At 40.5% G+C, this 138,255-nt stretch overlaps 4 protein-coding genes across 13 annotated transcripts; 2 read left to right on the top strand and 2 right to left on the bottom strand.

Annotated features, from left to right (window-relative positions):
* Positions 1-9,823: 9,823 nt before the first annotated feature.
* On the bottom strand, positions 9,824-12,197 carry dnajc28 (DnaJ (Hsp40) homolog, subfamily C, member 28). The gene has a single exon (XM_048541218.2). It carries the CDS (start codon positions 11,841-11,843, stop codon positions 10,764-10,766), a length of 1,080 nt encoding a protein of 359 aa, XP_048397175.1. The 5' UTR covers positions 11,844-12,197; the 3' UTR covers positions 9,824-10,763.
* A 4,817-nt stretch (positions 12,198-17,014) lies between these two features.
* gart (phosphoribosylglycinamide formyltransferase) lies at positions 17,015-49,759 on the top strand. Of its 4 annotated transcripts, none has more exons than XM_048541214.2 (22): positions 17,015-17,146; positions 21,024-21,172; positions 23,160-23,255; positions 25,444-25,618; positions 26,133-26,244; positions 26,729-26,797; positions 27,338-27,463; positions 29,904-29,991; positions 30,782-30,867; positions 31,000-31,168; positions 32,366-32,597; positions 33,799-33,893; positions 34,733-34,842; positions 34,956-35,154; positions 35,724-35,975; positions 38,956-39,108; positions 40,118-40,321; positions 43,292-43,435; positions 43,904-44,034; positions 44,993-45,134; positions 48,204-48,319; positions 49,402-49,759. In XM_048541214.2, coding segments are annotated over exons 1-22 (3,081 nt in total). In that variant the 5' UTR covers positions 17,015-17,144; the 3' UTR covers positions 49,633-49,759. The 4 variants fall into 4 exon arrangements, with proteins under 4 accessions (XP_048397171.2, XP_048397173.2, XP_048397172.2 ...); XM_048541216.2 differs by lacking the exon at positions 17,015-17,146 and adding an exon at positions 17,209-17,232; XM_048541215.2 differs by lacking the exon at positions 17,015-17,146 and adding an exon at positions 17,260-17,346.
* Positions 49,760-62,688: 12,929 nt separating this feature from the next.
* Positions 62,689-107,302, top strand: LOC125457038 (protein SON-like). Of its 7 annotated transcripts, none has more exons than XM_048540728.2 (15): positions 62,689-62,817; positions 69,177-69,331; positions 70,398-71,693; positions 72,317-72,474; positions 75,242-75,373; positions 85,287-85,463; positions 86,548-86,658; positions 87,826-87,942; positions 89,288-89,370; positions 91,222-91,339; positions 96,029-96,176; positions 97,006-97,074; positions 105,063-105,178; positions 105,700-105,804; positions 107,043-107,299. In XM_048540728.2, the coding sequence occupies exons 1-15, from the start codon at positions 62,738-62,740 to the stop codon at positions 107,187-107,189; spliced, it is 3,012 nt and encodes a 1,003-aa protein (XP_048396685.1). In that variant the 5' UTR covers positions 62,689-62,737; the 3' UTR covers positions 107,190-107,299. The 7 variants fall into 7 exon arrangements, with proteins under 7 accessions (XP_048396685.1, XP_048396684.1, XP_048396688.1 ...); XM_048540727.2 differs by having other exon boundaries at positions 91,219-91,339; XM_048540729.1 differs by having other exon boundaries at positions 62,784-62,894; positions 91,219-91,339; positions 107,043-107,302.
* A 976-nt stretch (positions 107,303-108,278) lies between these two features.
* On the bottom strand, positions 108,279-136,619 carry LOC125457113 (protein downstream neighbor of Son). Its single transcript, XM_048540846.2, has 10 exons — positions 136,059-136,619; positions 131,374-131,457; positions 127,908-128,108; positions 123,071-123,249; positions 121,815-121,993; positions 120,890-121,016; positions 118,644-118,751; positions 117,613-117,811; positions 114,503-114,715; positions 108,279-110,095 (listed from the first exon to the last, which is right to left on the bottom strand). Exons 1-10 carry the CDS (start codon positions 136,377-136,379, stop codon positions 109,958-109,960), a joined length of 1,749 nt encoding a protein of 582 aa, XP_048396803.1. The 5' UTR covers positions 136,380-136,619; the 3' UTR covers positions 108,279-109,957.
* Between the last annotated feature and the right edge of the window lie 1,636 nt (positions 136,620-138,255).

Here is a 138,255-nt window from a genome sequence, read left to right as displayed (position 1 = left end):
ATCACAGCTCCCCTTAGAGTGACACTTTGATGGCTGAGTGCTGAATGGGAGGAGAATTGCAAATAGCTTGTACCTTCACTGGATCCGAGAGAGTTAGGCGGAGAAATGGGGGTGTCCGCAAAATATTCAGTCCTGCTGCTCAGCTACCAAATTGCCATATTATAGGGTAGAATTCTGAAGCCAAAACTGTAGTGATTGTAATGAGGTCAGCCACAGAGCTTGAGTTCCTTGAATGGAGCTGTTTCTCTCATACAATCACAGAGCCCTGCCGAATAGGTAAAAGTAGAAGTGTCAAAGATTCTGAAGAGGCAGTAATATTGTCAAAGACTTTTCATGTGTAAATAAAGGGTGAACTAGTGGCAAGATATCAGCCTCTGTGGCATTATTTCAGTGGCAATGACAGTAAACCATGTTGCTGAAGAAACTCACTCACAACGGTCAGTTTTGAGTTGGGCTAAACATTTCTTACATCATGCCTTTGTTTGGGAAGCTTGGCTCATTCAATCCTGCCATCAAGGACTGGGCTCAGTATGTGGAAAGAATGTGTTATTTTTTCCAATAAACGACATTGTGGCAAATGAAAAGAAACAAGTGATACTCCTGACAGCCTGTGGAGCTACAGGTTTTTCAATTATTAGGAGACTAACTTCCCCTGAGGTACTAGATACTAAACCGTTTCGAGAATGCATGGACATAGTTAAGCAATATTATGACCCCAAGGAACCTCTAATTCTGAGATGCTATTGTTTTTATTCGGCAATTCGAGAACCAGGGGATTCCGTATTGGGACTTTTAGTTAGAGCAAGATGACTGGCAGAAGCAGGTGACTTGGCTTAACCCTTAATGAGATGCTTAGAGGACATGTTGTGTTTGGGATTAATTATGTAACTGTGCAAAAACACCTATTAGCTGAAGCCAGACTAAACTTCAAACGGGCTCATAACTGGCTTTATCATTGGAAAACAAGTGGAGTATATGAGTTGACAAGGTGTAGAGCTGAATGAACACAGCAGGCCAAGCAGCATCAGAGTTTTTGGCCTGCTGTGTTCATCCAGCTCTACACCTTGTTATCACAGATTCTCCAGCATCTGCAGTTCCTACTATCTATGGAGCATAGGAGTTGGAGGGTTTTCCAATGGAATTCGTGTCCTGCCAGCCTGACTGTGCTTACAAAACACCACTTGAACATAGGCAAGTGCATGGCCTCACTCAGGACATAGCCTGAACAGAGGGACTCTAGGTCAGCCTATAGCTAAACCCCAAAACAAAGCCAAGCCTCCATTAAAATTTTCTTCAGGATCCTTGCTGACAAGCTTTGGTAGTTGATGCCGGGAAGCAGACTCAAGAAGACAAAAGAGTTCCAATAGAACTTAATTGAGTAAGAGAACTCAGAGACTGGAAACCAAGAAAGTTCATACCTGGAAAGTCCACCTATATCTGGTTTGGAACAGTTATAATGTTTATCAACGTGCAAATCAGAACCAATCAAACTAAACATCTTATTAAATGGTCATCCAGTGCTAATGGAATTCAGTACTGGCATGGCTGTATCAGTGATTGCAGAACCGGTTCTTAACAAAATTCGCTCTGGACTCCCCCTTAAGTTTGTGAAAGGCCTTGACTAGATTGAGAACCCATACCAGGGAACATTTACAGATTGCATGTACAACTGCAGTTCAGGTCCCTTAAGAGAAACAGCTGGTTTGGTTATCACTGTTTTTAGTAAAAGGCTCAGGGCCAAGCTTGGTGAGATGGAATTGCTTATGAGATGTTTACCTAGGTTGGCTCAATATTTTTCAATTAAAAAATAGCTGCCTGGCTAAAGTCCTAATTAAATACTCGGTGTCTTCCAGGATGTTCTAGGGACTATTAGAGGAGCCAAGGCCTCCTTACATGTTGACCAGACAGAAAATCTTTGATCCTGCAAAGTCTGCTCAGTGCAGTTTATCTTGCAGGCAAAAGTAGAGGCAGGAATTAGAAGGCTAGGAAGTGATGGAATCATCAAACCCCAGAGGTTGTACCAATTTTGAACCCACACAGATTGGTTTGTCTTTGTAGGGATTCTAAACAAATGGTAAACAGCTTTTTGCAATCCCTTGGGTAGAGGATTTATATGTAAAGCTCCTGCGGGATTGTCCTTCACAAAGCTGTACATGAGCCATGCTTACTTGCAATGGCATTTAGATGAGGATTCCCAGAAGTATGCCACAATTAATATCATAATGGCTTGTACTATTATACAAGACTGCCATGTGGAGTATTGTCAGCCTGGTCAATTTTTCGGTGGACAATGGAGAACTGGGAAGTCAATGGCATACTAGTATTATTGCTGGACTGTTAATCCAGAGACCCAGATAACATTCTGGGGACCAGGGTGTGAAACCCACCACAGCAGATGGTGAATGTGAATTCAATAAAAATATCTGGAATTTAGAATGTAATGATGCTCATGAATCCATTGTCGATTATAAGCAAAATCTATCTGGTTCACTAATGTCCTTCAGGGAAGGAAACTGCCATCTTTACCTCATCTGGCCTACATGTGACTCCAGAGCCACAGCAATGTGGTTGACTCTGAACTGCCCTATAGGCAATTAGGAATGGGCAATAAATGCTGCCTAGCCAGTGATGCCCTCATCCCATTAATGAATTTTTAAAAAAATTTTGCAAGGTCTAGCTCATGTCACCATTTATCTAGATGAAATTCTAATAACATGGAAAACGAAGAAGTGCTAAGAGAATTTAAACATAGTCCAAAGGCATTTTGCCAAGGTGGGCACATGCTTATGAAGGGAGGAATATGTGCTCCAGGCCCCCAATTGACCTACCTGGGCTACAGAGTCAACAGGCTGGGTTACACCCATTGGAAGATAAAGTGAGAGTGATCACAGGTGCCCTGGCTCCTACATTCATCCAGGGTCATAGGTCATTTCTTGTGGAGATAAACTATTATGAAGGTTCATTTGTAAAATGGCCTCCATCCTGGCAACTTTCCGTCAACTCCTGAAAAAGCCTCTGAGATGATCACAGGCAAGCCCTACCTTTCAGGGAAGTAAAGAAACGGCTATCATCCTCTAAGATGTTGGCACATTATGATCCTCAGAAAGACCTTGTATTGACACGTATTGACTACCCATGCATTGGGCTGGTATTAGCTCACTGGTGGCCCAATGGAGAGGAACACCCAATAGTGAATGCAAGTAGTTTTTTAGGTAATGTAGAGCGTAAATACGGCCAGATAGGGAAAGAGGATTGATGGTCATATTTAGAGTCAGGAGTTTCCAACACTACCTTTATGGATGAAAATTTGTGATCATAACAGTTCACAAACCTCTACTTGGTCTGCTCAGAGGACAAGGCAGTATCACCCACAGCTTTGGAGGGGTGTGGGCTTTCAGGAGTGGGGCTGTAATACTAGGTGCTCACAATTACAGGGGTGGTGGGGGGCAGTGAAACACCATCAGGAATGCCAATGGCAGGCTCATGATTCTGCCAAGTAAGAGAGACAGTTTGATTATAGGGGACATTGTTTGGTGTAGGAACCACAGAAATGGCCCTGCATGGTTAAAAGCCATGGTTAATACACAGTCAGGACCAGTGTCATATCAAGTTTGAGTGAGTGCTATGTCCTTAACAAGCGCGTGAACCACATGAAAACTGCAAATTTGCAAATGGTGCAGAAGCAAAATGTGCCCTATCACTTCCAGCAGACAGAAAGGCTGCTAGAAACTTGGACTCACCCTCTCCATCAAGTATTGATGAGTCCTCAGAATTAGAGATGGACATGATGGATGTGGCCACCCTGACATCTTTGCCTCTGGAAGAAGAGAGTGAAATTCAACTGAGGTGATCCTGGGGAAAGAGGCAAGCACCCATGCTTTACACGCCACCTGCATAGTATGCTGAGTCAGCGGAAGCTGAGCCAGTGGTAAAAGTCTCCAGGAGGATCTCCAGCAAAAAGGAATCGTCTATGGTCTAAGCCCTCAGACTCAGAGTGGGAGGGATGTATTGATTGTAACAAGGTCAGCCAGCTGGGCTTCACAGGATATGAGTTCCCTGATTGAGGTTGTTAATCTGGTCCTATCAGGGAGCCATGGCTGACAGATAAAAAGAGGCAAGCCAGAGGTTCTGGCACTCTGAAAGCTGGCTCTGAAGAGCTAGTACTAGAGTAAAGCACTTTTCAGGTATAAATAAAGGGTGACAGAATACCAGCATTCACGGAGTTATTTCAAAGCCTACACTTTAAGACTAAGTTGCACTTTTGTGCTAAAGAAATAAAGAGCAGATTGAAGTTATTGTGTATGTCCTGGGAACAATAATAAACATTTTAACTCATGCTGACAGGAATAAAGGTCAACTACTTTCCTCCAAATTTCTGATCTCAAGATCTGTAAAACATAATTTGGGGCTATCAACAACCAGTTAAATATCCATTTCTTTTTCTGCTGATATACAAATTGGAGGCAGAAAATGTTCAAATGATCTGTCTGTTTCTGAAGGACAGGGCTACGGTCTGGATAGGTTTCTCACCTGAGTAAAATGACCTGTTTTCAATAAATTGCTGAAACAGCTCTTTTGAAATAGCTGATGTTTCATTCTTACTTTTAGATGCACAGAGTGTTCTTTGTTACAAATGCAATAGCTTTAATTCCATATTTTTGCTGCACATCAAACATTGAATATAAAACTGGAAGCTGGAGTTTGAGGATTACATTTCCAGTTAGAATCCAAATGCTCGTAAATATAGTTATCAGGTGTTAAACAACCAATCTATTTCCAGTAGAAATAGCAAAGACAAGATTTAACCACCCATTACAAATAATGTCATACTTTGACACTCACTTTAACAACTGTCTGTATTCTACATCTCTCTCAACATAGTAAAATATTCTGATGTGCTTTAGAGGAGCAAATTGAGAAGTAAATTGACAGCAAGTCAAAGAATTAAAGCAGGAAACTAACAAATTAATTTTAAGGTGCACCTTGAAGGAAAAGAGGTAGAACATTACCAAGAAAGAATTCCAGTGTCCAGGGTCTACAAGATGGTGAAAGGCACAGCAACTAACAGGAGAGCATTTACCTTAAGAAGGCAAATGTAATGTTAGCATTCATTTCAAGAGAGCTAAAATACAAGAGCAGAAGTGTATTGCTGAGACTGAGGTTGAGGCTGCATAAAGCTGTGGTCACACACGCTTGGAATAATATGAGCATGTTTTGGGCTCTGTATCTAAGGTAGGATGTGTTAGCCTTGGAAGGGATCCAGAGGAGGTTTACAAGAAAGATCCCAAGGATGAAGGTCTTCTCATATGAGGGGCAGTTGAGGACTCTGGATCTGTACCCAACGGAATTTAGAAGAATGAGGAGGAATCTGATTGGAATGTACAGAATACTGAGAGGCTTGGGTAGAGAAAACACGGAGAAGATGTTTCCACCAGTAGGAGAGACTTGGACCCGAACACACAAACTCAGAATGAAAGGACAACCTCTTAGAACTGGCATAAGGAAGGAATTCCTTCAGCCAGAGGGTAGTCAAACTGTGGAACTCATGGCTACAGAAGGCTATGAAGGCTGAGTCATTTAGTGTATTTAAGGCAGAGGTTGATGGCCTCTTTCTTGGTAAGGGGATAAAGGGTTGTGGGAAAAGGCATGAAAATGGGTTTGGAAAACATCAGCCATGATCAAAAGGCAGAGCAGACTCGATGAACCAAATGGCCCAATTTTGCCTCCATTTTCTTATTATCTTATGGCAAAAGAAGTGGTGGATCTACTAGAGGTCAGAGTTACGAGGTTGTAGGAAGTTAAACAGTTTGGTAAGCATGGAGATACGGAGAGGTTTGACCAGAATTCTTAAAAAAAAGTCTTGATGAACACCAAAAAAGTGTTAAAACTGATCTTATCCAGTATTCTATCATGTGCTGGACTTCTCTAGAAATTGAATTACAGAGTCAACCTGATGGTCTTTTGAAAAGGAATTAGTATATATCTACCTGTCTGAAAAATTAGTAGGAATTTCCAAGGTTTTTTTTGATGTAGATCCTCAACTTAATAATTCAGGATAGAACATTGTAAGCATGAAAATAAACAAGTAAACTAAATGATTGTAGGCAGGTTTCCATTGCATATACAAGCATGAGATTGTGGGCTCTTTCTTTCCCTTGCTTTTATATCTGTTTCTTTGCTGTCCTCCAGCCCTCAGAGGCTGTCTTCTTATTTCCTCCCAAATTTCATAGTTCCTGTGATTTGCTTGCTCCATTACAGCCTCTCTCCCTTTATCTTCCTATCATGTTAGGTTCTCAGTACTAATCACTGACAGTTGGAACTGGGTATAGCTTGTTGCCAGCAATCTTCCTTTCTATGCAGAGTCTAAAGGCCTGTCAAATTATCAGATAGATAACTAGGAGGTCTTAAAGAAGAAGGGGCTCTTGTCTTACACAGTCAGGTGTAGCTTCTATTATAATGGCAGCAGATACAATTAACACTAAGTAGTTGGGCTTAACCACAAATAACAGGAGCCAGAGATAACTAGTCTGTCTCTGTCAGGATCTCATGCTAGACTGTTTGATTGGCCATCCAGACACTGGGTTACATCCCAAATTGAATGGAGCTAACGCAACTTCAAAATTAACTTTTTCAGTACCCTTGCTTTATACATAATTTCCCACTGCCCAAATATAAGTGATGATAAGCTAGAGATTCCTTCACATTAAATTCAAAACTTCTCATTTGAATTTAGATCACCTGAAGCATGACATGTTGATGGAGGCTACTCTTTGTAATCTAACTACTTAAAGTTAGCTCAGTCACTGAGTGCCTGTGACTGTCAATTTTTGGATCTTTTCAAAACCACATCCTAGTTCAAAAAGTCCTTCCATGAAATTCTTTCATGACCATATTTTGCATGATTTTTCAATTATAGCAGATAGTGCATCAGAGATAATATTTGATGAAAGGCTCTTAAAGTCAACAAGCAATCAATCCTTAGTATAATAGATTGAAACAATATTACAGCACTGGAACCAAGCTTGTAGGCATCAAGTTTCTTTTATTCATTTTTGGGATGAGGGCATTGCTGCCGAGGCAACATTTACCTCTGTCCCTAATTGGCCAGAGTCAACCACATTGCTGTGGGTCTGGATTCACATGTAGGTCAGACCAGGTAAGGATGTCAGTTTCCTTCCCTAAAGGACATTAGTAAACCAGATTGTTTTTTCCCGACAATCAATCATCATTAGACTCTTAATTCCAGATATTTATTGAATTCAAATGCTATGATATGCCAAAGCAGGATTTGAACCCAGGCCCCAGAATATTATCTGAGTCTCTGGATTAGCTGTCCGGTGATGTTACCATTAGGCCATCGCCTCTCCTTAAGTGCTTTATGCTTCACAAACCGGATGTTGTGCTATATCTCACAGTCAGTATAACTCTAAGAAACACAGTATATTGGTATGCCATTAAGAAATATGTTCATTAATGCATCACTCTTTTTCACCATGTGGCCTTATAGCATAATAGAAGTCTCAGCTCCATTTGAATTTAGATCACCTGAAGCATGACATGTTGATGGAGGCTACTCTTTGTAATCTAACTACTTAAAGTTAGCTCAGTCACTGAGTGCCTGTGATTGTCAATTTTTGGATCTTTTCAAAACCACATCCCAGTTTCTTATATTACAAAGAATAACGTAAATGTTGCTGCATCCAGTAAAGATATCCTGCTGGAGGAAAAATACACATCAGTTTAAAACAAAACCAAATCAATGAAAAATGATGAGCAAATAGGTTGCTCCATTACTCCAATAAATTGTTGATGGAAGGCAATAATATAACAGCAATTTAAACTGATATAACACTATTCCCTATTCAAAATGGGAGGGAGGCAAAAAGGAGTTAACCAAAGACTGATTGGCCTAAATCTATTGCTGGAAATGTATTGGAAGCAATATTAAGGAAGTAAGAGTGGAATAATTTGAGAATCATTATCTAATCAAGTCACAAATGGAAAATTGAGTCTGCCTAATTTATTCAGGAGTTTTTGAGGAAGTCAATGGATAGAGAGAAACCAGTAGATGTGTTGCGTATGGACTTCCTGAAGGCATTCAACAAGGTAGCTCACAAAAGATTGTCATAAGAGCCCACAGTGTTAGAGGTAGTTTTTCTTTTAGCAGGGATATTGGGGTAGGAAGCAGCAAGTAGTGATAAGGGGATTTTTTTCAGTTGGAGACCCGTGACCAGTGGAGTTCCACAGGGATCAGTTGTGGGACTGCAACTGTTTACAATATATATTCATGACTGGAGGAAGGAAGTGAATATACTGTAGTTAAATTTGCAGACAACACAAAAATGGTGGAAAGGCAGATTGTGAAGGGATGCAAACAGTTTTCAGAGATATTAAGTGGGCACAAATTGACAACTGCAGTATAATGTGGAAGGGAGAACGAAAGATCATAACATTATTTAAATGGAGAAAAATTGCAGAGAGCTACAACATAAGGGGGTTTGGGAGAAACACAAAGGTAGCACACAGGAGCAGCAGGTAAGCAGGAAGTCCAATGGAATGTTGCCCCTTGTTTCAAAGGCTTTGGCGTTCTTACTGCAGCTGTACAAGATGCTGGTGAGACTACATCTGGAGTCTTTGTATCCCTATTTAAGGAAGGATATCATTTCATTAGAGGCACCTTTAGAGAAAGTTCACTAGGATGATCTCCAGTATGAAGGAATTATCTTATGAGCAAAGATTAAGTGGGTTGGGAGCTGCTCGATGGAATTTAGGAAAATGACAGGTGATCTCATTGAAACATACAGGATCCTTAAGGGGCTTGACAGGGTAAGTGCTGAGAGGATGTATCTCCCTCATGGGAGATAGTGTATAACCAGAAGGCATAGTCTCTGGATAAATGCACTTCAATTTAAGACCAAGATGAGGAGGAATTTCTTCCTCAGAAGGTTGTGAGTGAAGAGGCACTGATGCTCAAGGAAGGAATCCAGAACTTGGGCCATGGCAATTTAAGGTGTAGCAACAAAGTGTAGAACAATTATGATTGGGAATTAACAAGAGGCCAGAATTACAGATATTACGGAGGCTGGTGGGACTGGAAAAGATTACTGAGAGGTGTGACGGCATGAAAGGATTTGAAAACAAAGAGGATGTTTTCTTTTTAGAAAGAAGCATGTCTTAATCAGTATAGATCAGCAAGAACAGGGGTGAGAACTGGGTGTATTCCAGTTTGGGACAGGTAGCAGACTTCTGGACTTCAAGTTTACAGAAAATAGAATGTAGGAGACCAGCCAGGGGTGCAATAGAAATGTCATGGCTAGAGGTAATGGAGGCATGAATGCGGGTTTTAGCAGATAACCTAAGACAGCAATGAAGTTGATCTTAGATGGCAAACATGAGGCTGCCTTTAAATGTAAAACATAAGCTAGAGTGGATCAGGAGCAGGAAGGGAACTTGGGAATGATATGGAGTGGGAATATGCAGGAGGAATGTTATGGAACAGCAGATGGGATAGCATGGGAAGAAGGAAGGGTTGGGGATGATACCAGAGGAATGTGAATGGCATTACAGAAATGACATAGGAAGCATAACAAATCACAGGATGGGAAATTAAAGAACTGTTGCAAAAAAATACGAATTTCACCATGGTTCTTTTGTTGGCCTCTGTTAGTAGTTCTATCCTTGCCTTGCAATTAGCTGGAGGACAACCATAGCATAGCCCTATTGGGAAGGCAACATTAATCTTTTTCTAAAAACTTGTACGCCCATAACTGATGCATTCAATTTTATTCAGTTACAATTTGCATAACTTCACAACAGGGGATTACGTACTGAACAAATGTATTTCCAGGAATGAAATTTGGACCTGAAATTTTATATAACAAGCTATTTGTGTAATGATATGTGCTTTTTTAAAAGAGACATTCCTACAGTTCCATTTTGTGAATCCACATTGCATTTTATGTCACCCATAGAAGGCTTTTTAAAACTACTTAAAAAATCAGACTGAAATAGGTTCCACTTAGTGGCACATTGACATTTCACACCAACCCATCAGCCAATAAAAAAGTTCAACAATAATTACTAACAACCCATTATAACTGGTTTTGTTCAGTAACAGCATTTAAGGGCACAGAAGCGTTACAAGCAAGTTAAACAGTACTGTGAAAGTCACTGTCATGAACAGACAAGAACCTACTTGACCAAAATAATAGTCACCGAGAAACTATTTATACAAATGAGTGTATCAAGAATGAGTTTGCATGGTACAATGTCTCTATCTTTGAACCAAGAAGCCTGAGAGTTCAACTCCTACCTGTTCCAAAAGTGTATAATAACATCCCTGAAAAGGCTGATGAAAATATCCACATGCTTTGAGGCAGATTTTAGGAGGGAATTTTCTGAAGCACTTCATCACACACAAATGATTGTTAAAACATGAACTTTATTCCCATATAAACATCTCAGGGTGCAACTAGAGTTTTCAAAAATCAGATTGTTATCAGTCTTTTATTAGGTAAAGGTATCAAATGTTAGAGAGCTAACATAAGTAATGGGACTGAACTACAAGTGAGTCATGATCTAATGCCAGAACTAAGTACGGAATGAAGCAGCAAGCTTCGGAGGCTAAATGATCTCTTCCCATTGTAACTGATATGTTTTCTCATACACATTGTAGTTATAATTAAAGAGGCAAATTAACCTCTAAATATAAATCTTTTGACATTCTGATCACTAAAGGTACTAACTGCTCACTTCTTCAGTCTTTATTTCAGAAAAAGTTTGATCCAAGAAAACAGGCTGTTTTTCCCATGTCCTCGTGTACCATTTCTCTCAGCTGATTTTTCCATAACCTCTGAAGTGGCCTTGCTCGCTTCCAATACCACGCTGTATTCCTTCAGTATGATAGCAAGCTCCTTCTCTGGATTAAAGTGCAGCATCTGCCTGTTTAGTAGCGGGACAATTAAATTGAAACGATCTACCATTTTATTAAGTTGCTTAATATCGTCTCTGAATTGCTCACATTTCAGATTCCACTGTTTCTGGTTGTAGAGGGTGAGAGACTCACCAAGCTTTCTTCGATACCCCACCATATCACTTCTGAGCTTGCTTATGGTTTGATTTATTTCTTTCTGCTGAACAATCCATTCTGGTTGATATCCATTTTCTATGAGTATCCTGTTCAGGTTATGAGTCATGGGATCAATGTACGGATACTGTGAAAATTTTTGCAGTGGCTTGCCTTTACCACTTAGATTGTCAAATTCACCTTTGGCCATTGATTCTTGGATGAGATCTTCCACCAACCGTTCCACCGCTTGGGTTATCTTTATCTTCTGGCTCTGCCGGACATCTTTCACCATCATAGTGTTCTCAAGATCCTGGTCTTGCAGCTTCTGCTTTCTGTAGTCCAGCACCTGCTCTGTTGCACGGTTCATCCGGAATTTTCTGTACTGTTTCTCTCGTTGACTTGGTGTCCCGATGCCAATGCCTTCGAAGCTAAGGTACTGTCTATGCTGAGGTGCTATGTATTTGGATTGCTCTTCCTCGTCATCTGATCTTTCATCAGACTGTGTCTTTCTTTTCTCAGCTATATGTCTGACCACGGCCTTGTAAGCTTCTTTCACCTGGATGAATTTTCGAGGATCTGCCCCAGAACCACTGTCTGGATGGTGCAACTTTACCAGTTTGAGGTAAGCTTCCTTCACTTCATGGTGGCTACAGTTCTCCTGTACATTCAGCAGGCGGTAGCAGTCTCGGAGGCTCTCTCTAATGGTCTTGTAACCCGAAAGCATTCTAACACTTCCACGACAGGTGACAGCACAACTTCTCTTCGCTGTTAGCATATTGTCGTCGCACTGATTGATGACTAATACCGTACGGGAACACGGCAGGGGACCACTTCACCTTGCATTTAATGAATCAAAAAAAAAACTTTTGGTCTTAACAGAGAGGAAAAGAAACACCGCGTTCCTTCCTGGGATTTAAGGGACAGGACTGCGTACATGTCGCACCAGCAGTGAATGCAATTTTCTTGTCTGTCACATTGAACAAAACTGTTGACCTCCTCCAAAAACATTCAGTAGACATTAAGAACAGATGTCCGGAAATTCATCCAGTTGGAAAAGCAAGCTGTGGAATCACCTTTTGTCTCTGCCCCTCAGCAAGGAGCCATGTCTATTGTGGAAAGTGAATCCTGGGAGCTGTAGTTTTGCTTTATAAAAACACTTGTTTAAAAACTCCAGGTAGTGCTCTTCTCAACTGGGAGAGACAGCGAAGTGATTGATGCAGTAAAACTGTGGGCTTTCGAATCTAAACTGTTCCAGAACGGAATGATAGAAGTTTAAACGACAACGTTTAAGAAGGAAAACTCCCCACTGGCAAAATGCTTGATTGCGAGATTCTGGTTTTGTGAAGGACGAGAAAAATCCGTTTTAAAAACAAATGGATGCAAAATACTGCAGATGATGGATCAGGAGAAAGACGCTTTATCTCAGGAGAGAGGATTGTCAAAAATGTTAGCTGAGCTGGGGACCAGACAGAGAAATTGTGGGTTCAGCTGTTTACTGGGTCTCATGGACTAGATGGAGAGGAAACTAAAGAAAGGAGCAAGCTTAAGCATAGAGGCTATAATTAACAGACCCAGTTTAAGGGAAAAGTCTCCCATTTAAGGGGGAGATGAGTCTTTTTTCGGGGGGGTTGGTGATGGTCCTTTGTATAGATAATTCTCTTTCGCACCTAACAGTGGAGGCTTGTCACTGAATTCATTCAAGGCAGCCTTAGATAGATTCTTGATTGACAAGGGTTATGGCAAAAGCAGAAACCGCTGGAGAAACTCAGCAGTCTGGCAGCGTCTGTGGACGGAAAGGAAAGTTAAAGTTTAAAGGCCAGAGACCCTTTTCTCTTAACTGATAGTAGCTAGAAAAAGGTGGTACTTATGGTGATGACAGGGGGTGGGGGTAGGAGTGAGCAGAATTGTGGAGATGGAACAGAGAGAGAGACAGTTAGGCAGTCAGAGGATTAGCTGATAGACCAGGGAATGAGAAAAGGAGATAAATGGACCAAGAGTGGGTGAAAATTTGCTGAAAGTGGCCCATGTCATGACAGGGGAGCCTGGGGCATAGGAGTGGCTAAAGGACATGGATGCAAATGTTTAGGCCCTAAAATTGTTCAACTCAATATTGAGTCCTGAAGGCTGCAGGATCCCCAAGCAGAAGATGAGATGTGTTCCTCCAGCTTGTGCTGAGCTTTGCTACAGCACCGCAGCAAGCCCGAGACAGAAATACTGGCCAGGGAACATGATGTATTGAAGTGGCAGGCAGCCAAATCTCAGGGTCGTTTTTGGTTTGATTTGACTTATTTATTGCCATGAGCATTCTGTTACAAAATATAGTGAAAAGTGTTGTATTGTGTTGCCACTCTGCCACCATCTTAAAACACAGAAAAATAAAGCAAAACATAGAATATAAAGGCAAATAAAAAGAAAAAATGTTCAACTTTACAGTCCTTGTTAAGTGCACCATCATGGACAGAACATTCTCACTCTACAGCACCATCTCACTCTACCATCTCACTCCACCGATACCCTCACCACTGAGTCCTCACCACCGAAGCTGCCGGGTACCGCATCAGCCCAAACTCGACTCTACCGCTGCCATGAGTTCGCTATAAGTCCACCTCACCAACGCAATCACATTGGGCCCAAACTTGCCTCTGCCGCAAGAGCCATGAGTTGGAATTAAGATTAGATTAGATTAGATTCCCGACTGTGAAAACAGGCCCTTTGGCCCAACAAGTCCACACCGCCCTTTGAAGCATCCGACCCAGACCCATCCCCCTATAACCCACACACCCCTGAACACTACAGGCAATTTAGCATGGCCAATTCACCTAGCCTGCACATCTTTGGACTGTGGGAGGAAACCCATGCAGACACGGGGAGAATGTGCAAACTCCACACAGACAGTAACCCGAGGCTGGAATTGAACCTGGGTCCCTGGCGCTGTGAGGCTGCAGTGCTAAACGCTGAGCCACCATGCCACCCTATTGGGGTGCTAGTTGGCACTGGGCCCCACCTCATTGATGCAGATGCTGCCAATGCAGAACCAAAATCTCTCCACTGTGCTGGGCCTAGTTGCTGGTGCCAATTCTTGTGCCACGACTGTGCTCTTCAGCGAAAGGCAAGGAAAATAAAAGAGAAAAAATATTTTAAAAGATGAAACAAGAATGAAGAAAAAAGAATGGAAAAGAAAAGCGAAGTGGATGAGGCCCCTGCTCCGAAGCCGTACTCCACCGCCATATTACCAGAATGTATGTGTTCCATGAAGCAGTCACCCAGCCTGCCATTCACCTCCTCAATGTAGATTAGACCATATTTGAGAAGCAAGTACAGACTAGGTTGAGTGAAGTGCAGGTAAATTGCTGCTTCACCCTGGAAGGTAAATGGGCCCTTGGATAGTGAGGAAGGTGGAGGCTAACAGGTAGGTGTTGCACCTTCTGCAGTTACAAGAGAAGGTGCCATGGGGGTATGGAGATGTTCAAAGTGGAGGAGGAGAAGGTGACCAAGGTGTCACAGAGGGAACAGTCCCTGCGGAGGGCTGACCAGTGAGGGAAGGGGAAAATGTGTCCGTCAGTGGCATCCTGCTGGAGGTGGTGAAAATGGCAGCTCATGATGCTGGTGGGGTGAAAATAAGGACCCAAGGGAATGCTGTAGTTGTTGTGTGTGGGAGGACACACCACAAGTATTGGAGAGTATGGCTCAGGGCCCTGTCAACCATGGTGGCGGAGAATCCTCCATTGAGGATAAAGGTGACATTCCATATTGCAGTTTGTAGCATCATCAGAACAGATGCAATAGAGATAGAAAAACTGGGACAGTGTAATGGAGTCCAGAAAGCAGGGTGTGAGGATGTACATTCCAGGTAATTGTCAAGAAGCTAAGTCGAATTTGGGCCGATGCGGTACCATAGCATTTGTATTGGCAAGATCCAGCAAGGACTCATAGTGGTGAGGGCACCAGTGGAGGCAGGATGGCACCAAAAAATGGCAACATCATTCCAGTGGCAGAGGTGTAGTGAAGGGACTTTTGACTGGCCACCTTGTCCTAGTGGAGCACTTAATGAGGACTTTGAAACTGAACACTTTTTCTTTCTTTTTCTGCCTTTACATTCTGTTTTTTGGTTTATTTTTCTGTGTTTTAAAATGGTACTGGAGAGTGACAACACTATACAACATTTCCGTGTATTTTGTAACAAAATACATTTGGCAATTAATTAAATCAAAAACTGGTGGGTTTTTAGTGGAAACAACCAGTGCTGGAGATCACAGTGGGTCAGACAACATCCATGGAGAGAGGGCAAAGTAACACTGAGTCTAGATGACGCTTCATTAGAGACTCGAAAAGTCTGATGAAGAGTCATCCAGACTGGAAATGTATGCTTGCTGTTTCTCCATGGAAGCTGTCTGACCCACTTTGATCTCCGGCATTAGTTTTTTACAGCATCTGCAGTAATTTTCTCCCTCATAGAGTTTGTAGTGGATGATGGTGGCCAGCTATCCCCACATGTTGACAAAGGGAAGGGAGGAGATGGATCAGGTGAAGGTGAGCACAGGGTGGAAATTTCAAGTGAAATTGATAACTTTTTAAAATTCTGAATGAGATAGGGAAGCAGCACTAATGATATCATTAATGTACTAGAGAAATAGTTGTGGGGAGGGACCCGAGTAGAGCTGAAACATGGACCACTTGCAGATCAGCCACAATCTTACTGATTGGTGAAGCAAGCTTGAATGGGCAAACAGCCTATTTCTGTTCCCATGTTCCTACAAGAATGGATTAGGATACCTAGAGTTGCTGTTCCTAACATGACAGCAATGTTGTTGTTGGGTGCATGGGAGGAGTTGAAAAGACGCATCGGTGAACTTGCACGCTTATCTAAAAATGAATCAAGCCGAGGAAGGCAGCAAAAGTGGAGGAAATTAGAGACGGTGCTCAAAGGACAAATACAAAAACATATTGTCACTACAATAGTCAGATCAAACTATATTAAGATAATCTTGCACAGGATCTAAACTCAAAGCAGCCCACAATTTCTGTAGTACTTTCTAAACTACTTTCTTATTAAAAAGCCAAAGCCTCACTGAACAATTGGGCCTGGTGCAACTTCCAACTAACTTGCTGAAACACAAAACCAGAGGTGAAACATTGTCTGAAACAACTTGTACCGAACCGAGGTGCTAATCATTAGAAACAAAACAATCATTCAACACAGGAGGCAATTCAGAATATTGTACTTGTTCACCACCTGTTTACAGCTGCACATTTATTGTCTTCATTTATATGTATCTCAGCTGCTGATCCACCAAAATAAATCTGCAGTTGAACATTTCGCCCCTGGCTCAAAGCTAAAATTCCATCAGTCTAAATTGATGACGTTACTGCATTACAAAGCAACATAGAGAATGCTGGAGAAACTCAGCAGATATGACAGGTCAGAAGAAGTGATACCGCACTTGAAACATTTCTGTCCATAGATGTTGCTCTACCTGCTGAGTTTCTCCAGCATTCTCTATGTTGCTTTGTAATGCAGTAATGTAATACTGCAGACGCTAGAAATCTGGAGACGAGCACAGTAAATGTGGGAGAGAAACTCAGCAGGTAGAGCAACATCCGTGAAAAGAGGAACAGTTAATGTTTCATGTGTCGTATCACTTCTTCTGACCTGTCATATCTGCTGAGTTTCTCCAGCATTTACTGTGCTCGTCTCCAGACTTCCAGCGTCCGCAGAATTTTATTCTTATTATAAAGAAACATTCTCGTTGTTAACTGATTATCCGCTTTGCAGTCTGGCCAGAGAGAAAGCAAATTAGAAACTACAAACCCCATAATCCCTTCTGCTCATGGCCAAATCCTTTAAAAAAAGCACGTTTTTTTCTCAAAATTAAAAATACTTTAACTTTGCAAATATTGCTTTTACTCTACTTCATTACTTAGGTTATGACGTTAACAAAGCAACAAAAAAAAATGGTCCGGTGCCACATGGAGTGAAACCTCCCACTTTTCAATTTCAACCCTGATGATTCGCTGTGTTGAGTTTGCAGCCCGGTCATTGTGAAGCCTTTACAGGCAACGTTTTCTAGCGCCATCCATGTGAGTATATGCAACTTGTGCTTCTTAAAATTGACTTTGCTTCCTGTTGCAAGCACGTGTTTGTTGCTACGTTTCACAAATCTTTAGTAAGTGAGATTGTGAACATCTATAGCTATCAGATTTGACTTTAATGTATTTCACTCCGGTTCGCGCCAACAGTGAGATGTAATATAGCTCGTACAAAGAAGATTGCATAGAAGGTGGGGGATGGCTTAACTCAAAACTAATTCTGGAAGTTTGCTGTTTTGCAGTTTGATGCTGTGCTTATGGTGCTTTCAGCCCTTGTCCTTTATTGCAGTATTAGAATTGCTCATGTATGGGTCATATTTACTAATGGTCTTTTCAAGAGAACCCGATAAAATGAAAAATCATAAAGCTATGTAAAGTGCCAGCACTGATTTACTGGGATGTTAACAGAGTTACCAAGTTGTAGTTATGAGAATTACTTTTCACTGGGGTGGTGAAGGTAAAGGATTTCCTGTCTAATTTGACGTCTGTCTGTTTCAAAAGATGTTCGGGATTAATAAGGTACACAGTATTAATGTTTTACTGGTTAGTGACATGAGTAACAAGGAGTAAGAAATTATTTTAGACCTTTCTCTTTTAACTTGCCTACCCGACAAACTCTCCCAAATGTACTTTACTCAAGCACTAGCCACCATCTGCAAGGCATAAGTCAGGAGGATGATGGGATACTCTCCACTTGCCGGGATGGATGCAGCTCCAAAACTCTCAAGAAACTTGATACCGTACAGGTCAAGCAGGTGCTTGATTGACACCAGACCCGCAAACATCCAATCCTCCACTGCTGATGCTCACTCACTGCAGTATGTACTTATCCACAAGATACACTGCAGAAATTCACCAAAGATCCTTAGACAGTGCCTTCCAAACACAGGACTACTTCCATCTAGGAGGCAGTAGATACGTGGGAACACCACCACCTTCAAGTTCCCCTCCAAGTCACTCACCATCTTGAACTGGAAATATAGACAATAATGCTCTAAAGGCATTAGTGTTCTAAGGAAGGGTCACTGGACCTGAAACAGTAACTGCGATTTCTCTTCACAGATGCCACCAGATCTGCTGAGGTTTTCCAGCAATTTCAGTTTTTGTATCTGATTTCCAGCATCAGCAGTTCTTTTTTTTTTGTTAAGAAATTAGTGTGTCTTTTATGCATGGGATGTCTTCCGACAGCCCAAGGACTGTAGAAGTTCAAGAAGGTAGCTCATCACCACCTTTTCAGGCCAACGAGGGATGTGCAATAAATGCTGGCAAAGCCTACAACACTCATATCCTATAAATTAATACAAAAATGAATCCTGCAAAAACTGTACTGAACAAGTATATTTGGTAACTGAAATAGTTTTGAATACAATTCTGCAGAAGTTATAGTGGCCTTGCAACATGTTTCTGTCACCACAGATGCTGCCAGACCTGCTGAGTTTCTTCAACACATTCTGGTTTAATTGCAGATCACCAACATCTGTTGTAATTACGACTTCTTCTCATCTTCTTAGATTTTCTGTATGAGGCAGTTGAAGTGTATTCTTGAATCTGTCTCCATAGCTGTTTTTTCCTGGAAGAGGTCACTACCCTGAAGCCAATGGCTATAGTTTGAGGGTCTGTACTGTGCATCAAGTGTGGCTGCCCATGAGTCTCTCCTTCTCTTATTGTCTATCATTGACATGTTGGAAGGATTTGCATTTTGGCAAACAATCTTATTGGCTACGTTACTAATCCACATTTTGTGGTCATGCACTTGTCTAGTGGGACTCAAATCTAGAGCATCTGGAATAGTAATACGGATACTAACCCTGCTCTAGAAGACATCTGTTGTATTGTTTTTAGTTAGGAAATATCAAGCAAGTGTGTGTCTGAACATTATACAGAAACATATTTTAAATGTACTCTCAAAAACCAAGAGATTAAACTCCACAGAATCCATGAGCACTGTACTTGCTCTGTGGTCATACCTATCTCTGTGAACTCCAGCTGTACAACCCTCCAAGAATTCTGTGTCCGTTGAAATTTGATCTCTTCTGCTTTTTTTTGTTTTCCCCCTTATACTGGTGGCTGTATACATTCTAAGTGCTGGAATTTCTTCTCTGAATCTCTACAACTTCTTTTGACCCTTTTAAAAGTTGGCTGTTTTTGACCAAGATTTTTGATAGCTCTTTACACAGCTTGGTGTCAGATCTTGTCTAATAACATCCCAAGCTACTTCACGGCGCGGATAGAGGATTAGCTGACTAATGGCAGAATCATATAATTGTAGAATCCCCACAGGTCCTTCGGCCTAAAGAGTGCACACCAAACAAAAACAGAAGTTGGTGGAAAAGCTCAGCAGCTCTGGCAACATCTGTGAAGGAAAAAACAGAGTTAACGTTTCGGGTCTGGTGACCCTTCCTCAGAACTCATGGTGGCTGGGAAAACATCAGTTTATATGCAGAAAATAGGGATGTGGGTGGGGAAGGGAGTAAATGGTAGGATAGAGCCCAAAGAGAAAGAAAGACAGATGGATAGACAAAGGAGTTGCTAATGATCAGACTGGGAGGGTGAATTTCATAGAATCCATAGAACCCCTACAGTGTAGAAACAGGCCCTTCGGCCCAACAAGCCCACACTGAACCTCAGAGCATCCTACTCAGACCCATTCCCCCTATGACCCACCTAATATATACCCTCTACCTCCCTGACCACTACAGGCAATTTAGTATGGCCAATCCACCTAACCTGCCCATCTTTGGATTGTGGGAGGAAGCTGGAGCACATGGAGGAAACCTATGCAGACACAAGGAGAACGTGCAAACTCCATACAGACAGCAGTCGAGGGTGGAATCGAACCTTTCCCTGGCGCTGCGAGACAGCAGTGCTAACCACTGAGCCACCTTGCCACCCAACAAGATTAGATTGCTATGTGCTGGGATGGAGGTGATAAACTGGAATCTTTCAGAAACCATTGGATGTGAGGAGTCTTTCTGCTTGAATTAATTAAGATGGACCCAGTGATCTTACTTATCCATAATTATCTTGTGACCATGTATTTTGTTTTTTTTAAATCTCATGCCATATATTGTACATCAGGCTAAGCTAATTCTGTTGCTAAGGTTTATTAATGACTGAGAGATGGAAGTCACAAGTAGATCATGAGGTCTCTCTGCTTGCTTGACTTGTGAATTAAACTGTGTTCTGTGTTCACCCTTTTCAAAGTTTATTCACAAAACTGTATGTTCCGTGGACTGGGATATCTTTACAATCCACATGTGTAAATTTGCAGTCTTTCTGGTTAAGTTTGTTCGAAATTGTGAAAGTTAAGAAAAAGTTTTAAGTGTATCATTCCATTCTTTTACATGATATTGGTAGTACCTTGTTTTATCTCGAGCTGCTTTAAAAGGTCAGATTTGAGAGCTCAAGCTATTGAGGTCTGTTTCTAATTAACTTGTCTGAAGTTCATTTGTTTGCTGTTTCCATTTAGACTGAGCATCCCTCTTTATTTTATGAGCTGCCACATTGAATCTAAAACATATTTTATCAAATCTATTTGTTGTTCAATGTGAGCTTGAGCTAGCCTTCCTTTCGGGTAGGTTGCTATGTGTTAGTTTGTTTAATTTTTTTGTAAATAATACTATGTTGGGTGAAGAATGTGTGATATTTACCTTGGTTGCTTTGCCATTGTGTGTGAAGGACTGATTAATTGATTTGCTGCTCTCAAAGAGCAAGCAACTTGATTGTACTGTATCCAACAAAGATGCCCTTTTTTGTGTTTTATAAGCTGTACAGTGGATCTGTGTGCTAATGACTGGATTTGTCCTGCGTCATTGTGTGCCCAAGATAAAATAACCTGTTGCAATGGACTTGGTTACTTTATGTTCAGGACCATGGGCGAGCGAGTACTTGTTATTGGCAGCGGAGGACGTGAACACGCCCTGGCGTGGAAGCTGGCCCAGTCACAACATGTATTGCAGGTTTTGGTTGCTCCTGGAAATGCGGGAACAGCTGAAAATGAAAAAATCTCCAATTCAGGTGAGGTGTTCTTGTTGTTACCTGATTCTGTTTCAGATGATGCGTTTAGCAGTCCTGCATATTTTATTTTTAGTGTGTGCATGTACTAACCAAGAGACAGAAAATGAGTGCACAACTAATTTATATTTAAATTGCTGTAGTCAACTGTGACCAGAAAAGGGGGAATACTTTTAAGGTACACGGGTCAGTATGATTTTGTTCTTTGGCGTTTTTGCTAGTGATGATCCTAAATACAGTGGCATGGAATTTTGGGTTATAGTTCACTACCGTTACTTTGCAAAAACTGTTGTAGTCACCACGGATCCAGTTTTCAAAGGATCAATGGTTTGACATGACCTTTAACTTTTTATGCATTTGTCAGTAAAAATGGTTTAGAACGTTAAGTTGTGTTGAACAAGATGAAACTGACTTTCGGTAGTCGTTCATTCATTCATGTGTGCTCCAACTAAAGGCAGATGTTAGACTCATTATCTTCTGAAGCTTCATCCTGACCCATTTCCTCGGCAAATTTTTGTGAAGATGTTGTTTACCACCGCATTCTACTCTGAGGAGCAGGTTGAGGGTTTAGATCGCAAGTCCTCTCCATCCAGTATAGGAATTGAACCAGTGCTATTGGTGTTTATTCTGAACCACAGACTAACACCATAGACAAGTAACGTTTGTGCCATAGAAGTGCCTGACAATGACCATCTCCAATGAGAGAAAGAGAAAGAGAGAGAGAGAGAGAGAGAATCTAACCGTCACGCCTGAAAGACATTGCTGAATCCTCCATTATCAATATTGACCAGAAACTGATCGGGACCAGCTGTATAAATACTGTGGTTACAAGAACAGGTTAGAGACTGGAAATCCTGCAGTGACTAACTCACAACCTCCTAACTCTCAAAAGTCTGTCCACCATCTACAAATCACAAGTCGGGAGTATGAGGAATACACTCACCTTGCCTGGATGAGTGCAGCTCCAACAGCGCTCCCAAGAATGTTGATTTTCCATGAAGTGAGAAAGTGGGATTAGGCTGGGTGGTGCATTTTTCAGCCCTCACTGACCCAGTGAGCCAAATAGCCTGTCTATGTGCCACAAACTTCCCATGAGTTTAGGAAGCTCCGCACAAACTGGGAAGACTGTCTGATTTGTGCTCTGTCTAACACCTTCAGCATTCGCTGTGCCCACCAAATGCGGCACTGTGCACCTTCTCCAGGATGCGCTACAGCAATTCACCTGGACCCCTTCAACAGCACCCTCCAAACCTGTGACTTTTTCAGCCTAGAAGGACATGGGCGATATACACTCAGTCAGGCAAGTTTATGCTTGAAGCAGATGGGATGAATTCAGTAAATTTTCTGACTTTCATTTCAGATTTCCCATTTTCAACTTTTTGAAAAAAATCTAATTTCTTACGAGTTAGAGATTGCAATCTGATCTTTGGATCTTGGTGACCATTGCGAAACACTGACATTGTTCATCTGGCCTCCTGAACTGAACTGAAAATCTCGATGTAGTAATGTGTTTAACTGAGTTATAGATAGCCCTTTATGATGTTGACCATTTAGTAAATCAGTAAATGACCCTTTTGAAATAATTGAAATGTTCAAGGGGAAAAAAAATCTGGTTGAACAAAACCTTATTAAGTGGGAATTATTGTCTCACGTTTTTGAATTCCTATGAATTAAAATTGAAAAATTCATGGCAAGCAATTACAAATCAGAAATGCTGGGATCCAGATCATGAGTTTTGAAGTATCTGGGTCACAACACAAAGTAAAAATATGATTTGCTACATTTCTCTGATGCACTGTCTTTGTGTGACTGGGATGGTGCCATCTTTTGGTGCAAGTTTCATGAACACCAAAGATTGGGGCTTATAGTTGCTGCATGAAGCTGATGAGTAGAAGTGTGAGATGAGTTTTAGTAAACTGTGAAGATAGAAGATTCAAGCCGACAAAACCACTGGGGGCGCAAAATGTTTTTCTTCTTCTCCTCCTTGCAGCTGTTTCTGTCAGCAACCATGCGATTCTTGCTCAATACTGCAAAGATCACAACATTGGCCTGGTGGTAGTTGGACCAGAAGCTCCACTTGCTGCTGGTAAGTAAAAGGACCTCTGAGATTATTCCGCAGGATAGTAGCTTTCCACAGCTAGAGGAGATCTGTTTGACATTTGTGTCAGTATATTTTAGAAGAATGATTAGCTCTCTTTAAGATGAACAGCATTAAAGGGATGCAAAGAAATAACAAAACTGTAGTGTTCTGAGAAAGGTTGACACTGCTTTTTCTCCAGAATCATAGAATTGTTATGGTGCAGAAGGAGGCCATTCAACCCATCATGCCTGCACTGTCTCTCTGAGCATTTTAACTCTGTGCCAATCTCACGTATTTTTCCCCCGTAACTCTAATCATTGGATAATTTATTTAAACATAAATAGCACCCTCTTAAATGACTTAACGTAACTTGTCTTGTGACACCAGCTTTGTGTCATCTTCAAACACTGAAATTGATCCACGTACCCACAATGTAGCTCATTCATAAGGAAACTCAGGAACATAATACTGGTTTGTTGGGAACCCCACTACAAATCTTCTGCCAGCCTGAAAAACACCAGTTAATCATTTACTCGCTGTTTTCCTATTCCTCAGCGAATTTGTATTCATGCAGCTACTATCTCTTATTCCGTGACTTATCACTCTTCCTCACGTCTGTGTGTAGCACTATATCAAACACCTTTTGGGCGTCCACATCAAAAGCCTTCTCTTCATCAACCCTTTCAGTTATCTCTTCAAATAAACTCCAGCAAGTTAGTTAAAATTATTTTGCCTTAAAAAAGACAATGCTGCCTCTTCTGAACCAGCATACCTTTAGATTTGTATAATCTCTACAGTGTGGAAGCAGGCCATTCAGCCCATAGAATCTACACCGAACTGCCAAAGAACATTCCACCCTGACCCACTTCCCTACACTATCCCTGTAACCCTGTATTTCCTATGGTTAATCCACCTAGTCTGCATATCCCTGCACACCATGGGCAATTCAGCACGGCTGATCCCCCCAACCAGCATATCTTTGGACTGTGGGAGGAAACTGGAGTACCTGGAGGAAACCCACACAAGCATGGGGAGAATGTGCAAATTCCACATGGACAGTCATCCAAGGCTGGAATAAAACCACTGAGCCACTGTGCCACCCAACTTTTCTGTATGGCTGTTAACTAGAAGCAGCACCACCGTTGATGTTAAACCTGCCCCTTCATACAGTGACTGAGTCTCCTCTGTGTCACCGTGGCCATTTTGCACTAGTCTGATGTTGTTCCTGAACAAGTTGGTGTGGTGTCATGGCCCTGGCAATGCAGCTACATTGAAGATATGGATTTTAATAGCTCCAGCTCAGTACTTCCACACTGTTGACACCCACAGTTTGACAGCTCAGGAGTTCTGGTTTTGTATGGTATCAAAGTGAAACATAGTTTGTAAAATCAGAACTCTTTTTGTGAAAGTGTAAGTCCTGATAGGGCAGAAATGCCATGTTGGAGCTGGTACAATTAATAAACCCACTGCAGTTCTATCCACCAGAGTGCTAGTGCCACCACAGCTCCCTCATTCTTGGCGAGGGCTCAGAAGAAGTGAAGAGGCAAGTGGCAGGCTGAGTGGGGCTAAGGACTGGTGAGAGGGCGGGAGTGGCACAGGCTGCAATTCAGAAGATCAGTGAGAAGCAATGTCTGCAGCAATAGGGTGGTCAATGTGGGAAATGTGGTGAGTGGGAATTTCATCGAGCAGGATAAGCAGTGAGAACAAAACAAGGAGAAAATGACCATCTTCCCTTTGTGGTACATTTTAAAATTCACTTCACGTTGAAAGGTTTTTCATTTACCAACATAGGAACTTAGCCATATAAAAAATGCACTTTACAGGGTATGATGCTTTAATGCATTGTTTCTGATGAAAAATGTTCTGTAGGACCAAACTACAGGAAAATGGAATTCACTCAAAGTCATGATTTTCAAGAAATCGACAAATTTAAATAAAGACGTGCGTCCAAGAAAATGGGAATGGGGAAATCATGCAGGATTTCTAACCAATAGCTAGCCATTGATATATGTAAGATGAATGTTATCTGAGCTAAAAAATTATATTTTCCTTCTGTCCAGTTCTCCCCCATCAGTGTTCTCCACATCTGAGTTTAGACGAGAATCAGAAGGCCATTCAAGAACTCCAAATGATCTGTTTAACTGTCTTGCAGCATTCACCACCAGTTGGTTTTCTGACTCTTGATGTTCTTCAGGAATTGTTGATGATCTAACAGCTGCAGGAGTGAGATGCTTTGGTCCATCAGCAAAGGCAACACGACTGGAAGCTAGCAAGCATTTTGCTAAAGAGTTCTTGGATCGACATGCTATTCCTACTGCTCGATGGAAAGCTTTCACCGACCCCAAGGAAGCATGTAGTTTTATCCAGCAGTAAGCAGGACATCCATCTACATAGTGCAGACATTAAATAGAGATTTTGTTCTTGCATGTTGATGTGATATATGACTGAGCCTCTGTAATTCAGTGTTTGCAGCTCCACAGTAAATGTCACGACTGAAGGCTGAATATTTTAACTGATGTCCTTGAGTCCTGACTTGCAACTAAATCTCAATTGCCATGTAAATATTAGATTTATCTGCCTCTCATGTTTTTGCCAATCGTGAAACCCAAATCACATTTCTTCACAAATTTTAAGAAAGTTATTCAAGAGCTGCATAACTGTGTAACAAAATAGCTTTGATTTAAAAACTGCAGCAGAACACAAGGTGTACATCATTAGATTTCTTGCTTAGTTCTAGAATACTTCCTGGGTGTATGAACACAATATGTTACTTGTTTGAAAAGCCTCAAAAATTGGGAATAGGATGTATGGTACAAGAAAGAGAGGGTTCCAAGCAAGGAAATCCCATATATTACAATTAATTAATTGTTGCTTGTCTTTTAGTGCTGATTTCCCTGCTCTGGTCATAAAAGCAAGTGGTTTAGCTGCTGGGAAAGGTGTTATTGTGGCAGTCGATATAGGAGAGGCTTGCAAAGCAGTCCAAGACATAATGCAGGTGTGTTACTACTGAGTTTTTTTTTCATCTAAGGCTTATTCCATTCGAAGCTATCTGGTTTTTGTTGAATGAAAGGAACATTCTTGATGAAATTCCTTTTAAGGCCTTCTCCTCCTGGAGGACTTCTGAGATGCTGTAGTCATTCATTTTGCATGTAACTTTGGATACTGAGCATCTGCTTCATATCTTTTTGCATTCAGTAAGTTGGGTAACAAGACTGTTGGAAGCAGAAATTAATCTGCTGTGCACAGACTTACCAGGGCAGGCAGTGCCACAGGCCACCTGTATTCTTCAATGACCTGCATGAAGAGAATTGTTCAGGCTTTAATTTGGAAACTGAAGGCAATAATGCGGCTTAAAATTAAGTTTATTAAATCTTTATCAGTGTACTAGATCGAATGTAGTTGTCACAAGTCAGCTGAGATCTTTCCTGCCTGATACACAATACACCGAACTAAATGTACTTGTCTTTTCTTTCCAAAAGGAAAAGACCTTTGGTTCTGCTGGTGAAACAGTAGTTGTGGAGGAGCTGCTTGAGGGAGAAGAAGTTTCTGTAAGTAAGGTTTATTTTGCCAGCCCAACACTGTTTGAAATTTATTTTCTATTTATTATTGCCAACTTTATCTAATTGTATGTGTATGGGATATACCAAGAGCAACTTGGATGAAGGTTTCACTGGGGTTGAAAGACTGGATCTCAGGAGAGGGTCATTCATTCATTTGTGGCACAACACTTTTAATGATCACTCCAATTTACTGCACCACAGAATAATGGGAGATGAAGTTTGTACTGGGGAGTGATTTGCTGTTCTTTATACTGCTAGTATGGAGAATCCATTGCAGGAGTCATTGATTTCCCCCTTCAGTTGCTTTGCATTAGTAGCAGTGTCAAAGGCTCATTGTCTAGTGATATTCTAGATTTAAGTGGCTTTAGTTCATCAGCTCATTTAAGTTTGAATGTATCTTTTTGCATAATGGCTCAGATATTATGAATCTGTTCTGTTTTTCTGAGCAGCTGGAATGTTGTTCTGGAAGTAATGCACATGGGTAGTCGATTCTGTTATTTAAAGTGCCATTCTGATCATGTTGTGCAGTGCCTGTGTTTCAGTGACGGTGTTACAGTTGCCTGTATGCCACCAGCTCAAGACCATAAACGCTTATTGGATGGGGACCAGGGGCCAAATACAGGTGGAATGGGAGCTTATTGCCCAACCCCTCAGGTAAACTAATTAATTCTTGAACAGTAATTGAAAATGATTATTTTACAGTAGAGTTTATCATTTGGAATAAAGTTAGAATTTGCTGGAGAAACTCAACAGGTCTGAAAGCATCTGCAGAGAGAAAGCAGAGTTAATGTTTCAGGCCCAGTAACCCTTGAAGAAGAGAATGAAGATGTTAATTCTGCTTTCTCTCCATGAATGCTGCTAAACCTGCTGAATTTTTTTCTAGCAATTTTTGATTTCCAGCACCCAGAGTTCTTTGGGTTTTTTTGAATGTCTAGTAATGGGATTGCCTCCATGTCATGTACCCTGTTGTGCAATACTGAAATATTATAATAGCTGGAGTCTGCACCAAGTGACACCGTTTTCAATGGAATTTAGACAAAACAACAGACTAAAGGGGCAAATTTCAACTAGCCAGTGCTACTTAGAGTCACACGGAAACAGACTCTGATCCAGCTCCTCCGCACCAACCAGACATCCCAATCTGACCTAGTCCCGTTTGCTAATACTTGGCCCATATTTCCCTCAACCTTTCCTATTATTTACCCATCCAGATGCCTTTTAAACATCGTAATTGTACTCTCGTCCACCACTTTCTCTGGCAGCTCGTTCCATACACGCACCACCCTCTGCGTGAAAAAGTACCCTTCAGGCCCCTTTTAAAATCTTTTACCTCTCGCCTTTAAATCAATGCTATCTAGTTCTGGAACGTCCCAGCCCCTAGGAAAAAGACCTTGGCCTGTCACTCAATTCATGCTGCAACTTTATCCACTCCAATCATTTTGCCATCCCACCATTTGTAGTTTTAACAGACTGTGTTTGGAGAAATTGAAGGGAATATTAGAAAGTATATGACACCATCAAAGCTGGGCTACAGTCTTAACTAAATGCATGCATTAATAAGGTGTTTGGCTTGTGTGCTTGGCCAGATAGCTGCTCCCCTAGGGTCCCTCTAAGAAATCTTGAATCTCCCTACTTTAGGCTTCTCTTCCTCAATCATTATATTGTCCAGTCTACTACTTACAGCTCCCAGATCCTGGTTTGGCTCAGGCATATGACAGGTCTCGTGCAGATGAGGGTGTTAAGTATTCTGGATCTCATTCTGTGGACAGCACTTTTGTCATCCACATAAGTCTCGCCAATGTAACTCTACTGGGAATTAAAATCAGCTTTAGTGGTACTCAATGTGGTGGAACAAAGTGTTCTGGGATTAGTGGAGAATATGAAATTAAAACCTGTGATGATTTCCTCACTCGCATTCTTTCCTGGGGCTTCAAGAATAGGAGCTTTATATTTTTAGGGGTAAAAATTTGATAGTCTATTAACATCTAACCTGGTAAGCAACATTATACAGTTGGCTTCTTTTGTCTGATTTGCACAGTTCCTGTAATTGATTTTCTTGGTTTAATTTCTTTTACTTAGTGTTTTAAATTGAGGGGGAAAGAAAGTACAGCTGTACTGGCTGAGGTTTTAGTTGAAAGAACTTGCCAGCTGAGTTTGTCATGTTCTTAATGCTACAAGGACTGAGAGGAGTAGTTAAGGCTGACAGTACCAAGGGACTCCTGCACAGTCATGGGTCATATCTAGTTGTTATTATTACATTGCTGTTTTTGGGATCTTGCTATTTGCAAATTCACTGCTACATTACAACAGTGACTACATATCAAAAGTACATTACTAATGTAAAATAATATGGCACCCTAGTGGTTATGAAAAATGCTCTATAAATGCCGGTCTTTCTTTTTTCAGTTAAACTCTCCTCTGCCAGTGTCTCACCAATCTTACTTGGAGAAGCTGTCATAGTGAGGGATTGCAGCAATGTAGAAGGACATTGAAAACCATTTTGTTTTTGGAAACATGAGCACTGTAGCATTAAATGTATTCGATAAAATAATTAAAGTTCTTGAGTAGATCTGTAGCTCTTGTTGTGGATGCTGTGGTTGGTTGGCTCGTTAGTTTGCTGACGTTTCATTACCCTGCTGGGTAACATCATCAGTGCAGCCTCCGATGAAGCGCTGTTGTGTTTTCCCGCCTGTTATTTAAACTCTGAGGTCTGTTGGATTTGATTACCTTATTGATTTCCTGTTTTTCTGTTGCTGTGGTGTACAAACAGGGTCTAATACCATGTGCTTGTTGATGGCCTTTTTTGGCCTTCCACCAGGAAGGGTAATGAAATGTCTGCGAACTAACGAACCAGCCTGGTGAGCAAATCCGCCACAGCATCTACAACCCGAGCTACAGATCTGCTCAAGAACCTTTAATTATTTTATTGAATAATTCAAATAAACTGATGTCTAGGACATTTTGCCTCCAGCTCTGACTATGGGAGTTCAAAGATTTTCAGATGAATTATTAATCGGATGATGACCAGCCTTTAATCTATTTCTAGCTGCTCTGTTCTCTTAGTTTTTTTAAATTTTCAATTATGGCTGTTTAGGTTTCCAACAATCTTCTCCAAGTGATCAGGGAAAATATTCTTCAGAAAACAGTTGATGGCATGAGACTTGAAGGAACTCCTTATGTTGGTGAGTGCTGTTTGAGTTTGTTAACACTGGAACCTCAAACTGCAAGCGTGTAAGCAATCTGCTTGGTTCTACTGGGGCTGAGCTAAACTGATCCGAGCTCGTTTTACATGTCTGCTGTGTTCACTGATCTCCACTAGGTCTGTCCTTCAGGTACTGCAGTTGTCTGCAGCATTGGCTAAGTTAGGGAGGAGAAAATTTGCCAGAATTCCTGCTCCTAGTGGGGCCTGGTGACTCCATTCGTAAGTTTTTTTGATGCTATAAGGGCAGGAATAGGAGTAGACTACATGGTAACTTGCTCCATTATCAAAGAATACTTGTGAGCAAAACTGATGTGCAAAAAGTAGCTATTTTGACGAGACAGTTGAAGATTGATGGTGACTTATCAATCCTTGAAAGTTTCAGGGCTGCTAAGAACAGGCAACAAGCACAGATCAGTTGATGGTCTGATCTGGATAGTGTTTCATATTGAGTCTCACCTGACCCATTTCTCATGCCTGCTTGTGTCAACAGGATTTTAGCACATATAAAATATTGCATAATTTTGCTATTTATCTGAGGTAGATAGTTGGCTTTTGTTAAAAAGGATGGTGTCCCTTTATTTGCGCTTCAAGTTGTGCAGATCTGCTGTGCAGGTATTACAGGCACAACCCCATTCTGCAATTAGTATTTCCATTTGTGTAATAAAGATAGTTAAAGTGAAGTCCATGAGTTGATCGCCATGGAGTACCAGCATTGTTGAAATGACAGATCTGCATGAAGGCAAACCACATTCTCCTCCCTCTCTTTCCAGGGATACTATATGCAGGGTTAATGCTAACCAAAGATGGACCGAAGGTGTTGGAGTTTAATTGTCGCTTTGGTGATCCAGAATGTCAGGTAGTTTTGCTGTTATCTTTGTTCTGTGTCTGAGGTGCTTACTAAAAGCAAGGACCCAGGTTACATAATATGACGTCTTCTTTTTTGTTTTATCCGAAGAATCTCATCATGAATCCTTGACTCTGTTTTCAGGTCATTCTTCCCTTATTAAACAGTGATTTATATGAAGTAATACAAGCAACTTTGGATGGAAAACTATCTAGAGTCATGCCGTCTTGGATGGAAAGCAGTGCAGCTGTGACTGTGGTTATAGCTAGTGGTGGTTACCCAGGCAGCTACACTAAGGGCCACATGATCACAGGTAGAATCTACGCTGCAGATAAGATGTCTTAAGGTTAATAGAATGGTGCTCGTTACTTCAATAAAATTGTAGTTATTTTTGTATTACCTGTGAATTACGGGAATATATTTGCTTTAAAATAAAAATTGAATAGACTTGGCTAAAAGTATTCAGCTTTATGTAATCTGTGAATTTGCTGACACATCTATATGTCTGTGATGAGGTCACAAAATGCATGTTTTTTTTGCTTATTTGCGAATAAATTTGCCGCTGTTTAGAGTCACGGCCCAGGAGGATGCCATTCAGTGGATCAATCTCTGTGCTGCATCTCCATTAAGCAGTCCAGTGATGTAAATTCTTTCTTTGGGATTTTTCTTTCATTAATAAATTGACAAATGTCATTGTGCTCACCAACATTTTAAGATTCAAGAGAACAAGGCAAAAAAATAGACTAAACTGAAGCAGTGGGTGACCCCAAACTTCTTTTTGTGAACTTTAACCCCGTTTGATCTTTTCCTAAAGGCTTTGACTACTTCGTATCAGGGCTAAATATTCATGGCATACCCATGATGATGACTCTGTTCATTAGGATGTGTATAAGAGGGAGATGTTGAAGGTTGTATCAAATTGTTTGTTTTAAAAGCCTATAGGTACCTTGTCTAAAAAGCTAACATGCTGCAGTCAAGTCAGTGATAAGTTAAACTATATACAGATCAGAAAAGCCTTTTTTTTTCCAAATCCGAAAAGTTGCTGACTTATGTAGAATATGCTGATCCTGGCTGCTGTATTTGACCTCTATCCTTCAGAGTTAAGAGAAACAAAACACTTTGAGATTCCTGTCACTGACTACCATGCAATAATTTGCTTGGTATGGTGTTGGTACACTGGTTAAACTTGTGCTATCCCATAATCAATTAGCTTACTGACACTTTGTGTCTCAAATGAAATACAAACAGTAGCCATTTGGTTTGACATTGGAGGGCTGCCATTAAAGAGTGATCGCCTTCTGGAGAAATGGAAGGATGAAATATTGTTGTGAACAAGAGAAATAAAAGATTGCAAGGAAAGGCAAGACTGAGCTGGAGGTGAGCAACTCTAATTCTGAGTTTACATTTCAGTATCGACACCAGAAGTGAGTGTAGGGTGTATTTTCTATAGAACAGCAGCATTGTTGAATGATATTTAATTTTTTTGACCTGAAAGGAGTTTATTTTGCAGGTTTGTCACTTGCAAAGGATATGGGTCTTCAAGTGTTCCATGCAGGCACTGCAATGAAGGATGGGACAGTTGTGACAAATGGTGGTCGAGTGCTTACAGTAACTGCTGTCAGTAAAGACCTGATTAGAGCAGTGAAAGAAGCAAATAAAGGGGTTGAAACTGTTCATTTTCAAGATGCTGCTTACAGAAAAGACATTGCACATCGAGCCATTGCATTCACAAAACAGTCCAGGTTTGTATCTAAATGCTAATCAATCTTTTCCTGATATTTTAATTCTATTTGAGCATGGGGTTAAGAAGCAATTTCAGAGTGACAGCAGATTATTTCCAGCAGCTCAAATAAGTTCATTAAACGACTGGTTCAAGCACTGCCAATGCTTTATTTAGGTAATGCATTCCTCTAAGTTCTGAACAAGCTTCACCTGGCCTGAGGTTAGATCCCAGTCTATGATGAGTTAGCTGATCTCTTTCTCAAAGTAGCTATAGAGCCACAGTATTAAACAATTGTGCACTATAGCTTCATAGAATAGAAACACTCTAGATGAAATTATAGGGGGTGAGATCTTTGTGATCGCTATTGGTAACTGCTGCTGGAAAATAAAAAGTGTGGTTTGTATATAGATGTCTGCATTGGTGAGATGGGGTGAGAACATGCAGGTTTTGCTCTGAGGGTGTTAGGGTCAACTGGCCTGGTGACCTATGCAGTCTGCGGTAATAAGAGGAGAACAGACATTTCTGGTATCACAATCAGAAATGCTTGTTAAGTCATACCCCAGTATGGATCAAACATTCCATAAAGAACAGCAAAAACAAAAGGACGGAAGAGGGTGGGATTAGGGCATTAAGTTCAATAATCAGCGATGATCATTTTGAGTGGCAGAGTGAGCTCTGGAAGTTGAATGGTCACTCCTGCACCTGTCTTCAATGTTTCTATGTTAAGGAAGGAAATCAGCTGTCCTTAACTGCTGTAGCCTGTACAAGCGGTGCAGTTGACTCCTGATTATCCTCTAGGGATGAGCAATAAATGCTGGCGTGGTCAGTGATGCCCCCAGTCCCACGAGTGGAGTGAAAGAAACAAGTGGTCCACTAATGCCCCATATGACTGAAGCAAAACAACCTTACTTTCATGTACAACTCCACATGAGCCAAGTCAGGCCTTATTTTGTCTTTGAAATTGCTGATCAAGTTTGTGATTTTTTTTTCAAATCAGCCAATGGTTGCTGCAGCTGTTGTATAAATACAGATCAGCTCACCAATCAATTTGTTTCATTCAGGAAGTCCCAAAATGTACCTGGTTGGAATTTGTGTAATAAGACTTTTTTTCAATATTTTGACAGCTTTGAGTTTAACTTGAACTGCATTTCTTGCAAAAACTTACACACCTTTTTGTGTCTGCTCAATGCGTCTTTTTCTTCACCATCCCCTCTCTGCAGAGGACTGACTTATAAAGATAGTGGTGTTGACATTGCAGCTGGGAATGCTTTGGTTCATTCACTAAAACCACTTGCGGCAGCTACCTCCAGACCAGGTAGGCAGGTATCCACCCTAATTGAATCTAGTACCACGAGCTGTATTACCAATAGATGTATTTGACCTGTATATAAAATACATATAAAAGCCTAAAATGTCTTTGGAAGATAGACATCACAGTCGTATGTTTGAGTACCAGTTGTGGAATAAATTCTGATCAGAAAATAACATAAATGAGGAATTGATTTATTTTACATATACAGATTAAATTGCCTGTTCTCTAGGAAAGCAGTGACTTATATAGGATTATAATGCCAAATATATATTATAATACTGTAATTCTCTTGAAGGATATGTTATAACTTTAAAACAATGTCATTATGAAATTGTACAATACTTTGGTCTAAAGTTGGAATACGGAGTGTAGTTTGGGACAGTTCACTAAGTAAAGGCAGGATGATGTAAATTTGCTGGATATTATTGAGGGATGAATGAAATGAGTTATATTCAATGACTTGGAAGACCAAGGTGTGTATTCAGAGAAGCGGTGGAAATTATAGGGGAATTTTACAGAAAGTCCCGGGTTATGAAGCAGCTTTAGGGGTATCGAGTTGAAAAATATTTCCATGTCAATGAATTGGGTAACAGAAGTGCATTAGCTTAGCCTGAGTATTAAAACCATAAAGGTGAGATTAAGAGAAATGTTCTCAATGCAAAGGTGACTTGAATATGGAATGTCTTACTGCAGGTGTTCATTGAAGCTAAGCTACACTGAGTATTTACAATGAAATTGAATAAGTTTGAATAATCTGAGAAAATGAAATTTAGTGTACACTGCACAGATGTTGTGTGCCAACAGTCTATGAATCTAAGAAATTGTTTCTGTCTAATTCTCAGGTTGTAATGCCAAGCTTGGAGGATTTGCAGGCACCTTTGACCTGAAGGCAGCTGGGTACACAGATCCAATCCTTGTCTCTGGAACTGATGGAGTTGGAACCAAACTTAAGGTGTTGTTTGCTTGTAATTGTAATAAGTTTCTAAAACGTGTGATGTTATTGATCCTAATTTTCTTTATTCCTTTATTCCCTTCCTATTCAAACTCCATCTTGACTGTGGACAGATTGCCCAGATGTGTAATAAACATGACACATTGGGCCAAGACCTGGTAGCGATGTGTGTAAACGATATTCTGGCACAAGGAGCAGAACCACTCTTCTTTCTCGACTACTTTTCCTGTGGGATGTTGGATGTCAGTGTGGCACAGACTGTCATTGCTGGTATTGCGGAGGCTTGTAAAATGGCTGGATGTGCACTGTTAGGTAAGGTAATACTGTGGCATCAGTACAATTCCCAATGTTGCTCATGAAGCTGCTTAAAATAAGAATACACTCGCAACTGTTTTCTAAGTCAATGCATTGCCAATACAATGAGCAAAGCTAAATATTGGGACTTGTTTTGTGAATGAACTGGGACGGGTAGCATATTTAATCAGTGGAACATAATTATAAAATGGTCAAGGTGGCAGCCTTAGCTTTCGCAGTAGCATGGTTGCCTTGGGTGTAAAGAACGTGTTCGTTCATGTAGCATTTTGTCTGTTTTTTGCAATGTCTCCTACTACAGGTTCCTGGTTTTCAATTCTGTCACAAGTGAAGATATATCTTGCTCAACTACTTCGTCCAATCTATTTAGAGCTTTAAAGTCCTCTTATCTGGCCATTCTTTTTCTAAAGAAAAATGTCTCTGGTAAAGATGCCATATCAAAGCACGTTATGCAGGATAAGCAATGGCGGACTGGCCTTTTTCTCATTGTGATGCTGTCAAGTTCTTGTTGTGTTTACATGACCATTTCAACTGTGGCAGTTTTTTTTCTCTTGTTTATTGTTTTGAAGGAGGAGAAACAGCTGAAATGCCAGGCATGTATTCCCCGGGACAGTATGACCTGGCCGGCTTTGCAGTCGGAGCAGTGGAACGTGAACGGCTTCTCCCACAGCTGGAGAGCATCTCTGCGGGTGATACCGTCATCGGCATTGCATCGTCTGGTCTCCACAGTAATGGCTTTAGCCTCGTTCGAACCATTTTGGAGAAGTCCTCTTACCAGTGTTCCTCCCCAGCACCATCCAGTTATGGTTCAAAGACCCTTGGTAAGGTTTCAGAGAAAGTATTTTTAATAAGATAACAACGCCTTGAACAAATACAGAAGTTGCTGGAAAAGCTCGGCAGGTCTGGCAGCATCTGTGAATAAAAAAAAAAACCAGAGTTAACGTTTTGGGTCTGGTGACCCTTCCTCAGCTCTAAGGGGGGGTCACCAGACCCAAAACATTAACTCTGATTTTGTTTTTCTTCACAGAAGCTGCCAGACCTGCTGAGCTTTTCCAGCAACTTCTGTTTTTGTTCCTGATTTACACAATCTCACTTCTTTCAGATTTTATTGAAATGCACCTTGAACCTGACTTAAACTTTTGTAGAAGAACATCGCTAGGAAACAGATGCTTTAGTCCAACCAGTCCATGCCAAACATAATCCCAAACTAAACTAGTCCCACCCAATTGCTCCTGACCCATATTCCTCCAAATCTTTCCTATTCACGTACTTATCCAAATGTTTTTAAACACTGTAACTGTGCCCACTTCTGGTGCTTCCTCAGGAAGTTCATTCCACATGCAAACCACCCTCTGTATTAAAAAAAAGTTGCCCATGTGGTGTTTAAATCTCTCTCCTGTCACCTTAAAATATGTCCCCCAGCCTTGAAATCCACCATCCTAGGGAAAAGATGCCTACCATTAACCCTGTCATGTGAGAGAGCCACATTATACAGGTAGCAGGCCAACGTTACCTCTCTTCTGTATGACCTTTAGCCAGGCCCTGCATTGAATGAGCCCCTTTTGAAAAATAAACAAATACTCCTGTTTCGAGACTAGCGCATGTAGGACATTTGAGGTCAGTGCATGAGACTAACCCTTGAACATGTCACTTAATTGTGTTACAACTTAATCCAAAAATTAACGAGTGGCATATAGCCAACAGATTCTAAAGTGTTAGTTGCATTATTGTGGCTTCTGTTTGTGTATATAATATCTTAATAGAAGAATTGCTTTTAATTTCTAGAGGGTTGTGGATGCACATTCATAGAGTTCGTTAGATATGGAGGTGCAGGTGGTCTTTCATTGAAACAACCTGCAGATTTTGCGAAAACAATAAGACTGAAATTAATTATGCAAAATAAATAAAAACAATGTAAAAGAAACTAAACTACATTCAAAACACGTAGTGAACTGTAATTCCATAAATCTCAACAGCATTCCTTTTTACAGGACTTGCACCAGATAAACTTCCCTCTTACAACTATAGAACTTTATTATAGTTTAAATTCTCAGACTTAAGGATCTGACCACCTCTTTCTGAGTCTTTATGCAACTGAGTTTAGACTTTTTCATCTTTAAATAATCCCCTTCAGATCTTAATCAAACAACTTTGGTCTGGAGCTTTCAAACTAAATTCCTTTACATTGAGGTAATCTATTTCGTAACAATTCATCCTGGAGACCAGTTCCTAGTGGTGTACCTCAAGGGTCGGTGTTGGGTCCACTGCTGTTTGTCATTTTTATAAATGACCTGGATGAGGGCGTAGAAGGATGGGTTAGTAAATTTGCAGACGACACTAAGGTCGGTGGAGTTGTGGATAGTGACGAAGGATGCTGTAGGTTGCAGAGAGACATAGATAAGCTGCAGAGCTGGGCTGAGAGGTGGCAAATGGAGTTTAATGCAGAGGAATGTGAAGTGATGCACTTTGGTAGGAGTAACCAGAAGGCAAAGTACAGGGCTAATGGTAAGGTTCTTAGTAGTGTAGATGAGCAGAGAGATCTCGGTGTCCATATACACAGATCCTTGAAAGTTGCCACCCAGGTTGACAGGGCTGTTCAGTAGGCAGACAGTGTTTTAGCTTTTATTAATAGAGGGATCGAGTTCCGGAACCAAGAGGTTATGGTGAAGCTGTACAAAACTCTGGTGCGGCCGCACTTGGAGTATTGTGTACAGTTCTGGTCACCGCATTATAAGAAGGATGTGGAAGCTTTGGAAAGGGTGCAGTGGAGATTTACTAGGATGTTGCCTGGTATGGAGGGAAGGTCTTACGAGGAAAAGCTGAGGGACTTGAGGCTGTTTTCATTAGAGAGAAGAAGGTTGAGAGGTGACTTAATTGAAACGTATAAAATAATCAGAGGGTTAGATAGGGTGGATAGGGAGAGCCTTTTTCCTAGGATGGTGACGGCGAGCATGAGGGGGCATAGCTTTAAATTGAGGGGTGAAACATATAGGACAGATGTCAGAGGTAGTTTCTTTACTCAGAGTAGTAAGGGAATGGAACGCTTTGCCTGCAACGGGAGCAGATTCGCCAACTTTAGGTACATTTAAGTCATCATCGGATAAGCCTATGGACGTACATGAAATAGTGTAGGTGAGATGGGCTTGAGATCGGTATGACAGGTCGGCACAACATCGAGGGCCGAAGGGCCTGTACTGTGCTGTAATGTTCTATGTTCTAATTCTAAACTATCTGACTTCTATAGGGGCAACTGTTTTACTCATTCAGTGTCAACCAAGACTTCTGCACCTTGAAACAAAAAAGCTCTCTTCAAACTTAGGTGTTGTCCCTGTGCCAAAACAGAGTTTTCTGGATCCTTCTAATGTATGATTTTTACTCTCTTTTCATAAAATTCATGTGATGAAAGCAAAAGCCCATTACTTTCCAGGAAATCACATACTGTAATTTAAAATAAATTGCTGTGGCTACAGAAAAACTTGCATGTTCATCATTAAACCTCCCTCAGTCACAGACCAAAATCAATATGCCACTAGTTCAAAGTCCAAACTCTAAAATAAATGAAACTAAAACTAAAATGTATATAAACACCATACATCACAAAGCTAACCTTGCTTTAACAAGCTACTGTTTTTATTAATAAGCCTACCAGTACCACTGCTTTTAAAGAATGAGCTTTATAACTAATTCTTAGCCTGAAGTGCTAGAAAACAAAAGTTACAACAATCACATGACAGAACATGGATTCAGCTCTTCTGTGGCATTTCTCAGTGGTTTAGATTTGTAAAATTCATCTCTTTGTAGGGGATGTGCTTCTGACACCCACCAGAATTTATGCTAAGGCCTTGTTGCCAATTCTACGCCTGGGACTTGTGAAAGCTTATGCTCACATCACTGGAGGTGGACTGCTCGAGAACATCCCCAGAGTGCTTCCTGAAAAGTTTGGTGTTGCATTAGGTGAGAGCTTTCTTCACATAATAGAGTGCTACACCATGGAAAGAGTCCATTCACCTCATCGACTGCCGTGGCATTTTGTTCACCATGCAGTGTTCTCTTTCAGTTCCAATTCTGGATGTTTTCTTTTTAACATGTCATTTAATAACCTTGCTGATGTAATATATAAGAGATAACAAAGTGTCGAGCTGGATGAACACAGCAGGCCAAGCACCATCTTAGGAGCAGAATGTAATATCTACCTCTGTTCTCTTTATGGCAAAATTAATAGTGAAAGAAAGGCATTCAGGGTGTTTTTAAATAGTTGCTAATCATAAATCAGTGCCTGTTATTCTCATTGCAACTTCAGCTTCCGTTGGGAAGTATTTGATTTGGATCTCAATCCTGGCAAGGTGCATCTATACCTCATTAAACACCTCCCAAGTAACAAACTGTGGGCATCCCTCATCCAGATGTACCTGAACGCGTGGTTCAAAAAGACAGTTCACCTTCACCATTTTGAGGGTTTTGCAACAAATGCTGGACTCACAAGTGATGCTAAGTGCCATGAAAGAATTTTTTAAAAATTTCCTCTGACCAATCTAAACGTCAGAATAGAATTGTGCCAGTATAACTGATTTTTATTTTTGTATCCTTCACCATCACCTAAATATTTTGTAAGACTCCCTTTGTAAATGACAGCCTGTCTTAGGCTATAGGTTTATACATAAAAGGAATTGGACTGAATGGCCTGAACAGATCTCTCGGAGCTGGATTTGAGTCTGAGCTTCTGAGATTGTAGTCCAGCACAATCCAATTGAAGGTACTTGACCTTGTGATACAATTAATCATGTAGAATTTTAAGTAATTACTTCTGAAGTGGCCACAGATCCTTTCTCCCCCTAAAATAATTCAGTTGTTGCAATTACATTCCTGTACTGGGGAAGGGAATTGGTAACAAAATGCCTGAACTTCAAAGATATTCAAATCCTTCTCCTTCAGTTACAGTACTACTTTTGTTGTCGTTTAAAAGATGCGTCATGTTGGAAGATTCCTGAAATCTTTTCCTGGCTACAAAGACAGGGGGCCCTTTCTGAAGAGGAGATGGCACGCACCTTTAACTGTGGAATTGGAGCCGTGCTCGTAGTTGATAAAGAGAAAGTTGAAAATGTGCTGCAAAGTATACAGAGCCATCATGAGGCATGGGCCATTGGAAACGTTGTGCCACATAAAACAGGTTAAAACTTCTTATCCCATTAGCTGTGTTTGCACAAGGAAGGGGAAGGCTGTCAAAAATATCAGAGATAATGGGAACTGCAGATGCTGGAGAATTCCAAGATAATAAAATGTGAGGCTGGATGAACACAGCAGGCCAAGCAGCATCTCAGGAGCACAAAAGCTGACGTTTCGGGCCTAGACCCTTCATCAGAGAGGGGGATGGGGGAGGGAACTGGAATAAATAGGGAGAGAGGGGGAGGCGGACCGAAGATGGAGAGTAAAGAAGATAGGTGGAGAGAGTATAGGTGGGGAGGTAGGGAGGGGATAGGTCAGTCCAGGGAAGACGGACAGGTCAAGGAGGTGGGATGAGGTTAGTAGGTAGATGGGGGTGCGGCTTGGGGTGGGAGGAAGGGATGGGTGAGAGGAAGAACCGGTTAGGGAGGCAGAGACAGGTTGGACTGGTTTTGGGATGCAGTGGGTGGGGGGGAAGAGCTGGGCTGGTTGTGTGGTGCAGTGGGGGGAGGGGACGAACTGGGCTGGTTTAGGGATGCAGTAGGGGAAGGGGAGATTTTGAAACTGGTGAAGTCCACATTGATACCATTAGGCTGCAGGGTTCCCAGGCGGAATATGAGTTGCTGTTCCTGCAACCTTCGGGTGGCATCATTGTGGCAGTGCAGGAGGCCCATGATGGACATGTCATCTAGAGAATGGGAGGGGGAGTGGAAATGGTTTGCGACTGGGAGGTGCAGTTGTTTGTTGCGAGCTGAGCGGAGGTGTTCTGCAAAGCGGTCTCCAAGCCTCCGCTTGGTTTCCCCAATGTAGAGGAAGCCACACCGGGTACAGTGGATGCAGTATACCACATTGGCAGATGTGCAGGTGAACCTCTGCTTAATGTGGAATGTCATCTTGGGGCCTGGGATAGGGGTGAGGGAGGAGGTGTGGGGGCAAGTGTAGCATTTCCTGCGGTTGCAGGGGAAGGTGCCGGGTGTGGTGGGGTTGGAGGGCAGTGTGGAGCGAACAAGGGAGTCACGGAGAGAGTGGTCTCTCCGGAAAGCAGACAGGGGTGGGGATGGAAAAATGTCTTGGGTGGTGGGGTCGGATTGTAGATGGTGGAAGTGTCGGAGGATGATGCGTTGTATCCGGAGGTTGGTAGGGTGGTGTGTGAGAACGAGGGGGATCCTCTTAGGGCGGTTGTGGCGGGGGCGGGGTGTGAGGGATGTGTTGCGGGAAATACGGGAGACGCGGTCAAGGGCGTTCTCGATCACTGTGGGGGGAAAGTTGCGGTCCTTAAAGAACTTGGACATCTGGGATGTGCGGGAGTGGAATGTCTTATCGTGGGAGCAGATGCGGCGGAGGCAGAGGAATTGGGAATAGGGGATGGAATTTTTGCAGGAGGGTGGTGGGAGGAGGTGTATTCTAGGTAGCTGTGGGAGTCGGTGGGCTTGAAATGGACATCAGTTACAAGCTGGTTGCCTGAGATGGAGACTGAGAGGTCCAGGAAGGTGAGGGATGTGCTGGGGATGGCCCAGGTGAACTGAAGGTTGGGGTGGAAGGTGTTGGTGAAGTGGATGAACTGTTCGAGCTCCTCTGGGGAGCAAGAGGCGGCGCCGATACAGTCATCAATGTACCGGAGGAAGTGGTGGGGTTTGGGGCCTGTGTAGGTGCAGAGAGGGACTGTTCCACGTAACATCAATGTACCGGAGGAAGAGGTGATATGTTTGTTACAGCCCCTGATTTCCACTTGAATTACAATTATAAACTTTGCTGGTATAATGGGAATTATTTGCCTATCGAAGTGAAATATTGTAAACAGTGGAAATCTGAAAGAAGAACAAAGAGTCCAATTTCGCGTTGGATACAACACTTGAGACTAAAGGATGAAAGGATATGGGGAGAAGGCAGGAAGAGGCCATTGAGATGGTTGATCAGCTCCGATCAAAATGAATAGCAAAGTGTGTTTGAGAGCGTGAATGGCCTAATCCTGCTCCTATTGTCTATGGTGATTGAGAGTTAATGGTTGGGTTAAGGAGACAAATTACCCAGTTCTTCTGTAATCTTGGCTGCTGAGTGTGTAACTTCTACGCAACTAACCTGAGTTCAGCTAGGATCTCTAGAGGGGGAAACAGATTAATCAACAAGTAACATTGCTCCTGAAGGCTGATTTATGACTCCTCCTGGCAAGTAGGAATGTGGATGTCAGCTGAGACAGCACTAGAGGGAGCTGTGACGTCTGCTGATAGCTACCACGTAGGTTCACCGCAGGACTGTCATTTTTCACTAAGCTAGTGCCCATGGAAACATTCTCTGGAAAAATATAGGTGCAATTCGGAGATCTTGGGAAGAAATTGAGGATGAAACCAAAAAAGCCCTCCACTTATTATTGGTGTCTTTTGCTTTTGTCTGTGGCGAGTTGCTGGCTAACATGAGTTTACTAAGGGTCGTTCACACATGGAATGAACTTCCTGAGGAAGTGGTGGATGAGGGTACGGCTACAATGTTTAAAAGATACTTAGATAAGTATATGAATAGACAAGGTTTGGAGTGATATGGGCCAGGAGGAGGCTAGTGGGACTAGTTTAGTTTGGGATGATGTTGGACAGAAGGATCTATTTCTATGCTGTATGACTCTATGACTGTATAAGATGGTTTCTCATGGTGTTCTTTTGGTGCTACTGCTGTTCATGGTCCATACCTCCAACTGGTTGAGAAATGGGGTGTGCGGAGGAGGAGGGGAACAAGGCTGCCCTATCAAACAACGTTGAACAGAAAATAAATCCTTGCCTTTTTATTCTTTTTGTGAAAAATGATCTGAGGACTAACAACTGACCTTTTTAACATAATGTGGAAAATATTTTTAGTTGATGTTCTTAGTCCATTACAAAATGGTGCCAGTTGTGCAGTTCAGAATCAAACTAAGCTAATTGAGAGTCTTTCCAAAAAAAAGTCTGTTCAAGGATTTCACACTTTTTTATTCCCCCTCCACATTTAGGCTGTGAAAAGGTATCAATTAAAAATCTCATGAAAATGCTATACTTAAGCCAGCAGTCTGATCAACATGCTACGGGTGATGATTTGTCCCAAGATTCTTCACAGACTCGGAAAATGAGAGTGGGTGTTCTCATCTCTGGAACAGGTGGGTTGTTACATTGCATTTGTACTTCTCCAACTCCAACCAGAACTGTACTTGTTTAATTTGAAATACTGTTTATTGAGGAAGTAATATGGATATATTTCCTTAATGACACAGCCGTTTTGTTCATTGACAACACCAAAATCTCTGCTTTTCCTTCCTGGAAGCCCTCATTAAATGTATAGAAAGAAAGCTAGTGTGTTTTCAGATTATGGGACCTTAGTTCAAAATGAGAATCACTTTGACCATTCAGTCATCTTGAATTTGGTATTGACAAATTTCCCACCTATTGGGATGGATATTGTACACAGGAGAGGTTAGGAATCTGCTTTCACATCTGTTCCTGTTTCCACAATCCATGAGTAGTCCAGATCTTCTAGAAAAATCACCCAAAGCATTTTCAAAACATAGAGTAAGTTTGCCTGAACAAGTTGATTTTTGCTTACATTTTTCTGTGCATTTTCTTTTCAGGGACAAACCTTCAGGCCATTATAGAACACACCAAGGATCCTGCTAGTTGTGTAGAAATAGTAATTGTTATCTCCAACAAAACTGGTGTCGAAGGACTGAAGAAATCAAGTCGAGCTGGCATTCCTACACGGGTGAGAGTATCTTAGTCATCTGGGCTGACCAAATGCAAGTAATAACCAATAAATGTCACATGTGAGTAAAACCCCAGGCTGCGAGGAGAAGTGCAGGTCCCCAACATGAAGGACAGTATTGTTGAACACTTTCCCAGCTGTTAGTGTGCAATGTTCCATGTTCAATCCAACAGTTTAAATTACAGTGCCCCAGTTTGGGACAAACCCAGTGTTTTTAGATACACGTGAGCAGAGGAAAAAAAAAGGTGAACATGTACACGGGTAAATATGATATATACAATATAATTGAAGCATGGGACATGGTTTAAGTACACATTGCTGTCAGTGTGCTACATTTTAGACAAAAACTTTACACGAAACGAAGAGTGAGAGAGAATGGATGGAAGAGTATTTATAGAGTCATGAGATATTCAGCATGGAAACGGACCCTTCGGTCCAACTTGTCCATGCCAAACAATTACTCTATATAAATCTAGTCCCTTTTGCCAGCATTTGGCCAATATCTCTCGCAACCCTTCCTGTTCATTTACCCATCTCGATCCCTTTTAAATGTTGTAATCGTACCAGCCTCGACCACTTCCTCTGGCAGCTCACTTACATGGAAGTGGTAAAAGCTGGCATCAAGAAACCATTTTAATTATCCAAATGCAGTACTAACTAATAGCTCTGATCAACTTGAAAGCGGAACTCATGTACTGACACTGAAATATGTTTAACAGAATAACTAGTTATTAAACGGTAAACCTGGACTATCTGTGATAACTATTTTATAAACATACTCATGCAAAAATCAACATGGGCTTCTAGCTGGCTGGGAAATAATTCTGTCACATTTTGGTTTTCAGAAAAGAAAGTGGAGCAATTTTTTAAATTACATTTTCTCACATTACATGACTGGTTAAAAACACTTGCTCATTTTTCCTGATTTGGATTCTCTTTTGTTTTTGAAAATCTACAGGTAATTGACCATAAATTGTATGGCAGCCGCTCAGAGTTTGATAGTACTGTTGATCAGGTTCTTCAGGAATTTTCTGTTGAATTGGTCTGCCTAGCTGGATTTATGAGAATTCTCTCTGGTCCCTTTGTCAAGAAATGGAATGGTAAATATTGATAATTTGCTCTCTCCAGTTGCTCTGAACAGTCTGTTAGTAGCACTGTGTCACAAATAAAGAGAGTGTGATGCTTTCAAGGAAAATGAAGCTAGAATTAAATAATCGGGGACTTTTTGAAAAGATGGGCCGGAGGACATGTGGTTGGGATAGCTTCATTAGTATGAGATGGAATAAATTCGTAAGCAAGAAATGATCTTGGATCAGAAGATGTTGAATTCATATGGCTAGGTTATAAGCAACAACAAGGGTAAGTAGGTACGACATGAAAATTGTTGTACATGTGGAATGACATAGAACATAGCCTGGAACCCAGGAGGCACGGCGGCTCAGTGATTAGCACTGCTGCCTCACAGCGCCAGGGGCCTAGGTTTGATTCCAGCCTTGGGTAACTGTCTGTGTGGAGTTAGCACATTCTCCCCGTGTCTGTGTGGGTTTCCTCTGGGTGCTCAGCTTTCCTCCCACAGTCCAAAGATGTGCAGGCTAGGTGGATTGGCCATGCTAAATTGTAGTGTTCAGGAAGATGCAGATTAGGTGAGTTACAGGGGGATGGGTCTGGGTGGGATGCTCTAAGGGTCAGTGTACACTGTTTGGGACGACGGGCCTGTTTCCACACTGTAGGGACTCTAAGAATTCTAAGACACGGATTTGTGGAGTAGTGAATAGTGATGAAGGTTGTTAAAGGATACAACATGATATAGGTTAGTTGGAAAGTTGAGTGGAGAAATGACAAATGGAGTTTAATCCTGAGAAGTGAGATGATGCATTTTGGGAAATCAATTGCAAGAGGGAATTATACAGTAAATGGCAGGACACTTGGGAGCATTGATGTATAGGTGGATCTTGGGTGCAAGTCCATAGCTCCCTGAAAGTGGCAGAGCAAGTAGTTAAGGCAGTAAAGAATCCTTATGGCATGCTTGCCTTCATTGGTCGGGGAATTGAGTATAAAATTGGCAAATCATTTAGTTGCTGCTTGAAACTTTGGTTAGGCCACATTTGGAGTATTGTGTTTAGTTCTGGTCACCACACTATAGGAAGGATGTAGATACTTTGGAGAGACAGCAAAGAGGTTTACCAGGATATTACCTGGATTGAAATGTTTAAGTGATAAGGAGAAGTTTGTCAAATGTAGATTGTTTTTGCTGGAACGTCAGAGGCCGCGGGGCAACCTGATAGAAGTATATAATGTTATGAGAGATGTGGATAGAGTGGATAATTGGAGTCTCTTTCCCAGGATGGAAATGTGAAACACTAGGAGGCAGAGGTTTAAGGGGAGAGGGTGAAAATTTTTAAACCAGATGAGCAAGGCAAGTTTTTTTTTGCACAGAGGGTCATGAGTGCCTCGAATGCACTGCTGTGGGAGATGGTAAAAATAGATACGATAGTAAAGTTTAAGAGGCATTTAGACAGTCACATGAGTCAGCAGAGAATACAGGGATACAGACCATGTGCAGGCAAGTAGGTTGATTTTAGAGTGACATCATGGTCAACAGAAACATGGAGGGCTGAAGGGTCTGGTCCTGTGCTGTACTGTTCTAGGTTCTGTGATAATTGACACTAGTTATATGGTCGTCATTAAGTCAGTTTTCAATTCCAGATTTTTATCGAATTCAAATTTCACCATCTGCCACCGTTCAATTCAAACTCATATCCCCCAGTAGGATTCTGGATCACTAGTCTAATGATGTTACCACCATGCCATACATCCCATTTTATATTAGCTTGGATAGAGGATTGGCTAACAAATAAAAGAGAGTTGAGATATGGGGGCATTTTCAAGATGGCAGCCTGGAACTACTGGAATTTGTGCTGGGACCACAATTTTTTACAATATGAATCAACAGCTTGGAAGAGGAAAGTGAGTTAATTATTTCCAAGTTTATAGACAACACAAAAATAATGGGATGGTGAGTGATATGGATGATGTCTACTGAGGGATCACGACAGGTTAAGCGATTGGGCAGAAACTTGACAGCTGGAATAACATGCAAAATGTTAGGTTATACACTTTGATTAGAGGAGCTGAATACTATTTAAATGTCGAAAGGCTGCAACAGAGGAGGGTTTGAGGTTCTCCTGTGTAAATCATAGAATACTAGCATACAAGTCCAGCAGAAAATATGGAAAGCAAATGGAACATTGGCATTTACTTACAAGGAATAGTGTAGAAGAGTAGAAGTTCCTTGTCAAAATTATACAAAGCAGACCATAGCTACAATATTCAGAACAGTTTTGTTCCCTTCTATCCTTTGCATAAAAATGTTTTTCCAACGAGAAGAGATTGAGTAGGTTAGGCCTGAACTCATTGGAATTTAGAAAAACGAGAGGCAACCTTTTTGAAATGTACAAGATTCTTAGGGGCTTGACAGGGTAGATGCAGAGAGTTTAATTCCTGTGCAGGAGATGATTAGAGAGCATAATCTTAGATTAAGGGGTCACTTATTCAAGACAGGGATGATGAAGAATTCCGTCTTGCAGAATAATGAATCTGTGTAACTTTTTATTGCAGAAGGCTGTCGAGATTGGGTTGTTTAAAAATACAAAAACCTGACACAGGCCTTTATTCAGGAGGGCAATCTAGAGTTTATAGGGGAGAAAACAGGAATGCGGAGTTAGGGATTATCAGATCAATCATGATCTCATCGAATGCTGGAATATTGGCCTATTATTATGTGTAATGGTCTTGTGGACTTATGGTAAAGATCTGTTTGCAGCATATTTTGAATTTGAGAGTAGAGCACAAATTTGATTATTGTAGATTTAATTCAACTTTGAACATGAGACCATTATTGGGCGAGTAAACTGTGTGGTCCAGTTCATTGTTTTCTGTCCATAAGTTATTCTCCATTAGGAGTTGCATATAGACTAAGCTGACTTACTGCAGTTGACGTAATGCATGTTTAAATACTTCAGTTTAAATAGTTAAATAAAAAAGCACTTCTCTGAGGAATATGGATTACATGGTGAGAAGTGCTCAAAAATTTTAAACAAGTAATTGTCTCTTAAGACTTCATTAAACAATGTATTAAACAATGTTTTAAACAAAAATCTAACTTTCAGGGAAACTATTGAATATCCATCCATCACTGCTGCCTTCTTTCAAGGGAGTTAATGCCCACAAGCAAGTGTTGCAGGCTGGGGTACGGGTGTCTGGCTGTTCTGTGCATTTTGTAGCTGTAAGTATTTTCCTCTCTAGCTTTCAGTTGCTGGTTTTCCACAAATTCTGTTTCTCTTTCTCAGTTTTTGGCCCAAATTCCCTCATGACTACACTGCTTTCTTCAAGTGAAGTTTGAACACTGATCTGTAAGATGTGTCACATTGACATTCCCAGTACAGACACGGTCAATGGGCCCAACTGTTGTTCCAGGGCAGAACACTTGTATTGGATTTTTAATGCAGTGATTTTGCACTGTCCTAACTCTTTTAACTAAAGGTATAGTATGAAAGAAAGATTTGCAAACACATCTTACTGTTAGTTGTAGAGTGTGAAATTTTGCAATTTAGTTTTGGCAACAGTCCAGATCACTGACATAAATGAGTTTTGTTTTGTTTTGTTTCCTTTTATGATTCTTTTGAGGCAAGGCTGATGATGCATCAGTTCTCAGTCTTGCTTTCATTGGCTGAGGATTCACCACTTCAGTACCTTTTAAAGATGTTCTTTATTCTCCTTTTCCCTTTCAATAGCAGGTTTATAGAGAGAACAACTTGCAAGAGAAAGGACAGTGAGAGTAAGAAATTATTGGGAACTTCTTACTGTCTCTCCATGCAGAGGATAGAGAGAAATTGATGCTTTTTGTTCGCAGACTGAATATTTCTGCCACATTGTCCATGTGCACAGTAGTCACCTCTCCAGGAACAATCTGAGCGGTTGTTACTGAGCCAAACCCTGCATAGCCACCAATAACTGGTCCAGATTGGCTTTTGAATTAAAAGACACTGTTTCTTGGCAAAATTGCCCTGAACACACAAACACACACACTATCCAGAATGCTTCCTCACTGCTTGAATAAGATAACATTGTAGATGCAACTCAAAATGTCTTCCATAACTTATTTTAAAACTACAAATCTCTTCTTACAGTTTCCTTGTTTGAAGCAGCATTTAATACCATTTGTAGTCTATAGCCCAAATAGAATGATCCATGCCACAAGCCACATGTATAAAGTGTATGCTGTTAAAGCCTTTCCTTTTCCAGGCCTAAATGATGTTGTCTTTTTTTTCTAATAGCATTCTGCTGTTTTACTTTTTGTTATTTCAGGAAGAAATTGACGCTGGAGCAATTATTGTGCAGGAAGTCGTTCCGGTACTGGTGGGGGATTCTGAAGAGACCTTGTCTGAGAGGGTGAAAGAAGCTGAGCATGTAGCATACCCTGCTGCTATCCAACTAGTGGCCAGTGGAGCTGTACGTTTAGGTGAAGATGGCAAAATTTGCTGGAGAGAGCAGAAGGCACTTGAAACCGTGCAACATGGGACTGGTCACAAAAATTGAGGAGTTTTAGAAAGGGAGAACTGTGAAAGAAATTGAAACCCCTTTTTCTGATTTGCTTATTGTCATTGTTGTCCATTCCACAACCGTATCTCATGAGGTGGAAAAGTAAAATTCTCTTGTGCTAAAATGTGCTCAGTTTAATTTCGTTACTTAAAACAGATTATCCTTAACAAATTGACTTTATCAAATAAAAAGACTTCTTCACAAATTAAACGGAGATTGCAGAAAAGCAAAGTAAAACAAACCTCGCACTTTGTTTTCACTTGCTGTGGCAACAAAACTTGGAAAGTTTCTGAAGAAGGGTCCAGACCCAAAACGTCAGCTTTCCTGCTCCTCTGTTGCTGCTTGGCCTGCTGTGTTCCTCCAGCTCTACACCTTGTTATCTTAGAAAGTTGAGTTCTGTTTGATTGTGGAGTAATTTTCTAAGATCTTTCTGATGTCTGTGGACATTTACAAGTATGAGTATCATTACTTAATCTATTCTTTCTTCGAAAAGCCATAGTAAAGAGAATTTTGCATAGGATCTTTTGAGAAAAACCTATGTTTAAAGCAGTCTTAGCAACTTTGGATGTAATATGGGGCACAGTCAGATGAAACAAAAGAGTTTATAAGAGTTAAAAGCTGGTTACCTGCTGAGCAAGGCAGCTTGTGTTAGTATGTGCTGCAAGCAGATAAAAACTCAGTGCAGGAGTAGGTGATTCAGCCCCATAACCTGCTTTGCCATTTAATAGTATCATGGCTGATCTTATCTCTACCTCAACTTCACTTTCCTGCCCATTCTCCATGACCTTCCATGTTACAAATGAGAAATCTTATCTATCTCCTTAAATTTATTCAGTGACCTGGCATACACCACACTTTGAGGTAGTGAATTCCACAGATTTATGAACCTTTGAGAGATTCCTCCTTATCTTTGTTTTAGACCAAGGGGTGGCAAGATGAAGACAATGACCTTGCATTCTAGATTGCCCCACAAGGAGAACGATCCGCTCCGTCTTACTTGACAAATCTCTTTAGATCTTGCATACCTCTGTTAGATCTCCTCTTGTGACTACAGCCCAAACTGCTCCATCTCTCTTCATTAGATCAACCCCTCACCTCTGAAATCAATGAAGATGAACATTCTCTGAAATGCCTCCAATGCAATTCCATCCTTCCTCAGGTAAGGGGTCCAAAACTGTACACAATATTTCAGGTGTGGTCTCACTAATGTCTTGTCCAGTTTCAGCAACATTTCCATACTTTTATACTCCATTCCATTCCAATGAATGACTCTAGACCCACAGCAATGTGGTTGACCTTGAACTGCTCTCTGGGCAATAAATGCTGCCTAGCCAGTGACATCCTCATTCCGTTTAATGAATTAAAACAAACCTATTCAGCTAGTGACATCTTCAAAACATTGCAATAGGTTTATTGTGATTTTCCTTATTATTCATTTTGTTATTCATTATTTTTACTTATTCCTCTTTACTGAGAATAGTCAGATTTGTATTTTTTCTAATGATCACACCCTTTATAATAGACTCCAGTATTCCTGTACTACAAGATGTCATGTTAATATGCTTGTAAGACCATAAGTCAGAGGAACAGAAGTAGGCCATCAGCTCATTAATACTGCTCTGCTGCTTGATGAGATTATGGCTGATCCGATAATCTTCAGCTCCACTTTCCTGCCTTTCCCCAACTTGTTTCTCTTACTGATTAAAAATTTGTCGGTCTCAGCCTTGAATATACTTAATGACACAGCTTCAACAGCCCTTGTGCTTCCCTGTTTGTCCATTCCTTTGTTTCTTAAATAATAGGGTTACATTTTCAACATCCCAATCTACAGATTCTGTTCTGGAATCTGTCGAATTTGTTAAGTTGATCATTATCCATTGTCTGTTTAGCCAGCTCTTTCAATACCTGCTGGACTGTAAATACAGAGATACAGATGACATTCTGGGTGCCTGGGTTTGAATCCCACCATGGCAGATGGTGGAATTTGAATTTAACAACAAAATATCTGGAATTAAGAATCTAATGATGACCATGAATCCATTGTCGATTGAGATCATTGGGTTCTGCAACTTTGCCAACTTTCAGTTTCATTAATTGCTCCCATTTTATTTTACAAAATCATATTTCAGTTACCTATCAACACTAGGATGACTAACAGAGTAATTATTCAGTTTCTCTCCCATTTACCTGTTTTATAAATTCAGTCACTCTGTAATTTAATACTTATGTTTTTATTTAACTTTTCCTCTTTATGTAGTTTAGAATTGTTTACCATCCATTTTTATGTTACTTGCTAATTTATGTTTGTATTCTATTCATCATTTCTTTATTTCTTGATCCTTCTTTATTAAATTCTAAAATGCACCTAAGCCTTAAAAATTGGTACTCTTATGGCAACTTTATAATTCTCCTTTTATCTAGTCTAATCTTTAACTTCAAAGAACAAAGAAAATTACAGCACAGGAACACGCCCTTTGGCCCTCTAAGCCTGCACCGATTGAGATCCTCTGTCTAACCCTGTCATCTATTTTCTAAGGGTCTGTATCCCTTTGCTCCTTGCCTATCCATGTACCTGTCCAAATATATCTTAAACGACGCTAACGTGTCTGCGTCTACCACCTCCGCTGGCAACGCGTTCCAGGCACCCACCACCCTCCGTGTAAAGAACTTCCCTCTCACTTTGAACTCATGACCCCTAGTAATTGAGTCCCCCACTCTGGGGGAAAAAGCTTCTTGCTGTCCACCCTGTCTGTACCTCTCATGATTTTGTAGATCTCAGTCAGGTTCTTCGCTCAATCTCCATCTTTCTAATGAATATAATCCTAATCTACTCAACCTTTCTTCATAGCCAGCACCCTCCATACCAGGCAACATCTGGTGAACCTCCTCTGCACCCTCTCCAAAGCATCCACATCCTTTTGGTAATGTGGTGACCAGAACTATACGCAGTACGCTAAATGTGGCCGAACCAAAGTCTTATACAACTGTAACATGACCTGCCAACTCTTGTACTTAATACCCTGTCCAGTGAAGGAAAGCATGCGTATGCCTTCTTGACCACTCTGTTGACCTGCGTTGCCACCTTCAGGGAACAATGGAGCTGAACACCTAAGTCTCTCTCTACATAAATTTTCCCCAGGACTTTTCCATTTACTGTAGAGTTTGCTCTTGAATTAGATCTTCCAAAATGCATCACCTCGCATTTGCCCGGATTGAACTCCATCTGCCGTTTATCTGCCCAACTCTCCAGTCTATCTATATTCTGCTGTAATCTCTGACAGTCCCCTTCACTATCTGCTACTCCACCAATCTTTGTGACATCTGCAAACTTGCTAATCAGACGACCTATACCTTCCTCCAAATTATTTACGTATATCACAAACAACAGTGGTCCCAGCACAGATCCCTGTGGAACACCACTGGTTACAGGTCTCCAATTTGAGAAACTCCCTTCTACTACTACCCTCTGTCACCTGTGGCCCAGCCAGTTTTTTTATCCATATAGCTAGTACACCCTGGACCCCATGCGACTTCACTTTCTCCATCAGCCTGCCATGGGGAACCTTATCAAACGCCTTACTGAAGTCCATGTATATGACATCTACAGCCTTTCCCTCATCAATCAACTTTGTCACGCGCTCAAAGAATTCTATTAAGTTGGTAAGACATGACTTTCCCTGCACAAAACCATGTTGTCTATCACTGATAAGACCATTTTCTTCCAGATGGGAATAGAACCTATCCCTCAGTATCTTTTCCAGCAGCTTCCCTACCACTGACGTCAGGCTCACCAGTTGATAATTACCTGGATAATCCTTGCTACGCTTCTTAAACAAGGGGACAACGTTAGCAATTCTCCAGTCATCCAGGACCTCACTCTTGTTTAAGGATGCTGCAAAGATATCTGTTAAGGGCCTGGCTATTTCCTCTCTCGCTTCCCTCAGCAACCTGGGATAGATCCCATCCGGACCAGGGGACTTGTCCACCTTAATGCCTTTTAGGATACCTAACACTTCCTCCTTCCTTATGCCGAATTGACCTAGAGTAATCAAACATCTATCCCTAACCTCAAAATCCGTCATGTCCCTCTCCTCACTGAATACCGATGCAAAGTACTCGTTACGAATGTCATCCATTTTCTCTGACTCAACGCATAACTTTCCTTCTTTGTCCTGAATAACTTCCTTTAATAACCACAGTTGACTCACTTCTGTTGTGCTTTAGTGGTTTAAAGGAATATGTTTTTTGCAAAGCAGGCATTAATTGATTCCATACTAGTCATTACCTGTGTACCATCATACTTTTTAATATATTTACCCTGCTTACACAGCCAACATGCCCCTTGTGCCTTCATTTTTTTTGTTCAGATTTAAGATCCAAGACTTGAACTGAAACACATTGTTTTTAAATATAACCGAAGGCTCTATTTTATTATAGTCACTGTTTGCTGCAGATTCTTATTTGTTGCACAATACTAAATCCAAAACACACACACACACACACACACACAGCAATAGAGCTCATTCGATTTACCCAGTCCATATGTAGATCAAAGTCATCCATAATGAGCATGTTACCTTACCTTAAACTGGGTACTGTTCCCTCGTGTCTCCACCAATCGCCCCTTTCTAAATAAAATCTAATTTCCGTAGCAGCAATTCAGCAGGTTTGGCAGCAGCTAAATTTCATGTGCAGAAATGAGACTTGGGAATTAAAATTTGATGGGCCTTTTGAAACGGCAATTGCTCACAGCCCTGTCATCCCTGAAAGGTCCTCAATACTAACATCTGAGGACTTATGCCAAAATTGAGAGAGCTGTCTGAAAGACTAGTCAAACAACAGCTTGACATTCTGATGGAATTGTACCTAATAAACAGTGTCTCCCAGACAGAACCATTACCATCTCTGGGTATGTCTTGTTCCACCAGGAGATGGTGGTTCAGTAGTATACAGTCAAGGAGGAGTTGTCCTGGGAATCTTCAACATAGAACATCACCCATGCGTTCTTGTGGCATTAGGTCAATCATGGGTAAGGAAGATTTCTACTGATTACCATGTACCACCTCCACCGCCAACTCCCTGCCTTTTGAATTAGTTTGTCATGTTGAATATCACTTCACAGGAATGTTGAGGGTGGTAAGGGCACAGATGTACACTGACTAGGAGATTTCAGTGCTTGTCATGTGGCTCAATAGCCCCATGGCAGGCCACATTGGCTGCATCCCAAAGAATAAAAAGAGCTGGACTGGGCCTGAGGCAGATGTTGAAGGGAGAAAAAAGTAATTGATCTTAACCTCACTAATACCAACACCAAAAAGAGACAAGCTAATTATCATTCCTCGACATTCAATGGTTTACCATCACTGAATCTACATCTATCAACATCTTTAGGGTTACCATTGACCAGAAACTCAACTGGACTCACCATATAAACACATTGGCTACAAGAGCAGATCAGAGGCTCGGAATACTGCAGCAAGTAACTTAGCTCCCAACTTGCCAAAGCCTGTTCATCAACTACAAATCACAAATCAGGGGATTGATGGAAAACTCCCCACTTGCCTGGATGGCTGCATCTCCAACAACACTCAAGAAGCTTGACAACAGCCAGGACAAAACCCACCTGATTGGCACGACACATCCACAAGCATCCATTCCCTCCACCACTGACACTCGGTATCAATAGTGGGTACGATCTACGAGATGCTCTGTAGAAATTCACCAAAGCCAGCACCTTCCAAACCCATGACCACTTCCATCCAATGGTAGGCAATAGATGGGAACACCGCCACCTAAACGTTCCGCTCCCAAGTCACTCACCATCCTTACTTGGAAATATATCACCATTCCTTCTTTGTTGCTGCATCAAAATCCTGGAATTCGCTCCCTAACAGCATTGTGGGTCAACCCGCTGCAGGTAGCCTACAGTGGTTCAAGAAGGCAACAAGGGATGGGCAATAAATGCCACATCCATGAATGAACAAAAGAAAACAGTATGGAAAAATTGCTAAGGCATGTTCATTCCACAACTAGCAGGACAAATCCAACTCAGTTACTGCCCCATCAGCTCATTCTCCATTATCAGTAAACTGATGCAAGATGACATCAACAGTGCTATAAAGCAGCACCTGTTCAGCAATAACCCGTACAGTGATGCCTAGTATGGGTTGGCTAGAGCCACTCAGCTTCTGACTTCATTGCAGCCTTGATCTAAACATGGACAAAAAAAAACCTGATTGCAAGAGGAAAAGTGAGGATTATTGCCTTTGATTTTAAGAGAGGATGCAGAAAGTGGGTCTTCAGTGATGGTAATGCCAATGAATGTCAAACAATGATGGTTGCTTTCCATCTGATCAGAGATTACTATTGCTTGGTAGTTGAGTGGTATGAATGTTGTTCATATCTTGCTGAATTTGGACATGGACTGTTTCAGAAAGTAAACAGTGACCGATGTTGCTGAACATTGTGAAATCACCAGTGAATATCCCAACGTTTGACCTTATGATGAAGGGAACGTCATTAATGAGGCAGTTGACAATGCTTTGGTCTAGAACAATTCTTTGAAGTATTTCACTGAATGTGGTATCAATGAGCCCATGCAAAGCCTGAGTCAAAATTAGTTAGGCGAAAGCTCTCAATTGTGTCAAGTCATACCTGGCACCAAGTTTGTGGTTATTGGAGGATAATCATCTCAACTCCAGGGCATCTCAAGAAGAATTTCTTAGGCCAGTGTGCTTTATTCTTCTTTATTTGGCCAAATGTCAATATACAACTCTGCAACAAATTTTCATTCAATCTTTATTTGTTTGATTCCCTTGTGGGATTTGAGTCTTACTGATGAAGTGAGCATTTGTTGCTCTAGAGGTGTTGTTGAATTATCTTGTCAATATTAGCTTGCCGTATGGTTTAAGAGTCAACTGCATTGTTTGGGTCTGGAATCACATGTAGGCCAGAGAATAGATTTCCTCCACTAAAGGGCATCGGTAAACCAGATGTATTTTTACATGAATCTGGTAGCTTCATGATCGTCTTTAACAAGGAAGTCAAAAGTCATTAGGGATAAGTTGAAAATGTGGAGTTGAAGGCCCAATCAACTCAGGCAGAAATTTATTGAATGGTAAAGCAGGCTCTCGGGGCTAAATGGCCTCCTCTTCCTATTACTGATGACACTAGCTTTTGATTTCATGAATTAACTGAAATTAATTCCCCAAGTGCCACTTAAATGTAAGCCTCCTTGCCTCTAGATTACTAGCCTCATAGCAATGTAAAGCCTTTTCTGATGCTCTTCATGGAATCATGAGGTTTTGGTACAAAATATAATAATTTGTCCCAGAACACGTGATATCTCTTTACACTGGAAATAGAACTTGCTTAATGCAAGAAATATCCAAAGCTATTGCAGGGAGAAGAAAGAAAAGAAAAAAAACAAAGCAGATATCAGAATGTGTGAGATTTTATAAGCAGTCTTAGTGATCTCTGTTGTAATCATTTTACTTGGTTTATTCTGTCTATGCATTTTAATTATTTGTCTTGAAGCAGTCCTGCTTTAGTCATGTTGTTGCTACCTTTTCTTCTAGATTACTGGTTGTGTAGGTGGGGGAAAGAATGTAAAATTTATCCTAGCAACCTTAAGCATGGGGTTGCTGGGGGTGCGATATATACCAGGCCTTTCACAGTCGCTTGGCTAATTTAAACCAGGTTCAATGAAATCTTTTGCAAACTCGTGACTTCAGTTATAAATTGTTTAATTTATTCAGCTGCATGAGATGAACTTGAGAGCACAGTGACATTTGATTTCCTGTAAATTAACCTTACATTGCCAGTTCAAACTTGCCTTTGCAGCAATTAGCAAATGGAGGTGAGAACATGAGTAAATTTAGGACAAATTTACAAGGTAATGTACATGCATTTCAAATTTGATTTCTAAAACATTTCAATTTAATTCCCTATACACTCTTACTTCTCACTCTTGAGATATGCTTCTGGAGACCTATAGCTCAATACAGAGCATAAAGAGGTCATTCAGTCCAATGTGCATGAATTATCCTGTGGCCTTTGGCAACCTGTCATTGGGACTGTTTGTGGGTCTCAAGCCTGTGTCTTTCTGCAGCGTCTTTACTGCTGCAGGTTTACAAGAAATGGCTTACTCATTTTCCACTGCTGAGTTTGCTGTTCAATTAAAATAGGTAGTGAGTGGGAAACAGATGTAGGAGGTGGCAATCGGACAGCTGGGAGGAATGGCCACCAACCATGGTGGGAGAGTTGGGTGATGCTCAGGCATTGAGTAATGGGGCGATGGGGGAGGGATGGGGGGAGGTATTTGGGGGTGAGGAGTCATTCACAAAAGGGTGTTTCTGGCACATTATAAACCAGCGCCCAGAACTGACAGGGCTGTATACAGAGAGGGGAGCACACCTTCCCGGACATATGTTTGGCTGTGGTTGTATCACTTTTAGCCTTTTGGATCTCTGATACAGATATGCACTCTGGTCTGTGGCCTTCACTGATGAAGTCTGCCTCTGATGTGTGGCCAGGCTATGGGAATTGTCAAGTGGGGAGTGGCTGGGAAGTACCTGAAATTGCACCCACTTCCAACCGTCTCCAAAAATAGTCATTCATTAAGGCATTTACTGTTTTGACAGACTGCTCCCTTTCATCGAGTGGGCTGTGGCCCGACTCTGGGAGATTCCCACAGACTCATCAATGGGCCCATGTCAATAAGCCACTTCCAGGAGTTTCTTGGAACCCCAGCCTTGAAAGAGCTGGGAACACTGCTTCCACATTGATGCTGGTTTAAGAATCGCTTTGTTTGTTTCTTATGTCTATGTCATGTATTTTAATCGCTTTATGTATCAATTGGTTAAAATAACAATAACACTTTTGTCAGCCTAGAAAAACTAATCCTCATTGGTACTTGTTTAACTCCAATGTTGTGGCAATGCTACCTTGTGCGACAATACTAAGTAAACTATTTTACTCGTTTCTTTGGTTTTGTTTACCGAATACATGGTGTAACTTTAAGAAATATAGTGCAGTAGGTTTATGAGTCAACTACAGTAATGACAAACAAAGGTATTTTTGGATGTGACTCTAAACCAGTTGCTTGTCTGCTTTCTTAAGCAGATGCAAAAGATCCCAACTAAAGCATTATTTTGAGAACATGTAAGGAAATTCTCTCCAGTGTCCTGGCCAGTATTCAATCAACATGACTTAAAGAAATAAAAGCAAAATCTGCCGATGCTGGAAATCTGAAATAAAAACAGAAAGCACTAGAGAAACTCAGCAGGTCTGGCAACTTCTGTGGAATGAGAAACATTGTTAATGTTTTGAGTTCGGTATGACTCTTCAGAGTTGGAACTCCAGTTCTCCAAGTCTGAAGAAGATTCAAAACATTAACTATGTTTCTTGCTCCACAGAGGCTGCCAGACCTGCTGAGTTTCTCCAGAGTTTTTTATTTCACTGAAAGAAATTATTATTTGCTATGATCACACCAATGTTGACTGCTGTTGTTTCTTGCAGTCTCTTCTCGAGCAATTCTTTGGGATTGAAGATGACTTGCATCCACTCAGTTTCAATGGGCTCCAAGATGGGGATGAGTCCAACTGGTGGTCTGCAGACTCTGCCACTCTCTGGCCTGCAAGTCAAGTGGGTGAGATGGGTGGTTTGTGTGCTTCCCTCCGGCATCTTAACATAGCCTCTCCACTTTCCTGACAAAGTCTCTCAGTGTGTTCAGTGCCTTCCTGCATGAACCCTTTCGTTTCTGATCAGTCTCAAGGAACTCCCAAGATGCTTGTCGGCTTCATGAATGCTTTTCAGGACATTCCAATAGCGTACATTACAACATTGCTGTAAAGAAGTTTAACATGGTTTGGGATTCCTCCTCTTAAATCACTGATTCCTTGCTGGGGTATAGTTTTATATTTTAATGTAGTTTTATGGGTGCCAGACATCTGTGAAATTTCTTCTAACCCTCCTACTCCATCTGCCAAGCTACTACATTTTCTTAAATTTATTCACAAAATGTGAGTGTTACTGGCATGGACAGCATTTTCTTACCATCTATAATTGTCCTTGAGAAGGTGGTGCTGTTCTTAGCTCATGTGGCCTAGGAGCTGAAGATACTACTTAGGAAAGGACACAGCAACAGAGAACAGTGAATATATTTTCAAGTCAGGATGGTGAAAGATTTGAAGAGGGATTTGCAGATGGTGGGGTTCCCAATCACTTATTTGTGACAGTGAAATATCCCATGGCTTTTTGCAGGCACATAGCCAGGCTGAAATTTACATAGCCACTGAAAGAGTCTCTAGACGAGATAATTAAGAAGTGGACTTTAGTGAGTGTTGAAAGGCCATTCACTCGTGAGAGAACTGCCACTGAGTTCATTTCTATCCTTGGTTCATGTCCTCGAATATTTTTAAAGCAGAGATGGATAGATTCTTGTTAAACAAGGGTCTGAAAAGTCATCAAGGGTATGGTACAATAATTTATCACAGTCAGATCAGCATTCATTTCCCATCTCTACTTGTTCTTGAACTGAATGTCTTGCTAGGCCACTTCATAGGGCAGTTAAGAGTCGACCACATAGCTAAAAGTCTGGTGTCGCACCTGGCCAGACCACTTAAGGATGGCAAATTTCCTTCCCTAAAGAACAGGAGTTCTTTATTACAATCAATAATGGTCATGTGGTCAGTAATAAATTAACTGTTCTTTTAAGTCCAATAACTTCTGCATTCAAATATTAGCGTCTGCAACAGTGGGATCTGAACCCACGTTCACAGAATTCTGGACTATCAGTCCGATTGCCTTTTAATCTTTGGTAGGTCAGAGAACATCTACTTGTTTTTAACGTATATTTTAGCCTATTTTCCCCCTAATCAACCTGTTAAAAGAGATATTATTACACCCCTCTAGAGCAGGTGACACTTGAAGCTGGGCCTCCTGGTTCAAGGGTAGGGACACTACCTCTGCACCAACAAGAGGGACCTAGAATATCTACTGTTAAATCTGAGCTTGGCAGTGTCTACTACTGGCTGATAACAACATGTGTAAAGGCTGGTGATTATTCAATGCCTTTTGTAAGTGATAAAGGCCACAAGAGTTATGGATAATTTCTAATAAATGTTGCTTTCAGAAAATAAACATTATTTTATAAATTTATAAAGTAGATGACAAGTTTGAAATTATTTAGGGCACCATACAGTTTATCATTACTGTATGAGGCACACTAGGGTGTCCCACTGTAGGTTATACTGATGTATTTCATGTCAAACATTCTTTGTACACTTATAAATGGACATGCAATCAGTAAACTGTCATTTGTGGCACAGGTATTCATAGAATCCCTACAGTGTGCAAATAGGCCATTCAGCCCAACAAGTTGACAATGATTCACCAAACAGCATCCCACCTAAACTTACCCCTGTACCCTATCCCTGCAGTTCCCAGGGCTGATCCACCTAACCGACACATCCATGGGCACTACGGGCAATTTAGCATGGCCAATCCACACATCTTTGGGCTGTGGGAGGTAACCAGAGCACCCAGAGAAAACCCTCACAAACACAAGGAGAATATGCAAATTCCACATACAACTGCCCAAGGCTGGATTTGAACCCCAGGCCCTGGTGCTTTGAGGCAGCAGTGCTAACCACACTAAACAGATGAAGCAGTTGGAAGTTCACATGCTCCTTTGGACACTCTGTGTACTCCCAACATTGTTTCCTGATGTGTTTAGTGCCTTCCTGAATGAATGTTTTGCTTATCGAGCATTTCCCTGCTTGGGCTTGATGCAGCTTGCTGTGTGTGTTCCTCAGCATCTGGAACTTGGATTGTGCCAGTCTGCATTGATACCCTCAACTGAGTGATATCAGCTGTTCTCAAGCAATATTTGTCTCTCAAAATATCTCCTCCAGTTGGAAAGGAGATTAGCTGTTCTGAGGAAGGGTCATCAGACCCAAAACGTTAATTCTGTTTTCTCCTCCACAGATGCTGCCCGAACTGCTGAGTTTTTCCAGCAACTTCTGTTTTTGTTGCATTAGATCGCTTCTTTTTCTTTTCAGACATCTGATATAAAACCTCAGATACCAAAGTGTAGAGCTGGATAAACACAGCAGGCCAAGCAGCCCCTTGACCTGTCCATCCTCCCTGGACTGACCTATCTCCTCCCCACCTCCCCACCTACACCCACCCTTACTGGCTCCATTCCCGCGCGTTTAACCTGTCTGTCTCCTCTGCACCTATCGTCTCCTCTATCCATCTTCCATCCACCTCCCCCCTCTCTCCGTATTTATTTCAGAACACAATAGACGATAGGTGCTGGAGTAGACCATTCGGCCCTTCATCCACGATCAGTATCCTGTTCCTGCCTTATCCCCATAAACCTTGATTCCACTATCTTTAAGTTATCTTTAACACAGTTCCCCTCTCCCATTTCTGAAGAAGGCGCTAGGCCCGAAACGTCAGCCTTCCTGCTCCTTCGATGCCCCTTGGCCTGCTGTGTTCATACACCTTGCTATCTCAGATTCTCCAGGCTCTGCAGTTCCTGCTATCTCTGATATAAAACCTTGCTGCTCCCCCTAACGGTGGAGGAGATTAGAGCAGGTTGTGCTCCCCCAGGTGACAGAGAGGGCGTCAGTACAGTCCGAGCTCCCCCTGGTGGATGGAAAGTGGTCAGAGCAGGTAGAGCTACCACCCGTTGCGACAGGAAGCAGGTCAGAGCAAGTACTTCTCTCGCTGGAGACGGGGAGGGCAGGCCAGGTCGTGCTTCCTCCGGTGGCAGGGAGAGGATCAGAGCAGATATTCCTCCCGCTGGTGGCTGGGAGGTCAGAGCAGGTAGTGCTCCCTCTGGTGATGGGGAGGTGTTCACAGCAGGTAATGCTCCCTCTGGTGGCTGGGATGTGGTCGAACAGGTAGTTCTCCCGCTGGTGACAGAGAGGTGCTCAGGGCAGGTAGTGCTCCCTCTGGTGACAGGGAGGTGGTCAGAGCAGGCAGTGCTCTCTCTGTTGACGAGGAGGAGGTCGGAGCAGGTAGTGCTCCCCCTGGTGGATAGGAGGAGGCCAGAGCCGGCTCACCGTGAGAGGCCTCGGGCCGCGGAAGCGCCATGGCGACCAACATTGAGGAGATTTTTCGGTCTTTTGTCGTAAAGAAGATAAAGGAGATAGAGGATGAGAAACAGCGGAGGTAACGAGCTGATCGTGGACAAAGTAAACTGTCTGGTGGAGTGGGAGCGATTAAGCTGTTCGAAATGTCAGCATGAGGTTTGCAATGGGTTTGATGCTGGTTTCGGGCCTGATTGTCGTCGGAGCCTGGGCTCAAACAACTCCCCAGACCCCTCACATCTCTTATCCTTACCCCCCTTCCCCTCATCTTTTAGACCTTTGGATTCTAATTGATTTCAGTTGACTTCGTGAAATTTGTTCCTTCCTTAATTTTTCGTTCATACCCACTTCACACATAAAATACTAGAACAATCTGCAAACGTAGCCTGTGAACTGGTGAGGTAATCTGTAATTGTTTCCTGTGATCTCATCAGCATTAGATCAATATTAGAAGATAGCAGGGTATAAACAGATCTCGGAAACCTTTTAGTCCATCTTAATTTATCTGCCTCACGCCATTTCTACAATGTCTAACTGTACCTTGGTTGTAGCTCTTTAGTGGTCAACAAAATGTTAAACCCCTTTTTAGCTCAAAAATAGTGAGGAATTGATATGATTTTCTTTCATGACGATGTTGTGCTCACGTTTTGTGATATTTTGAATGTAGCTGAAGGAGGTTCGCCAAACACTTAGTTATTGAGGTAGCATTCTTTTACAGAATTGTTCTCTGATGAAAAGAGGTTAAGCTTGCAAAAGAGAAATAAAAACTAAAAAGTTGTGCTTGTTGCCACCACAAACTGCAGGGGACATTCTCACAGCAAGTATAGCCCGTGATATCACTGCAGGGTGGCTTCCTGCATCACAGAATAGAAGCAACATAATTAGAGCTTTGTAAATATTTTAAATGAGTTCAAATCCTGGGATCATGATTTGCCCGTAGCCAAAGTCCAAACGTTACATTGGTCTGGTGCTGATCGCACACTGTGTCCTTCCTGCTCACTCTCATGTTCTCTTACTGTTCCTCTTAATGAGCCAGGAATGAAGGAAAGGGAGGCGATGAGGGATTCAGAGCAAGACGTGAGGGGTGTGTGTGTTGTGTGTGTTGTGGGGGTTGGGGGGTGGGGGAAATGCTGAGTGGCATGAGGATAGTGAGGGTTGCTTGGACTGCAGTGGGCCATATATACACATCTGGATAGAATGGCACTGAGTCTGCAGTAGCATAGCTTGTACTGAAACCAAAAGTGCTTGGGTGACTACAGGTCAGCATCTGTAAAGAGGGGAAAAAAACCTTCCTGCTTTAGGTCCCTTATCAGCTGCTGCATGAGGTGCTGTTTATTCATTGTGATGTCCAGGTAAATTCACTTTCTAGTGTCTTTAAGTCTTTTCAATACAGTTAGCTTGACTCTACATGCAGGAGTGCCTTATTACATGATTTTTCACATATGCTAAAGTCCCTTCCCTTTTGCTTTTTCCTTTCCTGGTATAGTAAAACTGAGCTGCACACTCGCTGCTCCTTGGCCTCTGCCTTGCTTGATAGTTATCAGGTGGTGCACCAGTAGCAGTCCGCTGATGATTTTCCTCCAATTTTCCTTCCGCAGCAGTGTGGCTGAGATTGGGAAGTTGGACTCATCATTAACATGTTGGCATTCCAAGTCAATACGTGTCTTCCTCATGAGTTAGACCTAATAATGGATGAATGCAACAGTTGCTTTTAAGGTATCAGCCTGCTGCTGCTTGGTAAAATAATCTGAATTTCATTGTGTGTCCAATTTTATGAACTAGTGTTTTCTAGTTGCCATGAGTTAGTTATTGGATATTTTGGAATTCTCCGCAGTATTGTGAAAAGTATGATGGCTGGAATACTCATTTCCTTTAAGCTATGTAATGTACTTAACAGTACGAAAAAAGACCTTGGTTCTAGGTTTCACAATAAACACAAAAGGAATGGAATTCATTTTACATTATATTTAGTGTTTGATTTGGGCAAAAATTTAAAATATTTAGAGATTCTTTGCAATATGGTGTTTGCTACAGGAGAGATGGCTTAATTAAACCCTGCGTGTATTCATCCAATGACTTGAAGAAGCATTGTGTTAACCAGGAATTATGAATTAGCATATTTAATTAAAGCCAACATAATTTACAGAAAGGAAATTTGTAGAGACTTAAAATAAATTAGAAATTGAGAGAAAATTGGAAAAAGTTAATTTTTCAAAAAAATCTATTATTAATTTTTGAAGAAATGAGATTCCACACCTATCATAGAATGGTTACAGGGTAGAAGGCCATTTAAGCTGCCACAGGAATAGTAGGAACTGCAGATGCTGGAGAATCTGAGATAACAAGGTATAGAGCTGGATGAACACAGCAAGCCAAGCAGCATCAGAGGAGCAGGAAAGTGACGTTTCGGGCCTAGACTCTTCTTCAGAAAATTTCTGCAGACCTCTCAAGATTTTATTAGATTTTAAATTGGTTTTCTAAACTTTCCGAGCCAGAGGTGTTGATTGTAAGTGATCAGACTTATCATGCCATTAAAAATTCATTTCGACTGGTGTACACCAGCTTTAACTTTTCTGTGAAAGTTTAGTGATGATTACCAAGTAGTTTCTCACTAATTTATATTTTTTACTGCAGGTGTAGCAAAGGTTATAGATGAATAGTGCAGCAACAAGATTGCAATTCCGAATTAACTTCAAGTGCAGATACAGAGATTCCATTGGCCTCATAATAACAGTGAGCACTGATAGTCTCACCATATTCCAATCACAAACTCAGGTTGCATTCTCTTCACGCTGTATTGCACTTGGGAAGAATGTGGATAATTGCAGGTCTGTCGTGCTGTTGATAGTATTGTGAGCTGTTGGAAATGATGAATTAATAGTGCACAACATTACAATAAGTTAGCTCCCATACAATTTTTTCCTGGGCTGTATTGGTACCCAAAACTGAAAAATACCTTGTCACTCCACTGTTTTACATTACTAATTTTAAAAAAATGAACAATATTATTATTAAGAACAGGATATATGCTAAATAATTATTTGAAGAAAAGACCCAACTAAATAGTAATGAAACACCTCTAACAATCCGAAAATTAACCAAAACACTCAGTGATCCAATTGCATGAGGTGATGAATTCCAACTGTGGGATGCAGATTAAAGAGTAAACATGGAAATATGGATCCTGACTGTAGCATCCTCATGGGTTTGAGACTTTGGTCCAAATGGTGAAATCCTCTAAAATTGAATGAACTCCCTGAGTACATAACTCCTGATTTTGGTGGTGGCTGGTTTGGGAACTGGGCTTCATATTTGTGTATTTTCAGGAGATGATTGGCCATTTAAATGATCAGCTCTCCCGTTTAAAGTTCTATTCCAGTTTTCCTGCTGTCAGGAACCCAGGCCAGGTCAGAACAGGTCTTTATCAATGAATTGTTTTGAGATAACTGGGGTACCCCTTTGGAGAGCTGAGGCCTCTTGTGGATATGGTCTAAGATAATTTGGTAGAAGGAATGGTCAAGTGCACTCAGGGCATCAGATGGTCTTTGGAATTGTTAAAAGCAGACAGAAATATGCTTAAAAGTGCACAAATGCATTGGAGCTGTCAAAGAACTTGGAATACAATTTTTTCCCCCATGGGATTAGTTGAAGGAATTTCATTGTATTGAATGGTTTGTTTTATCAGTGAAAGTTTTTTAAAAATAGTGATGTAATTAACAGACATATTATTTTATATTAACATAACGCCTGAGGTTTGATCATGGTTTATGCCAGATCTATTGGCATAGGTGAGGGAGGGAAAAGGATGGTGGAGGGCATGGGTTAGTATTTTGGCACAGAGTCAGAAGTGTTTGGAAGGCATGCTTTGTTATAGGGAATATGGGCGCATGAGGTGGATCAGTGGAAGAACCTTGGGGCATGTAGAGTATGAGGGTGGGTGCAGGAACATAGGGTGGACTGGATGGTGTGAGTGTGCTATCAGGATGGGTATGGGGTTACAGGATGCATGACTAGGCAAGGATGGAGCATGGTGATTGTGGAATGGGAGGGTATATGAGGGACTAGGACTGTTTTTATTTTCTTAGATTTTTAAATTTATCTTTCATACAGTACCAGTGGACAAAGACAAGCCTAGTGACCAGCTCAGACCTGCAACTGGTAACCTCTGCTTTTGTTCTGGGATTGCCCAGCCAGACTCTTGAGCAATCCCCTCTAACCCAGAACGAAAATCTGTTCTCCCTGGCCAGTCTTTCCTCAATTGCATTTACGGAGCCAAACAATAGCAAATTGCAGCCAGTGTTTCAACAACCCAGGCAGTGTCCTCACTGCTAGTTCAGTGAGGTGCAGTTGTAGATGGGTGATGTGTTAGAGCCGTGCGTTTGTTTCAGTGAGTAATATGTAATGGGTGTGTGTAAAACCTTTCTTGTCACATGCCCTTTCGAAATATTAGCAACAAGAAAGTCACAGTGTAATTATAAATATTACTGTTTCAAACTTGGGTTGCCTCTGGGGAATTTTTTAACAAGTGACTTATTGTTGCCACTGCAGCCTACAGTGATCAAGAACTTTGCCTCACTGATGACTGACCTTGGTAGGCATTTTCTGTTTTTTAAGATTGGGCTGGAGAGTGGCGACACTATACAACACTTTTCACCGTATTTTGTAACAAGTTACACACGATGATAAATCTATAAATTTCCTTTCAGTGGTGGAATTGATGATGTTGAATGTTTTATCCAAACGAACCTTTTTGACTTTTCAGAAAATGAATTCTCCCTTTGATATATCGATTCCACCAATGAAAGCAGCTTGCTTGGCATGTTTCAAACCTCTGATGTTCCAAGGTGATCCAAATACATTAATTGCGGTTGACTTAGTTTGGCACTATGCTGTGTTATATCAGATTATGAAATAGAAAAGGGATTGGAGACTGCACATGCCAGGGTATCTGTTGTTTCAAGATGGTTCATGCCATAATGAGGTTTATATATTTTGCTTTATAGAATCTTACAGCTCAGATGTTGAGCATTAAGCCCATCATGTCTGTGCCAATTATTTGAAAGCTATCTCGTTTAGACTCAGAACAGGCTTTTTTCTCAAGCCTCTGCAGATTTGTCCTTATCTAGTTTAGTTTGGAATTATGAGATAACACAGTATGAAACTGGATGAACACAGCAGGCCAAGCAGCATCAGAGGAGCAGGAAAGCTTGACGTTTTGGGTCGGGACCCTTCTTCAGAAATAGTTTGGAATTATATTTGACATGGACTGTTTGGTCCAAAGGGTCTGATTCTGTGCTATATAACTCTATGATCGTGTCAAATTATCTTGTGAAATTTCTACAGAATTGCACCAACCCCTCTTTCAGATAGTGTATTCCAAACACTAACAACTATGAGATTTTACAAAGAACTTTGAATATACACATTATTTCTATAACTTCCGTTTATATGTTACAAAATCATGTTCAAACTACAGCAGGCACTTAGGAAGATAATTGATTTCCAGGAGTTCTTGTTTTGGAGATCTGTTCCTTGATTACAATTTGATATTCTCTAGAAACTTTTCAGTTTTGAGGATGATTTTCTGAGGATTATCAATGATCAGCACTGTGCAGTTTGGGAGCATGGTTGGTGCATAATCTACTGAACCTTTGAGTGGTCATAATGGTGATGAGACTGGCACAATTTCTTGAGCAAAATTCTTCTTAAAGAAACTTGCCAGTTTTGGTGTTATTACCTTGTTGTTCATTTGTTTCCCCTTATAATGTTCCTTAATGGCACAATAGAAATCTAATGTTATATTTTTGACCATTAGATACAAATTATACATTAGGTATAAAGATATTTCCGAGGCACTTTAAAGTGAATTCCAAGTTGCGCAGAGTAAGTTTTCTCCATTTATACTTCATTTATTGTTGGAAGATTACTTTCTCATAGTGTTTTCATCAAATGTACTTTGATAATTATATTATTCAATCCTTTGTAGCATTCTCTGAAAGTTACCTGGATGTTAGGTTAAGATACAATCTGAGATAGTAAAAACTGCCGATGCTGGAGTCAGAGAATACAGTGTGGAGCTGGAGGAACACAGCAGGCCAGGCAGCATCAGAGGAGCAGCACATTCCGGTTGCGTTGTTACCTTCTTACAGTTGATAGCCGCAGTCAAACTCACACAAGGTGTGTGCATGAATAATCAACATGGCCATTTGTATGGTGTGTGATGTAGAGATGTGTTTGGGAACAAGGTATACCTCAGCTCGTAACACTTCAGTCAACTTCTAAGCTTTACAGAATGTTATTTATGTACATTAGGTTAGATGGTTTAAGAAGTTCTGGAATTTGTATCATTTTAGTTCCAACAGTGGATTTGACCTTTTGGGAAAATGTTTGAAGTTTCAAGTGAAGTTTTACCAATTATGCAGTTTCTTTTAACTTTTCTAGTGGAAAAGTAACCAACAGGGCAAATGGTGAAATTAAACCAGTAGTGGAGGCAAAGGTTTCTGAAGATGTTGCTGATATCACTGTGGCTGTCCAGAAGGAACCAATTATGGAAAACACCCTGCATATATTACATGGTTTTCAAAATGAAGATCCTGGTGAGTACAGATCCTCTTTCTCCCCCATTCTTAACATCATTCTTTGACTTCTATCGCCTTTCAGATAATATTGGGTTAGATAAACCACCTTCTTGGAGGGAATGTTTGTTTTATAAACTTTTCAATGTGGATCTTAATTTATGTATTGTTATTTCTGCCCTTAAACGAAGTCTTTTATAGTACATTTGCTATAATTACTTCCAATTGCAGTTATTAAAAATGAAATCATTGTTTGGACACAAGCTAGTGAATGTGCTATTAACATATCGAAATGCCATCTTTTGTATTTTAGTTGCAAGTATATCTGTATTGCTGGAAAACACATTTGTTGCAACTTTTTGTCTTGCACTCATCAGTGTGATTCACAAGAATACTAACTTAAGGAGAAAACCAAAATTAACACAAATATGAGAGGAGGGTGCTGAATAGTTGGCAAATATTGCAGTGGAAATGCAGCAGCTAAATGAGAACTGAAACTTTACTGCAAGACTTTGTTTAAATTGTAAACCAAGCAGTATGTTGCTTGTTGTGAAAAGCTGAGTATCACGTGAAGCTAGCTGTTGTGGTCTTTCATGTATCTGCTATGCAGTAGCAGCACAGGCTGTGATTTTCATTAACTGAATGCTGCTGTCACACCAAAGAAATGCTCAACCTATCACATAAATGAACAATTTGGCACATGTATTTCATTCCTGGTGTGATGCTAGGTATGTAGGTGGTACATCTCTACCAAATCTCCTCAATAGTTTCTTCCTAAAGAGAATCCTGGCTTCTTTAAATTTTTCATTTAACTTATGTCCCTCATTTCTGAAGACATTTTTAAAAACCTCTTCCTGCACCCTCTCTAGAGCCTTTGTATCCTTCTGTAGTACAACGCCCTGGATTAAAGGCGGTACTCCAGTTTAGGCTAAACTGGTGTTTTATAAAAGTTCGTCATAATGTCATTGCCTTTTTACAGTATGGGTTTTTTTGTACATTCTGTGCATCAGTTTTGGTAGAGTCATTTGAACTTCTTGTGGTTTAATGTTAACATTGGCAGTTACCTCAAGATTTTCTTCCTACACAGAAAGTAAGGAGAGTTTAACTGTGGGCAGTGCAAAAGTGGAAGAAATTAAAACCCCCACTTTGGATGACAAAGAAGATAGCTCACCTCCAGTGAGACGCAAAGATAAAAAACATAAACACAAACATCATCATAAGCATAAAAGTAAAAAGAAGAAGAAAAAGAAGAGGAAAAAGAAAGAAGGAAGGAGAGACCGCTCTCGGTCTCGCTCAGGATCCCGCCTGAGCCCGAAGCCACAGACTGAGTTGCGCTTACAATCACAACCTCATTCGGAGCCACCTTTAAACAATGAATGTAGCAGTATAAAGAGTGAAAATATCTCTGTTTTGACAAAATTAAGCAGAACTGAGTCAAATAAAAATACAGTTGATGAAGTAACTAATACAAGCATTGTAGTAACAGTGGGAGTTGGAAAAGAATGCTCTGTGGCTGAAAAGCCATTGGTACAGAACCATTGTGAAAAAAGCCTGCATGTAAAAGAGAACATTGTTGCTGACATAAATTTTGACAAGGAAGTAGCTAGAATTGAAAATATTTCTGGATTATTGGCTCCTGCCTCAGCTGTCGAGCAGAATCAAGAATCCAAATCGGTTTATAGTAGTGGTTCAGACAATGTACAGTCAAAATATACTCAAACTGTTGAAGAAAAGGATAAAACTGACAGAGTTGAGGCAAGGAGAACGAAAAGAAGTCGGTCAAGATCTCACTCAAAGTCAGCAAAACATCACAAGTCACAATTACATTCTCACACTCACCGTTCTGTAAAAAAATCATCAAGCGGTAAGCATCATCTATCCCAGAGTTCATGTTCCAGGAAACAATCATCACCAGTTAAACATCGATCCAAGTCGACCTCCAGAGAACAGAAGAAGCACACAGAATCGTCTCCAAAGTCTAAAAGGAAACAGTCTGATTCTCGCTCAAGAACAAGGAATGAACAACAGTCAAAATCAAAATCTCGGTCTCCATCAAGGTCACGCCGTAAATCAAGGTCACGCTCTGCAACAAGGACCAAACAGAAATCAAAATCATTGCATTGTTCTAGGTCGTGCTCACGGTCAAAACACAGGAGTAGGACTCACTCAGGATCTCCTGTGAGATCAAGATCCAGGGTCACGCGCCCGCACTCTCCAAGACCTAGATCAAGATCCGGTGACAGACGATGTCATTTATCAGGTTCAAGACCATACCGTAGTCGGCTTGTGAGGACACGGAGGTCACCTGATTGGCGGAGGAGATCCAGATCTCCCTTAAGGAGAAAAAGCCCCAGCAGAACACCTGAACGCCTCACAGACCTAGGTAAGATGCAGTTTTTAGATATAGTTAGTTTCTTGAGTGCTATTATTTGACACAGTAACAACTTGTATTGACATTTTCATGATGAGGATAGAAGACATAGAATTTACTTAGCAATATGATTATAATTTTTAAAAAAATCAGTCTACACAACCTAGCTGTGTACCTCAAATTCACAACTGTTCCCTGCCACAACTGTGTGAATTGTTTTCATTCCAAATCTGCTATTTTATGATGGTTCAGTTTGATTATGGTATGAAAGAAACCACTTGAATTACACTAACGTTGCCCAAATTTGCTTCAAGTCTGACTAATATGCCTAGTAAAGAGGAGGGATTTCCCCCCAATTAGCATCTGCTGGATTCAGATTCAGGGCCAGCAATCTTAAGAGATGCTGGTCATGTACTGTTTGCCTTGATTTCTGAAAGTGGACCCCCTGCAGTTTGTGCAGTTGTGAGGCTTTCTTTAATTAATGACATTTATTTTCGCCAGAATTGTAATTTCTATGTGAATAATTCTGTCACGCTGTAAAGGACTATTTTCAGTGGAAAGAGAGCTAAAATGTCAGTTATCTTGCTCTAGAACTGACTAACCAAAAATATATTGAGGATTTATGTTTCTTACAGATAAAGCCCAGTTGCTAGAGATAGCAAAAGCCAATGCTGCAGCCATGTGTGCCAAAGCTGGAATGCCTTTGCCAGCAAACCTGAAACCTGTTGTGCCCCTTGTTAAAAATGTGATCGCCAAAAAAATAGGTTGTACATCAATACAAGAACTCACAGAGGTAAATGGTTTTACATTGTATATTTTGGCCTTCTGATTGCCCTGTAGTTTTCTTCATTTCTACAGATCAGTAATATCATTGGTGGCATGGTGACATCGTGGCTGCCTCACAGCGACAGGGACCCGGGTTCCATTTCAGCCTTGGGCAACTCTCTGCATGGAGCTTGCACATTCTCCCTGTGTCTGCGTGGGTTTCTGCCATGTGCTCTGGTTTCCTGCCACATTCTAAAAATGTGGATTGGGCATGCTAAATTGCCCAGTAGCGTCCAGAATCTGCAGGCTAGGTAGATTAGCCTTGGTAAATGTGGGGTTACGGAGACAGGGTGTGTCTGGGTGGAATGCTCTTTGGAGGTCAGGGCAGGTTTAGTGGGCCAAATGGCTTCTAACTGCACTCAGGATTTTATGATTAATGGCATAAAGTACTGGAAGGTGCGTGACCTATTGCCATATCTTTGTCAAAATTCTTCTGAGCTTGTTAGTTAAAAGTACTTATAAGCTTTTTTTCTCTTTCCACATTGTGAGAGTGCATAGTTGTTTGAAACTGGAAACCACACACTCACCGTCAAAATGCAAATGTGAAGTATGACCAGGGAACAGGAGGCTAAATGATCCCTATACTACAGGTGCAGTTGGGAGCTAATTGGTGGTGATTGGAGGTGAAGGGTGTAGTTGGGTGGGTTTTAAAATTGCACAGGAGGTTTAACAACATAGATAATTGAGAATGATAACAAGCTTTAAACACTATTCTTTAAAGGTACTTGAGAGCTAGGAACTGCAAATAACTTTAGAGTGAAAATCTCTGGGACTGAGAGAATATTTTACAATTTATATTATGTACGCAATATACAACTGTTGTGTAAATTTAGATAGGTCTGAACTTATAGTCAGCTATGAAACAATGATTCTCACCACTTACTTCAAAGTAACCTGTCCTTAAATGCACAGTATCTGTGTGGTGTGGATTTTCCCTTTCTCCGCTTAAAAAAAAAAGCAAAATACTATACATACTGGAAATCTAAAACAAAATGTCAGAGAAACTGAGCAGGTCTTTGGAGAAATGGTGAAGCAGAGTTCTGTTGGACTCTAAATTGTTCCCTTGTTTCCACTTCAGTTTCAATGTGGCTTAAAGTGTGATGATGTTCAAGGCAGGGCAAGCAGACAATAACACTGAAGTACTTTTACACACAGCAAGCCGGAAAGTAAGAATGATTGAATCTCTTAGTTTTAATATTTAAATTTTATGAACAGTGAAATAAATTATTAAACAATAAATTATACAAATGGGTTTGGTGTGGAAGCTAAAATATTGTAAACAAACTTCTTAAAAAATGTTTCTAAGAAGGGTGGAATGACTTATAAAATGCATTAAAAATTTCCATTAAATGAAAGTACTCTTCCAGCGATAGCAAGAAGTGCAGATGCAGGAGTCACCGTCAATACAATGTGGAGCTGGAGGAATGCAGGTCAGGTGGCATCAGAGGGGCAGGAATGTCGACGTTTCAGGTTTACACCCTTCATCAGGTGCTGTAAACCCAAACTACCGACTTTTCTGTTCCTCTGACGCTGCTTGATTTGCTGTGTGCCTCCACCTCCACACTGTATTGAAAAATACTCTTCGGTTTAATTGGGGTTGTTTAGAAAGAAGTATGATCTTATTATGACATTAAAAACCTAGTTATGAATCAGTCAACAAGGTACAACTGTTTTGAAGGTTTTCCCAGCAAGATTATTACTGAAAAGGCAAAGTTTTTTGAGATTTCTACTTGATTGTAAGTGCATCCTCTGGAGGTGGATAGAATCACTGTCAGCAGTTTCTGGATTTTTTTGATTAAATGCACATGAGCAGACTCCAGAAATTACTGTCATTTTCAGAGGAGAAATGCTGACACATGCTCTTAGTTTTCACTGTCATTACCAACACAATTACTGGGTCTCAAATTACATGAATCTGTAATCTCTGGGATTCAAAAAGGTCACAAATATTTAGTATAATCAATCTGATTAATCCCACTGATTTAACATACACTTCAGTTATTCATAGGATCAGCTCAGCCACTTTATTTTTGTTTCCTTGTCAACGTCTTCCTCACACAGCTTCTAACGCACACTGTAATTTGTAGCAAATTCACTTGAGATTTATGAACAGCGGGAGCCCTGGCTAATCTCCTTATCCTAATAACACACACCCTACCTTGGTATGTTCTCATTTCCTTTCTCCATTTCCACTCTCCTACCCCCACTTACCTGTCTACTTCTAAAATTTCCTCATTGCGTTCCCCTGGTTCTCATTATTTACACTTTGCCATTCACTCTACTTCTCCATCATTTATCACCCTTCTTCCTTCCCATGCCCCTATGCCTTCTCCCTTCCCTCACCCCTCCCCCATGTGCCTTCCCTCATCCCTCCCCATATCCCTTCCCTCATCCCTCCCCATTTCCCTTCCCTCACCAGTCCCTGTCTCTGTTCCCTCACCCCAACCTCATGTCCACCCCAGTCCTCCTTTCCCCTGCCCTTGTGCTCCTCCCCCACATCTTCCTCCCTTTCCCTTTGCCCCAATGCTCTGTTCCCTCTGCCATTTTTCCCCTCTAAGCTCATTCCCCCCCTATACATCTTTCATTGTCACCCTTGTTTTCCTTCCACTCTCACTCGTTTAATTCCTACACATCAGGGCATTTTGGTGCCAACATAGGAGCTGTCCTTTGTGTTAGAGATAATTAAATTGTACATATTCATCTTTTTGTGCATTCTCTGGATATTTTTTCCTTAGAAATGCAAGAAAATTGTTGAAAGCAATGATAATGAGTTGGGTAACGAACTTCATGTCACTGAAGAGGATGAATCAGTCATTAATCAACCAATTAAAGTTAATGAACTGAAATCCATTTCTTTCAGCTTAAACGTAAGTAATATATTTTGCAAGCCATTTAGATGTAGCTTATGTGGTATTTCTCCTTTATCAGTTCCTGAACATTTCAGTAGTTTTCCTTTTATTGTCTTAATGCTGAAGAACACGGCAGGTATAGCACTAAGCCATGCACACTAAAAGGTCCCTTGTTCAACATTAACTCATGTCACAATTGGCTGATCTCAGGCACATTGAATTTTAGCATCTTATGGCAAATAATGAAAATAAGGAGCAGTCAGAATCTTAATCATAGTTTGCTGTTCCTACTGGAATGCGCACATATGGATGTCAGGTGAGTAGAGGATTGAGTTTGGCTTGGTGCCCTCCGCAGTTAAGTGAACTGTTGATTTTCAATGGAATCAAATGTGAAGATTGGACAGTTATTTATGGTATCTTAGGATTGAGGGTATCCAGAGAATTATACTACAGCATGAAATTAACTTCAACAGTCAGAGAAAAAAATTTGGAAGAGGCATTTAGAAAAAATTATATCAAGACTCGCAAGCAGTGATAGAGCTTAAGAGTAAAATTTTCAAGTTTGCACCTCCAGCCTGAAGCTTCACCTAAAGGTAGCATTTTCTTTTGGAAAATTACTTGGATAGTGCCTGAAATTCTCCTTTTGGAATTCTGTTGGAGAATTTACTTTAAATGTCCACAGTGAAAGTAACATCTATGTGTTGTTTCAGTCAGGTCACAAAGTATTTTTTAAAACTAGGACATTTCAAACCCATTAATGTAGACAAGGAACGTCATCAAAAATACTGTCAATGTTGAACATATAGGTTCATTTATTTTGCAAGGAATACAGATTTTCTTCTGGAGATATGCTTCAGAAAAATATGGCAGTCTTCAAAATCAACTATAATAGAATGTCTGCTTCTATATGCCAGCAATTTCCTATTTTCACATTTCTAACTCCTTTTGTTAGTTTTCCATTACAAAATCCTGGGTCCGTGTTTAAATTTAGTTTTGACAGTTTAAACTTGTCACTCTGTATGATCACAATTGGCTTTACAGCAGCTTCATTTGCTGTCTGTCACATTAGCCACCCTATTGTTTTTCCATAAAGTTTCAGATGCAGTAAATTAACTAATTATTTAGGTTTGATGAGTAGAATATCTTAAACTTTGAAATATTTTAGTATAACATAAAATCAATTTTTGTATTACGAGTTTTCGTCGTTTTCTCTCCGCCCCTTCCCTGCTATATCCCACTAGTATCTTTCATGATGAGTCAGGTTGGGAGCCCAATCTGAATATCCCCAAAAAAATTCTCATTCAGATACCCTTTTCACTACTGAGAGACTCTCTGCTGTACGTTTACTACTAGTTGTTTGTAGTAGCTGCTAGCTAGTTCATTCTTTGTTTTGCCCTAACTACATTTGGCGCATAGGTCAGAATCCTCCTGAGCAGGTACTTCTGCTTCTTCATGAAAGCTGCTTGGATTTTGTGTGTTGGGTATCTATTTACATTAATTACACTGTAATGATTTACTTTTGCTTGTATAATTTATTGACTAATGGGATACTTAGCAAAGTAACTGAAGTGAATATTGAGATAGTTTCCTTGGTGTTATAAAATCTCATTTGGAAGGATATGTTCAGGAGCCCCCTGGAAGTGGAAGAGCCAGACTGATTACCAGCTGATGCCTAACAGCTGCTCTCAGCTGGAATGTGTGCAATATACACACAGAGAGTCCTTGGAACAGAGAAGGATTGAAAAAAGCTCACAGTTCTCTTTCTTGATCACCGTCTTCACACAGTGACCTAGAAAGTTGATCATACTTGAATATTGTTTAGGACGATAGTGTTCTTGGAAATAATTGATGTTATTCTGTGTCCTGGCCACACATGTAGAATGGTCACTTACATATGGCACGTTGGAACTAAAGGTACCTTTGGGACTAGTGTGTGTGTGTGTAGGTGTGTGTGTGTGTGTAGGTGTGTGTGTGTGTGTGTGTGTAGGTGTTGCGTCTGTGGGGGCAGGGGTATTAATAAAGACATGTAATCTTGATTCAGAATTGTTTCTTAATATGTTTTTCTGCCATCCCCCCAGAATCCAGTATTTAAACCATTGTCCAGCTACCCACAGTAGAAACCTTTTGCAGGTGCTAAGTCTACACCATTGAAGATTGTGGTCCAAGCTTGGTTCCAGTGAGCACATTGATATTCATTTGGTGATGGGTTGTGTAGTTTCAGAGAAATCAACCAGAAGCACCAGATGCTCGTTATTCTTTCTTTTTCTGAAAGTACTATGTTTTGATGAAGCAGTGGATCGACTACTTCAGGCATGTTTTCCTCAAGTTTGAAAATACATCCAAAACTGAGCCCTACTTCAGATGTCTATTCGTCTGTTCCCATTTAGGCTGGGAAGAGTAAAATAGCTTATTCCAAACAACACAGCAGTTGGAAGTTGTCCCACCTCCCAAGAAGGATAGGTGCATGTACCTCACTTTTGTTACAAACTGCGTTGTCCATTTACATTGATGCAGATTTTGGGCACTGCAATCAGCTAACATCAGAAGAGGCAATTTCATTATCCTGAAAAAGACTTATGTATTACTTCAGCCAGGAACAGTACATGATCTGTTCTGTAGTTTCCCAGTATATTTGTGCTTTTTGTCTTGCTGCTGGATGAAAAAATTTAATTTTACTATATTCATCAACGTGTAATACATTTTAGCTATTGTTTGACACTGCTAGTTTTTAATTTTGTGTGTCTTTCATTCCAGAATTTGTCATTTGAGCTGTCATTTCTGTAATAAAATTATTATACTAATATTCTGTGATTATAGTTTTAATTTTTTTATTTCCCTTACTCCCACTTCTCTGAAGATGCTGTTCCGGGTTGGTGTACTTTTCAACAAATCAGCAACAAAATAGTTACATAAGATGTTGAGGCTGGAGAAGCCCTATAGTTTGGAAAGGTATAATACACTATCTCCCATGATGAACGACTTTCTGGCTTCCTTGTGAAAGTTCCAGCTCGTCTCAAATAGCTGTTGTACTTTATCCATGCGTCTAGCTGGTGAATTACAACAACTATTTGAAATGAATAGAACTTTACTGTGAAAAATTTCCTTCAACATGTAACATCCCAGAAATACAATTGAAAAATGGACACCAAAATGATAAAAGCATTGAGGGGTGGCTTAAAGTTTGGTCAGAGTTGTATTTTGAGAATGGCCTTAAGGGATAAAACCAAGCCAAAAAGCAAAGAATAGGTGTTGTTTGGGAAAGTTCAGAGAGTAAGTCTTGGATGGCTGATGACATGGTTGTTAATGGAAGGGTGAAATTGGGAGAGGGACAGTTGAGAGGAAAAAAAAATGTTTGAGAGGCAAAAGCCAAATAAGGAGAGAGTTCAGGGATGATTTTGGGAGGAGGTTACAGAGCAAGAATCAATCAGCACCTTTTAAAGAATTTAGACTACATTGTTAGAGAGCATCACAACTGAGACATATGTTGCACTCCGTCTCTATCTGCATGCTGATTTTCCAGTGGGATTACTACTTAGTATTCTGGGTGGATTTTTCTCTTTGCTAATCTTGGGATGCTACTGTCAATTTTGCTCCAGTTACAGTTTCAGCATGTGCAATAATCAAATTTAGTAATGAAAGGAACCCGGATATATATGACTGCATCCATATTGTACGGTGTTTGCCCAAAGAGCCATCTGGAATATAAAATCGGTATTATTTCCTTCTGTTTTTATCCAAATTAAATCCCATTGATACTTCATTGCTTTTCTTTTTAAGCCTTGTCATTTTTGCCACTTTCATAATATTATTGCCCTCACTGAAAATTGACTAAAACGTGTTGATTTGTAATTAGTTACTTTCTTATTTCCTCACTGCACATTAAAAGATGCTGGCCCACAGTGGTGCAATTCTTATTAGCCAATGTAAAAACCTTCATGTGTTTAAGTGCTGGTGCCACTGATTATGAAAAGCTCCCATAGAAGAGTTCAGTTCCTGACTTTTTACGTCTGTGCACGCAGACTTCTTCACAGCAGTCAAGAGTAGGAACATTTTTTTTCACTGTTTTATCTCCCTTGCACAGGAAGTTTGCTGCTAATTGTTTGCTATGTTCAAAGCTATGGGAATGAGATTACTTGACTACCTCTACTAAAGTGCTGGCACAGACACTATGATCCAAATGGACGCCCTTATGCTGTGTATTTCTTTGATTCTAATCTATTGTAATTTGGAACCTTTGTTGTATGTATGACTTAATATCTCATACATGATATTTTTCAAAACATTTTTTCTTCTCACCTCATTTACCTTCTATGTTCCAATATTTTCTGTGGTTTAGTGGAATGACAGAATTTTCAATTTTGTTTCATTTTTCTTTAAGTGGATTTTTTAAGTACTGCTGTACTTCTATTATTCCTTTTGAATGGCTGCCGTGCTGTTATACTTTCGTTGTGTGCTATCAATGATTGAGGTCTTTGAAGAGTAGTTTTCAGCACTGCAGAAATGTCTACAGAACACCCATCCTTGTGTTTTTAATAATTCTAAAGATTTTTAAAATTGTGGTTTCTCCCCTTTCTCCCCTCCCTTCCTGAAATGAGCCTCTTGTTTGGATGTGGCTATCCATTCTTTCTCCATCCGCATCGGATTATTTGCCCTGGAGATGAGGTGCTTGCAAGTCTGATGCTGTTCACATGATTTGCAGTATGTAGCCTCAGCTATAGTGGAGACGAGGCACCAAGGTCTCTTGCATCTCTAGCTGAAATTAAATAATCATAGCAACTGGGAATCTGGGACAGCTTTCTCTCTGTGCATGAATGCCACATGAAATAATGTTCTTGCCAACCAAAAGTCAGATTCTGCATTATGCAACCTGAGGGAGAGATCAAATTTTTTTATCTGTTTTTAAAGTCAGTCATTAAAGGTGATTTCTCAAATAATTTCAAACTGAGTTAAGCACAGTTTTCATTTTGAATATTTCAATGTTTCACAACTAAATGCTGAAAGAATCTCATTCAAATGTTTTGGATATAAATTATATAGTTTTGGCTTTCGTTTTGAGAACTGTGGCTAGAGCTTGTTCTACATAAATCCTATACACTTATTTTTTGAAAGTAATTTTCCATTTGAGAGGTTCATGCATTTTATCTTGATTTATGCATATGACAAAACAGAAGTAAGGTTTTATTGATGGAAATGGGAGCGAGCAGTTACAGTTTTAAGCTACATATGTCACTAAAGACTATCTAATTTTAGCAGAAGTTCACATAAGACGAGCCCTTAAGTTATGAACTGAACGATGCTTAGCATCCATGGATCCATACATCAGTGGGTATCATTTTCTTGAAGGTGAAGAGGAGAACACTAGAACAAAATAAAGTAATATAATTGATATTAAATGCATCACAGTTCTGAACTTTAGATGTTGTCTTGTTAATTAGTGATATTGGCAACTCATACCTGCAAGCAACATATTGCTTTTGGTTCTGACACTCTTAGACATGTCAACTGAAATAAATTGTCAATGAAGTGCAACTTGAAACTTTTGTTTTCTTTATTAAAATAGTTTATGATATCACATAATGGCATCTTCTCACAAATGTAACTTGTACCGAAGTCCAGAAACATAATATTCTCCTTAAATCAATCTTTGGTCCCTTCCCATTTTCTCTTTCATGTTACTTCTTGCCAATTTCAATGGAAATGTGAGAGTTTTCATATATATACCTAGTTTTACCTTGCCACCTACTTTCTTGACCCCATCATCCCTTTGCTAACAGAGCTACGTTCACTTCAGGTTAAGCAATATGTTTATTTTAATAGTCTGATCCTTGTTTTCGTATTGCTCCATGGCCTCCCTATCTCTGTAGTCTTCTCCAGACCTGTAATTATCTGTGAATTTTCTGTGCTTTTCTAATTCTAGTCTTGTTCATCCCCGATTGAATCTTTCCACTGCTGCAGTCAAGTCTTTGACTGCCGAGACATTAAGGTCCTGAATACCCTCACACCCCCACAAACCTCTCTACCTCACTTTGCTCGTTACCATGCTCCTTAAAATCTGTTTGACAAGCCTTTTGTTATCTGCCATAAAACCAGAAGTTATAGGAGCATGATTAGGCTATTCGACCCATGTGCTTTCACATTCCATCATGGCTTCTATGGTTCTCAATCCCATTTTACTGCCTTATCACTGTAACCCTTGATCCCTTGCTAATCACGAATCTATCTTTATATTGATTAAAGATACCCAGTGACTTGGCCTCCACAGTCTTCTGTGGTGATGAGTTTCATAGATTCACCCCTCTTTGGATGAAGAAATTCTTCCTCATCTGAGTTCCAAAGGGTTGTCCCCACACTTTAAGACTGTGCCCTCAGGCCCTAGTCTCTTGTACTAGTGGAAACATTTCCACATCTGCTCTATCCTGGCTTCTTATCTGCCCTAATAACTATTTGTTTTAAAATATTTCAATAAAGGACCTAGGCAAATTTAATTATGTCAAAATTATTGGGACCTTCTAATACCTGTATACAAATTGGCTGCTGCACCTAAGAAAATGACAATTAGTGCACTTCCGAAGTATTAAGCACTTACAAGATGAACTTTATGAGATGTTAAAGAAAAAGCATGGTATAAATGCTGATACTTTCTTTTTTGATTAGACATAATCTTCTTCATAACCGGAACCAACTAGTGCTATGCCTTTGCATTTACCTCAATTCATCTGTTGCTCAAACCCTTATCTAGACTTGAATTGTCCACCGCTGCCCATCCACTCACACCATCTGTAAACCTGAGCTCATCCAAAACTCTGCCAGTATCAGTTCCAGCTTGTACCAAATCCCATTCACACATCATTTCTGTGTTTGCAGATCTACATTGGTTTTGTGACAAATAAAGCTTGATTTCAAAATTTATGTGTTTGTTATCAAATTTTCCTGTCTCTAACCTCCTCCAGCCTCACAGCCCTCCATGATCCCTACACCCACTGAAGCCTGACCTTTTCCACATACCTAATTTTTATAGCTTTGTTGTCAGCCTTCACCTGTCCCGTGGTAAGCATTGTGATTGCTTCTCAGAACTACTCCATCTCTCTATCTCTGTACCTTTAAGACACTGAAAATCTATTTCCCTAACAAATCTTTTGTCTTAATATCTTTTTGTGTTTGCTGCCAAATATTGTCTGATCATGCTTATATGGAGCATCGTGGGACTTCATGTATTAAATAAAAGCATCCTCAATCACACTGTTCATTGCATTACGCTTGCCCCACCTCACCCATTCTCCCTTGGTAAAGTCGTACAGCCTCTGCCTAACATCTTGGAGTCAGTATGAGGCAGAGTATAGCAATTACTTTGCGTAAACCCTATTGCAGTTTATTGAAATTGTATGTTAGGGTCGTGAAGGGAAAAGAAAAGTTCTTTGTCATACAATTCAACTTACTTTAAAATGGAATACTTGTGCTGAATTTTCTTTTGGAAGATTTATTATTTACGTTGACTGAAAAATTAAATGTAGATTGCAGAGAGGGAGCTGGTTATAAGTGTGATTCAAAATCAATTCCGTACAGAAATTGAGTTCTGATTTCTACAAACCCAGCAGTGTAAACTGTGTGTTTGTACTATAGAAACAGAATTTTTCAACCATATTGGTTCTGATTGATACTCTTACCTAAAACTGTCTAGAATGATTGAGAATCAGTAGCAAATAAAGAAAATAACCCGCAGCAATGTTTTTCTTCAGTTACACTTGAAAAAGATGAATAAGTGCTGTAATACACTTATTACCTTGGTTCAGATTAATTTACCTTAAGTTTTAGTTAATTATAATTTTATAGGACACCAAGGTGGGAATTCGTGTCTCTGATTTTATCCCATTATCAGTCTCTGCCTGAAATAAACATTCTTATAAAAGATATAATGCACAGGACTTGGTAGAATTAATTGCATATGTATTTTGTGAATGTTGAAACTGGCACTTAGCGTTCCCCTCTAACTACATAAGTCAGAATATTAATACTGCACCAAGTAGACATCATACATGGAATTAATTGATGAGGAATGGAAGGATGGAAGATCAGTCATTAACTTAGTCAATAGTGGAACAGGCTCAAGGGACTGAAGAAATTTCTATTTCTTGTGTTCTTATATTAGCTATACAAATTATTCTTCAACATGTTCATGTTCTTTTAGACAATGGGCCAAATATTACTGTAATTGCCTGTTGTTTGTTATTGCCTTTAGCTATTTAATTTCCAGAAATTTTTGGAGCAGAAAATTTTTGCTACTGGGAGATGGATATGGCATTTCAACTTCTACAGGGCAATCTGATGCACATGGCATACAGCTGTATAGTAGCTTAACCATTCAATTAAAGGATTGAAAATGTGTTGTGCCAAAGCTGAATTTAGATGTGCAAATTAGAAAATGTAGGGGAAAGAAACTGCATCAGTTGAAAGCTGAAGTAATGAAATTCCACACATGATAAAGTTAATTTTCAGTGGTTGAAGTTTTTTTGGCAATAATTAAGACTTAGTTAAGATGCCATCAAAACAGGTGCCTAGGGTGAAATGGATAAGCCCTGACATGCTGTAGCAAGTTTAACCCACATTGATGATGCGAGTGCAGGAACTTCACACCACTGAAGATGCTTAATGGTGATTCAAGTGGTACAATGCCATTTTCACACTTTTCAAAGGAATGGCATACTAGTTACCTTTTTTAAACTCAGCATCTAGACTTATCTAATGTTCCACATAAATATGGGTGAATGCTATTAGCCTCAATGCTATTTATAGTAAATACTGAACTCAGTGGGAGGGAGATTGGTTTTATTTGTGTTTTGGTGACAAAATAAATCCAAAATTTAGCTTGGAGAAGTGTACATTTCATGTTCTTTGAAATTGATGGTTCTATAATTCTTTACCCACGGCTGCCAGAACTCTAATATTTGCAACTAATTTTCCACAAACAGTTTAGATTCCTCCTGTATGCATACTGATGACTAATTTTTGTATATAAATTGTGCATATCTTACATAATAGGTGGAGGCAATGGCCTAGTGGTATTATCGCTGGACTGTTAATCCAGAGACCTAGATAATGTTCTGGGGACCTGGGTTTGAACCCTACCATGGCAGATGGTGGAATTTGAATTCAATGAATATCAGAATTAAGAATCTAGTTGTGGCCGTGAAACCATTGTCAATTATCAGGAAAAACCCTTCTGGTTCACTATTGCCATTTAGGAAAGGAAACTGCCAACCTACATGCGACTCCAGACCTAGAGCAATGTGGTTGACTCTTAACTGCCCTTGGGCAATTAGGGATGGGCAATAAATGCTGACCTACCCAGCAATGCCCTCATTGTCTGAATGAATGAAGAAAAAAATTGAATAACTCTAATATTCTGTGAGTCCTTCATAATATGCTGAGGATTTTATTTTCTAATCCTGTCACTCGAAACCTGCATCATTTGGCAACATTTGGCATTTTGAAATAATACTTTAAATATAAAATGGTTAATACGTTAATAAATTTTACGTAAAAGGCATGTGCCCCCCATAAACTTTAAAACAGAGTTTGACAAGTGAAGTCTTTGCTATTGGACATTAAACATGTGAATATTATGCCAATGTGTAAAGAAAATATATGTAATACTGATATTGTATTGCACCCAATCTGCTTGTTTAAAATACTGTATTGAATTTATTCATAAGCATCTACCTATTATAGCATTTCCTCCTCAAAGGTCACAAAGTCTGAACTTTATCATCAAGATTCTTTCATTTATTTGCTTACAGAAGATGGAGCGAATCTTATCTCTTCAACCTTGTTGGTGTGGAGTTAATGACATGATCAACACCAAAACATCTCTGTTTAGAAGAGGAAAGTTTTCAATGATATTTTAAATAAATGGTAACTCTCCCTTTATCATCAGAATGCAACAATGAACACAGCAGCAAAAACGCAGGTAGCTTTAACTAAGGAGTTTCCAGTCTCCTCTGGCACACAGCACAGGAAGAAAGAGGTGCTGAATGTTTATGGTGAGTGGGTTCCCATGGAAAAGGAGAGCGAAGAAACTGCTGATGATGTCTTCACAGATGTCTGTACTCAGGTGAGAGTTGTGCTGCTAACAGTTATACACTGGGTAAAACTATTCTATATGTGAGAAGTGTTCATTTTTTAAACAGATCTCAAGACTTTGGAAAATGCACAACAGATTTGGTTTAATTGCATGGAGAAATGTGTATCTTTTAAATGCTTACATATATTGACAGAATTTGAACTTTAAACTATTATAAGGTCTCAGTTTTCATGCATGTACAAAAGATATTCAGTCAATTCACTGAGAATTAATTAATATTGTATTTTGCTTCATCAACCTTAATCTACTTAATAGATTTATAAACTAATGAGCAAATCTATTAGATTCAATGTACATGTATATAAACTAATGAGTCTCACTGCCTTGTCTTCAAACTTTGGTATTACCATGAAGCTAGATTAGACAGATCGTAGAATTTCTGAGTGGGGAAGCAGTCTATTCGACCCATCAAGTCCACACCACCCCTCTGAAGAAAATCCCACCCAGACCAGACTCCGACTGCCCTATTCCGGTCCAATGGCTCACCTAGTTAACCCAGCCAAGCTGTGCATTTCAGAGTTTCGCGTGTAATAGGCAAACTATTCTGAATTACCTGACATCGGCAAAGACAGGGCGGAGCTGATCATTTAGATTTGGTGCTCCTTGGTCAATCATAGATATTATAAACTTCTGGAACAGGTGAAACTTGAACCTGAGCCTCCTGGCCCAGAAGTAGGAATACAACCACTGCACCACAAGAGCCCTTGCTCCTTGAATGAGAAAGTAATAATTGGCTATCTCTATGCAATCTTTTTGAGTATGTTTATCTTGGCCTTGGTTGACAAAAATGAGCCCTGCATTCAAGTAGCATGCTCACATACATTCGCTCATAGTTGAAGCTTGTACAAATTAAGAGCAGGAGCAGGAGTAGGATATTTTGCCTGTAAGCCTACACCACCAAATGTATTGATACTGATCACTTCGGTGAAATACTGTTGTGTGATCTGTCTCCAACACAATGCCAACATTCAGAAAAAGAGGATGAAAAGGTTTGAAAGAAAATGGCATGGCAAAATCAGGCACTGTGTGATAATATTAGAACTTTGTGTTTCAGGCAGTGGATATCTCTGTAACAATGACTGAGAGAGCAACAGCTCAGAGACGTCTCGTAAAGAATCCATATGATGAAGCGGCTATGTCGATGATTCTTCAGACGCAGGAACAGGTATGTTTAGAAAATATTTGTGCTTTGGCCTGGACTATTGAATGAGGTTGAGAAGGAAAGAAAAATAGAAAAATCAGGTTTATAACTTTTCTGAAATGAAAGCTTGAAGGTGACAAGTATTTTTTAAGTTGACATTCAAGTTCCAGCTCAGGACTTTTATTTGGAATAACACCCTAGTGCAGTACAAAGGGCACACTACGTTGTCAAAAATGCTGTTAATGCCATTTTTCAGAAAAGGACAGGAATTTTTTCTAATATCCTGGTCAACATTGCCCTTCAATTCAGTAGTGATGGATTACTTTGCCATTCAGAACTTTCAGGATCTTGCTGTGTACAAAATATCCGCTGGTCACAGCAGTTCAGAGTAATTCATAAATATATACCAACAAGGAACAAGTGTGGCCCAGGCTGCTGTTCAGCCTGCTCTGCCACTCAGTAAGATTATGGCTGATCTAATTTTATCCTCTACATTCTAGCATATCCCCAATAATCTTTTATCCCCTTGATAATCAAAAATCTATCTACCTCAACTATAAAGACATTTAAGGACAATACATGCACTGCCTTCTGAGCAAGAGAATTCTAAAGACATTCAACTAACAGGGAAAAAATGTTTCCTCATCTCTGCCTTAAATGGGTGACCCCTTTCTGTGAAGTGTTCTGAAAGGGAAGGTGCTAAGAAGTGCAAATCCCTTCATTGTAGTTTTTGCGTTATCATGAAATATCAATTTGTTTGTATTTTCATACAAAAACTTTATCTTTGAAGTGCTTCCACCTTGCCTCTGCCACATTCTTCTTTTTTTTGTTCCTTAAATTCTTTATCTCTTCTTTGATACTGACTTCTTTTCTGGTATTATCACCATCTGGCAGCTTAACTAAAAATCCACAAGCTCTCTCTACCCTCACTGTCACCCTGTCAACAATAAGTCAGGATCTTCATGGAGGAGAAGAAAGACGGGAAAGATAAGCCAAAAGGAAATGCTGCTGTCACCGTATTAAGTAATTAGTATAGGAGGGATTAAGCAACAATCCCTTTATTAATTCTGATTATTTGCAATTCATTATTGGTTTTGGATATTTATCTCTTCAGGTTATTTAGATTTAATAAAATTTTAAACAAGTACTTAATTTCAACATTTTAAAATATGTTATTCTCTTTTACATCAGATTGATGTGTGGGCCCAGTCAAACTCTTTGCCTGGGCAGTTCACAGGCAGTACTGGGGCTCAAGTCTTGACCTATGAAAAACTAACAAATAGCGGTCCTCAAGCTTGGATCAGGAAGGTAATAAATACATTTGTGTGCTAAATTCTGTGGTTAATATTAAAATTAAAATAATAATGTAAAGGAATTGTGGGTACTTAGAACATGACTGTCTAGGCTTTTTTTGTGAAAGGCCACATTTCAATTCCTTTCTCACACAAAGGGCCAATGAACAAGTTTTGAAAAGTTAAGGTTTAGCACAACATTAAACATGAATTTCAACATAGCAGTTTAGGTATGAAGAAAACATATTTTGCATGAGCGAGGAAAGTGTCAAAACAATGCTTTTAAGTGTTAATCAAAGTAGCCAGTTCAGAATTAACTAATAAAATTTTTTTAGCCTTTACACTTAAGCAGAGCTAGATAGAGACAGACTAGGGCCCAAGTCTTGGTCACCAGAAAAATAAGCATTAATATAAGTGGGTATTGAAAGCAGCTTAACTTTCAGCCACCACACTTGGTCCAAGTTGTAATTTGGAAGATAGCAGTAGAGAAGGGAGTGTATTGTGTCTGACTCATGAACAGTCACCCATTTCTCCTGCCGACACAGGCAGATACACACTCTCATTAAGAGACAGACAGCAGATTCCACTTTCTGTCTACTTGGACAGAGCTGATGAGGTGATTCTGTTTTAGTTATTAATGACTTCGACTGTTTTTGTTAAGAGTTAAACTTGTTACAGAGTTTGGCTGGGCTTTGAAAAAGATAACTACCTTCAATTGCAGTGTCCCAAGTACAAAATAACTATTTTCTCCCCAGAATCTGCCTCACTCTGAGAGTTCATAGGCCTCTCAGAAAAGTTTGGACTGAACATTTGAACCTACAGTAAATGTTCATATTCCCTTGAGCTTTTCACTAACACTTCAAGTGCCCTGTGGCATTACATTTAAGGGTTTGGATATATTTAAAGGCATATACAAGACAAATCCCACTGTTTCATGACAACTTGTGTACAGACCAGATACAAGTTTGTTGTGGCTAAAATGCCCTGTGTGAAATCCCAAGAACATCAAAGGTTTGGGTAAGAAGCTTTAGGAGAGAAAAATATGAAACTTCAAAGGATCTTTTGGATTTTATATTATTTAATGCTTAGAATACTCATTAATCAGAATCATGTAGGTGTGTAGTTTTACAATATGTACTGACATTTTAAAACATTCTTGGCCAACCACGTGTTCATACATAAAAAGTAGCATATTATTTTTAGTTGGTGTTGTAAGCTGATTTTGGTGTAAACTAGGAAATACAGCAATTTAAAGGAAAAGTAATTCTTCACATTTTGTATTTTCTGACTGACATATGGTTGGTATTTCACCACTACAGTCAACCCGCGAGAGAAGGAAAAAAAACTAATGTCTGTTTCAGTTTATGTTCAGTGGTGTATCCAGTTCACAAACAAGAGAAGCAGTTATACAAAGAGAATCTAACTGGAGCCTGAACCTAAATTGGTATGAAACTGTTGTTTCATATATCTTTTATTCTATGTATGTCATGAATGCACAATATGTCTTTTGTCCTTTAAACTTCTGAAATTCTGCATGGCTGTTTAATACACTGGGCAATTTTCATAGAATAACTTCTGGAAATTTAGCAACCCTAGAAATAACGCTTGCTTATCTGTGTTTTGTCTGCAACAATTTTTTATCTCTCCCATTCTCCTTCCTTTGAAATCTACACTTCTTTTAATGTGTGGAAAGTTCTTTACGCAGAGGGTGGTGGGTGCCTGGAAAGCGTTGCCAGTGGAGGTGGTCGACACAGACGCGATAGTGTCTTTTAAGATGTATCTGGACAGGTACATGGATGGGCAGGGAGCAAAGGAATACAAACCCTTAGAAAATAGATGACAGGTTTAGACAGAGGATCTTGATTGGCGCAGGCTTGGAGGGCCGAACGGCCTGTTCCTTTACTGTAACTTTCTTTGTTCTTTGTTCTTTTTTCTTTGTAATGGTTTTTATTCAGCTTATTGAGTTGTTTTGTTATTTGATGAGATCACGGCTGATCTGATAGTTCTCAACTCCACTTTCCTGCCTTTCCCCCATCGCCCTTCATTTGCTTACTGATTTAACATCGGTCTATCTCAGCCTTGAATATACTTAATGACCCAGCCTGTACGGACCCCTGCAGTAAAGAACTCCACAACTTCACTACCCTCTAAGAAAAGAAATTCCACCTCATCTCTGTCTTAAAAAGAGATACCTTAGTCAGAGATTATGCACCCTGGTCCTAGACTCTCCCACAAAGAGAAACAACCTTTCCACCTCTTATAATGTGATCCCTCCATAACTGGGATCTGTCTAGTGAATTTTCTCTAGACTGCTTCCAATGCTAGTGTATCTCTCCGTAGATAAGGGGCTCAAAACTGTTCACAGTATTCCATTTGTAGTCTGATTAGTGCCTTGTATATATTTAGCAAGATTTCCATATTTTTATACACTCTGCCCTTTGAAATACTGCATTTGATAAACATTCAGATGCTCTCTTGTAAAGAAAGTATGCTCCTTTGACTGCCACCTCACCCTGTTACTTCAGCACTAGAATCAGAAACAGTACTGTTTTTTGCCATATTTTACCTTCTTTAACTGAAAGCTGGCAGAACTTATCCAATGATGATAGCTAACTTTTCCTATTAGTTAAGGATGAAGTTGAATCATGACCCATGATTCAGTGCACTGTTAAACCAAGATAGCTATACTTTCTGCTGTCCTCATACTTATATAGTTAAACTCCTTTTAATTCATTTTCTTCTAGTTCAAAAAGACTCTTAAAATTATGATGTTTTTAGAACAAATGAACAGTTTTCTCTTTTCTTGAAAATGTTTTGCCTTTCTATTATTTGCAATTGCCATTTTATGTCAGCACCAGTTAAATAGCACAACATATGATGAACCTTAATCATATATCTGATGTATTTAACTGGCTGCTATGTTTTAAGAGTGTCTTTTATGGGGGTGCTTTTTTTGGAGCACTGTTTTCTCTATGACATTTGAATATTTGAGTTCTGTTTATACTATAAAATTTTCTTTTTTCAGTACTCAAAGCCATAGATTGAAAGAAGCATGTTTATGGTTTCACATCATATGTCATCAACTATCGTAATACATTAAATGTATTCCAGTGTGCTGTGATAGAAAATGTGGGAAGAGAAAACTTTATAACAAATTCTTTGATTAATACCTATCAATTTTTTGTCTAAATTGTATAAAGTTAATAAAGTATCTGACTTGGATTTGTGAACTGAATACACATTGGAGGTACTGAAGCAGATGTTGATGATAAAAAATTCTATCATTACAAAGCAGGTACAAAAGCAGGACGGAACCCTGGGCGACTTTGGCTGGGGTTTTTATCATTCTCTGCATGGTTGCCTCTTTCTTTTGTGAGGTTCCTGGAAAAAAACATGGGAGGAAGCAATCAGAAGTAAGTAGAATCCAATCCCGGTTTTTGGGATGAGGCAGTCAGTATACCAGATCCTTAGTTGATTTGAAGAACTACATTTAACTGTTTTTGCATGCATTTTAAAATTCATCAAGCAAAAATAGTTTATTTTAAATATGGGATAACACAGTATGGAGCTGGAGGAGCACAGCAGGCCAGGCAACATCAAAGGAGCAGGAAAGCTTATGTTTCAGTTGGGACCCTGAAATGTCAGCTTTCCTACTCCTTTGATGCTGCCTGGCCTGCTGTGCTCCTCCAGTTCCACACTGTGTTATCGCTGACTCCAGCATCGGCAGTTATTACTGTCTCTTGTTTCATATATGTTTCTGTTTAGTTGTAATGAAAAGTTGACTACAATTCTTGGATGCAATTTAAAGAGCAATTAAAGTTGTAGTTGTATTAAAACAGTTATAAAGTGAATTAATTCAAGTGCAAATATACGTAATTTAGCTTTTTTTAACTCAACCAAGGCTCTTCAGATTTACCATTTACTAGTTACACTTGTTGATGATATGGAAATACTTTAAATTTAAAAATAATGTCCTTCCTAAAACAATTTTGGAGTAACTTATTGATTTAATTTAACAATTTAATAGGATTTTGAGATTTTGCTGTTACCTGAATTTAAAATGATTCAATAGCCTCATTGTCAATGCTTTTACTACAATATGATTAAGCACCTTGTGCTGCATTTGTTGTATTTACTCTGACAAATTGGGCAGGCTAATTACTGTATAAACCGAGCCTTGATGGCCTCTGCATGCACACTGAAACCTTCTCCCAATGAGATCTGCATGCTAGCTAAACATCATCATCAGATGTATTAAGCGAAACATGAATGTATGAACTTGACTAATCATGAAAGCATTTGTTACCATCTGTTTCCATTGGACTTCTGACACACCTTCTTCATTGTTCTTCAAACTTTTCTGTGTGGTGATCCCAAACAATTCTTGAAGGCACCACTTATTTTCATAAGACAGTGAAAATAGGGTAATCAATGCAAAAATGTTATCAGCATTCAGTAAAAGAAATTAAATGATAGGAAATCAATGAATACAGATAAAAACTTGGCATATAGAAAGAAATCTATTGATGTAAGGTACTCTCTTGGATTTCTTGATCCCATTTGAGCTTTTTAATATAAACTAAGGTACTGTTATTTTTAGTTGTGGACAGTAAACCTGAAAATTCTTCCTTCAATATCATACTTATTCATCAGTTTGCCACGAGAATAAAGTGTGCTTTTGTATCTGCTCCTATCTTCATTCTGTACTAGGTCGTGCTTGAATTTCACCAACTATTCTATTCACCATCCACAAGGCACAAGCCAGGTGTGATGGAATACTCTCAACTTGCCTGGAAGAGTGCAGCTTTAACAACACTCAAGTAGCTTGATACCATCTGGTACATAAGTGTCCACTTGATGGCGAGCCCTACAGGCTCCAATAATCACTCTCTTCACCACCGATGCCTAGTGGCAAGAGAGTATGCCATCTCCAAGATGCACTGCAGCAACTCACCAAGGCTCCTTCGACAAAACCTTCCAACTATGTCATCTCTATTAACACCTAGAATGAGAGCAGCAGATGCATCTTTTGGCATGTTGGTGAGGATAGGGTCAAGTAGGTTTTTCCCTCTTGGTTTTCTAACCATCTGCCAACCAGCTTGATCAATGCAACGGCTGCAAGCCATTTCTTTGGTGGTGGACATTGAAATTCCCCACCCAGAATACATTCTGTGCCCTTGCCACCCTCAGTGTTCCCTCCAAGAGTTGTTCAACATGTGCAACCAACTCATCAACCAAAGAACAACAGTACGTTGCAGTCAGCAGGACCCTGTCCTTGCTCATGTTTGTGGCTATGAGACGTCATGATTTCAGGAGTCAATGCTGAGAAGTCCCAGAGTAACTCCCTCCTGACTGTATATCACTGTACTGCCACCCACCTCTGTTTGGCCTGTCAGTGGGACAGAACATATCCAGGGATGGTGATGGTAGTGTCTGGGACTTTGTGTATTCACAACCATCAGTAACGTGTTAGAAGGTGTCATCAACAGTGTTATCAAGCAGCACCTGGTCAGCAATAAGCTGCTCAGTGATGTTCAGTTTCCTCAAGGGTCACACAATTCCTGACCTCATTCAAAAGAGCTGAATTCCTGAGGTGAGTTGAGTATGACAGTCCTTGATATCAAGGTCACATTTGACCGAGTGTGGCATCAGGAAGCCTCAGCAAAATTGAAATCAATGGGAATTGCGAGGTAAAGCTCCAAGATCTTACCTGGCATGTAGGAAGATGGTTGGAGTTGTTGGAAGTCAGCCTGCTCAGCTCCAGGACATCCCTGTAGGGATACCTCATGGTAGTATCCTAGGCCCAACTGTCTTCAACTGCTTCATCAATGACCTTCCCTACATCATGAGGTCAAAAATGGTGATGTTCACTAATGATTGCACAACTTTCTTGGCTCTTCAGATATTGGAATGGTCAATGTCCAAATGCAAGAAGAACTGATAATATCCAGGCTTTGGCTGAAATTGATGAGTATTATTCAAGCCACATAAATGCCAAGCACTCCATTAAGAGACAAACTAAGCACTACCCATTGACATTCAACGGCCTTACAGTCACTGAATACCTGACTATCAACACCCTGCCAGTTATCATTGACCAGAACTAAGGAGTGTGAGGGGGAGTTGAAACGGTTTGCGATGGGGATGTGTAGTTGTTTGTTGCGAACCGAGCGTAGATGTTCCGCAAAGCAGTCCCCAAACCTGCAATTAAAGAAAATTGCAGCACAGGAACAGGCCCTTCGGCCCTCCAAACTTGCACCAACATGCTGCTCGTCACAACTAAAACCCCCTACCCTTTTGGGTACCTTATCCCTCTATTCCCATGCTATTCATGGATTTGTCAAAACATCCTTTAAAAGTCACTATAGTATCTGCTTTCTCGACTTTCCCTGACAACGAGTTCCAGGCATCCACCACCCTCTGTGTAAAAAATCCTGCCTCGTACATTACCCTTAAACCTTGCCCCTCGCACTTAAACCTGTGGCCCCTAGTAACTGAACCTTAAACCTCTGCCCCCTAATAACACTCACTGTTCTGGGGTGTCCCTACCATAAGTACTACAGTGATTTAAGAGGTGGCTTGTTATCACTGTCAGTACAGTTAGAGATAGGAAGTAAATGCTGGCTAAGAGAGTTTTACCCACATTCCTTTGAATGAATGTAAAACAATTTTTTTCCAAGTATTGGTTCAAAAAGTAACTGTGTGCATCAGGAGGGAAGTTCTCCCATGGGCTTGCATTAGTATAGAGGTGCTAGCCTCAGTGGCATTAGCTTCCCTGGTAATGTAATGCACCTGTTTTGAAAGAGGCTTATGACTGAACATCCTGAGTGTCTCTTGTTTCAAGCAACATGCCACTTCTGTCAGAGAAATTGGGATCCTGTGATGTACCTGAGCCCACAATTACTGTTTGAAATTTTAGGAACTGTATGGATGCTGCCTTCCCAGGGCTGCTCCCCCAGGTCACGCATAAATAATCTGTCTGCTGATGCCTTGGAAGACCCCATCCTCTGCAATTCTGGTTCTCACCCCACAGGGCTCGCTTCGCTGGTTCCTATGCCAGCCTGATTTTGAGGCCTATCTAGAGCTCTACAACTGTTTGCCTGATTTTTCTCAGAATTGCGGGGCACTCGTCATCTGTCTTCAGGGTGGCTAAATGAATATCAGGGTAGATCCCATGATATATTTCTGTATTTGTTACTTGAATGATTATGATTTAGTAGAAAAAGTTTATTTGTTTAACACTGGGCAGACAAACATGAAATGGAATATTAAATGTGGATAACTTCTCAAGGGGTCCTGTCATAACTTTATTGAGTACTTTGTGTCAAATGTCATTCTTTGTGTTTGTATGCATAGTCAAACTATTTGAAAAGTTCACCACACAGTCTGTTCCAAAAAAAAATTGAACATGACAGAGTTTGTACTGCAATACCAGTTCTGCCTTTTCAGTAAATTTTCATGACTCCAATTCACATCAGTCTACTACTTTCAACCATTAACATTTAAAAATAATAGCATTTGGCTGCCAGATTCTGTTTCATGTACTAATTGTTACTTACTTAAAAATCCCTGAAATGTTGTTGAAATATTGGTATTCTGCAGTGCCTGGTGATGTTTTGTAAGGGAGATAGAAAAGAAAAAGAGAGGTGATAGTTCAAAGACTGACCTGTGAACTTCCACTTCTGTATCTGGAAACTTGGTGCAAGGTCAAATCCTTGTAGTTGCCTTGTTGCTACAGTTAGTCTCAACCTTACTTTTCACAACATGCAGGCAGCAGGGATCTCGGTATGTAGCCTTATTAAAGGAATTTTTAAATACATTTCTTTAAACTGTATTTTAAGTGTTTGTAGAGCTGACTTTGCAAAGGTTTTTCCATGCATGTGCCCTTTTCCCTAAAACTCTCCATAACTTCTTTGAGCAATGGCCAAACAATTTTTATTTCTGTTTTGGAATGTTTGATATTTTAAAGTACTCTGAGTATGTTTGCATTTCTGCGTTCCACAGTTTGTGTTAATTAATCTGACTGATGTATTCGATCTCCAAGGTTAATTATGGCCCCTTTGTAAGATTTGTTGTTATTTAGCTTGTTTCCTTATAAACAGGACCAGTTCCTGAAGGCTGCACCTTTATCCGGAGGAATGGGAGCACACTTGATGCAGAAAATGGGGTGGAGACAAGGAGAAGGGCTGGGGAAAAACAAAAATGGACCAGTAGAACCTATAGTCGTTGACTTCAAGATTGATCGTAAAGGTGATGACGTTCTTTTATCTTCAGTTTATGCATGCAATGGGAAATATAATTGCTTGACAGCAGCAAAACTGATGTGGTGGTCTCACAGACATTGTTAATGTAGAAGTATAAGCTTTTCATGCAGATTATTCAGGTGAGAGTCAGAAGCATAATAACTTACAAGCCCATTCAGATCAGGTTCTATAAACTTTAACACATCATATAAATGATACTGGGGCAAATGTCTTTGTCAAAGCAGCTCCGAGAATAGTGCTCTGTGTGCCAAGAGTACATATTAGAAAAACAGACATGTACAATTCACAATTTCTCATTTATCAAGAAGAAAATGTATGGGTGGTATAAGGCACACCTTTCAATATACTTTGCACAGGGAACATTAAAAATGAAAATGTATTCCATTGTGGTCTCCACCACTTTACACTGTTGTTCATTCCTTTACTACATCTTTGGTTTCTTAATCCATGTCCAGAAATATGTGCACGCAATGCCACATGCTGTTCCTCTTCAGTGACAAGAAAAGGAAATCACTTTTCTAAGGAACAAGTGGAAAACACTGCACTGTCTTTGAAAATCTTATAGCTTTTTTCTAATTCTTTGAGGGCAGATGCATTGCCATAATAACTCGAACTAATGGTAGTGTAACCAGTGATTCAACATGATCATTGCTGTATCGATCTGTTGGTATTATGCATTTTGGGACCTCAAAAATATTAAAACAAACATGACATTCCAGTATTTAAAGTTAGCAGTGTTGAAAGTTAACATTATATCAAAATAAGTTTAGTTGATTTCTTGCACAGATTAATGGCTTCCATTTATGCCATTTTAGGTCTTGTAGCTGAAGGTGAGAAAACGCATAAGAAACCTGCAAACTTTGCTACAATGAAGGATCTGTCAGGTATAAATTCCTGTGTGATGTGTAATCCATTACATATTGATGTTTTGTTGATATGAAAACAAAATACTGTGGGTAGTGGAAATGTGAAATAAAACAGAAAATGCAGATCTGACCGCGTCTATGGTGAGCTGTTTTAAGTTGAAGATTTTTCTTCAGCTGACTTGTCATCAACATTCTTCAATGTTGACCACAAACTTAACTAGTTTGACTGCATAAGTACTGTGGCTGCAAAAGTGATCAGAGTCTGGGAACACTGGCACATAGCTCACTTCTTGACTTCCTAAAGTCTGTTCTCCATTTTCAACACACAAGTCAGGAGTGTGAGAGAATACTCACAACTCACCCCCCACAGTGATCGAGAACGCCGTTGACTGCGTCTCCCGCATTTCCCGCAACACACCCATCACACCCCGCCCCTGCCACAACCGCGCAAAGAGGATCCCCCTCGTTCTCACCCACCACCCCACCAACCTCTGGATACAACGCATCATCCTCCGACACTTCCGCCATCTACAATCCGACCCCACCACCCATGATATTTTTCCATCCCCAACCTTGTCTGCTTTCCGGAGAGACCACTCTCTCCGTGACTCCCTTGTTCGCTCCACACTGCCCTCCAACCCCACCACACCCGGCACCTTCTGCTGCAAACGCAGGAAATGCTACACTTGCCCCCACACCTCCTCCCTCACCCCCATCCCAGGCCCCAAGATGACCTTCCACATCAAGCAGATGTTCACCTACACATCTGCCAATGTGGTATACTGTATCCATTGTACCCGGTGTGGCTTCCTCTACATTGGGGAAACCAAGCGGAGGCTTGGGGACCGCTTTGCAGAACACCTCCGCTTGGTTCGCAACAAACAACTGCACCTCCCAGTCGCGAACCATTTTAACTTCCCCTCCCATTCCTCAGACGACACTTCAATCATGGGCTTCCTGCAGTGCCACAATGATGCCACCCGAAGGTTGCAGGAGCAGCAACTCATATTCTGCTTGGGAACCCTGCAGCCCAATGGTATCAATGTGGACTTCACCAGCTTCAAAATCTCCCCTTCCCCCACCACATCCCAAAACCAGCCCAGTTCGTCCCCTCCCCCCACTGCACCACACAACCAGCCCAGCTCTTCCCCTCCACCCACTGCATCCCAAAACCAGTCCAACCTGTCTCTGCCTCCCTAACCTGTTCTTCCTCTCACCCATCCCTTCCGCCCACCCCAAGCTGCACCTCCACCTCCTACCTACTAACCTCATCCCACCTCCTTGACCTGTCCCATCTTCCCTGGACTGACCTACCCCAACCCCCCCCACCCCACCTCCCCTATACTCTCCTCTCCCCCAACTCCTTTTCTCTCCATCTTCGGTCCGCGTCCCCCTCTCTCCCTGTTTATTCCAGAACCCTCACCCCATCCCTCTCTCTGATGAAGGGTCTAAGCCCGAAACGTCAGCTTTTGTGCTCCTGAGATGCTGCTTGGCCTGCTGTGTTCATCCAGCCTCACATTTTATTATCTCTGAGAGAATACTCCCACTTATCAGGAAGCTCATCAAATTCAGTTTATTCATTTGTAGGATGTGTCGTCACTTTGCAAGGCCAGGTTAAGTGACAGTTGGTTTCTTCTGACCGTTGCAGTTTGATGCTCTCCATTGTTGTTCCAAATAGAAAAGGTCAGCAGGAAAATTGCTGAAACACTTTTCCAGATCTAAAAGCTTTTGGAAAATAAGGTTACTACCAAACATGGGTGCATTAGTAGACTTTTCTCTTGGCATAGAACCTGACTGGAGAGTAAGCAGAGGCTACACACAACAGAACAAGCTGCTAGAAGAGGGAGGAGGAAAAGAGAAAGGGAGTTGGAGCATTGACAGTTTGTTTCAGCTCTATTTCATTTGATAACAGGACCTGCACCCTGAATTGAACTCAGCCCCACGTCTCCCTCTATTACTGTCACAATATAAACTATTCAAGCTAAATTCATCAATGAAATCATGGTGTAAAGCATATATAAGACTATAAGAAGTAGGAGTAGAAGTGTGCCAATCAGCCTATTGAGTCTGTTCTGCCATTGAATGAGATTGTGGCTGATCTGATTACACTCGACTCCACTTTCCTGAATTATTCTTATAACCCTTGATTCCCTTGCTAGTTTAAAATCTATCTTATCTTGGTCTTGAATATATTTCTTAACTAACAACTGTTCAGTTTATTCCAGGTGTGGTTTGACTAGTAGTCTGTATAGATTTAGCAAGACTTCTCTATTTTTGATACTCTGTCCCCTTCACTCTCACCTGCTGAACTTCTATGCCAGCATTTTGTGATTCATGCACAGTGAAATTTTCACCTCCGTGAAATCCCTCAGTGTGCAACTTTGGGCCTTGTAGATGATGGCCAAGCTCTGGGGATCCCTACTCTCTGACCTGGTCTTGAAAGCACTCTATTCATAAAGTGAGCCCAGTTCAGCTTCTGGTCAATGGCAACCTTCAGAACATTGATAATGAAGGTTTCAGTGATGGCAACTCCATTTAATGTCAAGGGGTGATAGTTAGTTTGTCTCTTATTAGAGATACTTGGCATTTGTGTGGCATGAATGTTACTTGCTGCTTTTCCAGCCTAATTCTGGGTCTTGGTGCATTTGAAATGGTGTGCTGCAATATCAGAGGAGCCACAAACATTGCTGAACATTGTGCAGCCATCAGCAAAGATCCCCGGTTCTGACCTAATGACCTCCTGACCTATTCACTGCTCCACTTTTTACTTCTTGCTTTCCACATGCCTTTGGCTTCTCTAGTGCTCCTACGCGATGCTTGTGATCCAAGTGGCTGCAACATGGCCTGGGCAAGTCTGTGGACTTTCAAAGGCGGGAATGCAACTGAGTCTGCAGGATGCTTTTGAGGTCAGAACTTCAGACTGCAGTATTCTGGCATGGCCACCAGCAGACTGGGATTGGCTGTCTGCATTGGCAAAATGGCTTTGGAAAGAGTGGCTGAGAGAGACAGTGGGTTTGTGTGCCATGCAAGTGCTGCCTTTTGCTGGGGTGTAATTTCTGTAATTCTAGAATTCAGCTGGAGGGCAAGTTGACAGACTGTGTGGGATGGAGGCGCTGGTTTTTATTCTTTTTATTTTAACTTCCTTTTGATGCGTTATATTCTTCTGTCTCTATATTTTGGGACCCTCAGGTTGGATTTACTTTAGCTAACTGGCTACTAATTTAGGAAACAATTAAATAGATACATGGCAGAACAGTGGTGTGTGATAACTACAATGCATTTCAGTCCCGAACAAAATACCGTGGATGCTGAAAATCTGAAATAAAAATAGAAATGCTGGATAAAAGGTCTGGCAGCATATGTGAAGAGAAAAACAAAGTTAATATATTAAGCCCAGTATAAATCTTCAGAACTGAAAGGGGCTAGAAAATAGTGGTTTTTATATTGTTGACAGAAGGAAAGGAAGAGTGAGTAGAACAAATCCTGTAAATAGACAAAGGCTGCAAAACAAAGGAACTTGGAGATATTTGTGCACGAAATACAGAAATCTAGCACAGGGGTGCAGCAGGTAATCAGGAAGGCTAATGGAATGTTGTATCTTATTTCAAGGGGGTTGGAGTGTGAGTAGGGAAGTCTTACAGCAAGAGGTGCTGGTAAGATCACATTTGGAGTACATTTGGTCACCTTATTTAAGGAAAGAGATCATTTCACTGGAGGCAGTTCAGAGAAGAATCAGTGGGATGCTCCCCAGTATGAAGGGATTGTCTTATGGCCAAAGGCTAAACAGATTGGGATTCTCCTCACTGGTGTTTAGAAGAATGTGAGGTGATTTCATTGAACTATATAGGATTCTTAAATGGCTTGACAGGGTAAACACTCACAAGATGTTCCCTCTCATGGGAGAGTCTTGGAGCAGAAGGCATAATCTCAGAATTGAAGCGTAGTAATTTAAGACTGAGATGAGGAGGAATCCCTCCACACAGAGCGTTGAGGGTTTTTGGACCTGCTTGCCAAGGAGATCTTTGGGGCTAGTGTCCTTTTGTATATTTAAAGTTAGGATAGATTCTTGATCAGTAAGGGAATCAAGAGGAATTGGCAGGGGAAAAGGCAAGAAAGTGAGGTCATGAGGAATATCAAATCAGCCATAGTCCTACTGAATGGTTGAGAAGGCTCGAGGACCCAAAAATGATCTACTCCTATATCTATTTCTTATGGCCCTGTGGTATGAAAAGGAGAAAATGGGATGTTATACTGAGACCGAAGCCTACAAGACACAGTCAGGGTGATGTCAGAAAAATAGAGGAAATATGTAATGCTCTGGAGTGTGGAACTCACTATTGAACTCTGAAGGCTGTAATGTGCCTATGCAGATAACGAGGTGTTGTTACTCAAGTTTGTGTGGAGCTACATTTAGCAGTGTTTGGATGGGAATATTATTATTGACACAAGGTGATTTATTGCAAAGGTAAGTACTTGGGAGGTTGGGATCATTCCTCTGGACTGAGTGGGAGTTTTCAGCTGTGGTTATGCAGTCTAAAGCTGTGGTGCCTGCGGGCTTGCGATAACAGGGAGTGGAGCTGGATGAACTCAGCAGGCCAAGCAGCATCAGAGGAGCAGGAAAGCAGACGTTTTGGGCCTAGACCCTTCTTCAGAAATGGGGGAGGGGAAGGGGGTTCTGAATTAAATTGGGAGAGAGGGGGAGGCGGATAGAGGAGAAGTAGGTGGAGAGGAGATAGGCCGGTAAAAGAGGAGGGGATGGAGCCAGTAAAGGTGGGTGTAGGTGGAGAGGTAGGGAGGAGGTAGGTCAGTCCAGGGAGGATGGACAGTTCAAGGGGGCGGGATGAGGTTAGGAGGGAGAAGATGGGGGGTGGGGCTTGAGGTGGGAGGCTAGGATAGGTGGGAGGGAGGACAGGTTATGGAAGCGGGGACAAGCTGTGCTGGTTTTGGGATGCAGTAGGGGGAGGGGAGTTTTGAAGCTTGTGAAGTTCACATTGATACATTGGGCTACAGGGTTCCTAAGTGGAATATGAGTTGCTGTTCCTGCAGCCTTCGGGTTGCATTGTTGTGGCACTGCAGGAGGGGGATGGACATGTCGTCTGTGGAATGGGAGGGGGAGTTGAAGTGGTTCACGACAGGGAAGTGTAGTTCTTTAGTGCGAACCGAGCCTAGGTGTTCTGCAAAGCGGTCCCCAAGCCTCCACTTGGTTTCCCCGATGTAGAGGAGGCCACAACAGGAACAGCGGATGCAATATACCACATTGGCAGATGTGCAGGTGAACATCCGCTTGATGTAAGAAGTCTTCTGGGGGCCTGGGATGGGGGTGAGGGAGGAGGTGTGGGGGCAGGTGTAGCACTTCCTGCAGTTGCAGGGAAAAGTGCCGGGTGTGGTGGGGTTGGAGGGGAGTGTGGAGCAGACAAGGGAGTCATGGAGAGTGTGGTCTCTCTGGAAGGTTGATAAAGTTGGGGAGGGAAAAATGTCTTTGGTGGTGGGGTTGGATTGCAGGTGGCGGAAGTGTCGGAGGACGATGCGTTGGATCCAGAGATTGGTGGGGTGGTACGTGAGGACTAGGGGGATTCTGTTTTGGTTTTTATTGCGGTGGGGGGAGGTGTGAAGGATGAGTTGCCGGAAATGTGGGAGACACAGTCAAGGGTGTTCTCGACCACTGTGGGGAGAAGTTGCGGTCCTTGAAAAATGAGGACATCTGAGATGTACGGGAGTGGAATACCTCATCCTGGGAGCAGATGTGGCGGGGGAAAAGGAATTGGGAATAGGGGATGGCATTTTTGCAGGAAGGTGGGTGGGACAAGGTGTATTCTAGGTAGCTGTGGTGGGCTTGAAATGGATATCGGTTTCTAGGTAGTAGCCGGAGACGGAGACAGAGGTGTCCAGGAAGGAGAGAGAGGTATTAGAGATGGCCCAGGTGAACTGGAGGTTGGGTTGGAAGGTGTTGGTGAAGTGGATGAACTATTCGAGCACTGATATAGTCACCAATGTAACGGAGCAAGAAGCGGGGTTTAGGGCCAGTGTAGGTACGGAAGAGGGATTGTTCCACGTAACCTACAAAGAGGCAGGCATAGCTTGGGCCCATGCGGGTACCCATGGCCACCCCCTTTCTCTGTAGGAAGTGGGAGGAATTAAAAAAGAAATTGTTGGGGGTGAGGATGAGTTTGGCTAAGTGGATGAGGGTGTCATTGGAGGGGGACTAGTTGGGCCTGTGGGACAGAAAGAAGCGGAGGGCCTTTAGGCCATCTGTATGGGGAGTGCAGATGAATAGGGACTGGACATCCATGGTAAAGATGAGGCGTTGGGAACCGGAGAATTGGAAGTTCTAGAGGAGGTGGAAGGCATGGGTGGTGTCACAGATGTAGGTGGGGAGTTCCTGAACCAAGGGGGAGAAAATAGAGTCCAAGTAGGATGAGATAAGTTCGGTGGGGCAGGAGCAGGCGGAGACAGTGGGTCAACTAGAGCAGTCAGGATTGTGGATTTTGGGGAGGAGATAGAAGCGGCCGGTGCGGTTATGGGGAACGATGAGGTTGGAGGCTGTGGGTGGGAGGTCACCTGAAGTGATGAGTTTTTGGATGGTTTGGAAGATGATGGTTTGGTGTTCGGGGGTGGGGTCATGATCAAGGGGGCGGTAGGAGGAGGTGTTGGAGATTTTCCAGCTTCAGCTTGTAATTTGTGAACTGGAGTCTGAACTGCAGATGATGTAGAGCAACTGGATAATCTAGTGAGATTTACCTGAACAGTTTATTCTGGGAGGCAGTCACACTCCTGTGCCTGCAACTCAGGCAGATGTGGGGCTACAGCATCTTTTGATAGAGGAACCTCAACTATTGACTTTGATCAGTAGGCACCAGGTATATGCAACCTGGGTGAATGAACAAACTAACCAAGCCACTTTAATGCAGTATGCCCTCCAAAACAGAGTGGGGGAGGGATGTATGTAAAAGAATGTGGTAGTGAAAGGGAACAGCATAGTCAAAGTATACTATTGACTATGCTGTTCCCTGCAGCCACGGCCAAGAATTCCAAAGGCTATGTTGCCTGCCTGGAAAAGGACATCTCGCAGCTGGGGACAAACCTGGAATAGAGTGGTCGGGTGGGGTAAGTATCTGGTTGTTATGGAACCAATGGCATAGGTAGAACAGGGAATGATATTCCATGAAGAGAGTTTGTGGAGTTAGGGTCCAAATTAAAATGAAAAATCTCAATGTGATCATCTCTACAATGTTAAGGCATTGGCACATAATTGGCAAAGGTCAAACAGATATGTGGCTTGGTGGTGTGGGATGAAGGCTTTTCAATTCCTCGGCCACTGGTGCTACGGGGCACAGGGATGTGTTCGTATTCTGAAGCAGGGTCATTGGACCTGAAATGTTAACTCTGCTTTCTTGCTACAGATGCTGCCAGGTGTTTCCAGCAATTTCTTTTTTGTTCGTGAGCTGTTCCATTGGGAATGGGCTGTGCTTATACCAAGACTGGGATTGGTATTCTTGAGAATTGTCTGACTAAGACTGTGAAGTAGACTGTATGACCATACCATATTTGGAGTCCGCTCACCCTTATTGCACTATTCTTCACAGTTTCTAAGGTCAAATGCACTCCCATGATGCTCCAAATAGTGTTCACTCCCCTTTAAGAGTTGCAAGCTTGCTTTAATAATGCTCAGAAGATACAATTTTGAACCCATTGCGTATGTGTGCAGTAAATGATTGACACATGAAACACTGGCTATAGGCAGCACAAAAGTTGACTTACTGCCTGCATTTCTTTGAACACAGCATAGGTTAATCTTACCTTGTAATTCCTGCCCAGTTTAGCCTCTAACTATTTGAAATTTAATGTGAAATTGTTATTTTTCATTAGTCTATTTGGGCCTTTTGTGGCTGAGTGACTGTGTGCCTGCATCTGAGCAAGGAGGCCTGGGTTCAAGTCCTACTGGATCCAGAAGGTTAAGAAAATAACTGGACTGATTAAATTCCATTCTTCTGTTATGTATTCCACAGGAAAACACCCTGTTTCTGCATTGATAGAAATTTGTAACAAGAGAAAATGGCCACCACCTGATTTTCTGATGGTCCATGACAGTGGTCCTGATCATTGCAAACATTTTTTGTTTAAGGTGAGCAAATATAATGTTAAAATTCTCATTTAAGTTTTAAGATTTTTTTCCTCTATTTTTCTCTTCTTAAAATTCATGATCAACCCTAACCCTATTGCAAAAATACAATGTGGAGAATTTCTGAAGAAGGGTCCCAACCTGAAATGTTAGCTTTCCTGCTCCTCTGATGCTGCCTGGTCTGCTGTGTTCCTCCAGCTTCACACTGTGTTATCTCTGACTAGCATCGGCAGTTCTTACTACCCCTATTGTAAATAGATGCTTTCAAAAATTAACACACATAAGACATCCTCACCTGTAATTAGAATACATCCAAGTTACTAATTTATGAAGATCTTGGCATCAGTATGTCTTTAAATTACAGAACTTTTGCACATTGTGGGCATAACACCTCGTAAAACCAAAGCAATGTAAAATGGAACACAATGATTTTAATACTCAAGCTATAATTAGTTGTTTCATGGTACAGACATGATTTGTTGAAGCTTTTCATCTTGCACACATCAAAACACATTACAATACAGATTCAAGGGGATCACCGACATTTTACATCGCATGGGCAGAGAATACTGAGTGGTTGGGAAATGGAAGAAGTTATTGCCATGGAGAATGTACACAAAGCCTGGCAGGTAAGTGTCAATATTTAAATCAGGTCAGAAATCATACAACACCAGCTTATAGTCCAACAGGTTTATTTGAAAACACAAGCTTTTGGAGTCTCAGTCCTAACACCTGAATAAGGACTGAGGCTCCGAAAGCTTGTTTTCAAATAAACCAGTTGGACTATAACCTGGTGTCATGTAATTTCTGACCTTATCCACCCTAGTGCAACACCAGCACCTCCACATTGAAGTTTAAATGAGGCAGTGGTAATTTGAGTGGTCAAGACATTGTTGAATTCAAGTAGGAAGTATATATACATGTTTTGCCGTCAAAGAACAAAGATTAGTATGCATTAATGTCATGTCCATTATAGGCAAGCCCCACTGACAAATGTAAATTGGTTGTCAGCAATCACAATTAGGATCGTGAAGTAAACATTGTCCAATTGCCAAATCTAATGTTGGACACAGCATTTTGCTAATGTTGGGTGATTGCATTGTCAGTAGCCTTTTCTGAACATTATTCTCTTCATGCCGTATAAACATTGGTATTCTTTATACTTGAATTTGTGAAATAGCCTGTTAAATGCAAGATGAAAAGCTTTGATAAAATGTGTATTTTTTTCATCAATTCTAAAGCTGTAATGTTGAAATTCTGGGATGGTAATGGGAATTGAATGTGCTGAGAATCACAAAAGTAGTGCCTCATGTGGAGGCTGACTGCCACACATCTTGGATAAGAAAGTTAAGTTCAACCGAAACTATTTTCAAATAGATGTTAGTTTCCTAAGTTTGGAATAGAGTGGAATAGAAATAAAATTGAGATTGCTTCATTCTAGTGCAGCTTAAGCTTTGTAAAACTATGCATTAATGGAACGACTCTAGGTTTGTTAGCAAGCTATAAATTATTTATGAAGTGAGCCCAGCCATCTTGTTATAAAGGAAATTTAGATAATAAATCAGGAACAGGGAAATCATTCAAAATTATCCTTCTGAAAACTTGTGTACATTAGCAATTTTGTGGCTAGAGGCCTGGCTTCTGCTAAACTCGATATGTGTATATAACTGCAGATGAAGTTTTATACTCTCAATGCATACTTTTCATCAGGTGAACAACTGCCTAATTTGATTTGGCCAAGTGCATACATCTTTGCAAATCAAAATCCATGACTTAAATTTGGATAAAAAGTTTTAAAAATAAATTGAAGTATTTGCAACAATATCTACTTTAAGACATTCTAATTTATAGTATGTGTTTCTGACAGGTGATGATCAATGGCACAGAGTACAAACCCAGCCTACCTAGCCCTAACAAGAAGCATGCTAAGGCCTCAGCTGCCACCATTGCACTGCAGGCCCTGGGGCTTGTTACAAAAGATGGTGGTAATTCCACCTCAGATGATGCTACATAAATTATCTGCCATTAAATTGTTCAATTATGTAAATAAAGATGTTTTAAGTTAGCTATTATACAATTTACTCTTTTTACAAAAGTGATTAATTTCCATTGTACATTTGTAAGTACCCATCTTCAATAAAGCAATTTGTGGTTTTTTTCCAGTAGTCCAGCTTTACATAAAATTGATGGCAACGCTTAGAATTCAGACTTTGCCAAGAAGTCTGAACTGTAATTTTTACAGGGATTCTCCTGAAACCTGGCAATTGCACTATTTTTGAAATATTGGGACAAGATTAAGCCAAAAAGCTATAACACAACTGGTCTGTACCCCAAGTACGTCTATCTGCTATCTAACTCATCACAAACAAAAAATCCTTGCATCACATTTTTTGAAATTAAATAGATCTAGCCCGTTTTTGTGGGAGACTTGTCCCAAATTTAAACCATATTTTCTGTGGAGTTTCTGTTGCACGTGTGTCAAATTTACTGTCTGGAAGTGTGCTGTGAATTAACTTTACAGTTTGCTTGATGCAAACATTTTGATTTTGGTCCACATCATGAGATGAAGGAATCAACATGTATATGTGGTAGCTAATCAATCAAGGTACACAAAGGAATGTGACTGCAAATGCCATTGTGTCTGAATGGTAGTAGAATGGATTTGTCAAGGCACATCGTGGATGAGCTAGTATCCAGAAAGTGGCAGGCTGTGCTCACTTTGATATTTCATTTTAACCGGAGTACTTGCATTGTGTTTGTTCCATTGGACCCAAGTTCATAAAATTACTAACATAGCTGGAGCAGGGTATGAATTGAATTTTGAAAATGTAAGCTTGGATGCGTTTGCTGCTGTTGACTCAATAACTTTGAGGAAACACCACAGGGGAGCCCTGTATAATTGTCCAGAAATATCCAAGTGACAAACAGAGCTCAATTTTTCCAGGAAAAAAAAAATTACTTTTGATGCCTAAATTCAATCATAGTGCAAATGAATAGTGCAATAGTTTGTGTGGCAGGTGAGTTTCAGGAAAAAAAGCCCAACAAATTTTAGTAGTGAATATAATTCTTTATAAACAATATATTTAAGCAGATTTAAGCAGTTATAAAGGCAGTGTCTCCAAAAGTGCATTTAATGTCTTTAATTTGTCCAAAATACTTAGTGATAACAAGTAGGTTTTAATTGAAAACTAAGACCTTCTTCACAAAAACATTTAAGTCCAGGTTTTTCATGCCTGGCAATAGTTTTACATTTATTGGAACAATCTAAGTAATTACAGCAAGACTTTTATTAACTAGCACTTGTGGAACCAGGAGTGTGCCAGTTGATCAAAAGGTTGACAAAGTAGAAACATATTGTAGGTGGTCTGCACACCACTATTTATAGCATAAATCACAAATAATTAAAATTTGCTTTATATAAAACTTAAATAAAGAGCCTTCTCTCTTGCACCATCAGCTGACTATTCTGACATTGTGGAGATTGTGATAATACTGTAAGCTTCCAGTATTTCAGGCAAAAAATGTTTTTGCTGGTTGATCAAGAGTACCAGTTAAAACTTTAGCACAGCAAACTTACGTTTTAGATTTGCAATTGCTTCCTGCAGACATCTTCTGCTTGATCACTGACTTCACAAAGTAGGCTGCTGTTTTCTACAAACTGAAATGTCTTTGTCTGCATCATTATTGTTTACAGGTTAAATCAAACATTTAACCTTGATCACAATGATGTGCATACAGGAAAGCGAGAGGCTGAAACAACTCTGCTTTACAGTTAAAACAATAATGAGTAAAATGACATACAATAATCATATTTACATGGTTTAAAAATAGACTTGCATGAGCCAGCGTAGGGCTACAAGGTTTATCCTTTGTTCAAAGAGTGTTTATATAACAACCAATAAGTTTTTAAAAATATCATATTTGAACAGGTGAACATCCAAATGAACAATGGAGTAACTGACGTAGAAATTGCATTTCCTTATTTGTCTATTATCTGAGTAAACAGGGATGTTTAAACAAAAAAGCCAAATGATTAAAATTATATATTTTTATCCTGTCAAAAGGATGAATAAAATAACTGTCTGCAGAACCTCATGCAAACAGATAACAGACTATTTTGTGAAGTTAGACATTGATATGGAACAAAAATTTTACAACTCAATCAAGTTGGAGTTAACTTGACAAGATTAATCAACAGTTGAATATTTAACACTAGTGAACCTGAAGGCTATTATAGTTTACTGTCAATGACCTAAAATTAAATAAAGAAACTTGAGATTCTGGACATAAATTCACAGATATTGATTATATGTATTTATTCTATGTAAAATAAAAACTAAATTCCATTTTGTTAAACAACCACTCTGCCTCTTAAAGACAGTAGTCGTCAACCAACTTAATAATGCCACACCTTTTCCAAAGAGTACAGTTAGTTAGTTTAGTGGACTGAGATCTGACAGGACAGATCTCATGTGGTGCCTTTTCAATTAAAATCAAAGGAGGCATTTCCAATCAGTTCGAGACAAAGATAATATTAAAAATATGAAAAGCATTTAAAAATAAACTCATTATAACGTGGCCAATATAAATGTAAAATACTACATTAAGGACAGGCCAAGAATGTGGTCACTTAGTACTGTTTGTTGGTCCCTCATTGCTTCAGTTGGCTTTCACAGACAAAAACTCATCTGTACTTAAGACTTGCAATTGTATACTGCTTGACACAAATAAAAGTATCTAGGGACAGACCAATCACGCTACCGTTAAAATTGCTGGCAGAGTTTACAGTTTCCAGGTATATTTGTAGTCGTTCATTTCTAGATGCTTCAAAGAGGATTTTCCAAATATTGGCTTCTGCATCAGTTGATTCAGTGTTTCAGGATGTAGACCACTATTGCGTAATTCATCTGAAGATAGGTCCTGTGAAAATCAAAGGATCAGAACATCCCAAACTGCTTTATGACAGCATGTGAATAGCAAAGAATTCAAATTATTGTCTGTATATTAAACACAAAAAATTGTATTTTGCACCTTTGACAGGTGGCAAACAATCAGTACCAGGTAATTAACTGAACATAAGCCCTTTACCCAATTGTAAATGCTGAAAAGAGGCACTTATATAAAACTTAAGCATTTGGTCTTGGCCTCATCGGAAGGAGCAGAAGACAAAGAGTGCTGATTAGTTAGCAAGTCACTACTGAATCTCCAAAGCGACATCTTGTTCAAAGGACGGGAACTTCATTTAAAAAAAAGAGTTAACATTTGTAAATATTCCCCATATTGGCGCAGAATGAGTCCTGGTGTATGAATGAATGTTACTTCTAGTCAACACAATCAAGCTGGATTGAATATCTAAAATTGGTTGTTAGTGTAGCTATTAACACATTCAGGATTTTTCTGCAAGTGCCACCTGGTCACAATCACATTACCTCCACCCATACTTTGTATGTTTATCACAACTTTTATCAATGATCCTTGCTGTTTTTTTGTATTAGAATAAAAGGATAGTATTTACATTTCTACAATACAAGTTTGAGATGAAGTCAAACCTTACATGGTTCATTTACACTCAATGAGACATATCTTCATATGCAAGGATCTGCTTAATGGAAACGACAAAAAAGTGTACAAATTTTGGGCAGTCTTTTATTTAAAACATCACCTGGAAGTTCTTGAAGATTTGTAGCCTGGGTTGGAGATGAAGTTGTTGGCTTGCTCACTGTACAGACATTTTGTCACCATGCTAGGTAACATCATCAGTATGGCCTCCAATGAAGCGATGTTCTACTCCACTTGGTATTTATAAGATCCAGTCTGTTAAATTGGGTTGTGTCATTTCCGATTCTGTTCTGCATGGGTTTGTGTATGGGGTCTAATTCCACGTTTGTTGATTGCATTACGGGTTGAAAACCAGGCCTCTAGGAATTCCAGTGCACCTCGGAGGTTGGTTTTGAGCTAGGATGGTCATGTTGTCCCATGAAGTTGCAAAAAAGCTGCCCTTCAAGTTCTTATGTATCTTTCCCCTCTTACGTTAAACTGATGCCCCCAAGTCGTCCATTCCCCAAACCAGGGAAAAACAGAATGCATTTGCCCTATACATGACCTTATACACTTCTATAAGATCCTCCCTCAGTCTCCTATGCTCTAAAGAAAAATGTCCCAGCTCACCCAACCTCTCCCTTCAACTCATTACGAGTCTGGCAGCATCCTTGTAAATTTCTTCTGCACTCTTTGCAGTTTAGTAACATCTTTCCTATAGCAAGGTGACCAAAACTGGACACAGTACTCCAAGGGCGGCTTCACCAACGTCCTGTACAACTGCAGCAAAACTTCCCAACTTCTATACTCAATGCCCTGACTGATGAAGGCTAGTGTACCAAAAGCCTTCTTCACTGCCCTGTCTACTGGTGACTCTACTTTCAGAGAACTGTGCTCCTGAAGTCCAAGGTCCCTCTGTTCCACTGCACTCCTTAAGGCCCTACCATTTACCAGGAAGTTCCTACCTTGATTTGACTTTCCAAAACACAAGAGCTCACGCTCTTTGTATTAAACTCTATTTGCCATTTCTCGGCACACTTCCCCAGATGATCAAGATCCTGCTGCAATTTCTGATAACCTTCCTCACTGTCCTCTATACCGCCTATGTTACTTACTAATCCACAAACTTACTAATCATGCCTTGTATATTGATAGAGATAACAATGATTTGGATGACAAAGAGTAGTGGGGCTGGCACAGGCCTCCAGTCTGACAAACATCCTTTCACTACGACTCTCTGCTTCCTACCATCAAGCCAATTACGCATCCAATTTGCCAGCTCTCCCTGAATTATATGCAGTCTAACCTTCCAGAGCAGCCTACCAGGTGGTACCTTATCAAAGGTCTTACTGAAATCCATACCACCCTGCCCTCAGCCACCTTCCTGGTCACTCCAAAGAACTCTAACAGATTTGAGAGGCATGACCTCCCATGCACAAAGCCATGCTGATTACTCCTAATCAAACCCTGTCTTTCCAAATGCATATATATCTTATGCCTCAGAATCTTCTCAAGTAACTTACCTACCACAGATGTTAGGCTAACTGGTCTGTAATTCCTAGGTTTTGTCATTGCAGCCCTTCTGGAACAAGGGCACAACATTTGCTACCTTCCAGTCTTCCGGGACCTCACCTCAATGATGATGCAAATACATCAACCAGGGCCCTTGCAATTTCTTCTCTAGCCTCTTGCAGGATTCCTGGATATATCTGGCCAGAGCCAGGAGATTTATTCACCTTCATACATTCTAATATGTCCAACACCACCTCCACTGTGGTACGGACTGTCCCTAAGATATCGCCACTAACTTTGCCAAGTCTTCTGGAATTTCTGTCTGGTAAACACAGAAATATTCACTGATGACCTCAACCACCTGTGTTTCCGTACATACACATCCATTTTGCTCTTTGAAGGGTCCCATTCTCTCTCTAGTTATTTATTTCCTTTAACATACTTAAAGAATCTCTTTGGACTCACCCTAATCTTCTCAGCCAAGTCTATCTTGTGCCCTCTTTTTTGCCCCCTGATTTCCTTCTTCAGTAAACTCCTGCGTCGCCTATATATCTCCATGGATTTCCTTGATCCCAGCTGCCTCCTTTTTTCAGTTTAAAGCCTCAATATCTCGTCATCCAGGGTTTCCCTACTCCTGTCAAACTTGCCCTTCACCATCACAGGAACACAAACCTTGAGCTCCAGCTATCACACTTAAAGGTCTCTTTGCCTACAAACAAACTTCCAATTAACTCCTACAAGCTCCTGGCTAATTCCACCAAAATTTGCCTTGCCTCAATTTAGAACTTGAACGTGTGGATCAGTTTTGTCCCTCTCCACAACTATTTTAAAATTAATAAAACTACGGTCACTGGTTCCCAAAGTGCTCCTCCACCGTCACCTGTCCAGCTCTATTTCTCAAAAGTAGGTTGAGTTTTGCTCCTTTCCAAGTAGGGCCCTCTATATACTGCTTCAGGAAATTTTCCTGAACACTTAGATTCCACCCTATCCAAGCTCTTAACACTATTGCAGTCACAGTTTACATTAGGAAAATTAAAATCCCCCACTATGACAACCCTACTGCTCTTGCAAATCTTCCAAATATTCCTACATATTTGTTCCTCTAATTTCCATTGAATGAGGGCCTATAGTACAATACCAATAATGTCAGCATCCCATTCTTGTTTCTTAGCTCCACCCACAAAGCCTCACTAGATGATCCCTCAGTTAATTCATCTTACTACTGCCATGATACTCCCCTTAATCAAAAATGCAGCAGCCCCTCTCCTCTTTCCACCATCTCTGTCCCTGGCACATTAAGCTGCCAGTCTTGTCCGCCCCTTAGCCATGTTTCTGTAATGGCTATAATATTCCATTTCCACATACCTATCCACCCAGAGTTCATTGACCTTACCAGTCAGCCGTCTTGCATTGAAATAGATGCAACTTCATCTAACAGGTATTCCTCGCTGCTTGTCATGTTTTGGCCTGATGTCTCTTCATCTTGCTATTTCTGATTACTGTATCTCTTTCCAGCCTTGTACTTGCCTCCCTATTGAGGACCCTAGCCCCTGCCATCTAGTTTAAATCCTCCCTTGCAGCACTAGCAAATCTGCTTGTAAGGATATTGGTTCCTCTCCAGTTCAGGTGCAACACGCCCTTCTTGAACAGATCACCTCTGCCCCAGAAAAGATCCCAATGATCCAGGAATCTGAGTCCCTGCCCCCTGGACCAATTATTTAGAGAAGTCTCCCTGATGACATGTAGAAGATGCATTTTGCTAAACCCGCAGGATCTACTCCTCATTAGAATGAGCCGCTTAAACAAATATCATTGCGACGGCTGTCTTACAACCACTGCAGGGTGGCAGTCATGGAGTAAACAACCATCAAAATGAATCCAACTACTGTAACAAGTCTCTCCTGTTCCTAAAGCAGCCAGTTATACTGTTCTCAAATTATAAATATTGACACTGGGGAGAACTTTAATGCTGTTCTTCATTTTTTACATGCTGCCAAGAGGGTGGTTGATTTAACGTCTCATCTGAAAGATAATGCTCTTTACATGGCAAATATTTTAATGGAATGGAATATTGGTTTTCAAAGTCTCTGCAGAGGTTCCACAAAACTGATTTTCAAACTCAGATAGAGAATGTCATAATTAGCAGATCAACCCAACATCACTCCCAACAACAGTTCTCACCACAGTGGATAGGCGTTATAATAACATTTCAAAAGGGAGAAAACGTCTTTTGAAAGCTACAGGCTTTTTAAAAGATGAAAAATTAAAGTCTCTTACCTTGTTTTCATGTTGCTCCATTTTAAGGGCTACATTTAAAACAGAAGTTGGTTCATGTGAAAGAAGGCTGGCTGTGAATCTTCCTTTCTGTGCCGACTTCAGCATCAGTGTCAAAGAGTGCAGTGAGTGAGGCATGATGGGACCAGTGATTTCAAGGCTGTGGGAGTCCATCATTCCAGAGTGATTCTGTGACCTTACATTAATGCTTCGGGCCTAAAAAATTAATTGGAAAATTACATTGCATACCAACATATTATTTCTCTCTCTTCTGGCAGGTGGTAGTGGTATAACGGCATTGTCAGTGGATTAGTAATGCAGAGTCCAAGGTAATGCTCTGCATACATGGGTTCAAACCCTAATACAGCAGATGGTGAAATTTTAATTAAAAAAAAACCCCACTGTCAACTGTCGTAACAATCTGCTTCACTAATGCCCTCCAGGGAAGGTAAATCTGTTGTCTTTACCTCATCTGGCCTACATGTGACTCCAGACCCACAGCAATGTGGCCAGCTCTTAACCACCCACTGAAATGGTCCAGCAAGCCATTCACTTGTATTTAATCACTACAAATCTAATAAGAAGAATAAAATTGGATGGACAAACTAATATTGGCCAAGGCATACAAAGCCCCGTTGATCCTGAAAAGTGTTCCTGATGAACACATGGGTCCTTTTGTCCTACAGGCAACAGTCTGACACTGTCATTCTTACAAAATTTTCATTCAGACATCTGAAACCCTTCATAACTGAAAGGACAAACTTGCACTGTGCCACTGACACTCCCCAACCAGCAGTACATAAAAGGGATTAATTACTTCAGGTTAGTTGCTGCTGCATGTCTGTATTTCAAGTTGCAAAAGTCAAAAGGAAGTGGTGAAACAGGATTTTTGTTTTTTTACTAGCTTCAAGTATTCTGCACAAACCAATTTGGTAGCAGATCTTGAGTGCACTTTAGTAATTTCCCTTGGAATAGAGCATCCCTTCTAAACAAATGGATTGCAAAGCAGTACATTCCTGGAAAAGGAAGTAAAGTTAGCAGGTATGCTCCCAGCGTGATACATATGGGTGTCACGGGAGCAATTCTTCTCAAACAGCAGTGAAAATCACTATAGGAGCCATTGGCTTTAATAAGGATGTTCCTCATTAAATAGACTTACCGTTCCAGCCTCAGCGCAGGGCAGTACAGCACTGCCACTGGTTGAGCTGATGACCATCTTAATAAACTTATAAATCTTACGCCTCCAGACTGAAGTTATTTTCAACATTTTTTAGATTGCCAACCACCATTGGCAAAGGAGTGGTTAGGAATGGCAGTCAGTAAAGCTCTCCAAGCAGAGACAAGCAGCTAGAAGTGTACTAATTTGGTAGGATTGCAGGTCTTCCATGGTGTAGAGTGTCATTAACTACACAGAAATTGTTTAGTGGGTGCTGCACGTCATTGCGAACTACTTGTAAAACACAACACCCCGTCCTTTTTGGGAGGCAATCCAATTTAGCCATTATCTCATTCCATCCTATGCTTCCAGATTACTTCTAATTAAATAGGAGATGTAATTGTTTATACAGACTGTATCAGGACAAAAAAATTTACCAGCAGTTGAGTGAAAAGTGCCCTTTTCAACAGAAATGTCAACCATATGCCTCAATTGGATAATTTACGATCCAGGTATGCTAGAGCAAAGTAACTCTCTGGAACTGGTTGCTGTAGCAGCTAAAACAGGCAGATCTCCTGTTTCTGTTCAATACTTCTTTCACATGATTGGACGGGTTAGAAATCCTGTGTCAATCATAGGAACATAATTTATAATTTATTTAAAAAACAGGTATGGAAAGGACAACACAGGCTAGATTTCCAGTTAAAACCAGGAAATTTTAAGCTCACTGTTGATGCCGTGAATGGAGAGAAAACAAAAATCACTTCTCACACTCATCCAAAGCACATTTTAACTGATGCACAGAACACCACCTTTCAGCTGACAGCTCATCTGCTAGATTCCAGGCACCACCCCTTCTTGACACTCAGGAATCCCGACAAGTACAATTTTATCTTAAATAAAACAAAGAACCTCTAAAAATCTGAAACTACTGAAAATCTGAAACGAAAGCAGAAATTGTTGGAGAAAGCAGCAGGTCTGAGAGCATCTGTGGAGAGAAAGTTGAGTTTACATTTCAGATCCAGTCACCGTTCTTCAGAACGCCATTTTATCTTAGTTTCCTGACAATTATTGACAAACTAATAATAGCATCAAAGATCTAAAAGAAAACAGAAATCATACAAGTTCCAAAGTAATACATGCTGTGTAGCCCGTGCTTATTTCGAATAATCAGAAATGTTTAGCACAGGTTTCTAACAGCAAGTTGTGCTAGACCAGGTAGGGGAGGCAATGGCCTAGCGGTATTATCATTGGACTGTTAATCCAGAGATCCAGGTGAATTTCTGGGGACCTGGGTTCGAAATCTCACCACGGCTAATGGTGGAATTTGAATTCAATAAATATCTGGAATTAAGTGTCTAATGATTGTCAGGAAAAAGCCCATATAGCTCACTAATGTCCTTTAGGGAAGGAAACTGCCATCTTTACCTGGTCTGGCTTACATGTGACTCCAGACCCACAGCAATGTGGTTGACTCATAACTTGGGCAATAAATGCTGGCCTAGCCAGTGACACCCTCATCCCAAGAATGAATGAAGAAAAAAAAACTAAAAATTGTTAAAAATCCAATCACAATAACAAAGGGAATACCAAATCTTCAGGCGGCTTTTTATAAAGATGTCAAATAAAAATGAAAATGCACATACTTAAGGGTAAGTTGCATGGATAGAGGGATTACCTAGTTCAGTAAAAAAAAATTGGTTTTATTCTCACAATGGCAGGATAGAGGTAGTGGCATAGCACCTATGTTTGCTAAATGATTTGGACATAAACAGGACAGGATGGAAGATACCCAAGAAAAAGGTATTTTTTGAGTAAATCGGGCCGCACAAAAAAACATGAAGTGAGGCAAAATGCAGGTAAAATAGCCAAAATCAATAATTAAAAGAAAGCACAATATACCATGATAGACACAGCTCCCTTTAAAGAACACATTTTTTACATGCTTGAATCTTACCTTTAATGTTTGCATAGTGGCTCCTCTGAATGCAACAGGTGCCAAAAGAGTAGGTGGAAGCCCTGCCTGGGGCCCAGATCCAGCTACAATACTCTTGTTGTTTATCAGGAAGTTTAGTAAAGTGAATGTATGAAGGCCTTTCACTAGTACAGCTGATTCAGGCTTGTGATCCATTCGTACTACATTGTGTTCCTTACGACTACATCAAGCGTTAAGGAAAACAAACTTCGCTATAATGGAATAATTGAACAAACTTCTGTATTTCATTTAACTGGGGTCTTGTCACAACAAATTTCAATAAAGTAAATTCCAATACATACAAACTAACACTTAGTAAGTGTAATACACAAATTTCAAGCAACCCTCTCCAAAAAAACCTATCTAACCATCTTCCTTTGACATGGACCATAGAATCCCTACGTTGTAGAAGGCGGCTACGCGGTTCAAATAGCTAATTCTCCCTGTATTCCATGTGATATAGCCTTACTAACCAGTTTACTATGAAAATATATGAACTATTCCATCATTGTCTGTCGTCAAAATCCTGGAACCCTCACTCAAAACACTGTAATTTAGAAGTATCTTCAACAGATAAACTGCAGTGATGAAAGAAAGCAGCTCACCATAACCTTCTCAAGGGCAATAACAGATAACATTGAAAAACATCCCACATTCCGTAGATGCACGAAAAAAGGGGGTTGTTTTCTAGTTCAAGACTTGTTATTATCAGTTTGCTTTGGTTACACATAAATATTTTTGCAAACAGAACACATTTGAAACCAGTGAAACTTAAAAAAACTTTTAATTGTGACAAATTCTCCTCACTAAAATAACAAAATCTGTATTGAAAAAAAATCTAAGCAGTGCAGATGCTGAAAGTCTGAAACAAAAACAAAAATTGCTAGAAAAACCCAGTAGGTCTGGCAGCATCTGTGAAGAAAAAGCAGAGTTATTTTGGGTCCCAGTGACCTTTTCTCAGAAGCATGTTTCACCTCTTCATCCACCACAAAGTCAGGGTTTAAAAAGGATACAGTTTAATGGTCACAGAATCAGGCTTCTTAATTTTGTCCTGCACTCCCATTTCTTTGAGCCAGGACATCCCTCCATCATCGTCATCATCACTACTAGCAGCTGGTTCTCTACATTAACACAGAAAAATATTATTAATGTGCCAGTTAATACTTCATGGCTACAGAGATGTATTAATGTCAAAATATTTCCTAAAAACTGAATAATCACCACTTCATGGTGTCATAACCACTTTAACCTATTTATAAATTTGAATAAATCTTGTGACGAGGAGTCCAATGACTTTTCTTCGGAAGAAGGCCACAGTTCTGAAGAGGAGTCACTGGACTCTAATATTAACTTTTTCTCTCTGCACACATGCTGTCAGGTCTTCCAAGTTTCCTCAATCTGTTTTGATTTCAGATTTCCAGCATCTGCAGTATTTTGCTTTTATTTATAAATAGACTTCCTTACACTATAGAATTAATCATGTCCAGTATTCATTTCTTCAGTTTTCAATTGAGCATTGGCTTATTACAACATATTGTTGGACTAATGAAACATATTTGTTTACCATTGTATTGTTTGGTTCACAGTTACACACTACTGTATCGAAAGTAACTTTCTGTTTCCATAGATAATCCCAACTAAGAACCTTAACTATTTCCCATTTTTCACTGAATGTTTGCTTCCTCAGCTTCTCGGTTCTTCTTTAAGCAGTAAATCTATCGCCATACAACCTATGATTGTATGTCATTTTAGTCTGCGCAAAATGTTTTCGTTGGTAAGTTTAAGAGTGTTGGTTTTTGTTGGTTTAGGACCTTCCCTCTTTTATTCCAGATGGCTTCTAGCAAATGAATCAAAAATTCATTACACTTAGAATCCTAATATTACAATAAAAAGTTAGAGACAGTGCCTGGGTTCAGTTTTCAGCGTCATATCTTGGTTGGGAGTGAATATCGGAAATTAGGGGTATTAGTTTGGAAACAGGCAGGATGAGATGCAAAGCAAATATGTAGAAATGTTTCCGTTTTCTACCTGCAAGAAAAAGTGAAAATTTCCCAGAGTATGATGTAGCGTGTTGCAGACTCTGTGTCTCTGGGGACAGTGCCAATCTTTCAAACAGCTCATCAATATGCCTGTACCTCATGTATACACGTGAATTATAATTGCTCACAAACTATTTGATTGCTGGGACAGTGGAAATGGTGGCATAGTGAAAATACAATTGGACCACCAATCCAGAGACCCAGGCAAATGCTCTGGAGGCATGGGTTTTAACCCCAACATGACAACTGGAAGTCAGTCTCAGTAATGCAGAAGTGATTTGCAGCAAAAGGTAATTGGATCCAACAGAAAAAAAAACACCACTGTTCTTTGGTATGCTTGAATCTACTGGGAAATATCCATTTACTATTTATGAAATACACAACAAAACATATTTAATATTTAAAGTGAGTGCAGATACAATGATTTTATGAAGAAAATCAGATTGACAGAAGGAAAGATGATAAAAGATAAATTTGAAGATGTGCATGGAGGCACATGGAGTCACTTAACTTTTGGGGTCACTGGTTCAGGATGTAAGCAAGTGGTCAGAATCAAGTAGTTCTTTTTTGGAATTTTAGACACATGACAAATTTGTATAAAAAAATGTTCAGGGAAGTGGTTACTGCTAACGACTGTTTGTTTTAAAACCAATTGGAGTTGAGAGCACTGGATTACACAGGTGCCAATATTTAGTGGCAGCAATAACGGTGTAGATGGAGGAAAAGAAAACCAAAGGATGGTAAGAGGATCCCATCAATAAACAAGGCACTCTGGTTGCATAGATAATAGGGTGGTGGTGGTGGTGGAGATGGAGGAAGGAAGCAAAGTTGGAAAGAAAACAATTAGACTTTCATATTCTATGACTGCAAACTCAAGGCCAGGCTTTTGAAATAAAATTGTAATGATATTTCTGGGGCTTGGTTTCACACATGGGTTGTTTAATGTAGCTTTATCACTAACGAGATTTTTTGATTCAGTTCACGGCTTTGGTGACAGAATAACTGGAAATCCTGTAATAAAAACACCAGAATTATCACAAATGTCTTGTTTGGTCTACGCTAGTATGCCTACTCCATAGAGACTAGTTTGGACTTTAACTGTTATTTTAAAATGTGACTTTTCTTTGAAATGTGACTGCCAAAACATGTAAACTCAACTGATACATAAGGCATACGCTAATAACATTTTTCACATCAATATAGCATTAAGGTAGACTTACTGAAGAACATCTGAGTTTTCCTCCTGTGTTTCAAGGCCCAGAGTGTCTTTTCCCACATCTGCAATTTCACTTTTTTCTTTTTTCCCATTTTTACTAACTTCCAACAAGGGCATTGAAAATATGATTCCTATGCAAAGACAGCATCATCATCAACATCAAGTACAGTATTGTGATAATTAACAGAGGAGCTAGAACAGGTGCCTTTGTTGCTGTTTTCATTGAGTGAACGGGGCAGAAACATCAAACAACGTAACATTATGTGAGCAGTGTCAAAATAACTTTGGATGTTAACACTAGAAACATTCAAAAATTTATCTTTGAAAGCCAATCAGATCCATATCAACATTGATTAGGCTACAGTTAGTACACTGTATGCAGGAGAGATGAGATGTCGCTAGGACTGGTGAGGTTGTTATGAAGAGAGTTTGGATAGATTTTTTTCCCTTGGAGCAGAGGATACTGGGGCTGGTTGGGGTCGGTGGGGAGGTGAACACGATTGAAATGTATAAAATTATGAGGGCTAATAGATAGGGTGGACAGGAGGAAACTTTTCCCCTTGTTGCAGGGAGGGGAATCGTAAGTTAATTCCCCTGGTTCAAGAATTTAAGATGAGGGGATGTAATTTAGAGAGGAGTTGAGGAATTCTTTTATGTTCAGAGGGTGGTGGGAAATGTGGCAGAGGCAGAAACCTTCATATCATTGAAATAGTAATTAGCCGTGCACTTGCATGCCAAAGCATGGGCCAACTGCTGGAAAGTGGGATTAGAATAGTTGTTTTTGGCCAGCACTGACGTGCTGGGCTGAAGGGTTTTTTCCAGTGCTATGGACCTCTCTCACTCTATAACACGAGAGCCAACCATGGGCATTTCAAGTTTTAACATGAATTTTCCCAAAGCAACAGTTTTACATATACATTGGGTCTTACCTTCATTTTTCATAGCTTCTCTAAGACCCCTTGTTGTAGGTGAAATAACAGCTGTAAGCATACCACTTCCTGCCATTCCCGGTGCCCGGAACAGCACTGTGAATTGATACGTGCAGAAGTAGAAATAGGGGCAAAGTTTGGCTCGTAGTAAATTGTATAATGAACTAAAGCTGAGCGACCTGGAGAAATTTAACAAAAAAATCACTCAAACGAATCAAATTCATTTCTCCCCTCACTCAATTTTCTTTACGTTCCTTCTTGGCACTGCCAAGACTAAATTTTGATTTCTCTAGGAGCTGGATTCCTATACTGTTTCTCAAGAGCCCATTCTAGCGCAAGCTTAGACAGTGTATACCATTCAATTTATAACTATTCCAAATAAACCTGCTTGGCATTTCCAGTGCAGGTGGGATTTGAAGCAAGAGACTGACTCAGAGGCAGATGCTGTCACTTTGCCACAAGAGCTCATACCATTCAATTTTCAAACACAACACGTAGCAGTATTTGGATCAGCTATGAGGAAAGAAGGTTTTCCCTATTTAGATAACGTCACAGCCATTTAGAACGTTAAAGTGCTTTTTAATGAATAGTCTTTCCTCTGTATCCGAGGGGGGTCTGTTTGAGACCCACGACGAATGATGAAATTTGTGAATGCAGAGCTCTAATAGGTAGGTTAAAAATTTCAGATGTTCAATTTTTGCCAGCGGATGTTGACTTTTGTTGCAACTTATTTCTTGGTGTGATAGGCAAACTTGTGATTTTACAGATACAGAAGATTTAATTCACTTTACATTTATAGTGCTGTGGTGCAGTAAAATACATTTGCTAGATTGTCCAAAATTTTTAAACCTCAAATTAACAAAAAGGTCCAGGTAACTGGTTTCTGGGATAGTGTTGAAAGTGGAATCTTGACCAAGACAGAACATCCTCAGATTCTCACTCAAGGAGTATTTTTTTTGTTAACCTAACGCAAGCTGACAAAAATACCGCATCTGCATGTCCTCAGTACTGCAGGTAGTCCCAAATCGAGACAGGCTCAGAATTTGACAACTGAGAAAGGCTTTCAATCAATATGACAGCACATCGAGTAAAGACCAGTTTAGACTTCTGGTGTGCAAGAATCCTCTATCAGATATAAGATATGTTAACATGCCTCAGCACAATTTGTACCTGTACGTAAATACATTCCAATAGATTTTCTACCATTTGATTGTTAAGCATTATATAATTGAAGTTCATTAAAGAAAACTCCATACCAGTCACTCATCAGCACTTGTTGGAGTTCCTCATCTTGTGACCATGGACTGTTCTTGCCTGCCATTTTCCGTTCTGCTCCTATTCGGGGAAAAAGTGATAGCCATGGCAGTGAGGGGTGAAGCCAGTATACAAGACTCTGTTGGAATGCACAGCGTAGATCTGTGCATGACCTTGGGTCCTAGGCATAAATAAAAATGAGCATGTTAAATTATGCTCACGAAAAAATGTAACTCCTTCAGTATCAAATAAATTAAAGATAACCTGACTTCACAAATATGTGCATGATTTGGGCAAGGGGTTGGTGGGGAAGATTCAGTAAGTTTAGGTACTATTTAATAAAATGTGAGGCTGGACGAACACAGCAGGCCAAGCAGCATCTCAGGAGCACAGTGCTCCTGAGATGCTGCTTGGCCTGCTGTGTTCGTCCAGCCTCACATTTTATTATCTTGGAATCTCCAGCATCTGCAGTTCCCATTATCTCTTAGGTACTATTTACATTGCTATGATTAACTGGGCCTGTGTGTTCCTGCATTTCCTCATATAATTTGTAGAACGGAATTCTTGCGGCACAGTGGTAGTGTCTCACGAAATCCAGGTTCAAATTACATCTGCTCCTCAGATGTGTAGCAATATCTCTGAACAAATTCATTTAAAATATCTAAAGTGCTGGATTCACCTGCCCGTGTCGTGTTCTTTAAAGGAGGGATTTTCCTGAACCGAGAGACGCAGATCAAGTCCCACCTGCTCCAGATGTGTGTAATGACATCGCAGAAAAGGTTGGTTGGAAAAATAGGTTAAATTGTGTGGGGGGGGGCGGCGGCAGAAATCAGCTTAAATGAGGCAGTAAAAGAAGAAAAATTATAAAGAAGCAATACACTGCTGGAAGTCAGCCTCTTTGAATTTCGACCTGGACATTTAGGCAGACAGCATGTCATCCTTACACAAAATGAAGGCTAATTGGTACCGAATCTATGAATTTGTTTTGTGCCTAAGCTGCTTCAAGCCACTGTAAAAAAAATGGGCAGAACAGGTCAGAAAATGAACATTTTTAGCTTTAATTGAAAGAGATAGGAAGCTACAGTAGGGAAAAGCAAGAAACTAGATGGTAGTGATACTCTGCCACCGTTCCCCTGACAAAAAAAAAATACCACTTTGTTCACCTCCCTTTCACAGTCTTTTCAGTCTTTCTCTTGAAGGTGCTGTACGCCCAATTCAGTATCTAGGATCAAACTCTGATCAGAGTCTAGGCATATACTTGATGATTTCATTTCAACTCACAATACAAAATTCCACCACGCTGAATACTAGTTTCCATACAGATATTCACCAAATTCTCAGCCACTTATCCCTTTATTAATATACAACTATCCCTGAGGCCTAGTTCCATCTGATCTCAGAAACTCTGGCCAAATGTGAGATAATAGATTTTCCTTGACTCTTGCTATCCATCTGTTTCAATTTAGATGTTTCACTGATTTCTAGCATCTTTTAAAACGGTGATATCTTTTCTCACACTTGTCAAACTGTCATTCACTCTTTGTGCCTGATTTTGTAATACAAAACAATGCAGGCCCAGCAACCTGCACCAATACCCACTCCTTATTTAGAACTGCTACTTTATTGTCCATGCACAGTATCTATCCCTCTTTTCACCAGGCATTCATGTGTGCATCAAGATACGCCTTAAATGTTGCTAATGTGCCTGCTTCCACCAACACCACGGGCAGTGTGCTCTAGACACCACCACTCAAATATTTTCCCCACGCTTCTCCCCTAAGCTTTCCCCCTCTCACTTTGAACCCATGCCCTCTGTCCAAACTGGGAAAAAGCCTCTGGCTATTCACCCCATCTATGCCTCTCAATTTTGTACAGCTTTTTCACATCAACTCTCAACCTCCATCTTTCTAATGAAAACAATCTGAGTTTATCCAACCTCTCTTCATAATTAAAACCTTCCAGACCAGGCTACATCCTGGTAAAAGTTCTCTGAACCGTCTCCAAAGCATCCATATCCTTCTGGTAGTGTGGCAACCGGAACTGCATGCAATATGCCAAATGTTCCCTAACTAAAAGTTTTGCAGAGATGTAATATAACTTGTCAAATTTTACATTGAATATCCTGGCCAATGAAGGCAAGCATGCTGTATGCATTTTTGACCAGCTTATTCACTTGTGTTACCATTTTCAGGGATCTGTGGACCCATTTTGTATTGATGTAGCATCCATTGTTGGAAACTGTTGAATTCCTTTTTAAAAGGTCTTATATTATTTCTGCTATGAAAAATACCATATTACTGTCACAGCAAAAGCAAGATTTTCTCCTACCAAGGTACTTTTTACTAATTTGATCTTTTTAGCTTCCCAAGCTAAAGAACAACTGTTATCATTCACACTGCATTCAGGGTGATGGCAAAGAAGCATGTTGTTTTTGAGCTGATCTCCGTCTTCAAAACTAATTTAATTACTTGACTGATTTGTTGTCACATGTACCAAAGTACAGTCAAAAGCTTTGTTTATGAGCAGTACAGGCAGATCTTAGTAAGCAACGATGTATAGATCAATAAGTCTCAGACAGAGGCACACAGGTTACATTGCTTAAGGCTTGCTCAAGGGGAGATCAACATTAGCGAGATCAGCATTATTTGAGGCTAGAGACTCCATTCCTCAGTCTAATAACAGCCAGAAAGAAGCTGTTCCTGAACCTTCTAGCGTGTACTCAGGCTCCTATATCTTTTGCCTGACAGATGAGGTTGTGGGAGATTATTACTGGGGTGCGATGGGTCTTTGATGACATTGGCAGCCTTTCCGCAGTAGCGAGCCATGTAAGTAGAGTCCATGGGAGGTAAACCGTCTGTTACATCTTGGTTCTTCAGTTTTTCTTCAGAACTTTGTACCATTAGCCTTGCTTCAGACTTTTAAGGCCCACCAAGAGACATGTTTTCCACATACATCCACGTATGCAATAGGGCTGCCTATCCCCTATCTGGTGCGCATCCCAAATTTGCTTCAGCTTTGTAACACTTGCTATTTAGCAATTTTCATTTGCTGGTCTTCTACATTTGTTGTAGCACTAATGCTATGCAATGACATGGACTTCTGCTATTGGTGGCATTCCTGGTGTGTATGATATTCCTAGATCTTGTTAAGCTCCATTCACTATCTTGCCTTTACCACTTTCTGGAATATTACTCTTTGATCTTCCTCAGCTATTAATAGGATTCTTTTGAACAGTTTGTGATCTCATTCTAGATGCCAGATGGGGGATGGCTGGTCCTATCACATATATGAAAATGTACGGAGAGTGTCTCTTTCTCGGGACATTTTCATTCCTAAAGCTACTGTCCAAATTTACACTATTATTTTCCCTTTTATTTTCAAAAAGGCATTTCGTTCTCCTGCAATCTATGGGGCTCACCCACTTGCTCTTCATCATGCATATCTAACCGGGTTGTTATATTTCCTAGTTGCCTTCCTCGCTGTACTCATAACATTCATGTTTCTCCATTGATCAGCCCTTTCTGGTAAGTATTTGACTTTACTGTTTTGTTGGCTGTCTTTTGGGATTGGTGACTTCATTTTGCTCATCAGAACTGATCCGACCTTTATCAGACAAAAGGTCAGCTGTGACAGTTCGATCTTTATAGCTGTGTAACATATGGTTGAGAGTACTTAGTTCCTTGTCACCTTCTATAACTCCTTTAGAAGCTGCAAATTTTCAATCCATACCAAGCAACTTTGACAAGTTTACTTAAACTGTCTGCACAATCTGTCTAATTCCTCTTGCCGTGATGGCTTGCATTGTAGGATCCTGAACGAAGTAGATAGAGTTAGTGAATGCATTGGTTGCAATTTTCCAAAAATCCTTTGATTCTGGAGAATTACCAAAGGATTGGAACCTGCCAATGTGACATTCCTATTCAAAAAGTGAATAACCATAGGCTGATTAGCCTAACACCCATTAATCAGAGTGAGATGGTGGCAGCACAATTGGAAAGTCATTACATAAATCAGGCGAGTTCAGCATGACTTCACGAAAAGGATATTATGTTTGTTTAAGTTAGAGATTTTCCAAGGATGTTTCATCCAGAATGGATAGAGGAGAACTGGCGTGAGTGAGGGAGCAAGCAAGAGAAAGGAAGGGATGCTTTCAGTTTACAAGATTTTAATGCTTTTGACACTTAACTTTTCAGCTTAATCAGAGATCCATCATCATGCAGAATTTCCTTACTTCAAGACTCAGTACCACTAAGTATCAAATTCTTTCCCTCAAGCTTCAAAAAGCAACATCGTCTGATACAGACAAAATTATGCAGCACTTGATTTTGCAAGTTGCAAAATCTTTGCTGATATTTTAGTGACACAATAGCCCAAATTCTATTTCAGTTTATAACACCAAAAAAGAAAAATGTGGTCTCTTACATTGTACACTCATACACCCCTCCTTCAGTTCTTTCCCAATTACCCCTGAATCGACAAATTTCCATCGAGTCTGGGGCACTCTTGCCAGGTCCTACAAGTTAATAATATCTGACCCATCAGGTTTTACGTATTTCAAAATTTCAAGCAGCCTACAGGAAGGGGCTAATACTTGAGGTTGGTCTCTTCTCTTTAAGTGACATTTATCAAAATCAATTTTGACTGGTGCTAATAAATTAGTTATTTTGCAAATCCAAAGTACAGTAGAAAGAAATATCAACACTATGGGCTTGAACCTGAATTTGGGTCAAGTCTTACTGCAACCTAAATTCAGAATGAAGTGAATTTAACAATTCAAATTTCCTTTGATCATAGTTTCATCGTTTGCAACAACTTTATTAGAAATAATTTATTTGATACCTCTATCTGCAGAGGAAAATCAATCACTGAGGAACGACAGTGTTGTATTAACCCTTTGGCTTCCTCTGATGCTTTGAGATGACCTGTCCAAGTAAAAGGGTGAGGAGACTTGAAAAGCACCCATGTCTTGACACTCCAGTCTGCAGGAAAATCTTTAGGCAAAGATGTGTGTTCAGAAAATGCATCAGAATTTTGCAGGGTCTGGGAACACAAAACAAGAAATGAACAAAACCTACTACAGTCAAAGTCTGAACAAAAGCTTGTGTGAGAAATGTAAAATTCCATTTTACAATGTCTTTATACTGGATATTGAATGCTTTATTTCCTAGTACATAACACTTTATGCTATTTATAACAGGTATGATTGATTTTTGAGCTACAGCAATTGGCTTTGTTAATAGCAGAATCCATTGCATTTTATTGCTCATTTAAAAGACTCCTGAGAGATTCTCAGTGGATATCAAAATCACACTGACCTAATGAACAGTTTAACAGGGAGCTGTTCAGATGGCTTAATGAACATTATCGTTCAGATGCACACAGAATCTCCAGTGAGTTTCTAAGTTTGTGCCAAATTGTTTTCCAAGTCTGCACCTCTCCAAGTGGAGGCAGTGGTGTAGTGATAATGTTATTGGAATAGCAATCCAGAGCCCTAGGCCAATGCTCTGAAGATGTGGGTTCAAAGCTCATCAAGCATAAGCATCGTTGGCTGTTTAAAACTAAGGTAGGAACATTTCCATTACAAATGCAAAAGTATTCAAACTTTCACCATTCTCTTTATCCTGGCAACATTCTTGTTGACACCCAAACTCCTGTGAACAGCTTGCAGTAATTAATTGAACAAACAGTGTGAGACCACAGCCAGGGAGTATTGTGTACAGTCATGGGTGCCACACTATAAGAAAGATGTGAATGCACTGGGCAGATTGCAGAGGCGATTTACAAGAACGGCCTTATATGGAGAAACTTCAGTTACCAGGATAGACTGAAGAAGTTGGGACTGTTCTCCTTGGGCAGAAGGTGGCTGAGAAGAGATTCGATAGCAGTGATGGAGGTTTCGAAATCATGAGTCTGGATAGAGTAGAAAGGGGAGAAGTTGTTCCACTCATAAAAGTAACAAGAAGAGAAGGCATAGATTTAAAGTGGCTTGTAAAAGAAAGGGTGATATAAAGTAATTTTTTTTCTCACATAGTGAGTAGTTTGGGTATGTACACTGCTTGGAAATGTGAGGGCAGGTTCAATAGAGACATTCAAGAGGGTTTTGGATGATTTGTTGACTAGAAGTAGTGTGCAAAGATATGGAGAAAAAGGAGATTGGCAGAAGGTAGTGATGCATGTTTGAAGAGCTGGTGCAGGCATCGGGTTGAATGGTCTCTTCCTGTGCTGTAATAATTCTGTAATTAAATCACGAAGGCTTCTTGCTCAGGCTGACAGACGTTACAGCCTTCCTTTGGGTGAATCCCTGTATATTAAGTAGACTCTTAGTTACATTTTAAAATAACGAATCTGTTCAGATGTTGTTACATATTTCTGAAGCATGTGGGAGTGAACAATGGGCCTTAGTTCAGAGGTAGGGACACCTCCACAGCACCACAAGAGCAAGGCAAGCTTAACAATAAATATTGTTCCTAACGCTTGTAAGCAAGTTCTGGCATGGGCAACAAAAACCAACTTTGTGCCATTCTGTTGTGGATGTTGAGGGTGTATTTGAGAAAGTTTTCCTATCAATCACTAGAAACAAAAGTGTATTAACAGAGTGCTTTGAGAAAATGGCAGTCCTTGTCAGCCACCTCCTTCTCCAGGTGGACCATAGAACGTGGAGAGAGCCTGGCAGATAACAGTTTCTTAACATTTCGGCTAGTAAAGTGAGCAGAATGCTACTGTGGCAAGTTTATTTAGGTGAACAAATGCTGTGCCAGTCAACCCATTAATTTCCCAAGATCAACTATCAACTTGTTTACTTTTACTTTTCTGTTTAGCTGAAGTTTCTCAATGCAAATTCTAAAAAGAGGCAATACATACATAATGGCAAAGCTCTGGAGGGTGCATAGCAACAGAGGGGGAAGAGGAGAGAGAAGGGAGGCAAAAAAGGTAAAGGGGACATTTCTTAGTACTTGCAGAACATGACTGCTTTAGATATAGTAGACCAGGGAAGTGTCTCATCAGCTGATAGAAAAAGGACAAGAGACAAGATTCAAGGTTTGGGCAAGAGACACAAGAGGATGAAGATGAGGAATGATGGGAAGAAGTATTTTTATGCAGTGAATGAATGATCTGGTATGCACTAGCCACACGGGTACTGGAAATGGAAACAGGTAAACAATTTAAAAAGGAAATTGGATCGGTGCTTGAAGGACAGTAATGTGCAAGGCGATAGGGATAGAATGGGGCTGACTGCATTGCTGGGCAGAGAGCTGACATGGACTTGATGGGCAAATGGTCTCCTTCTGTGCCATGAATGCAAATGACTGAAAATGACCACGTGCATTCCCAGGATTTTGGTGTTGCTGCTGGGCCAGTGTTTACTGTCCACCCCAAATGCTGTTAGGAAGATGCTGGGAGCTGTATCCTTGGATTGCAATCCAAAAGACAGATACTCCACAGTGCTATTAGGGAAGCAGTTTCAAAATTTTGTCTCACTCAGTGAAAGAGTGAGGATAATTGTCTCCAAGTCAGGATGACATCGCTTGGATAAAAATTGAATGTAGTTTGCATCTGCTGCCCTTATCCATCTTGGTAGTAAAGTTCACAGGAGAGTGATGGGGATAGTTGGCAAGCATCACCAAGAAGATTGGACAAGGGGAAGGTGTTGGGACTGGCAGAGTAGATTCCTTGTAGCCCAGTGATACGGGTTCTTGCAGTACTACAGAGAAAGGAGTGAGCTGGCAAGTTTCTAAATGGTTAAGGTCTTTTGTAAAGTTACAATTTAATGTTTAAATTCAGGTCTTGTATCAAAACTGCAGCATTTTGGAGCTCCTAATACCATCATGATCCAGCGTTTTATTTGAAGTTTAAGCAGCTTTTACTCAGTTTGTGGGTGGAGGATGAACTACAGAGAATAATGCACCCGGGAGGGGTAAAGTTATTTTATTTTCATGTGCCTACTGCCCTTGTACTTCTAGACTGTAGTGGTTTTGCAGATGCTGTCTTAGGGACTTTGGTGAATTTCTGTAGCACAACTCCTAGATGGGGCACATTCCTGCTACTGTATGTCAGTGTGGGAGAGATTGAATGTTTGTGGTATGGTACCAATAAAGAGGGCAGCTTTGTTCTAGATGTTGTCAGCTAAGTGTTTTTCGAGTTACTCTCATTCAGACAAGTGTGATTATTCCATCACATTCCTGACCAGTGTTCCCTCTAATTTTCTTACAGGCAACAGAGGTCTCCAAGACCTGTAATGAGTAAAACTCAAAATACTCCTGGAGTAAATAGATAGTGATATTGTAATGAGGAATAAAGTATTAACCTTAATGAGTTCAGGTGCTGGCTGTTCTTGAGAAATTAATTCTTCACTTTCCCACATGGAATCTTCATCTTTTACAGGGGACACCTTTTTAACCAAAAGAGAATACAAAATTAAAACGTGACGACGGAGTTAACGTACATTTCACTATTCTTATCAGGAAATCTGCTATCATGGTGCTTTATTTGATTGTCTTATGCCATTCTTATTCATGGCAGCTGATCTGCAACCATTTGGCTCGGTTATCTAACTACATCTATATCAACCCTTTTTCTGCTGCCATCCATTTCGTCCATTAGAAGAGTCCTGTAGGTTTTCAGCTCATCAAAATGGTTGAAATTTTGATTTTACTTCCTTTACGTGTCACTGTGGAGTTCTTTTTGCTTTTGCAATTTCAAATGTGTCTTTATTTAAAAACAATTATCTTAGCATGCTCATTTCAAAGACTGCAGGTTTTCTTTCACTGCAATCTTTACTTATTATCCAGGTTTGAGACATTCAGGAAAATGGTCAGAATGTAGTTGAGATTTCCCCTCTTATAACCTTGATTTTTATTAACACATCCTTCACCTTCGTGTAATTTCATCTGGCTATTTTGATCCTTCTAATTTCTGTACCGCATTGAACATGCATTATAAATTTGTCTCAAGTAGACATTTATTTGTTCTTGTGTGACACTGTGCACTTCAATCTTTATTTAGTTTCTTCTAACATATTGCTTCTAAACTTAATCTCTTTGGTGTTCACACTTAACCCAGATTTCAAATGAAAGTTTAATTGGCCTGACATCTTGGATGGCTTCTTCAGATTCCATAAGTAGTGGCATCATCAGCATATTACAAGTTATGTTCTTGACTTCATTTCTTTTTTAAACCTTAGGAGGTACATCTAACTCTGAATATTTGTTCTGTATGCAGATTGAATAGTTTTTGGCAATAGTTACACAGCCTTGTTATACACCTCTCTTTACTTAAAATACTGGATTGTCTCTTCTAGCACAGTGCTCACTGCTTGGTTTCAGTGCATATGTGGGGTGGAATTTACATAGTAAACTGAAATAATCCTCCATGGGTATTTTTCAGATGAATTAAGAGTCTGAACTTCCATTGGAATCAAAATTAGAAACGCAACTGGTAAGTTTAAAGAAAACCAAGTGGCAATGGTGTTGTAAGCTTTTAACTGCAAAACATCAAATTTCCCTCATTTTATTCAGTTGCCTTTTGATCTCCATCACAATGGCAGATTCTCTCATTGTTGTTTCGACAAATTAGTGTTCAGCAACAAGACTAATGTTACTGTGTAGGTCAATGCCGTTTTTTGATTTTAGATTAAATGTTGATTCACAGATTGGATTTCAAACATTACGTGCAATGTCACTGTGAAACCAGTGGCTTTGTGATGTGCTTGCTTACTCTGAAAGGACCTGACTTTGTTCTCCACACATGTTGGGATTCCTTGAATAGGAGGAGATTTCTCCATGTGGACATTTCATTGATTCAATCTTACCCCAGGCAGTGGGATCTAATTTAAGATTTTTTAAAAAGAAAGTCTTTAAATGAATTTGGGATGCCCTCTGGCATGTTATCAACCTCAGGAGACTGGTATACAGAAACTAACCACCCAGCTAGTGGAGCTGAGTTCTGGACATGCATGCACTTTATATAGGTATCTAGAAATATCTTGCAAACAAACTCTATTGTTTGAGATTTTATGCTGGCGCTTTATGCTGCAGATAGATTAAAGCAGCAAAAACAAAAAAGGGTGAATGTATCAAGTTGCCTCGAGGGGAGGCAAAGTTATTTCTTTCCTACTGGTGTAGAGAAAAATGATGCAAGATCCACTCATAGCTAGATACTTGCTTTGAGACAAGCTTTCTCCAAAGCCAGTAGGAAAGTTTGGCAAGGTGGCTCAGTGGTTAGCATTACAGCCTCACAGTGCCAGGGATCTGGGTTCAATTCCATCCTCGGGTAACAGTCTGTGCGGAGTTTGCACATTCTCCCCGTGTCTGCGTGGGTTCCCTCCGGGTGCTCCGGTTTCCTCCCACAGTCCAAAGAAGCGCAGGCTAGGTGGATTGGCCATGCTAAATTGCCCGTAGTGTTCAGGGGTGTGAGAGTTATAGGGGGATGGGTCTGGGTGGGATGCTCCAAGGGGTGGTGTGGACTTGTTGGGCTGAAGGGCCTGTTTCCACACTGGAGCGAATCTAATCAAACTTGCTTTTGCTAGCCAATTGTTGGTTCTATCATCCAACATTTTGGTACCAGACTATGCACTTCAAATTTAGTTCGAACTGAGTGGAGTGCAGGATCTAGCAGATCGGTAGTTTAAAAAAAAATCCTTTCCCTGAATAATTACATGGCCAACGTAAATCAAAAGTTTACTGGACACCCTCCAGAATGCATGCTCAGAACAGAGGTCAGTAAACAAAAAAAAACTTTGCTTCTTCATGCAAACCCTGAACTTTAGCTGAAAGGTATTCCTATCTGTTAAGGCTTTGACAGCATACAAAATGGGTACAGCCAAAATGCAGCATTGTCAGTGGCAACAAACACTCTAAAAAGGCAACTGACAAGAAATCATTCTGTATTATAATGGTAACCGACCATCATGAAGTGAGCAGAATACTGATCAATATTTTCAGGTCAGATATTTGTTCAACCTCTTCAACAGGGATTACTATTTAACAACTAAAAAGGAACAGTTTACATAATCAAATTGTATTTGTTGTTAGTGGTGTTTCTTGATTAGATAAGGTTCTCCAGATATGTTCTACATACCCAGATGTCACTCTTCAGTTGATCTGTCACAGACTAGAGAGCATGGCAGAGAAAAATCAAGAATTAGTGCTAACACTACAGCCTGCTTAACTCCATTAGTAACTAGAAATTGATCACAAGAGTCATCATCATCCATAGAAGAACATGCTGTTCTTCGAACTACCAAAAATTTGTAAGCAATTTCTTAAGGCAGTTGAATTTCTCCATTAGGTCCCAAAGATCTTCCTGGCTGACAACATTAGAGTTCTGGGTCAGATCAGTATATGTGCAAAAGAAGTCAATCTTCTGTTCTTGGCATTTCTTATGCAGCTGCCTGGTTTCATTGTAAACACCATGCTATGATTGCCCTAAGATTTGTGCATTTCTTTTCTCTTGTTCAGGTGAAAAAGGCATCTTTGTATGCTTGCAAGATAGTCCATTTTGTCCACATAAGTGGAATGAGTTCAGCAAACATCTTAATCAGACATTGAGTCAATAAGGATTGCATCAGCTTTGGTCTGGACAGCAGTTTGAGTGTCACTAAGTAGTTTGGGAGCATCGACACACCGATGGCTTCCAGGGAAAACCTGTTGACTGCTTCTTCATTGAATGTCAATTGGAGAATTGTTTTACATAACGCGTTCATCTCTCGGGAACATGGGCTGTTTTAGTGAGCAATGACAATCCTTCAGAACCTTGGTGAAGCATCGAGTGGACAGAATTCAGAGCTTTGTAGAATTTCTTCCAGCCTTTATCATCAGACTGAAAATCATCTGATTGCTGATTCAAAGTATCATGCAGCTTTCCAAGCCTTTTAGTAGCCCTTTTTGGATAGCGATGACTTGTCACGCAGGAGGTAACGTTGTCTTTAGTAGATTCTGGATTTGCTTATTTGTTTTTAAAAATCAAAGCGTGGCAGAAGTAGCGACAAGGACCTCTGTTGAGTCACCCACTCATCCTCAATGCAACGGAGTGCACATGTTGAGCACAAGGGCAAATGTGATTCTTCCTCGAGCGCTTGTTCCAGCTTTGAGAAATCCAAACTCTTCCGAAACTTCATGCCCTTGGTGTTTGGCTTTGAAATGTTGATAGTAGTCAGTGCAGAAATTAACAATACGTTGATTTCGATACAGGCACATCTTGATTGCCCCTCTTCCTGGTCAGAGTAGATAAAATGGCAATACGTAGAACAGGGCACGATCTAGGAAACCATTCTATCCGGGAGGTAGAAACCTGTTTGTCATTTAGGAACATGTACTCCAAACACATCATCAGCCAAGATACGACCACTGCTAACAGCGTCTTTTCCTAGACTCCTGGCCAACAACTCCTGCAGTTAAGTCGAAAACCTTATTCGACTGTAGTTGACACTCGAATAAAGAAAAAGGAAAGCTCAGTGAGTTTCCGCGTTAACTCGTTCTTCTTTCCACTAATGTTGCCAATCTTCATCCCGTTGCCTATAACAGTTGTAATGCTGATAAGGCTATTTCTTTCTCGTGTGAACATTGATAAGCGGGACCAGTTACTTTACTGAGCTACTGCCCTCCTGCGGGCTCGACACAATTTCAAACCAGCAGTTCTCCAAAACGCAAGCGGTCAAGCCCTAGTGTCGAACTTTTCAAAAAAAAGTCATTCTACAGAGTAGAAATAAATTCAAACCCCTCACAGTGAACTGGAAGTAACTTTTAAAGAAGTGGGTGCGTATGAATGGCGCAAGTGGACCATGAGGGCAGATCCTCCAGCGTCTAGGAATAACTATGTACAGCGGCGTCAACAAGTTAATTACTTTGCTTCTAAAAGGACAGCAGTACTGAGCTACTGCAGATCCGGAACATGCTAAACATTACGCTGATTATTAAAACAATAACCCTGCCTTTAATCACATTCTCTAAATCGGATGACAACATCTCAAACCTATGCATCCCGTTTACTTGCCGATTCAGTTCTGCCGTCGGAGACCGGGACTTTCCACTCCTGGGCGGAGAGTGAGCGGTGTAGCGGGTTGTCGGACTCCTCAGGCCAGCTGGTCCCGGTCCCCGGACGGGTCACGGTGTTGCCGATGTTGACGAACGGGTTCCTTGCCCTCCTCTGCCGCTTGCCGCAGGGTCTCGGTTGCTCTTTGCCGGTCGGGGTCGGAGAGTCCGAGGGAAGGCCGAGCCGCGGAGAGCTGCGAGCGCGCTTCTTCCTCAGCCTCAGCGTTTCAGACGGCTTCTTGAAACTGGGCGAATAACCGGCCAGCTGTACGGCCACCGACATTTTAAAACCCGGTCAAAAAATCAGGCGAAATCCAGGAATTAATCGATATATTGTTGGACAACCAGATGTTTCACCTTCCCCTTAAATATTTATATTCAAAAGCAATAATGAAGCATCTTTCCTTGTTTTCATCCTCCTCTTTTCAAAAATAAAAACAAAATCAGTGAAATATCACTGTCCCTGCGGCCGGAGGAAAAATATTTTTAAAATTTCGCGCGAACGAACAGTTGGAGGTTTCCCGCCGAGCGAGAGCGCATGCGTACTACTGGCCCCGCCCAAATGGGGGTGGGTGAAATTTCCGCGCAGGCGTATTGCAGCCCATGTCGGAGTGTGTTCCAGAAACGTTCAGCTGCTGCGCAGCGTTTTTGTGAGTGTTCTCGCAGTTATTTATAGTATGGAATAAAAATACCCTTTAGCTCCTGGTGTCCCACTAAAGCATCCAACCCCGATGTCTCTATCTTCATAGCTGGAGCGCTCCAGGCCCGGCAATATATTGGTAAATCTGTTCTCCGTTGTCTTCAGTGCATTCACATCCCTCCAGCAGTGGGTTGCTCGCAACTGTACACAGCGCTGTGTCCTGACTAACGTTAAAAACAGCTCCCTCAAGACCCGTGGAGCCCCCTCGTACCCTTGTCTACATTGCCTTGACTAATAAAGGCAAGGAGCCCACATTCCTTTAAGTAAAAACAAAGAACTATGAATGCTGAACATTTGAAGCAAAAAGACTGCTGGGGAAACTCAGGCCTGGTTGCACTGCACTTCTGAAGGGTTACTGGACTCTAAACATTAACTTCATTCTCTCTATAGATGCGGCCGCGCCTGTTGAGTTTCTCCAGCAATTTTGTTTACATCCTGTATTCTTTCTTTGCCACCTCACCTTGTTCTGCTGCGTTTGAGGATCTATGTACATGCACACCAAGGCTTCTGTGAACACCCTAGGGGCTCACCGTTCAACATATTTCTTTGCCATGCTTGTGCTCTTAAAAATGCATTGTCACACTTCAGACCCATTTACCATAGTTCAGCCAGACCAGGTTGGCTCTATCATTCTCTATTCAAAGGCTTTCTTCCTCACTTTTTACCACACCAGTTTGGTGTCACTGCAGACTTAGTGTTTGTACCTTGTACATTCACAGCATGTTGTGCTAGGAGAGCAATGGTTTCATCAATCTTGAGAATCAGGGCAACTGTTTTATCCTGGGATGTACTTTTAAGTTAATCTGAATAATAAAGGTGATTGGAAATATGTGAGTGATAGCTTGGAGGACTAATTGGTTCAGAAATAGAAAGTGGTTAAGTAAGAAGAGTAAAGCTGACTTGCCACTATTATCATCTCCTGCCCGCTCATTGAATGATACAGGACAAAATGGGGGCATACAGTGTTGATCAACCAAGAGCTGATATTCATATCCCATGCTACCAAATCACCAAGGTTTTTTCAAAGACTGTTCAAATTAGACATGAAATAAGAAGTGTAGGAACAGAACTAGGCTATTCAGCCCATTAAATCTCCTCTGACATTTGGTCAGGGCTGATATACATCTCAATCCCATTCTCTTGCCTTCTCCCCTTAATCCTTAATCCCCATACTAATCAAAACCCAATGACTTGGCCTCCACAGCCTTCTGAGTCAGTCAATAAGTTCCACAGAGTCACCACTCTCTGACTGAAGAAATTCCCATCTCTGTTCTAAAGGGTTCTGAAGTCTGATGCCGTGCCATGGAAGTTTCTTCTACAGGCCCACTATCCTGAAACTCTCAGAGCAGGAAGATTCCTGTCATCCTTCTAAACTCCTCTAATGCAGACCGGGACCCCTCAACTGCCTCTAATATGATGAGCTCATCATCCCAGAAATCATTCTTGTAAACATGTAAAC

The sequence above is a fragment of the Stegostoma tigrinum genome, chromosome 12 (genome assembly GCF_030684315.1).
Source record: "Stegostoma tigrinum isolate sSteTig4 chromosome 12, sSteTig4.hap1, whole genome shotgun sequence".
Lineage (NCBI taxonomy): Eukaryota > Metazoa > Chordata > Chondrichthyes > Orectolobiformes > Stegostomatidae > Stegostoma > Stegostoma tigrinum.
The sequence above is the reverse complement of the archived record's forward strand: the minus strand, read 5'-3'. Positions and strand labels throughout refer to the sequence as shown.

Excerpts from the sequence above, each read along its gene's own strand:
- LOC125457038 (XM_048540727.2), top strand. The coding sequence starts at position 62,738 with ATGGCGACCAACATTGAGGAGATTTTTCGGTCTTTTGTCGTAAAGAAG. Across the intron at positions 96,177-97,005 it reads CTTCAAGATTGATCGTAAAG|GTCTTGTAGCTGAAGGTGAG; the intron begins GTGATGACGTTC and ends ATGCCATTTTAG. Across the intron at positions 105,805-107,042 it reads ATGTACACAAAGCCTGGCAG|GTGATGATCAATGGCACAGA; the intron begins GTAAGTGTCAAT and ends TGTTTCTGACAG.
- gart (XM_048541214.2), top strand. Across the intron at positions 25,619-26,132 it reads GCATGTAGTTTTATCCAGCA|TGCTGATTTCCCTGCTCTGG; the intron begins GTAAGCAGGACA and ends CTTGTCTTTTAG. Across the intron at positions 30,868-30,999 it reads TTGGTGATCCAGAATGTCAG|GTCATTCTTCCCTTATTAAA; the intron begins GTAGTTTTGCTG and ends CTCTGTTTTCAG.
- LOC125457113 (XM_048540846.2), bottom strand. The coding sequence starts at position 136,379 with ATGTCGGTGGCCGTACAGCTGGCCGGTTATTCGCCCAGTTTCAAGAAG. Across the intron at positions 131,458-136,058 it reads CCGACGGCAGAACTGAATCG|GTGTCCCCTGTAAAAGATGA; the intron begins GCAAGTAAACGG and ends TTGGTTAAAAAG. Across the intron at positions 110,096-114,502 it reads TGGAGCAACATGAAAACAAG|GACCTATCTTCAGATGAATT; the intron begins GTAAGAGACTTT and ends TGATTTTCACAG.
- dnajc28 (XM_048541218.2), bottom strand. The coding sequence starts at position 11,843 with ATGCTAACAGCGAAGAGAAGTTGTGCTGTCACCTGTCGTGGAAGTGTT.